General features: G+C 35.3%; 16 protein-coding genes and 1 long non-coding RNA gene across 42 annotated transcripts; 10 read left to right on the forward strand and 7 right to left on the reverse strand.

The window, feature by feature from the left end:
* The first annotated feature begins 9423 nt into the window (after nt 1-9423).
* On the forward strand, nt 9424-11081 carry LOC110825698 (chymopapain-like). The gene is made up of 4 exons (XM_022056181.2): nt 9424-9931; nt 10061-10293; nt 10466-10603; nt 10686-11081. The coding sequence occupies exons 1-4, from the start codon at nt 9463-9465 to the stop codon at nt 10929-10931; spliced, it is 1086 nt and encodes a 361-aa protein (XP_021911873.2). The 5' UTR covers nt 9424-9462; the 3' UTR covers nt 10932-11081.
* Nucleotides 11082-22555: 11474 nt separating this feature from the next.
* Nucleotides 22556-24222, forward strand: LOC110826048 (chymopapain-like). Its single transcript, XM_022056627.2, has 4 exons — nt 22556-23072; nt 23201-23433; nt 23607-23744; nt 23827-24222. Exons 1-4 carry the CDS (start codon nt 22604-22606, stop codon nt 24070-24072), a joined length of 1086 nt encoding a protein of 361 aa, XP_021912319.2. The 5' UTR covers nt 22556-22603; the 3' UTR covers nt 24073-24222.
* A 1556-nt stretch (nt 24223-25778) lies between these two features.
* Nucleotides 25779-28794, forward strand: LOC110826040 (Ribosomal protein L12/ ATP-dependent Clp protease adaptor protein ClpS family protein). Of its 5 annotated transcripts, none has more exons than XM_088210521.1 (3): nt 25780-25937; nt 26847-26917; nt 27861-28794. In XM_088210521.1, exon 3 carries the CDS (start codon nt 27947-27949, stop codon nt 28520-28522), a length of 576 nt encoding a protein of 191 aa, XP_088066647.1. In that variant the 5' UTR covers nt 25780-25937; nt 26847-26917; nt 27861-27946; the 3' UTR covers nt 28523-28794. The 5 variants fall into 5 exon arrangements, with proteins under 5 accessions (XP_088066645.1, XP_088066647.1, XP_088066648.1 ...); XM_088210522.1 differs by lacking the exon at nt 25780-25937 and adding an exon at nt 25961-26239; XM_088210519.1 differs by lacking the exon at nt 26847-26917 and having other exon boundaries at nt 25779-25937.
* An 826-nt stretch (nt 28795-29620) lies between these two features.
* Nucleotides 29621-35622, reverse strand: LOC110826041 (protein IQ-DOMAIN 2-like). Of its 4 annotated transcripts, XM_088210518.1 has the most exons (7): nt 35607-35622; nt 34728-35131; nt 34062-34164; nt 33590-33922; nt 31672-31881; nt 31115-31234; nt 29621-30659 (listed from the first exon to the last, which is right to left on the reverse strand). In XM_088210518.1, the coding sequence occupies exons 3-7, from the start codon at nt 34134-34136 to the stop codon at nt 29958-29960; spliced, it is 1440 nt and encodes a 479-aa protein (XP_088066644.1). In that variant the 5' UTR covers nt 34137-34164; nt 34728-35131; nt 35607-35622; the 3' UTR covers nt 29621-29957. The 4 variants fall into 4 exon arrangements, with proteins under 4 accessions (XP_088066644.1, XP_021912313.1, XP_021912312.1 ...); XM_022056621.2 differs by lacking the exon at nt 35607-35622 and having other exon boundaries at nt 31660-31881; nt 34062-34161; XM_022056620.2 differs by lacking the exon at nt 35607-35622 and having other exon boundaries at nt 31660-31881.
* Nucleotides 35623-36276: 654 nt separating this feature from the next.
* IRX9 (Nucleotide-diphospho-sugar transferases superfamily protein) lies at nt 36277-37908 on the reverse strand. The gene is made up of 3 exons (XM_022056624.2): nt 37104-37908; nt 36794-37016; nt 36277-36652 (listed from the first exon to the last, which is right to left on the reverse strand). The coding sequence occupies exons 1-3, from the start codon at nt 37775-37777 to the stop codon at nt 36542-36544; spliced, it is 1008 nt and encodes a 335-aa protein (XP_021912316.1). The 5' UTR covers nt 37778-37908; the 3' UTR covers nt 36277-36541.
* On the forward strand, nt 37040-41139 carry LOC110826044 (uncharacterized). Of its 2 annotated transcripts, XR_002541979.2 has the most exons (4): nt 37112-37219; nt 38277-38430; nt 38831-38878; nt 40797-41139. It is a non-coding gene; the product is annotated as an uncharacterized LOC110826044 (long non-coding RNA). The 2 variants fall into 2 exon arrangements; XR_015814521.1 differs by lacking the exons at nt 38831-38878; nt 40797-41139 and having other exon boundaries at nt 37040-37219; nt 38277-38609.
* A 71-nt stretch (nt 41140-41210) lies between these two features.
* On the reverse strand, nt 41211-44058 carry CUC3 (NAC (No Apical Meristem) domain transcriptional regulator superfamily protein). The gene is made up of 3 exons (XM_022056623.2): nt 43336-44058; nt 42295-42569; nt 41211-41966 (listed from the first exon to the last, which is right to left on the reverse strand). Exons 1-3 carry the CDS (start codon nt 43538-43540, stop codon nt 41364-41366), a joined length of 1083 nt encoding a protein of 360 aa, XP_021912315.1. The 5' UTR covers nt 43541-44058; the 3' UTR covers nt 41211-41363.
* Nucleotides 44059-45609: 1551 nt separating this feature from the next.
* On the forward strand, nt 45610-48944 carry LOC110826054 (HSP20-like chaperones superfamily protein). 6 transcript variants are annotated; one of them, XM_022056643.2, is made up of 5 exons: nt 45616-45758; nt 45904-46229; nt 46717-47593; nt 47696-47827; nt 48335-48944. In XM_022056643.2, exons 3-5 carry the CDS (start codon nt 46795-46797, stop codon nt 48565-48567), a joined length of 1164 nt encoding a protein of 387 aa, XP_021912335.2. In that variant the 5' UTR covers nt 45616-45758; nt 45904-46229; nt 46717-46794; the 3' UTR covers nt 48568-48944. The 6 variants fall into 6 exon arrangements, with proteins under 6 accessions (XP_021912331.2, XP_021912335.2, XP_021912332.2 ...); XM_022056640.2 differs by having other exon boundaries at nt 45904-46031; nt 46129-46229; nt 46717-47827; XM_022056637.2 differs by having other exon boundaries at nt 46717-47827.
* Nucleotides 48945-49354: 410 nt separating this feature from the next.
* On the forward strand, nt 49355-54443 carry LOC110826052 (HSP20-like chaperones superfamily protein). 5 transcript variants are annotated; one of them, XR_015814530.1, is made up of 5 exons: nt 49355-49642; nt 50114-50167; nt 52673-52888; nt 53437-54190; nt 54241-54443. XR_015814530.1 is itself a non-coding variant. In XM_022056633.2 (3 exons), exons 2-3 carry the CDS (start codon nt 52726-52728, stop codon nt 53700-53702), a joined length of 429 nt encoding a protein of 142 aa, XP_021912325.1. In that variant the 5' UTR covers nt 49355-49642; nt 52673-52725; the 3' UTR covers nt 53703-54443. The 5 variants fall into 5 exon arrangements, 1 of the variants encoding a protein (XP_021912325.1); XR_015814528.1 differs by lacking the exon at nt 50114-50167 and adding an exon at nt 51534-51785; XR_015814527.1 differs by lacking the exon at nt 50114-50167 and having other exon boundaries at nt 53437-53709; nt 53995-54190.
* Nucleotides 54444-54916: 473 nt separating this feature from the next.
* On the reverse strand, nt 54917-56459 carry LOC110826045 (cysteine protease XCP1-like). Its single transcript, XM_022056625.2, has 4 exons — nt 55909-56459; nt 55531-55766; nt 55320-55460; nt 54917-55243 (listed from the first exon to the last, which is right to left on the reverse strand). Exons 1-4 carry the CDS (start codon nt 56387-56389, stop codon nt 55028-55030), a joined length of 1074 nt encoding a protein of 357 aa, XP_021912317.1. The 5' UTR covers nt 56390-56459; the 3' UTR covers nt 54917-55027.
* A 6664-nt stretch (nt 56460-63123) lies between these two features.
* LOC110818214 (putative inorganic phosphate transporter 1-9) lies at nt 63124-65487 on the forward strand. Its single transcript, XM_022046995.2, has 2 exons — nt 63124-64048; nt 64414-65487. Exons 1-2 carry the CDS (start codon nt 63342-63344, stop codon nt 65231-65233), a joined length of 1527 nt encoding a protein of 508 aa, XP_021902687.2. The 5' UTR covers nt 63124-63341; the 3' UTR covers nt 65234-65487.
* A 1066-nt stretch (nt 65488-66553) lies between these two features.
* LOC110818252 (heavy metal-associated isoprenylated plant protein 28-like) lies at nt 66554-67504 on the forward strand. Its single transcript, XM_022047045.2, has 3 exons — nt 66554-66839; nt 66952-67024; nt 67127-67504. Exons 1-3 carry the CDS (start codon nt 66834-66836, stop codon nt 67321-67323), a joined length of 276 nt encoding a protein of 91 aa, XP_021902737.1. The 5' UTR covers nt 66554-66833; the 3' UTR covers nt 67324-67504.
* Nucleotides 67505-68048: 544 nt separating this feature from the next.
* On the forward strand, nt 68049-70808 carry LOC110818255 (NAD(P)-binding Rossmann-fold superfamily protein). The gene is made up of 5 exons (XM_022047049.2): nt 68049-68414; nt 68902-69244; nt 69492-69763; nt 69909-70105; nt 70186-70808. Exons 1-5 carry the CDS (start codon nt 68078-68080, stop codon nt 70618-70620), a joined length of 1584 nt encoding a protein of 527 aa, XP_021902741.2. The 5' UTR covers nt 68049-68077; the 3' UTR covers nt 70621-70808.
* Nucleotides 70809-71476: 668 nt separating this feature from the next.
* Nucleotides 71477-78342, reverse strand: LOC110818127 (AT hook motif DNA-binding family protein). Of its 2 annotated transcripts, none has more exons than XM_022046886.2 (6): nt 78184-78342; nt 76983-77536; nt 76156-76208; nt 74321-74452; nt 72942-73103; nt 71477-72101 (listed from the first exon to the last, which is right to left on the reverse strand). In XM_022046886.2, the coding sequence occupies exons 2-6, from the start codon at nt 77500-77502 to the stop codon at nt 71859-71861; spliced, it is 1110 nt and encodes a 369-aa protein (XP_021902578.2). In that variant the 5' UTR covers nt 77503-77536; nt 78184-78342; the 3' UTR covers nt 71477-71858. The 2 variants fall into 2 exon arrangements, with proteins under 2 accessions (XP_021902578.2, XP_021902580.2); XM_022046888.2 differs by lacking the exon at nt 78184-78342 and adding an exon at nt 77944-78085.
* A 509-nt stretch (nt 78343-78851) lies between these two features.
* On the forward strand, nt 78852-80958 carry LOC110818051 (Photosystem II reaction center PsbP family protein). 2 transcript variants are annotated; one of them, XM_088210532.1, is made up of 10 exons: nt 78852-78999; nt 79082-79160; nt 79226-79341; nt 79429-79494; nt 79780-79860; nt 79943-80025; nt 80114-80189; nt 80388-80506; nt 80596-80658; nt 80778-80958. In XM_088210532.1, the coding sequence occupies exons 1-10, from the start codon at nt 78930-78932 to the stop codon at nt 80802-80804; spliced, it is 780 nt and encodes a 259-aa protein (XP_088066658.1). In that variant the 5' UTR covers nt 78852-78929; the 3' UTR covers nt 80805-80958. The 2 variants fall into 2 exon arrangements, with proteins under 2 accessions (XP_088066658.1, XP_021902489.2); XM_022046797.2 differs by having other exon boundaries at nt 80614-80658.
* A 218-nt stretch (nt 80959-81176) lies between these two features.
* LOC110818050 (SWI/SNF complex subunit SWI3B) lies at nt 81177-95463 on the reverse strand. Of its 7 annotated transcripts, XM_088210531.1 has the most exons (10): nt 94364-95463; nt 93901-94045; nt 93453-93582; nt 92482-92521; nt 92133-92370; nt 91362-91423; nt 90741-90829; nt 87141-87248; nt 86953-87051; nt 85098-85582 (listed from the first exon to the last, which is right to left on the reverse strand). In XM_088210531.1, exons 1-6 carry the CDS (start codon nt 94592-94594, stop codon nt 91371-91373), a joined length of 837 nt encoding a protein of 278 aa, XP_088066657.1. In that variant the 5' UTR covers nt 94595-95463; the 3' UTR covers nt 85098-85582; nt 86953-87051; nt 87141-87248; nt 90741-90829; nt 91362-91370. The 7 variants fall into 7 exon arrangements, with proteins under 7 accessions (XP_088066651.1, XP_088066657.1, XP_088066656.1 ...); XM_088210530.1 differs by lacking the exon at nt 90741-90829; XM_088210528.1 differs by lacking the exons at nt 90741-90829; nt 91362-91423 and having other exon boundaries at nt 86953-87069; nt 94364-95455.
* A 1163-nt stretch (nt 95464-96626) lies between these two features.
* Nucleotides 96627-99976, reverse strand: LOC110818016 (cinnamoyl-CoA reductase 1-like). Its single transcript, XM_022046749.2, has 6 exons — nt 99643-99976; nt 98864-99033; nt 98150-98332; nt 97865-98027; nt 97078-97267; nt 96627-96978 (listed from the first exon to the last, which is right to left on the reverse strand). Exons 1-6 carry the CDS (start codon nt 99761-99763, stop codon nt 96843-96845), a joined length of 963 nt encoding a protein of 320 aa, XP_021902441.1. The 5' UTR covers nt 99764-99976; the 3' UTR covers nt 96627-96842.
* Between the last annotated feature and the right edge of the window lie 4999 nt (nt 99977-104975).

The following is a 104975-nucleotide window of genomic DNA, read 5'->3' on the forward strand; positions in this document are numbered from 1 at the left end:
TTTTGATTGATCGGTTGTCCCTATACCTCGTCCAGTAACGGATGCCAAATATACTACCGTCTTAATACCCCATTCGGTATGAGAGTAAATAAATAATTCTCAAACCCTTTCAGTATGAGACTTTCCAACCTCGTTCGACTAAGGTAATATCCACGACAGGGTTTGCCCTATGTATCGGGTTTGTAGACCCTTTCCCATGATACCTGGTAAGAGTTTTAGCATACATGTTCACACCATCCACCAAACACCAATCACACACAACCAACTAATTCCATATTTACAGAACAATAGAGCGACAGACAGTATAAATTTATAGATTAACAACTAAGGAGACATGATCAAATCATTTATTGTAAACCAACCAACATATAGGGATAAAACAGGCAAATAAACTAATAAACAAGAAAGCAATTAAAATCAATAAATTAAAGCACACAATGTACAGTAAGAAATTTAGGTAGTATATGTATAAATAGGCAACATAGATAAACTAGGACAATTATATACTAACGAGTTGTCGGCTCCACTGGTGATTTGTATTTAATTATTAAACTTTAATTAACCATAACAGGAGAAAAAGATGAGGAATTCTTATCCCAGGTCGATGTTTGAAACACCACCTTTTTCACTGCACTTCATTGCGGTTCTCAGGTTTCTTAGGTTTTTTCTGTGAAAATCAAAAACACGTGTCACGTATTCCAAAATACTCCAAAAAGGCTTTAAATATTTTGGTCGGTTTAGGATTCCAGCATTGCAGTGCCACCATGCTCTAGTGCTGGCTCTGCTGCCCACGGTAGTGTCTTCTCTCGGCCTAGCCATTTTTGGCAAGTTTCGACCAGTTTTGTATGAAAACCTGTAAAAAAAATGAGGTTAGGCAGCCTCTGTTGGTCAGAAGAAGGGGAACACTGAAACTCACCGATGGAGGAGTTTTTCAGTGCGGCGGCTCTGCCATTCCTCTATCGCGGTTGGGGATTTTCTTCGGTCGACCTGCACTAAAAATGTGTTAGGAATTCAATGGTCTCAAGATGGAAGGTAACGAAAAGCGGGATCAGCCTCACCGGAGCAGTTTTTGGGTGGCGGCTAGGCTGAGTTCTACTCTCAATTTGCGGCTTTTCTTTTTTCTTTTTAGCTCCGATATGGGTGTGGAGAGGCTTAAAATCAAATTCCAAAGTGAAAGGGGGAAAAAACCCAGCTCCTTGGTGTCGGCAGTTGCTCCGATGGAGCGATGATAGCGGTCAATTTTCATTCCGGTCACCCTTCTTCTTCTTTTCCGGTGGGCTCAGGTGCACTTAGGGTTAGGGTTTCGGGGATGTGATGCTTATAAACCTTCTCTACGTCGATCTGGACCGTCCGTGTAGGGACACGTGGCTCACTCTTCACCATTAGATCTTTCTTATTTAGAGAATTAATTTGGGTCGCATGATCGAATTAAATCTAGTCGTTCGATCGCGCCTGAAAAAGAAATAGATTTGGACCACCTGTGCGTTCGGGAGGAGATCTGAGCTATTGGATCCACTAAGACGTGGAATGCCCGCGTGGCTTCCCACGATGATGCGTGTCCACGTGTCTACCACGCGGTGTACGGGGACCGGCCGTGCTACTGACGTGGCAATCCACGTGGCCAAATTTTATTATTTTCACTTTTACCCCCATTTTTCAGATTTTTTTTTTCAAATAGATCCTCCCTTATTTCTACTTTGGTCCTAAATTTTGAAAATATTTTCAAACAAATTCAAAACACAACTTTCTTCAAAAATTCAGTTAAAAATTAAAACTAAATTTTTTTAATTTATATTATTATTATGATTTAATTATCCCAGACCTAAATTCCAAGCACAAGTGTTACATGGATTGCCGTTCTAATTTCTTATGATCGATAATTAGTGACATTTCCTTTTGTTTTAGTTTTGCAAAGCCGTTTTCATTACAAATGTACCTTTCGTGGTTCCATAAACTTTGTTATGATCTTTTTTCTTTTCTTTATGCGTATATTGTGACTTTTAGCTTCCTCGAGGCCCCATTCTTATTGATTGTAACTGGTATTGATTACATTCTATTTTGGCCATAAAGTATGTTTTCCTGTTCTTTTCCTTTTTTGTCTGGGTCTATTTTCAGTTTCCATATGATAGGACTTGATGTAGGAGATGAATATAAAACTTGTAGCCATCATATAATGGGTGCCTTATTCCTTTCCATCTTATGCTATTTAACTACTCCTTCCATACTATGCTATACTACTTAGTTTTTTTATTGTCTCTTGATTAGATTAATGCGTATTTGGGAGACGACTCTTTACTTTTGAGTCTGTTTTATGAATGCCTCATTTCACCTTTGCGACAGTTATAATGCTCTTGCACTTTTTATTTACAGAAAAAAAAAACTAAAATGCACTTTCTATGGAGCTCTAGCAACAACTATAGGAGGACCAGCTGTATGCACAAATCTTCAACACATACAATTTTACGAAATCAATATTGTCCGAGGGTAAACATTGAAAATTAAATGCCATCAAATTAATTAGCTCTCTTTTGTAAAATTATTTTAAAGGAATTTGCTAAATAAGATTAATCACCTCTATCATATGTGGGGTTGGCTAATTTCCATGCTAAGATACTTGATTAGATTTGAATGTAAGTACTTCTTTGCTATTTTTACTCTACTTGTGTGTTGTATATTTTGGGTTCTGTGTAATAATTACCTTTTTCTCTATTTATCTTCTATGTTGCAAAGAAAGCAACTTATATTAGCCTAATAACAATTACGATTTATGCACAAAAATGTATGGACATTGGTGTATATTTTCAAAATATTACATATTGAGATATTTTATCTAACCCTCTATCACCTTCGAGATACTAAAGATAACGTTGTAGAGTGAGTAGTGGTACAGAAAAAATTTGTGAAGTTATACTCTAAGATTAAGGTTACTATTTGGTACTTTTATTTAGTAATATAGGTAAGGAAATTTAGAGTATCGTATATATATTTATGTTTTACATGTAAGGGATGTAACGCTTGTGCGACTCTGTTATAATTAATAAAGTTAAGTTATTTTATTTAATTCGAATTTATATGATTTAAATAACTATATTCTGTTTATTATTCTATAAGACGAGATTTGGTCCGTGATTAAGTAAATACTTTTATCTCTAAAGCATTTTATTCTATACTTACCGTTTACAAGTTTTTTTTTTCCCAAAATCAACATATGAAGACAATTAATCAAATGACGTTTCAATTTTATGCATAGGATCAACAATCCTTCCTTTTTAACCTACTTATTGGGACCCTTGGGGGTCCATAGGAATATCCCTCTACTCGTGGACCTAATATCAAAAATGACAATTAACCTGACCGTTCCCATACGTCGTCCGGTAATGGGTGCCCAAAAATACTGCTTCGATACCCTATCTGGTATAAGGGTGAATCATATCTCCCAAAACCCTTCCGGTATGGGATTTCTCAGTCTCGTCCGACTTAAGAACTGTCCATGGTAGGGTTCTTTATGTACCAGGTCCGTCCACATTTTTCTAGGATGTCTAGTAAGCTTTCATTTATTTAGATTCTCGTCATCCAAATAACCAATAGCATACGAATGTCTATTTTCATTTTAACTGATCAATTTAAATGACATTTAAACAAGGGATATAATTTATCATAACCAATAATCGAGTAATTAGATAACCAAATAAACAATACATAAGGAACAAAATAAACCAGATAATCGAAAAGACCATCAAAACTATCAATTTAAATATGCACAATATAATAGTAAGTAATTTAGGCAGTACAGAAAAATAAGCAAGAAAAACAAGACAAAGGTAGGACAATTATACACTGACCAGTTATTGGCTTTACTGGTGACCTGGATTTAATTAATAAGGAATTTCTAATATTTACAAATATATCGTTATCATTTATTAAACTTTAATTAACCGAAACGGGAGAAAAATGTGAGGAATTCTTACTACAGCTCGTTGTTCGAAATACTACCTTTTTCACTGCACTTCCTATCTCAAGGTTTTTGAATTTTTTTTGCGAAAATCAAAACACGCATCACGTATTTCAAAATATCCCAAAAAGGTTAAAAATAAGGATTTTAAAATTTTTTGGCCCACGGTGGTGTCTCCTCTTGGCCTGGTTATTTTCGGTCAGTTTCGATCGATTTCGGCCAATTTTGTATGAAAACCTGCAAAAAATACAAGATTAGGCGGCCTCTGTTGGTTGAAAGAAGGGGAAAATTGAAACTCACCGGCGGAGCAGTTTTTCGATGCGACGACTCCGTTGTTCCTCTCTCGCGGCTGGGGATTTCCTTCAGTCGACATGCACCAAAAATGAGTTAGGAATTAAATGGTTGAAAGATTGAAAGGAATGGAAAGTGGGATCGGCCTCACCGGAGTAGTTTTTGGGTCGTGGCTGCAGCATCTCAGCCAAACTTTGCTCTCGATTTTCGGCTTCCCTTTTGGCTTTTTGGCTTCAATATGGGTGTGGAGAGACTTAAAATTAAATCCTAAAGCAAAAGAGGAAAAAAACTCACCTCCCCAATATCGGCGGCGGCTCTAGTGCGACGGTGACGGCGGTTGATTTTCCTTTCGGTCGCCCATCTTTTTCTTCTTCTCCAGTGGCCTCCGGTGCAGCTAGGGCTAGGGTTTCGAGGATGTGATGCTTATATTCCTTCTCTGCGTCGATCTGGACCGTCTGTGCAGGGACACATGGCTCACTCTCTGGCATTAGATCTCTCTTTTTTGGGAAATTAATCTGGACCGCACGATTAGATTATTTTATGTAATTGAGATATTTTATCTAACCCTCTATCACCTTCGAGATACTAAAGATAACGTTGTAGAGTGAGTGGTGATACAGAAAAAATTTGTGAAGTTATACTCTAAGATTAAGGTTACTATTTGGTACTTTTATTTAGTAATATAGGTAAGGAAATTTAGAGTATCGTATATATATTTATGTTTTACATGTAAGGGATGTAACACTTGTGCGACTCTGTTATAATTAATAAAGTTAAGTTATTTTATTTAATTCGAATTTATATGATTTAAATAACTATGTTCTGTTTATTATTCTATAAGACGAGATTTGGTCCGTGACAGTTTTTATGTTTTTTTTTTTAAATAATTTTATATGCAATATGATAGTTTATATACCAAATATCTATTTAAATTCTTAGAAGACAAATATAATTTATTTTTTTATTTGATTATAATAACGTATTAAATAATCTTAAATATCAAAATATACATATCTACTTAATATGATGATATATGCAGTTATCTATTTAAATCTTCTAAATATACGAGTAGAATTTAATTTGTAGTTGAGTACAAGTTAGGTATACAATAATGTTTAAATATATTACAATAGATGAATGTGTTAACATATATAATACTGATTTTTTTAAAAAATAGAGAAATAAATTTTAATTTTTAGTGTAGTACAAATTAATTATGTAGTAAATAACTTTTAAATATAAAAATACTGATAATATGGTAAAAGTATTTTATGAATATATTGTAGTGATTCTAATTGCTGAATTCACTGATAAATTGTCTACCTAACTTTATAAATAGTCAATCTACTATAAAAATTACATTGGAAAAAATATGATTGTCACTCCATTATTCTTTTTATAGTTTTCATTAATCTTTTTTGAATATTAAGTATCGAAATTTACTAAGATAAAAACACTTCTCACCACCTCATCTGCTGAGGTGTCCAACACTTCTAGAATTTTTATTTTTTTATTTTTTTGTCATTTAGGTTCTTTTTATTTATAAAATGTCCCTAAATTTAAATCTTTTCTTCATTCAAGTCCCTAAGACTCTAATTTATAATAATATTGTGTTTTAATTAATTACATAAATTTTAAACATGTTTATACACTCAATTCAATAATTAATTTCATTCACGGGGTTATAATTAGTGTAAAAATCTTCTATGAATACGACCTATATACTATAATTTTTATAATTGTTGATTCGTAGGTAAATCTTCTACCACACTTTATCACAAAGAAAAAATAGTCTGTCTACTTTGAAAATTACCCATGAAAAAATATGATTGCCCAATACGGTCACTCGATTATTTTTTGTGTTATAATTTTCATTAATCTTTTTCAAATACTAAGTGTTGAAATTCAGATAAAATAATAAAAATTTACTAGAATTTAATATCAACTATTTATTAATTAAAAATCTACTAAAATAAGAAAATTAAATTGAACGTTCTAATGAAAATGGAATTACCTAATTATCGACTAATTAGCTATGAAATGGCCCGGAACGTTAACGAAAATGAATTTATATCTTAAATATAGAAGCAAATAGTAAAATTAGGGTTTACATTCTTTACACAGTAAATTAGAATTCTCAATAGGTCTACATGAATGTCCCTTCTACATTTGTTTATGAAAAGACAAATGGTAATTAAAAATAAATAAATAGATATCCTAGGGGTTAACCTTCACTAAAAGTTAAAGGGAGTCCGGGAGGTGAACTATTCCCCACCCTCCTGCTGATTTGGATCTGGATCTTAGTCTTTTTTATATGAAATAGTTAATAAAAGAGTGAGCTACACTAGCCGAGTAAGAATATCATATTAATCACTGATACGGAAAACTGAATGTTGGTAAAAATCACAAAACAACTAATGGAGCCATTGATTAAGTAAATACTTTTATCTCTAAAGCATTTTATTCTATACTTACCGTTTACAAGTTTTTTTTTCCCAAAATCAACATATGAAGACAATTAACCAAATGACGTTTCAATTTTATGCATAGGATCAACAATCCTTCCTTTTTAACCTACTTATTGGGACCCTTGGGGGTCCATAGGAATATCTCTCTACTCGTGGACCTAATATCAAAAATGACAATTAACCTGACCGTTCCCATACGCCGTCCGGTAATGGGTGCCCAAAAATACTGTTTCGATACCCTATCTGGTATAAGGGTGAATCATATCTCCCAAAACCCTTCCGGTATGGGACTTCTCAGTCTCGTCTGACTTAAGAGGTATTTTGAATTGAAGGCCATTAAGAACTATTCCCAAGTGACTGGAACGGGCAGGATGGTCTGCTTGAGCTACTACCAGCGACCACCTTCTCCAACGAGCATGTAGGTGGTAAGTACAATCTTCTGTTCAAGAACTACTCTAAGAGTTATAAAGGTCTTCTCTATCTCAGCTAACCAATACTCCACATCTTCAAATGTGGATACCCTTGCAAAAGTAATTGGATCTAGTCTTTTATACATTTCAATATAGTCTAGGTCCATCATGAAGTGGAACTGGGTCCCGTGAAAGAGGGAATGGATTGTATTGGGGAGGGACCGAGTGGCCTTGTGGTGGTGTAATATGATACGGTGAAAGGACGAGATTGTATTGTGGTGATGCCGAATGATGCGATGGAGGCACCAGATTGTACTGTGGCGGTATCGGATGATACGGTGGAGGAGCAGGGTTATATCGGGGTGGCTCTAGATATTTCTGCTGCAAGGGTGGCTAAGACTGTGGCAGTGGGGGAGGGTCAGGCATCTCCCTCATTTCCTTCCGGGCCTGCTAGGCAGAGATGAGTCTCTCCAGCATCTCAAAGAGTCGATCAACATCCTCTCAAAACGAGCCATCCTGGGCTGCTCGGTTTAGTGGGATCTTCATTTCCTCATATCTTTGTACATTCACTTCACAAGGAATGGCTGAGCGATAGTTATATTTGGTGTTTTTAAGTCTTTGTGTAATAAATGATTTCGAGGAACGCGGCTCTGATACCAACTAAAATGGCCTGGAACCTTAAAAGAAGTGAATTTATATTTTGAAATGCGGAAGCAAATAATAAAGTTAGGGTTTACATTTCTTACACACTAAATTTTAATGCTCAATAGGGTTACAGAAATATCTTTTCTACATTTGTTCATGAAAAGACAAACGGTAATTAAAAATAAATAAATAAATATCATAGAAGTTAACATTCACTATCACTTGAAGGGAGTCTGGGAGGTGAACTACTCACAACATTTTTGCTGATCGAGATCTAAATCTTGATTTTTTTGATTTGAAATGATTAATAAAATGGTAAACTAAACTAACCCAGTAAGAATACCATACTAATCACTGATATAGAAAATTCAAAATTGGTAAAAATTACAAAACAACTAATGGAGCCCATGATTAAGTAAATACATTTATCTCTTAAGTATTTTTTTCATACTTACCGTTTACAGGTTTTTTTGTTTCTCAAAATCAATAGATGAAAATAATTAACCAAATGACAGTTCAATTTTATGCAGAGGATCAGCAATCCTTCATTTTTAACCTACTTACTGGGACCTCTGGAATCTATAGGGATATCTCTCTATTCGTGGACCCAGTATCAAAATTGACAGTTAATCCAGCCGTCCCATACCCCGTCCGGTACGAGAGTGAACCATATATTCCAAATCTCTTCTGGTATGAGACTTTTCAAGTTTGTCCGACTGAAAAACTGTCCACGTTAGAGTTCTCTATGTACTAGGCATGTCCACCCTTTCCCAAGATGCCCAGTAAATTTTTATTTATTTAGATTCTCGTCATCCAAAGACATAATTTAAATATTATCTCCTCGTATATTAAACTATAAAAATAAATTAATATGACAATATAGATAATAATTATCTTTTTGAATTTGTAGAGTATAAAAGTAGAATTTAATTTTTAGTTGTCTAAAAATCATACACTCTATATTTTTAACTTTAAGAATAATTTTGAGAATAGATATATATATATACATGAAAATTATTTATTTAAATTTGAAAATATATAACAGTTATCTGTTCAATTTTTTTCATTTAAAAATAGTTTATTTTATTGGTTGAGTACAAATAAGATTTTTGCCTTAAATAAATTATTAATTACATATTTTTCTAGAAACACATTATAATTCCCGCAGATATTTTATAAAAAAATTTGAGGAAAATATGGTAACGAAAAATAAATAGGATTCTTTTTTTTCCCCCCCAATATGTAATTAATTTGCTTTTAAATATATTGTAAGTAATGTTATTCATGAAATTAACTCAAATAAGGAAATAATTCATTTATTTGTTGGAATTATTCGATTATTATATATATTTAATTTTTTAATTGACTTGAAATACTGAATTGCACTAAAAAAAATTACTGAGATTAACGCTAAACTTATCCTATGAGTTAAGTTATTTAAAAATATCATCTACCTACTCAGATTAAAACCAATACATTACGACTGTATATTAGAAATCTTAAATTTACTGAGGTTAAAATGGTTTAATCTACAATCTTGCTAACCCTAAAATGATGGTGCAAGTAGAGTGAATGACAAAATCTTTTATTTAGAGAGAAAGAAACTTGATTGAAAAGACAAGCTAGTATACAAACCCATGCGATCCTCCCATTTCCCTTCATCCATTCCCACACTTGAGAGTTAGCTAGTGTAACAATGGCTACGATGAGTTCAATTTCAAAAATTATTTTCTTGGCAACATGTCTCATTATTCATATGAGTTTGTCTTCTGCTGATTTTTACACCGTGGGTTATTCTCAAGATGATTTGACGTCTATCGAAAGACTTATACAACTCTTTGACTCGTGGATGTTGAAACACAATAAGATTTACGAGAGTATTGATGAAAAAATATACAGATTTGAGATTTTTAGAGATAATCTCATGTATATTGATGAGACAAACAAAAAGAATAATAGCTATTGGCTTGGATTAAACGGCTTTGCTGATTTAAGCAATGATGAATTCAAGAAAAAGTACGTTGGCTCTGTTGCTGAAGATTTTACAGGATTAGAACACTTCGACAACGAAGACTTTACTTATAAACATGTTACGAATTATCCTCAGAGCATTGATTGGAGAGCGAAAGGAGCCGTGACTCCTGTAAAAAATCAGGGTTCTTGTGGTACGACATTATTATTTTAATGAAATATTCTCTACATATATTATTAATTAACATATTCTATATGTTTTTATTAATTAACCACCTTTTATTTGAATTCTTTTTTTTTTCTGATAAACTAAAATACTTCAGGTAGTTGTTGGGCATTTTCAACTATTGCAACCGTCGAGGGAATAAACAAGATTGTAACTGGGAATTTACTAGAATTATCAGAGCAAGAATTGGTAGATTGTGACAAAAATAGCCACGGGTGTAAAGGAGGTTACCAGACAACTTCACTTCAATATGTAGCTGACAATGGTGTTCACACGAGTAAAGTGTATCCGTATCAGGCGAAGCAATGCAAATGTCGAGCTGAAGACAAGGTATAACTACATATTATATATAAATATAAAAAAATATTAATATTAGAGACATATGCTGTTGATTAGATAAGTGAACAACTAAATGTTAGTACTTATAATTTTTTTCTTGATTTAGAATGTTATATACATGCAAAACTTGTTATGTTCATTCAATTGCCTTTGGTTTTTGCAGCCAGGTCCGAAGGTGAAAATTTCTGGGTATAAACGTGTGCCGTCAAATTGTGAAACATCTTTCTTAGGAGCACTCGCAAATCAACCTTTAAGCGTCCTTGTTGAAGCTGGAGGAAAACCATTCCAGTTGTATAAATCGGTAATTATTGATCATTTAATTAGAGAAAGTAAATAATTAAAGAGTAAATAGAGATTAATTAATTTGATTTTACGAGTGACAGGGAGTTTTTGACGGACCATGCGGAACCAAATTAGATCATGCAGTAACAGCCGTAGGATACGGGACAAGTGATGGAAAAAATTACATAATCATAAAGAATTCATGGGGCTCAAAATGGGGCGAAAAAGGATACATGAGACTGAAAAGACAATCTGGCAACTGTCAGGGAACTTGCGGAGTATATAAAAGTTCCTACTATCCTTTTAAAGGATTTGCTAAGGATCTTGGCTTTCATACATACATATAAAATAAATTATCTACATACTTTGCTTGAGTGTTTTTAATATAAATAAATGATAAGATTAATAATCCTATATATCAAAGTTTGTTATGAAAAACTTTTGTATGGCTCTGTAACATATATGCTTGGTTGAAATAAACAAAAAAGTTACATATATTTTATATCCTCATTTATGTATTTGTTTCATAATTTCCCAAAAACAACTTCTTATTTTTAATTCTACCAAAGTAACGTTAAATAGCCATGCTTCTGTATCTTCGTTTTCTGATCTTGTCGCTTCGTACTCAGGTGAAATAATTCTTTAATTTCTTCATTGAATTTTTACTTAAATTAATTAATCAGCTGATTTTTTAAACTGAAAATTAATAAAACATTACTATACGATTAATATAAATATGCAGTAAAAGAAAAAAATGTAGTTATATTGTCATACTGCTTGTGAACGGTATGGTATGTAATGGTTCCGAAAATTTAAAATGAAATATATATAAAAAATTTGAGTGCGGAAGTGAAATAAAAGGTTCTAATTAATATCTGTTACACAATAACTTAAATGTACTAACAATATCAAAGAATAAGTCATGTAAAGGAAATACTAGAAATGAAAGACTATAAAGAAAACTATAAGATATCTAGGCATCTACCCGCCGTCTTCTTGTGGAATGGGCTCGGGAACCAAGTCCTCATGATCTGAAATGATTAAGTAAGGAATGAGCTACACTAGACTAGTAAAGACGTCACACTATATCACTGTCACAGAAGTAAAGGTTGGTAAAAAATAAAAAATAACCAATGGAGCACAAATTTTAAACAAATTCATTTATTAATAATCAAACCATTTACCGTCCATTTACCTCAGTGAGATTTATAAAAAATGACCCATAGAAACAATAACATCATAGATATCATGAATTCATATATAATCTGTAACATAGCACATGTCATACTTTATATTTCAATCATCAAACAGCAATTGCCCTCTTTTATCAGCCTACTAGTATCCATGAGGATCCATAGGGGTCCTCGTTATACGTGAACCATTCACTTTAACAAACTTAATTTTAGGGCCGTCCCCATATCCCGTTCGGTATAGGCGCCAAAATAATAAACTTTAATACCCCGTCCGGTATGAGGGTGAAGCGAGCCGTCCCCATACCCTGTTCAGTATGCACACCAAAATATTCCAGAGCAGAGCATTGCGCGATGGAGGCCGTCTGTAACACCCAAGAATTCTTTATTATTATTATTATTATTTTATTTTAATTAATTCTATATAAATATAATTAAGTATTAATAGAATTTAATTTATTTTAATTTATTTCAATCTATTTTAATAGAAATAATAATAATAAAAAGGGGTAAAAATTATTTAGAGATTTAATTGAAAATAATTTTGGGAAAAATGGGTGAAAATTTGGGTTATGAGGGTATTTTTGAAAGAAAATTTGAAAACCGGATGTCAAAACATAATTTAGAAAACTTGCACCACCTCAGCTGCCCGGTCAGTAGCCCCGGCCAACCAGGACGCGCCGCGTGGCAGAGACACTGACGGGGGAGGCCACGCGGAAGGGAGCCACGTGGGCAATCCGCGTGCGCACGATCGAACAGCTGAGATCCGTTCCCGGGCGCACGGACAGCTCAGATCAAAAACGCGCACGGACGGCCGAGATTGCACGCACGTGGACGGCTCAGATTGAATCGCGCACGGACAGCTCAGATTGTATCGCGATGAACGGTCCTGATTCATTTTCTATTTAATCGTGATCGGACGGTCTAGATTGAATCGCGATGAACTGCTCAGATTAAAAGCGGATGGTTATAAATAATCTCATCTGCACCTAAATCCTAACCCTAGCCGCCGAGCCCCTCACTGGAGAAGACAGCCCAGCCGCCGGGGAGCCGACCGCCGCCACCCGCCGCCGCACCGGAGCAATTTTCGACCGCCAAACGAGGTAAAAATTCTCCCCTTGGCTATAAATTTGATTCTACACCCACCTATGGCCAAATCATAGCCAAAACACCGGCCAATTGTCCGAAAAATGCCGCTGAAGCCCAGCGGCGCCATTGCGGTTTGTCTGAGTTTTTACCTCCGATGAGGCCCTTCCCGATTCTCGTTCGATGTAATTTTTCCACCATTGTGATCATCGTTCCCTCCTCTACAGGTTGAATAAAGCAAAACACCCAACCACAACGTAAGTCAGATGAGCCGCCGCACCAGAGAGCCCCACCGCCGGTAAGTTTCGATTTTCTGTGTTTTTTCAACCCGCCGAGGGCCCTACGTGTGTTTTCTCGCAGGAACTGATGCAAGTTTGGCTGAATTCGACCGGAAACGGCCAAAAACAGCAAACTTGAGGCGGATCGCTGCCGCGGGCGGCGGCGCCGTTACCGGGGCACAACGGAGCCGTTACCGAGGCACAGCGGAGCCGCCGTGCCAGAATTCTAAAATTGGCCAAGTAGGCCTTGGGTCTGATTTTTGAGTTATTTGGGACATATGTAGGTACCGTAAGCGCATTTCAGTTCCCGAGAAAAAATTCAGGAAATCTAGGGACTGCCCGTAGGTGCAGTGAAAATCCAGTTTTCGACTTCGAATCAGGTAAGGATCTCTCACCCTATTTTCTTTCACGGTATTGAAGTCTAAATAAATGATAAAACTGTATTTTGTACAAATTGAGTAGATATGTATAATTAATTACGATTGCTAATGAAGCTCGAATCGAACATATTTCTCTGTCAGTTTCTGTTTAATTTATTTTATAGTTTAAATGCATTATAGTATCTGGTTTATTTATTCTATGGTTTTGAATGCATGAATCATTGTTTACTTCATTACTGCTTGATTTTAGGAATCTAAGATATGTTTGCTTTGCTGGATGCACGTTACTTGTGTATGTATTCATGTTTGAGTTGGTAATGGAGACTAAGGACAAATAAGAATGGGATGTGATTTGATAAATGGATAAGATGACAGCCTCACTAGATATCTTGGGAGATGGTGGACGGACCAGGTTCATAGGGAACCCTACCGTGAACGTTGTCTCATATTAGACGGGGTATGAAGACTTGGTTATTTGGTGCTCATACCGGACGCGGTATGGGGACGGTCAGCTTCACCCTCATACAGGACGGAGTAATGACGTTTTTTATTTTGGCGTCCATACCGGACGAGGTATGGGGACGGTCTGCTTCACCCTCATACTGGACAGGGTATTGAGGTTTATTATTTTGGCACCCATACCGGACGGGGTATTGGGATGACCCTGGAATTAAGTTTGTTAAAGGGAATGGTTCACGTGTAGCGGGGACCCCTATAGATCCCCATGAATAATTAGTAGGCTGATAAAAGAGGGCAATTGTTGTTTGATGATTTGAATATAAAAGTATGATATGTGCTATGTTACAGATTATATATGAATTCATGATATTTATAATATTATTGTTTCCATAGGAGTTTTTTATAAATTCCACTGCGGTAAGTGGACGGTAAATAGTTTGATTATTAATAAATGAATTTGTTTAAAATTTATGTTCCATTAGTTTTTTTTTTTATTTTCTACCAACCTTTACTTCTGTGACGATAGAGAGCAAGTGAGAGCAGCAGAGAAGAAAGAGAAAAGCTATTTTGGATTTCTTGTTTCTTTTTTTGCGGGGAGCGGTGACACTTGGGTTCATATAAATGCGCCACGTCAGCTGAGAATTTTGAATTTACTTTGAAACGTTTTCAACGGAAATTCAAATGTTTGTAATAGATTTCTATTACACTTAATCTCGTAACTATATTTTGTTTCTCACTTCTTTATGTGATTAGGTTGTCATCAAGAAAGATACAAAAGCATGTAATAGATTTCTATTTACAACTGACCCTATATAATCTGCATTAATATAAGCTTCTAAAAGTAATTTGTCATTTTTTTTTAACATGATTCCTTTTTCTACTAACCTTTTAAATATTGCAGTATTCTGTAGGTTGCTTGTACATGTACTTCTTTTGTATTGTACATGAATTGACTTACAACACTTAATGGTTAGATGATGTTTGGTCTTGTGTGGAATAGGTAGGTAGATCATCTTCCAACTAATATCTGATACATTTTCTTATTTACTAGAATATCTTCCTCAGTTATTCCTAGTTTGTAGTTAGGATCAATAGAAGTATTAGCTGGTTTGCATGTTAACCTGCTAGTGTCTTTTAGTAGTGTCTTATAATTTTCTTTATAGTCTTTCATTTCTAGTATTTCCTTTAGAGGACTTATTATTTGATATTGTTAGTACGTTTAAGTTATTGTGTAAGGGATATTAATCAGAATCTTTTATTTCACTTCCGCACTCATATTTTTTATATACATTTCCTTTTAAATTTTCGGTATCGTTACACCGTCTATTTCTGAGGAAACATGGTGATATTGAGGACATTTGGGTTTGGAAGGCCGTCTGTCTCTGAGCATTAAGCTTCGACAGATAACCCTAAGCTGAGGAGATAGAGAACTCTGAGTCGACAAGCAGAAAAGAGTCAGTCAGTGAACAGAATAAGGGATAGAAAGGTCTTTTATGCTACTAACAATCTTGCAGATTTGGACCCCTTTATTTGGGTAAGATTTCATGTAACCCCGACCTCAACCAAATATTGTTGAAAAATCTTTTTCTTTTTCTTTTTCTTTCTGCACCGAAGAAAGCATTAGGGTTACTAATTGTTAGTGATGCTTACTAGCTGTTAACGTGGAGTCTGACTAGGTTAGGATTCTTTGATTCCTTTAAAGAGGTTACAAGATTGTAAATGCATGCTTTCCAATGTAAGTTTTCTCATTTTGATTAAAGAGAAAACACCCCATTCTGGCCTTGTATTTACACAACAATATAATGACGCTTGGGTGGAGTTGAACCAGAATTTTGTCAATAGGTATTGTGTGATAGTTTTTCTTTGCGTTTGACATTTCCTATTAAGCATGAAGATGGTGAATTATAGCTAGAATTACAGTTTGGATTGTAAAGGCTCAAAACTTACTTGAAATGAAATATTGAATTAATAAAATAAAAGCAGAAGTAATTAAGAGTTTAAAGTTTACATTTTTTACATAGTAAATTTGATTGCCCAATTAGAATATAGAAATATCCTTTTTAGGAAATTAAAATAATAGAAAATAGATATGTAACTAAAATCTTATAGGGTCATCTTCTGCTGAGCAGCTCTGATGGAATGCGAGAGACAACTTTTAGTTGTTATCTTTATTGTTGTTCAAGATCTGGATATTAGTTTTCCTAATCTGAAATGATTAAATAAGGGGGATGAGTTACACTAACCCAGTAAAAATGTTAATACTTAACACCAACACAAAAAATCAAAGATCGATAAAAATCATAAAACAACTAATAGATTCATTTTCCTTTTTAAGTAAATTTATTTAATTAAAAAAATGTAAGTTTTCATACTCATCTTTTTAGTTCTCAAATTCGACTTGTGAAGATAATAATCAATTTAACAATTTATCATACATTCAAAGAAACAATAATCATCAACTTTACTTTTTTACTTACTTACTAGTACCTTTAGAGGTCCATAGAGGTTCCCCATACACGTAGACCCAATACCCAATTTTTTGATTAATAGGTCGTCCCTATACATCGTGCGGTATGAGGCTGAACAAATACTTCCCAACTCCTTTCAGTATGGGACTTCCCAGCCTCGTTCGACTAAGATAATGTCCACCGTAAGGTTTGCCAATGTATCAGGTCCGTACATTCTTTTCCATGATACCCGATAAGTCCTTTAGCATACGTGTTCATACCATCCACCAACCACCAATCATACACAATCAACCATTTCATATTTACAAAACAATAGAGCGACAGAAACTATAAATTAATAGCTTAACAATTAAGGGAGACATGATCAAGGCATTTATTGCAAATCAATCAACAGATAGAGACAAAATGGCCAGATAAACTAATAAACAAGAAAGCAATTAAAATTAATAAATTAAAGCACGCAATGTAATAGTAAGCAATTTAGGCAGTATAGGTATAAATAGGCAACACGGATAAGGTAGGACAATTATACACTGACCAGTTATTGGCTTTACTGGTGACCTGGATTTAATTAATAAGGAATTTCTAATATTTACAAATATATCGTTATCATTTATTAAACTTTAATTAACCGAAACGGGAGAAAAATGTGAGGAATTCTTACTACAGCTCGTTGTTCGAAATACTACCTTTTTCACTGCACTTCCTATCTCAAGGTTTTTGAATTTTTTTTGCGAAAATCAAAACACGCATCACGTATTTCAAAATATCCCAAAAAGGTTAAAAATAAGGATTTTAAAATTTTTTGGCCCACGGTGGTGTCTCCTCTTGGCCTGGTTATTTTCGGTCAGTTTCGATCGATTTCGGCCAATTTTGTATGAAAACCTGCAAAAAATACAAGATTAGGCGGCCTCTGTTGGTTGAAAGAAGGGGAAAATTGAAACTCACCGGCGGAGCAGTTTTTCGATGCGACGACTCCGTTGTTCCTCTCTCGCGGCTGGGGATTTCCTTCAGTCGACATGCACCAAAAATGAGTTAGGAATTAAATGGTTGAAAGATTGAAAGGAATGGAAAGTGGGATCGGCCTCACCGGAGTAGTTTTTGGGTCGTGGCTGCAGCATCTCAGCCAAACTTTGCTCTCGATTTTCGGCTTCCCTTTTGGCTTTTTGGCTTCAATATGGGTGTGGAGAGACTTAAAATTAAATCCTAAAGCAAAAGAGGAAAAAAACTCACCTCCCCAATATCGGCGGCGGCTCTAGTGCGACGGTGACGGCGGTTGATTTTCCTTTCGGTCGCCCATCTTTTTCTTCTTCTCCAGTGGCCTCCGGTGCAGCTAGGGCTAGGGTTTCGAGGATGTGATGCTTATATTCCTTCTCTGCGTCGATCTGGACCGTCTGTGCAGGGACACATGGCTCACTCTCTGGCATTAGATCTCTCTTTTTTGGGAAATTAATCTGGACCGCACGATTAGATTATTTTATGTAATTGAGATATTTTATCTAACCCTCTATCACCTTCGAGATACTAAAGATAACGTTGTAGAGTGAGTGGTGATACAGAAAAAATTTGTGAAGTTATACTCTAAGATTAAGGTTACTATTTGGTACTTTTATTTAGTAATATAGGTAAGGAAATTTAGAGTATCGTATATATATTTATGTTTTACATGTAAGGGATGTAACACTTGTGCGACTCTGTTATAATTAATAAAGTTAAGTTATTTTATTTAATTCGAATTTATATGATTTAAATAACTATGTTCTGTTTATTATTCTATAAGACGAGATTTGGTCCGTGACAGTTTTTATGTTTTTTTTTTTAAATAATTTTATATGCAATATGATAGTTTATATACCAAATATCTATTTAAATTCTTAGAAGACAAATATAATTTATTTTTTTATTTGATTATAATAACGTATTAAATAATCTTAAATATCAAAATATACATATCTACTTAATATGATGATATATGCAGTTATCTATTTAAATCTTCTAAATATACGAGTAGAATTTAATTTGTAGTTGAGTACAAGTTAGGTATACAATAATGTTTAAATATATTACAATAGATGAATGTGTTAACATATATAATACTGATTTTTTTAAAAAATAGAGAAATAAATTTTAATTTTTAGTGTAGTACAAATTAATTATGTAGTAAATAACTTTTAAATATAAAAATACTGATAATATGGTAAAAGTATTTTATGAATATATTGTAGTGATTCTAATTGCTGAATTCACTGATAAATTGTCTACCTAACTTTATAAATAGTCAATCTACTATAAAAATTACATTGGAAAAAATATGATTGTCACTCCATTATTCTTTTTATAGTTTTCATTAATCTTTTTTGAATATTAAGTATCGAAATTTACTAAGATAAAAACACTTCTCACCACCTCATCTGCTGAGGTGTCCAACACTTCTAGAATTTTTATTTTTTTATTTTTTTGTCATTTAGGTTCTTTTTATTTATAAAATGTCCCTAAATTTAAATCTTTTCTTCATTCAAGTCCCTAAGACTCTAATTTATAATAATATTGTGTTTTAATTAATTACATAAATTTTAAACATGTTTATACACTCAATTCAATAATTAATTTCATTCACGGGGTTATAATTAGTGTAAAAATCTTCTATGAATACGACCTATATACTATAATTTTTATAATTGTTGATTCGTAGGTAAATCTTCTACCACACTTTATCACAAAGAAAAAATAGTCTGTCTACTTTGAAAATTACCCATGAAAAAATATGATTGCCCAATACGGTCACTCGATTATTTTTTGTGTTATAATTTTCATTAATCTTTTTCAAATACTAAGTGTTGAAATTCAGATAAAATAATAAAAATTTACTAGAATTTAATATCAACTATTTATTAATTAAAAATCTACTAAAATAAGAAAATTAAATTGAACGTTCTAATGAAAATGGAATTACCTAATTATCGACTAATTAGCTATGAAATGGCCCGGAACGTTAACGAAAATGAATTTATATCTTAAATATAGAAGCAAATAGTAAAATTAGGGTTTACATTCTTTACACAGTAAATTAGAATTCTCAATAGGTCTACATGAATGTCCCTTCTACATTTGTTTATGAAAAGACAAATGGTAATTAAAAATAAATAAATAGATATCCTAGGGGTTAACCTTCACTAAAAGTTAAAGGGAGTCCGGGAGGTGAACTATTCCCCACCCTCCTGCTGATTTGGATCTGGATCTTAGTCTTTTTTATATGAAATAGTTAATAAAAGAGTGAGCTACACTAGCCGAGTAAGAATATCATATTAATCACTGATACGGAAAACTGAATGTTGGTAAAAATCACAAAACAACTAATGGAGCCATTGATTAAGTAAATACTTTTATCTCTAAAGCATTTTATTCTATACTTACCGTTTACAAGTTTTTTTTTCCCAAAATCAACATATGAAGACAATTAACCAAATGACGTTTCAATTTTATGCATAGGATCAACAATCCTTCCTTTTTAACCTACTTATTGGGACCCTTGGGGGTCCATAGGAATATCTCTCTACTCGTGGACCTAATATCAAAAATGACAATTAACCTGACCGTTCCCATACGCCGTCCGGTAATGGGTGCCCAAAAATACTGTTTCGATACCCTATCTGGTATAAGGGTGAATCATATCTCCCAAAATCCTTCCGGTATGGGACTTCTCAGTCTCGTCTGACTTAAGAGGTATTTTGAATTGAAGGCCATTAAGAACTATTCCCAAGTGACTGGAACGGGCAGGATGGTCTGCTTGAGCTACTACCAGCGACCACCTTCTCCAACGAGCATGTAGGTGGTAAGTACAATCTTCTGTTCAAGAACTACTCTAAGAGTTATAAAGGTCTTCTCTATCTCAGCTAACCAATACTCGACATCTTCAAATGTGGATACCCTTGCAAAAGTAATTGGATCTAGTCTTTTATACATTTCAATATAGTCTAGGTCCATCATGCAGTGGAACTGGGTCCCGTGAAAGAGGGAATGGATTGTATTGGGGAGGGACCGAGTGGCCTTGTGGTGGTGTAATATGATACGGTGAAAGGACGAGATTGTATTGTGGTGATGCCGAATGATGCGATGGAGGCACCAGATTGTACTGTGGCGGTATCAGATGATACGGTGGAGGAGCAGGGTTATATCGGGGTGGCTCTAGATATTTCTGCTGCAAGGGTGGCTAAGACTGTGGCAGTGGGGGAGGGTCAGGCATCTCCCTCATTTCCTTCCGGGCCTGCTAGGCAGAGATGAGTCTCTCCAGCATCTCAAAGAGTCGATCAACATCCTCTCAAAACGAGCCATCCCGGGCTGCTCGGTTTAGTGGGATCTTCATTTCCTCATATCTTTGTACATTCACTTCACAAGGAATGGCTGAGCGATAGTTATATTTGGTGTTTTTAAGTCTTTGTGTAATAAATGATTTCGAGGAACGCGGCTCTGATACCAACTAAAATGGCCTGGAACCTTAAAAGAAGTGAATTTATATTTTGAAATGCGGAAGCAAATAATAAAGTTAGGGTTTACATTTCTTACACACTAAATTTTAATGCTCAATAGGGTTACAGAAATATCTTTTCTACATTTGTTCATGAAAAGACAAACGGTAATTAAAAATAAATAAATAAATATCATAGAAGTTAACCTTCACTATCACTTGAAGGGAGTCTGGGAGGTGAACTACTCACAACATTTTTGCTGATCGAGATCTAAATCTTGATTTTTTTGATTTGAAATGATTAATAAAATGGTAAACTAAACTAACCCAGTAAGAATACCATACTAATCACTGATATAGAAAATTCAAAATTGGTAAAAATTACAAAACAACTAATGGAGCCCATGATTAAGTAAATACATTTATCTCTTAAGTATTTTTTTCATACTTACCGTTTACAGATTTTTTTGTTTCTCAAAATCAATAGATGAAAATAATTAACCAAATGACAGTTCAATTTTATGCAGAGGATCAACAATCCTTCATTTTTAACCTACTTACTGGGACCTCAGGAATCTATAGGGATATCTCTCTATTCGTGGACCCAGTATCAAAATTGACAGTTAATCCAGCCGTCCCATACCCCGTCCGGTACGAGAGTGAACCATATATTCCAAATCTCTTCTGGTATGAGACTTTTCAAGTTTGTCCGACTGAAAAACTGTCCACGTTAGAGTTCTCTATGTACTAGGCATGTCCACCCTTTCCCAAGATGCCCAGTAAATTTTTATTTATTTAGATTCTCGTCATCCAAAGACATAATTTAAATATTATCTCCTCGTATATTAAACTATAAAAATAAATTAATATGACAATATAGATAATAATTATCTTTTTGAATTTTTAGAGTATAAAAGTAGAATTTAATTTTTAGTTGACTAAAAATCATACACTCTATATTTTTAAATTTAAGAATAAGTTTGACAATAGATATATATATATACATGAAAATTATTATTTAAATTTTGAAAATATATAACAGTTATCTGTTCAATTTTTTTAATTTAAAAATAGTTTATTTTATTGGTTGACTACAAATAAGATTTTTGCCTTAAATAAATTATTAATTACATATTTTTCTAGAAACACATTATAATTCCTGCAGATATTTTATAAAAAAATTTGAGGAAAATATGGTAACGAAAAATAAATAGGATTCTTTTTTTTCCCCCCCAATATGTAATTAATTTGCTTTTAAATATATTGTAAGTAAGGTTATTCATGAAATTAACTCAAATAAGGAAATAATTCATTTATTTGTTGGAATTATTCGATTATTATATATATTTAATTTTTTAATTGACTTGAAATACTGAATTGCACTAAAAAAAATTACTGAGATTAACGCTAAACTTATCCTATGAGTTAAGTTATTTAAAAATATCATCTACCTACTCAGATTAAAACCAATACATTACGACTGTATATTAGAAATCCTAAATTCACTGAGGTTAAAATGGTTTAATCTACAATCTTGCTAACCCTAAAATGATGGTGCAAGTAGAGTGAATGACAAGATCTTTTATTTAGAGAGAAAGAAACTTGATTGAAAAGACAAGCTAGTATATAAACCCATGCGATCCTCCCATTTCCCTTCATCCATTCCCACTCTTGAGAGTTAGCTAGTGTTACAATGGCTACGATGAGTTCAATTTCAAAAATTATTTTCTTGGCAACATGTCTCATTATTCATATGGGTTTGTCTTCTGCTGATTTTTACACCGTGGGTTATTCTCAAGATGACTTGACGTCTATCGAAAGACTTATACAACTCTTTGACTCGTGGATGTTGAAACACAATAAGATTTACGAGAGTATTGATGAAAAAATATACAGATTTGAGATTTTTAGAGATAATCTCATGTATATTGATGAGACAAACAAAAAGAATAATAGCTATTGGCTTGGATTAAACGGCTTTGCTGATTTAAGCAATGATGAATTCAAGAAAAAGTACGTTGGCTTTGTTGCTGAAGATTTTACAGGATTAGAACACTTCGACAACGAAGACTTTACTTATAAACATGTTACGAATTATCCTCAGAGCATTGATTGGAGAGCGAAAGGAGCCGTGACTCCTGTAAAAAATCAGGGTGCTTGTGGTACGACATTATTATTTTAATGAAATATTCTCTACTTATATTATTAATTAACATATTCTATATGTTTTTATTAATTAACTACCTTTTATTTGAATTCTTTTTTTTTCTGATAAACTAAAATACTTCAGGTAGTTGTTGGGCATTTTCAACTATTGCAACTGTCGAGGGAATAAACAAGATTGTAACTGGGAATTTACTAGAATTATCAGAGCAAGAATTGGTAGATTGTGACAAACATAGCTACGGGTGTAAAGGAGGTTACCAGACAACTTCACTTCAATATGTAGCTAACAATGGTGTTCACACGAGTAAAGTGTATCCGTATCAGGCGAAGCAATACAAATGTCGAGCTACAGACAAGGTATAACTACATATTATATATAAATATAAAAAAAATATTAATATTAGAGACATATGCTGTTGATTAGATAAGTGAACAACTAAATGTTAGTACTTATAATTTTTTTCTTGATTTCGAATGTTATATACATGCAAAAATTGTTATGTTCATTCAATTGCCTTTGGTTTTTGCAGCCAGGTCCGAAGGTGAAAATTACTGGGTATAAACGTGTGCCGTCAAATTGTGAAACATCTTTCTTAGGAGCACTCGCAAATCAACCTTTAAGCGTCCTTGTTGAAGCTGGAGGAAAACCATTCCAGTTGTATAAATCGGTAATTATTGATCATTTAATTAGAGAAAGTAAATAATTAAAGAGTAAATAGAGATTAATTAATTTGATTTTACGAGTGACAGGGAGTTTTTGACGGACCATGCGGAACCAAATTAGATCATGCAGTAACAGCCGTAGGATACGGGACAAGTGATGGAAAAAATTACATAATCATAAAGAATTCATGGGGCCCAAATTGGGGCGAAAAAGGATACATGAGACTGAAAAGACAATCTGGCAACAGTCAAGGAACTTGCGGAGTATATAAAAGTTCCTACTATCCTTTTAAAGGATTTGCTAAGGATCTTGGCTTTCATACATACGTATAAAATAAATTATCTACATACTTTACTTGAGTGTTTTTAATATAAATAAATGATAGGATTAATAATCCTATATATCAAAGTTTGTTATGACAAACTTTTGTATGGCTCTGTAACATATATGCTTGGTTGAAATAAACAAAAAAGTTACTTATATTTTATATCCTCATTTATGTATTTGTTTCATAATTTCCCAAAAACAACTTCTTATTTTTAATTCTACCAAAGTAACGTTAAATAGCCATGCTTCTGTATCTTCGTTTTCTGATCTTGTCGCTTCGTACTCGGGTGAAATAATTCTTTAATTTCTTCATTGAATTTTTACTTAAATTAATTAATCAGCTGATTTTGTAAACTGAAAATTAATAAAACATTACTATACGATTAATATAAATATGCAGTAAAAGAAAAAATGTAGTTATATTGTCGTACTGCTTGTGAACGGTATGGTATGTAATGGTTCCGAAAATTTAAAATGAAATATATATAAAAAATTTGAGTGCAGAAGTAAAATAAAAGGTTCCGATTAATATCTGTTACACAATAACTTAAACGTACTAACAATATCAAAGAATAAGTCATGTAAAGGAAATACTAGAAATGAAAGACTATAAAGAAAACTATAATATATCTAGGCATCTACCCGCCGTCTTCTTGTGGAATGGGCTCGGGAACCAAGTCCTCATGATCTGAAATTATTAAGTAAGGAATGAGCTACACTAGACTAGTAAAGACGTCACACTATATCACTGTCACATAAGTAAAGGTTGGTAAAAAATCAAAAACAACCAATGAATCACAAAATTTACTTTACCTCTTAATTTTTGTCAATCAAAATAATAAAATTTTTTATTTTTAAATTATTATAATTATTTTAAATAGAAAAAGGTAACCGCCATAAAATATTATTCTTGTTTAAAAAATATAATAAATTTATAAAAAATTCCTCTAATTTGATCATTGATACCTCACAAATATATTAGAGATTAAGTATTAAATTTTATTAAATTAAATATTATAATTTAATCACTGTCAATTTATAATATACATGTAAAATAATAAATTTTATGTCTTCAGTAAAATGCGAATTTAATTATTAAATTACTGTATTGTTGATAATTAAAATACAAAAGTCTTTAGCATTTTATTTCTAAAAAACCTAATAAAATGAAAATACGAAAATTACAAAAGAAGGCAAGGAAAAAAATGAGAAATTTAGTGGTTCAGCGTGTTAATTTTACTTATGCTCTGTGTCTTCCCGCAAATCCGAGTAAAACATACCCTAATTTTTATATAAAAAACAATAATAGAATGATGAAGTTTAAAAAAAAAGATGGGAGTTTTTTTTTTTAAAAAAAAAAAAAAAGAAACACTAGAAAACCTAAACTTACTTTGCATCCCTCTGTTTCTGAAACTTTTATACACACAACATTTTAAAGCGATCGCAAGGTTGCGATAGGAGCTGGAGTTGTTCGATTGGTTCCAGAGCAGAGCATTGCACGATGGAGGCTGTCTGTAACACTTAAGAATTCTTTATTATTATTATTATTATTTTATTTTATATAAATATAATTAAATATTAATAGAATTTATTTTATTTTAATAGAAATAATAATAATAATTATTTAAAAATTTAATTAAAAATAATTTTAAAAAAAAATAGGTAAAATTTTAAATTATAAAAGTATTTTTAAAAAAAAAATTGAAAACCGAACGTCAAAAAACATAATTTAAAAAACTTGCACCCTAAGCTGAGGAGATAGAGAACTCTGAGTCGACAAGCAGAAGAGAGTCAGCCAGTGAACAGAATAAGGGATCGGAAGGTCTTTTATGCTACTCACAGTCTTGCAGATTGGGACCCCTTTATTTGGGTAAGATTTCATGTAACCCCGACCTCAACCCAATATTGTTGAAAAGCCTTTTTCTTTTTCTTTCTTCACCGAAGAAAGAACTAGGGTTACTAATTGTTAGTGATGCTTACTAGCTGTTAACGTGAAGTCTGGCTAGGTTAGGACTCTTTGATTTCTTTGAAGAGGTTACAAGATTGTAAATGCATGCTTTTCAATGTAAGTTTTGTCGTTTCGATTGAAGAGAAAACACCCCATTCTGGCCTTGTATTTACACAACAATATAATGACGCTTGGGTGGAGTTGAACCAGAATTTTGTCAATAGGTATTGTGTGATAGTTTTTCTTTGCGTTTGACATTTCCTATTAAGCATGATGATGGTGAATTATAGCTAGAATTACAGTTTGGATTGCCTTCCTAATTTCCTATTATGGATAATCAGTGACATTTCCTTTCGTTTTGGTTCTGCAGAGCCGTTTTCATTACAGATGTAACTTTCGTGGTTCCATAAACTTTGTTGTGATCTTTTTCTTTTCTTTCTGCATATATGGAGTGACTTTTAGGTTCCTCGAGGCCCCTTTCTTATTGATTGTAACTGGTATTGATTACGTTCTGTTTTGGCCAGAAAGTTTGCTTTCCTGTTCTTTTCCTTTCTTTTGTCTGGGTCTATTTTCAGTTTCCATATGATAGGACTTGATGTAGGAGATGAATAGAAAACCTGTAGCCATCATATAATGGGTGCCTTATTCCTTCCCGTCGTATGCTATTTAACTACTCCTTCCATCCTGTGCCATACAACTTAGTTTTTTTACTGTCTCTTGATTAGATCAGTGCATACTTGGGAGACGACTCTTTACTTTTGAGTCTGTTTTCTGAATGCCTGATTTCACCTTTGTGACAGTTATAATGCTCTTGCACTTTTTGTTTTATAGAAAAAGAAATACTAAAATGCACTTTCTATGGAGCTCTGGCAACGGCTACAGGAGGACTATCTTTACCAGCTGTATGCACAAATCTTCAACACATACAATTTTGTGAAATCAATTAAATTCCATCAGATTAGTTAGCTCTCTTTCGTAAAATTGTCTTTCTCAAACTATGTTCTCTTGCTATTAGGCGTGATTTTGTATATCTTAGGAGTTGTTTTCTTAATAAATTGTTTTAAAGTCTTTGCTAAATAAGATTAATCACCTCTATCATGTGTGGGGTTGGCTAATTTCCAATGCTAAGATTCATGATTTGAATGTAAGTACTTCTTTGCTATTTTTGCTGTAATTGGGTGCTGTATATTTTGGGTTCTGTGTAATTACCTTTTTCTCTGTCTATCTTCTATGTTGCAAAGAAAGCAACTTATGCTAGCCTAATAACAATTTCGAATTTATGCACAGAAATGTATGGACATTGGTGTATATTTTCTCTTACAGACAAGTCTTTAGTTCTTTAAAAATCTTATCCGTGTTTTTGAGAATTATTGTCTACTTTGTTGTTATTCTTTTCCTTTTGTAATTAAAAATTGGCCATGTTAAGCTTCAAGAATTTTTTATTTTTTTTAATAAATTTGAGTGGTTCACAAAAAGGAAAAAGAGAGGCTTCATGGTAGAACTCATGAAATTATATCCAAAGGAAGGATTTCCTTTAGCTAGTGATTTTGGCAATCAAGTTGTTGTATGGTTTGGGTAAAGGCAGTAGCTTTATGTTAGTTATCTCTGATTAAGGATGGAATATGGCATCATGGATGAAAAAAATGTAGTTTGCAAATAGCTAGCATGATTCTAGGTTTTCTTTTAGTGATCCTACACTGTCTGAATGTGTTATTTCAGATGTTTCAATCTTCTTGACTCATTATGGCACCCTAGATTTTGTTTGGGCCTATTTTTCTGCCTGAATGAATGGAGAGTAGAAGTTTTTTTCTGCACAGCTGATATCAAATTTTCTTTTCACTGCAGGTGCTAGTTGAATTTGCATAAGGATTAGTTGTTCGGTTACAAATCAAGGTTGTTCATGATTCATTGTTTTCTTTGATAAGGAAAACATGAAGCACATTGCATTTGTGAGATCTCTTCGTGCCTGTACTACCCTTTCTAGAATAAACGGACCTTTGCAAATTCGTTTATTTCAACATGATTTTGTTCCAAGAGATCCCAAAACCAAGCCTAAACGCTACAAGTATCCTCCATTTTATGATCCATATGGACCTAGACCTCCACCTGCTGATAAAATTGTTCAGCTGGCCGAGCGAATCATTGCTCTACCTCCAGAAGAACGAAGACAAATTGGTCCTTCTCTTCATGAGAGGTTAAGGCATCCAAAGTTGCAGCCAATTTCAACTGAAGGCATGGACATGGGTCCAAGTGGGGATCAAGGACCTTTAAAGGTTGAGGAGAAAAAAGAGAAAACCGCATTTGATGTAAAGCTGGAGAAGTATGATGCTGTTTCAAAGATCAAAGTAATTAAAGAAGTCAGGGCATTCACTAACTTGGGATTGAAGGAAGCTAAAGACTTGGTTGAGAAGGTCCCAGTTTTGCTCAAACAAGGGGTAACCAAAGAGGAAGCAAATGACATGATAGACAAGATAAAGGCTGCCGGAGGAGTTGCAATTATGGAATGAGAAGGCATTTATTCTTTGTTTCTTGATTAGCTGTTCATTGTGTGTTGGAATTTTGTTGCAGATGAGTATCTATTCAGACTGCTAGAAAATTTCAGTTTGTGAGGAAATATAAATGGTGTTAAAGTAAAGAACGCTGAAGCTGGCTTATCTACAGAGGGTAGAGGCAGGCCATGTTGGTTTATTAGACACTGTTTTATTCTTTGTTGACTGTGTGTACTGAACAGTATGGAAGGAAGGGTGTGGGGGCATAGCCTAAGCCTTTTTATTTTCAACTATCTCGTGTCTGTGCAGTGTTTCTTTCTTTGTGGTTGCTCTTGCTATCTCAAATAATTGGACATAAATGAATGGAGGTATATGATGCTTAATAGATGTAGTAGAAGAAGTTTGAAAGTTATTACATTTTTTGGTTGAATATAGTAAAATAGAATAAAGATTTTAAAAAAATACTGTTCATAAAATAAAGATTTTATTAATAACCTTAATTATTAGTAAATTTGCCATTATGTTGCATATAAGAAAAGATATTAAAGAAATTTGACACACAGAATGTTACTGAAGTCCTTTCAATGCTTTTCTTGAATAAATGGAGGCTTATAGTGCTTGGAGGTATAATAAGGGGTTCTTTCTCAAAGTTCCCCTCTCAGAAAACCTTTAGACGGGATTTCATAAGCGTCTAACCCCTATATTCTCCTCCTTGATACTAAAAGGAAAGCTTGAGTTACAAGAGCCCTAAAAAGAGCTCATGAAAACTTAAACTCTCACCTCACCTAGCTACCCTATTCTTTAATTGAACTGTTTGTAAAATTCCCAGCCTGCCGGAGTATGTAAATTATAAAAAGTACAAACTTTAAATTGAATGTATAATTTGATTATTAAATGAGAATAATATTCTTATATAGATCTCTATCTTCTTTACATTGATTCCAAGTTTTATTCATATAGTAAACTCACAATTTGAAACAAATGCAAATCCGCATAAACATCTATTTCAGCAATAGAAAACTATCTTGCTAAACTTAATAATACATAATTTAATGAACAAATCAAAACAAAAATCCGTCATTCATGACATTTCTAATAAAACACAAAAGAAACACCTCCAGAAAAGCGTTTTGATCACTTCAAATAAAATTTCAATTGAGGGGAGATATAAAGTATACCGAGTCTGGACATAATTTGCTTGGAAACAAATGATGAAAACGTTACATGAAAATTCATAAATAAATTAATAAGAAAGAATATGAAGCAACTCCTGTAGAACAAATAACAATATATCAACTTCAACCAGTTCTGCACCGTGAATAGAAAACTTTTCAACAATAGCGGTTTGGTACATCATTCATAAACCAAATGGTTGTATTCATCTTCTTTTTTCATCTTTGCTTTACAAACTGCACTTGCTTTCCTTCCACATTCCTTTTCTATGAAAATGAACTCAACTGCCACCTCCATTTGTCACGACTATTTCTGCATTTACTCTGCCTTCCACCTTCGGATGACCTGAATGCCGTCTTGGTCTGGCAGGAGAAGGTGGATAAGAAAGACGTTTCTTTGCAGACCCGACTGATCCTTTTTCTGGAGTTCCAATTTTATCTATTCCTAGTGGGGTTTGTAACTTGGTCTTCGCTCTAGCAGACTCAGTTGGCACCATGTAGCTTGGGACTGCTGGGGAGCTTACCAGGCTCTCATCATCTCGCACAGATGACCCTGCAATGCTGTGCCTCCGAAACCTGTCTGACTGGACACTTATCATGCTTTTAGAGTCATCATCTGGACCCAGACTCTCCCTTGGACTTGCTAGCTTTAACTTTCTGGTAACTGTGGAAGAACCCGGCTTGGAAGGAGTAGAAGGTGATTGAAGATTTGCCTTTGGGCTTGGCTTGTAACTGGCAGTTGGGGATTGTTTGTCAGAGTTCAATTGATGCCGAAGATAAGATTTGCTGATTTCTCCTCCAACGATGCTGCGATTGGTACTCTTCATGGATACTTGATCATTGTTGAGCTCTTTATCTATTGCGCTTCGAGTTTCCCAAGGCCTGGCTGCCATCCATCTTTCTAACCAGCTCCAACCCCAGCTGGGATTGGTAGGATCCATGAACATTGGGTTTACACATTTTGAGGAATTCTTCCAGGTTTTCTGCAGAATGATTTCATTCAAAGGATAGAATCAGAGCTTGCTTTTCGAACAACTTAAAACAGAACCCAAAATTCTTTCAGACTGCAAATGAAAACTGGTGGAACTTTCATTTGCTTCCTACCAGACTCTTTTGCTCCTTAAGAACAGATTAATTTTACCCCACTAAGCAGATACATTTGTCTGGCTCATAGTACATACTGATCAGAGATAGTTTGTTTTTTTATTTTCATTGTCTGCTGACAATTCCCTGATATTCAGTATCTATTCAATGATCAGAAAAAAACTATTCGAGAACCAGGAGGATAAAAAAATTCACCACTTCTTGAGACATGAAACAGCTCATCAAGCAAATTCCAAATCAATGAGACCATGTGCTAAGTTCAGGAGCCATATTTCTCTCCTTCAAGCGCACCATTTGTGCATTAAAGATAAATGAAATGCATGAAATAACTAACCTGATGAGAGAACGAGTAAGCCAGTGACCTTTCTCTTCTCATTGATGCTTCATGCTTGCTAAGTAGGTTTGCTTCAATTTGTTCCTTCGACTGCGTGCTGTCATCCCATTCCTCCCCAATCTGCTCAAGCATTTAAAATAATCTGGTCAACAGTGACGAAATAACTTAATAACCACTTTTTCCATTGAAGTGATGAGCCAAGTCATCCTCTAAATGACAATTAATAGCTTTAGTAGCAATCCAGATACAGTATTGAAACCAACTTCCCCATAAACCTATTTGATAGATCATTAAATGTTTCAGTCTCTGGACCTAAGTACTAGATATTACTTGCTTTATTTTGATATATAAAATGCATTTTCGAGGAATAGGGAACAACAACCCCAGCTCCCTCATAACTAGACTCACATGCAGCTTTATGTTTTCCATTATCAAAATATTGTGACCAGACAACTCCACAGCAGCAAATAAACAATGAAAAATATCCCAACTGAAAAGGTTAACTAAGGTAGATAAATCATAATGGAGGAATAAAAAAGAAAGACCCGGAGGTTCACAAGCTCTTTCGCATGTTTCTGTAGGAGTTGCCTCTGCAGAGCCTGATTCTCTTCTGACATCCTGATCCTCCTTGACTGAATCTGGGATTGCACCCGAGATAGAGTCTGCATGCATCTGAGGGTTGTTGCTGCTTGCCGTTTAACAACAGACCCTTCCATCAATGATTTAAGTCTGATCAGTCCTCTTAAAGCCCGCAGTGCTCTTTTTGCCTGAAAACAATAAATATGAAAAGTAAATTCAGTTAATGAATTACAATTTCAAAGCATGTGCGTAGAAGGAATTATTTTCCTTCTTGAAAGGAGGGCAAGAACTTAAACTGTGAAAAGACATTTAGATTGTCATCATAATAAATGCACACCAACCATGAAGCAATTAATTAAATGGGAATAGAGAATTTCCCAGAAGTCAAACAAACCAGAGGAAACTCAACCTCCATAAAGGAAAATGTTTTTTAAGGGAAAATGTCACATTGATCTGCCGATTAAATCTGTTTTCATACTAAGTGAAGAAGCATTATGTCCTAGAAAAGAGTAACTAAACTTTACATAAAGAATATTGATAGCTTCTTCAGCATTGTGCAGGTATCTTAAAAATTGAACGAGAGACAAGAAAAATACTGTACCAACATTTTATCTAAAGATCCAAACCTCCAAAGATCACAACATCTCTGGCCATCACCTTAGTGTGAATTATATTGTTTGACCTGCTTCAGATTTGCATCATTTCCAAGTACAGACATTTCTTTCTTTTCGAAGGAGTACAAGCACATTTTTGGAACTAGCAAATCAGCTATATGTTAGATGCTTAATTAACTGAATTTGCATCTCCTTCAACTCACACTTTTGTCTTGAAAAGCACGTCTTTAAAGTGCGTCAGTTTTGTCCTTTCTTCACAATAGGCTTAGATATTGTCTCTGTCTTAACATAGAAAACTGGTGGAAAGTTCAATATTCCCTCTAATTCATAAGTCAAGAAGCTGAAGTTTCTTTTAACAGAAACTAGATCTCTACGAAAGGAATTAATCAGAATAGGACGCTCAGGAAATATGGAACCTTAAAATATAATCTTATGAGCAGGGATCTGAATACTACTGAAAGTCAAGGCCACCTTTAACTTAGGCAATTAAGAACCTTTGCCAATCTATTAAACCATACTGGACCAATCTTCCACCATTGTATAGGAAAAGTAAAACCACTGCCTATTAACTGTGGGTAAACTTTTTGAGATGTAAGCCCTTTAACTCTGGGACTGCAGGTAGAGAGTGTTGACTTTTTAGAGAGAATATCATTTTACAAAAAACTCCACATAAGGGGGAGGATTTCACACAGAAGCCACCCCCTCAGGCGCTCCCCCACGCCCCCCGAAAAGTGATGATTAGTTCTATCCCAGACTTGATTTTCGAAATCTTCTTTTCTTTCTATAGAATATTTGGGGGGAGGGCGATGGTGAACTACAACCATATCTTCAGCGAAAGGCATGTTCTTTTTATCCAGCAGGGTGGGGGCAATCTTGCAATTTTAAGCTTTTTCTTGATGCATTTAATAAAATAAAATGCTAACTTTTTAGTTTTGAGTTATTCATGGTAGTAAGTTAGAGGTGGCTCCTTAGATGTAGATAAATAGCCAAACTATGTGAAGATTCTTTCTTCTCTCTTTTTCTTGCTTTTACTTTAAGCTTTGAGTATATATACTATAAAGTGAAGGGGCAGAACACAGAGGGGAAGCAACATCAATAAATGCTGCTTACGGACTATGCTTTCTTTATAAGGCAATTTGAAGAGTGGTTTTGGTTAGTGAGATTTAGCTGTCATAAAACTGATACCATTGATTAAATAGACTAGCCACTGAAATTGGGCATTCTATAAGGAAATGACAGCCAGTAAATTGAACAGCCTAGAAGCAAAATAAATAAATTATACCAAGTATCCTCGAAATGCCGTTTGAATTCTGATGGCTGCCACTTCCTTCTTTGTTTTTCCAACAAAATGAGGAGGTATTGTTGGAAGTACGGTACCTTGATCAACCTTCACAGCAGACTGGGAAGTAGCAGCAGCAGCAACCTTTGAAACAGCAGCAGTGGCAACCTCTGCAGAGTAAGCATATTTGCTTTCTCCATCATCCACCTCAACTAATCTCACATCTTCAGGTGGTGGGGATGGCGGCAGCGGCGGTGGAGGTCCCATGACAATATCTGGAGACACTGAATTGGAATTCGAATCTTCTTGCTGCCCAAACCATTTCTTCTTCAATTTCTGGAAGCACACAAAGTGAATTAATTAAAACCAAAATAGAATATTGGAATTCGATCTGATTATGTATTTTCCTCTGAGAGAATTGTAATTATGTAATTTTGCAACCAAAAGATAAAATAAAAATAGAAATTTCTAAAACCTCCTCTTCCTTCTTCTTGGACTCTGGGCGAAGAGCGTTTTTCACACTTGAAAACCATTTCCCTTTCCTACCCATCTCCTTATCGTTCCTTGTTTAGATCCTTCTGGAACCAAAGCAAACGATTACTCCAGAAATTTCTCTAGACTCAACAAATTAAATTTGATTTTGTCAATTATGCATTAATGTTTGCAAGCTTAGTGTAAGGCATCATTTGAATTTGTTCAATAAATAGAGAAATTATGGAAATAGTAAAGGAAATTTCTTCAAAGAAATGGTGATGACCTATATAGGTAAACACAAGCAAGAAACTTAATGAGCAATCTCAGTCCAAAATTCCGAAGGACTGAAGAATTTATGTCCATTTTATGCACAATTTTAACTAGACAGTATCTACTGTCGGCGGCTCCTTACAATCAAACGCCGAGAGAAGTTTGCTACATCTATGCTTTCCCCTAGATTTCTCATCCAACAAGAACAGATTAAACGAGCTAAATTTAACAAAAACTTATCCAACAAAATCGCAAGTCCGAAAAATAAGCACTATCAGCAGTAAAAGAGCAGTGAGATTTACTGAAAGAGAAAGGGATTGCGCAGAAGAGGCAAACAATTCTAGTAAATAGCCAATCGTCTAATTGAATTGAGGTCCAGAAGAAAAGGACAGCGTACCAGAAAGAGAGAAAGTAAAAGATAAGTGTCTGGAAGCTAAGTGGGAAGGGCAGATCTCAAGAGAGCTGCTTCTTTCACTTGAAAAGATCTTACATCTCCCTCATTTTCCTTCTTCTTCCTCTTCCTTGTATGTACAAGAGAAACAAAAAGATTACAGGTTGAAAAAGTTGCAAACTGTCTGTAAGTTGTGTTTTGTGAATATAAAGCAAGAGACGAAGAAGAAAGAAGAATTGGATCTGGGAGATTTTTTCAATTATGGAAGAATATGAGGAAGACACAGCTGGTGTCGATGCGCGTCCCCAATGTTTGGGTTGGTTAACTGGGCCCCATTGTCAATTAACATGCTGCCAATCACATCTCCATTTTTGCCAAGTAGCTGAGGAAGAGGAAGGTATCCAACGAATCTAATGAAATCAGAAACATGGGATTTATTCATTTTATAATAAATTGTGAAGTTGAAATTACATGAATTTTTTAAAAAAAAAAGGTACGACCAAATGCTTTCTGTTCTTATTATATTTAGCATATGAAGCGAGATGAGATTGTAAATTTCTTAATTAATGCTTGATTTTGATTGCAAAAATAAATATTTATTCCGGAACTAAAAGAATTTTTTTTTTTAATTTTTAAGTAATCTAATTACCGTATTTGCTTGTAATTTGATTAAAAATCATCCTATCTTATGTGGGTAGTAAGTAGTTCATTGATTTTTTGGCTTGTATGGGTTTCATGCTTGAATTAAACCTCCTTACTTGCCAATTTTATCTCAGAACAAGAAAGTAGAACACATGAAGGTCGCTAATTTCCTATTTGGATGACATTTGTGAAAACCTTTCATAAATCTCTTTTATTGTTTCATACTTCTCTTTTGAACCTTACTTGGCAAAAGTGGATAAGACTTCTTTGGACTCCATTGATGAAGCCGGTAGCGATACTCTCTTTCAATGAAGGGTGGCAGTGGCAGTGGCAGTGGATGAACCAGGAACGATGAACAATGTTTTGATTAATAATGATGGATTCTTTCAAACGTGCCTTTAGAACACAAATGGAAAAAGGAATAGTGAGTCTATAAGGACATTCATATGTATGACACGTGACTTTTACATAGATTTGAATTATATATTTCATCAATCAATCATGTAAGTTAATTATTAATTTAAATGGGTAATTTGAATATTTTGAAAAGTTCAGAATTAATTCAAATGAAAAAAAACAAAAGTAAAAATGTAATTTGAACACAATTTTTAAAAACTTGGACAATTTTAGCCATCTCAACCCCCAATTAGTAGCTCTCACGTCTCAGAATTTTCCAATGCACACATTATTATGTGTGTGTGTGTGTGTGTGTGTATTATTAGCGGCAAATCATGAATTGGACCCACTGTTTAATACCTGTGTTATAATTGAATTTGGGGGACGTTAGCTTGACATTTGGAGCGGTCTTATTATCAATTGATACGTTTGAAAGAAATAACTTTTGACATGTACCGATGAGTGATATGTATGTACTCAAACAATTTTAATCACTTATAAAATTTAGGAAGGTTGATTAGTAGAATAAATGAATTTTTATTTTTTTAAAAACTACATATAAAGTAAACACGCTTACAAATTTCTACGGGGACAAAAATTGAAAAAGAAACTTGACAGTTGCATTGTAAGTGTATATATATATATACATACAGGATCAGTTTTCTTCTTCACTCATCTTAAAAGTGTATCTTCTTCTTCTTGAGATGATATGCCGTCTTCTTGATTAATTTTCTCCATGCATAAAACACGAAAGCTGATATTAACTGATTGGAGGAGTTACATCAGGAAAACGGAAAATGCCAAAGCATGATCTTTGAACAGTCTGATGGTGGGATTCCTTTCAATTTTCCCTCATCTTCAACAATTATTTCTTTCACGTATTTGATTGAATTCTGTCAAACAAAAAAAAAATAATAATAATAATAGCCAAAATCCAGTAAATTTTAAATTTTTGTATTAATGATATATATATATATATATTTAATTCATAATTGAGTATATATCTTATTTTATAAGTATATATGTATGTATACCTGGTTGGTGCGTTGAGCAGATGAAGGTCGACCCCACCTCTCAGGGTCCCAAAGAATGGAGCTATTGAATGCAAAAGTCGAAATATGAATATTGTAATTATCTGGCCCAGTTTTATTATTCAAGTGCCATCCAATTACTTGTGAAGATTCACATACAGGCCCTTCAATTTTCACCTTCTGCTTCTTTGCTGATACTAATGCCATTGCCCATGTCCCAAATACCCTGCAAATTTACACATTGTTTTTTTTATTTAATTATTACATCCTACTGAAAATAAATAAATATCTAAAAAAATAATAATTTACATACTCAATATCTCGGAGGTGATGGAAGAAATGAAGATCGTACGTGTTGGATAGACTGGCAAAATGAACAATCCCACTCAACCTGTGGTGTTCAATGTGACTGAGAGCAAGGTTTCTGTGGTGAGTTAACTCAGTTTCTGGGTTACTAAAATTTTGTTTGCACACCAAATATCTATACATTATTCCTGTTTTGCTAACAATGTCCGACACTTGATTAGAATCTGATTGCCCTTCAACTATCATCCACAACAATGGCGGATCCACCAACCTCAAAGTATTACTTAACCTCCTCAAAAACACTCCTTCATAACCAGGACTGTTTTTGCTAATAATCGTAGTCACTATTATTATCAGCGCTCTAGGGCTCATCTCTTCTTCATCTCCTTTTTCCATTTTCGTTATTAACTTTGCACCATCTGCTTCTTTAGAAGTTGATGGAACTGGGACTGGGATTGGGACTGGCCGGGGCGATTGAGGTGTTGGTGAAATACTGGTATTGCTGGAGAGCTGATGAGCTTGCTGTGATGTGGGTGAAGGAGGATACTGTCTAAACAAAATTGGAGCTTTACTGGTTGGAGCAAAGCCTGTAAAGAATCCCATAACAAAGCATAAAGAGAAATGGAAGATAGCTTTCTTCCATAACAGAACTTTCTTCTTGGATCTATCGAATGATCCCATTGTCTGGAAATGAAGAAGGAAAGGGATTCAAGAGTATAATTACAGTATAATATATATATATATATAAAAGATGGGAATTTGAACAGAAGTGGCGAGAAATGTTATTTGGAGGGGAGGATGTCTTCAAGTGAAAGAAAATAGAATGAGTTTGGCACCAAATGGTTGTTGGGATGGAAACCCAGCAACTAAAAGTTGAAATTGACAATAACAAATATTCTTGTTTTTTTTTTATTTTTTTTTTTGCTTAGTTTGCAATGAAACAAATAAAAACCAAATAGTAATTATTTGACAAATATTTTGTTCTAATCTATGAATCCATATATATCATAGTGAATTTGAATTAATTATTAAAATGTACAAATTACATTCATTATCATGTAGCATGACATCAACTGAATTAAATTTAATTCTAAATATAAAATAATAGTGGCATGCAACATGTTTTTAGAATATATTAATGGACAACTTTCTCAAGGTCTAAAACATCTCTGTTTTGAAGCGCACTGACGGGGGGGACTGAAGTGACTTGGGGCTGGATGCCGAGTCAAACCAGAGCGCTGCCCCGATTTTCTGGCATTCCTTCCGACGGGAAGATAACCTCCGTTGCGCGTAAATCTGTACCTTGTTTTCCCTTTCAAAACTTCCGTGGTCGGGTGAGTATTGGTATGAAAATCCCCCTCTTTTTAATGCAATCTTCGAAAAGATTGTAGTGGTTTTGATTTTTTTACAATGGCGAACTTGTATGTGTTCGATTGTCAAGATTGAATGTTCGAAACAAGTTTTCTTCTTCTTTGACGTTTGTTGAATAAACCCCATCACGTGTTCGTCAAAAGTCTTGTGATATCACATTGGTCGACTTATGATTAAACTGAATGTCCTTGAATTTTTAGGGAATTTTGTCTTGATAATGAACGAAAATTAACTTTGTGATTAGGCTATTAACCCTGTGAATCATCACCCAATGTTTCCTTTAAATCCCTAACTGGAGTGGTTAAATCCTTGTATTTCTCTAACCTGAATTTTTTTGGATGCTATGACTGCACCTGATTGTAGAGCTGCATAAACGGTCGGATCTTCTTCCACACTTTGACCTGTCATCTGGTAAACACTAAGTTCTTTATGTGTAAATTTTGCTCTTAAAAGCATGAGAAAAGTGATACCTGATAACTCATGACGTTTTTATGGCTGAAATCACTTGTTCAGTTCTTCGTTCTTTTAGCTTCTGATGTATGGGTTTTTTATGTGTTTTATTAATGAACACCATTTGGGTGATAATAATAGATTGCATAGGGGTGTGACATTAACAGATTGCCCAGTTGTGAACTCAAGAAGCTCAGTGGTTAACTTGTGAATAAGTTTAGAAGATGTTCGATGATAGGTTTGGTGGTGCTTTGCTTATCTGTTCAATTAGGATTCTACTTAATTGAGTTTTACTTCTTGTGTACCAACTTGCCACTCTTTAGTTGAAACTTTTGGGTAATATACGAGTAGTTTACTGAGTCAAAGATCCTTATTGATATGCTGACTTTTCTATTTCTTTTCTCTTTGATATTTATTTTCTTATAAACGTTCTCGAGTTGTAAATGTAGGATGAGAGTCGATGAGGATTAAAAAATGCTAGGGAGAACAGGCATTGGGGATCATATATATTTTGTTCCTCTTCTCATTTGATTTTCCTGTTTTTAGTCTTGGCTTGCAGTACTCTGTTATTATTATCCCACTAAATTGGATATGTATCCATGCACATAGTTGCACTTAGGACATGAACAAATGCATAAGAAATAATTAATAGTCTGTATCACGTAGTATGTGTTTCACATCCTTCATGTCCTGTTTAGTCTTAACTAGTGTAGTTTTTGGTGTTTGATTCTACCCATGGATGGATTTGTGGAAATCCTTTTAAACCTTTAAATTTGAACCAAGTAAAATTATTTTCTGGATGCCCGGACTTTGCAATGTGACAGTCTTCATGTCAAATGTTCCTTAAAACTTGGATGTATGACTCGCAGGACTGATTAATGTATGAGTATGACTTGACCATGCTAATATGTTTTATCAATGCCAGATAATTGTCTAACCAAGGCCCCTCATCTGTGTTCATTTGACCTGCTTTTATTTGTAGTATGTATAACTGAATGGATAGCTTTGCAATTGAACTCTAAGTTGGGATCTTTTAAGTATGCTTAAACATATCCCTTGGACATAAGAGGAATAAATCATTTTCCACATCTGATGGAGTTCCTTTCTGGAGCTTAACAAGAAATCTTGGATTGCATTGCAGAAGCATGTCTGACTGAGTTCTGTGTATGCACTCAGCTGACAAGTTACTGAGTGTGCCCTTCACCAAACATGTATACATGCTATCTCTTATGCATCCGGCTTGTTTGTTTTTGACTTGGTTTCTTTAAAGCAAGCAACTTAATTCTATGCCAAATGCGGATCTGATTTTGAGTGGGCGACAATGTTAGGTTTTACATGACTTCTTTTGTTGGTAATGGGGTTAGAATAAAAATGGTAAAGAATGTTTCTGTTCGTATAGATAAGGATGGGAAATTTTGGAATTTGGGAGAAGATAACACACTTGTTGGGTGGGTAAATGCATGGAAAGTAGATTAGGAGGAAGTTACTAAGGAGCCCTGGCATCTCTTGGTCTGATTAGGCTATGAATCGTTTGGGACGTATTCTTTCTTCTTATGGATCAGGGCCGTCCAGTGTGGATGTATAAACAACTTGGGCCTTTTTGTGCTTTTAGTGTCTCTTAGCTAGCTGATCATGTTGATGGTCTTCTGCCTTTTTAAGTGTTTATGTAGGACAAAATTATTAGTCATAGCCAAAACATTTGGAAGACCAATATTGCTACAGAAGGAACAGTCTTTACCATTTGGTAAAGGAAATTTTGACAGGCTTTTGAATGGTTTTTAACTGTTCTTAAAAGTTGAATATATTGTAGCGAGTGTGATTTTTGATGTTATTATAACATTTTACTTTTTATGTAATAATATATTTGTAGTATCTCTAGATGTAGGACGAAGATGATGATGGTATACGAGCGTCTGCTGGCACTTGACAAAGAGCCTATACTGAGTAGCTAGCTGCTGCCCTTATACAAACCTACTCCTGTACGCTTGCATGCAGATCGGCCGGGGAGGAGGTGTCCCAATCCCATCGTCAATCATAAAAATTAATTAAGGTGACGTCAAAACCACCCTCTTTCCTATTCATCCCGTCACATCACTTCTCTCAAAACCCCAATTTAGCAGCCAAATATTTTCTACTCTCCCGAGTTTACATAAATATTTACTAATTAAAAATAGAAAAACGAACTTAATTTACTAGCTACTACTCCATTTATATAGAAAAACCTCCAACAAGTCATAAATAATAGAGGATACGTGCATGGATGGACATGTACAGCGACATTACATAACTCATATATAAAGATTCTATATATAATGATGGTGTACGGACAAAATGCCACACACATTACACATACACACACAACATACGTACATACATATATATATTTATATATATATAGAGGAATATAGTAGAAAATCCAATTATTAACATACGAAGAAGATGTTAGCTAGGGAATGGACGGCCAAGATTCGGCAGCAGGAGGGAGTGTGATGGGTTGGTCTAACATGAGGTGAAAATTAGCGAGCGTGTTGAAAGCAATTGAAGTGGACGTGTCATCGACAGCAGCGCCTTGTGGCCCCAACATACTGGAATCCATATCAGAAAACAAGGGGCTGCTGCTTATGTGATTAATCTTGTCCATCCAATTCATCTTAGCATCGACGGGTAATATTTGGAAATGGGAGAAGGTGGCCTCTGTCTTGCACTGTTTGGTAACAGTACTAGGGAGTTGTTGTTGTTGATGTGAGAGGAGAGACTTGAAGAGGATGGAGGAGTTGGTGTTATTAGTAGCAGCAGAGAGCTGGTTGATTAAGGCATTTGATTGGGAGAGAAGTGGGTTGATTAGGGTTTTCAAGTGGTGGTTGGTGACGAAAGGGTTTCCAGGACTGGTTTGATGAGTCTGAGACTCTAACAATGGTGTTTGGTTCTCCAGCAGTACTGGGGCCAAGGACGACCTCGAGGGAGATAAAACTGAAGCTGCTGCTGCTGCTGCTACACTATTTTTTTTCTCCCCCGTCTTGTGAAATATTCTGCAGATCACCCATTCCTCCTGCACTCCATTTCACGCATATATATATCGTCAAAACTTTAGTGGCTAGTATTCCAGTTAAGAAGAAGATCAGAGTCGTAAATGAAATCATGGTTGATCCTGTTAACTTGGGATTAATCATTAATGTTTAATTGTGATGAGAATAGAAATGAGAGAGGGAGGGTAAGGGGTTGTCATATCAACCCCATCACGTCAAAAACTATCCCCAAAGGTTAAAAATTAAATATTACGTGATAGAGAGTAAGTCAACCCGGAAAACGACAAATAAAAAGTAGGGATATAAAGAGGTTGGCAGGGCGAGCACGTGCGGAGGGGAAAGGGTTTTTACCTTGCACGTGTGGCGAAAAGAAAAGTCACCGTCGAGACGGTACTCGTGCATCACCCACTTGGTCTTCTCTCCGCGGGGAGCCCTACCCTTGTAGAAGACGAGGGTTTTCTTCATTCCCAGAAGAGCTCCGGTGGAGGCACTGTAAACCTCCCTGTCCTTGCCTGTGGCTTTCCAGTAGCCAGCCCCTGTTGCTCTGTTGGTTCTAAGCCCCGTTGGGTATTTCCTGTCCCTTAGGCTGAAGAAGTACCATTCCTTCTCTCCCATCTTTGCCACATCTGAAACAATATTCATCCACATTAATTAATTCATTTTTACATATATCCCCGTTTCATTCACACCTCACCCAACTCCCTTTCTCAACATTAATTACCAACCTACAACCCCTCTTGTATAAACATTGATTTTTCAACCACACAATATATAAATATGGAAACAGCTCTTGTGGGTTAATTTTTGCTGTACCACATAAATAGATTAATCATATATCCATATGTATACATGTATATACCTATTAAAACATGACTTGGTACTGTCACAACATGTATATACCTATTAAAAATCACAATCAACCTAGCTAATGCTAAAAGCGGATGAAACCAAGATGATTTAATCGACCAACTAGACTCCTCTATTGCACTGTATGGGTAGGTAGGGCTAATTCTGAAAATTATGATGAACTTGAAGCCTGAAGTCATGGTCTGCCAGTACTATTTCATCAACAATCTTAATACTGGAATTAGTTGAGCGAAATTTACTAACGAAGACAAAACGTATATCTATCACTACTGCCAGGATTTTTTTTTCTTTTTTCAGGAATTTCTTGGGGAATTGTAATAATTAGACCCACAATCGAGCAATATGTCTACTTGTTTGTGCTTTTAAGTTTTATGCTACTTAAATAGTCTGGTATATGATAATCATAGACAAAAGGAAAAAACCAACCATGTCAGAAAACTGAAATATATATGTATGTATTAGAAAAAAAATAAAAAAAATAAAAAGGAAGGAAGAGAGAGTTGTAAATATAGTTATAAAGCATACCTGGAAGCTCCCACGGTTCACATCTATTAAGATCAAGCTCAGCAATATGGAGACCGGAAAAAGTGGCATTAAGCACCTTAGAAGCCAAGTAAAAAGTAATAAGCTCTTCATCAGTGGGGTGAAACCTAAACCCAGGTGGTAGCCCTTGCTCATTCACTTCTTCCCCTACGCCAAGTTCCCTGAGAACATCTTCCACAGCCAACATGTCCGCTTAAGCACTTGCTCTTTGTTGCTAATTAAATTAAAGACGAACCAAAGGATGAATATACTATGTATATTTATATATATGTTGAGAGAGAGAGAGAGAGAGAGAGAGAGAGAGAGTAGAGAAGGGTTTGAAGCGCACTGAAAACGAAGGAAAAAAAAAGAAGAGAGAATCCGAAGAGGTTTGTAAATGCGAGTTGTGGAGAAGATGAAGCTATAGATAGATTTGGGAGGCCCTACAAAGCGCACCTGAAAAAAAAATATATAAAAGAAAAGCTTCCCAATCATGTAAAATAAAAAATTATTGGAAGTAGAGAGTTTACTTTTTCTGAAATACAAGAGATTTTAGAGAGAGAGAGAGAGAGAGAGAGAGAGAGGAAGGTGGGGGGAAATAAATGCGAATTAGTTTTTTTTTTTTTTTCTTGGTTAGATTATTTTTCTTCAGAGATTTATGCGTGCTCTTGTGAATATGTTTGAGAAATTTATGAAGCAGAGTCAGGTCCTCATCTCTAACACGAGAAAATAAAACCTCTACCTATCTCAACAGTGAGAGCGTTATTTATCACCAAATTCCTCTCTCTCTCTCTCTCTCTCTCTCTCTATATATATATATATATATATGTACACGAAATATAATGCATGTAGCAGAGTGTAGCAGTACTGTTTTTTTATTATAAAAAAAAAATTGTACAGCAAGATTGTCGTATCTCTTCAACCCAATGTTGTATTTTGATGCGGTGATCCTCATAATTTTATTTTCCTCTTTCGCAGAGCCAAACCTCGAAATTAGCTTTTTCAATAACTGCAATTTTCTTTTTTTCTTTTACAAAAAAAAAAAACATATAATAATCTTATTTCTTTATATTCAATCCTTCCCACCAAAAAGAAAATTCTTTAGATTCTGTTTTCTTCTTCTCTGGGGTTACAATAACCCGTTTTGAAGTCTATCACGCTGCCAGCCATTTCTTTTCAATAATATGCTTGCCTCCTAACCTCATCATATATAACTCAAACATATATATATATATATATATATAACCCTTCTTTCACACGTAATATGTTGCAGTAATAAAAACCCACGACTTCATAATTCCCGATTGCTTTAACTTCTGCATTTCTTACAAATAAACGATCGCATATTGACAACTTCTATGTTTGTACGTGTTATTTACTCAAAATGTACACAACTGAATTATTATACTTCATCACCTACATTAATTCCTTGGGCAGAATTTATGAATTTCATCACCTAATTAAATGAATTGGGTTGAGGTGAAGCAACGACATTCATAATGGGAAGACAGCAGTTAAAATGCCGGCGTTGCACGTGTATATGTATATACAAAATACATATATAGAGAGAGAGAGAGAGAGAGAGAGAGAGAGAGAAAAAAAGTGAAGTGAGGATTATATAATCGAAGGGTGGTTGTCCTAACTCGCAAAGCTGCTCTATATCCAGATGCAGACAGTAAAAGCGATCTTAGTAAGTCTACCAAGTAAAAGATAACAACACCCCCCAAGAATCTAATGCCATTCCCTTCTCAATCCTATACAAATAAATTTTACAGCTCACTCCCTCTTTATAGCTTTACGTAAGTCTACTTACAACTACCTCTGCTGTACCTATACATATTGTTTTATATAGCCACCTTCTAATTTCTCTTAATTAATCAATCCAAAAACTAATTAGTTTTAATCAAACTTAACCCTAAAATTTTAAATTGTTTTGGACTTTAATACATAATGCACTACAACTTGTTATTATACTAATATATATATATTTTTTTATTATACTAATATATTTACAACTAAATTCTATAAAAATTTTAAATTTACTTAATATGTAGATGGAATTTTTAAATGCATGACCTCAAATTTATTTAGAATTTTTTAAAATTTTATACAAAATTAAGTATGAATACGTTAAAATTATAAATTTCATTTATCTTAAACATGGGCTACCATTTTGCATCTAAAAGGGCCCAAACAAAAAGTGGGTCGGTGCTCTGGACATCGAACCGACCCGCGTCTCCTGGAGCTCCCCCTTCTCAAAGACTGCCACGGTTTTGTGTCCCCGTCTCTTTCATATGTTGACCTCTATAAAGGATTCTCAAGTTTTCCTTGAATGCAAATTAAAGTTATTTTGTTTCCTTTATTAAAAATCATCGAATGCCTAAGTATTTCGTCAGCGACAATCAATTTTTCCCATGAAAAATAAGGTAATTTTATGCCAAACCATTCACTTGTTCGCTAATTTGAGGTTTCCTTTGATTATTACTTACTTATTTTATCTTCATAGAAATGGGAATCATAGATCGAACTTGTATTACTTTTCTTTTTTCCTTGTCATTACATTTTTTACAGTTAACTGTTTGAACGAAAGAAAATCTGTAATTTCATGAAGCTGCAATTTTAGTTCTGAGTAGTGAGTTTATACTTCAACGAGGTTTCCAAACACTACTCGCGGCTGGTGATTTAGCCTCTGAGAGAATGTGAGCAAGGCAAAGCCACCCATGAAACCATTTTCCTCTATTTTGATGAATATGCAGATTTAACATTTTTATGTAGTATTGCAAATTGGGATTGTAGATATTGGATATAGACAGAGATGTAGCAGCTATTCAAGGGTCAAATTTTCTGGGTTTTAAATGGATTGCTTAAGTTGCTCGTTAGGGGGCAGTTCAATGTAGGTACGTAATGCAGGGTTTTTTCCAGAGTTGGTAAAGTTCAATTTTCTCGTGAAAGACTACCAATTCATGGAGTTCTATGTGGTGTTTAACTGTCTCATGAAAGAATCTAATGGAATTGATTTTTGAAAATAGTACAAATTTGTATTAGTTCTCTTAGAAAGCTGATTTTATTGTGTTTAGCACTGTATATGTGAGTGTGAAACTTAAAAAAGAAGTTTTTGGGGTAACACTGGAGGTAATGTCATGTTTATGTAAAATATAAAAGAATTGTATGCTTGTCATTGTCATTGTTTATTGGGATACTTTATTTACAAATCCACCTACTTTTATTCATGAGATAATTTTCCTGCTTAAGTCTGATTTCAATTCAACAAGGATAAAAGGCACTGGGAAAAATGCATGTGAAACAATAAATAATCATCAGACCAAGTAAGATAGAGCTGCATCATCTGTATTATTGCATCTTTAATTTCTATCTGCTATTCAGGTATGACTAGGGTCCACTTTGCTTATTTCACAAAATGTGAATGACATTAGAGTCTTGGAAGAAGCTACGTTGGGAAGCATGGATTTTCCATCTCGATGGAATAACAACAACAATCCTTCTAAGGGGTCTGAGGAGAAGCCATCATTCAATGATCAACATTTCTTGCTCAATTTTATTATGAGTACTTACTTTGGTCCTGATGTGTACTCCGATAATCCTAGGTGTTCAGCATCTCACAGGATAGCCAAAAGATTTCCGCCATATACTTCAAAGAATCTGGGCTCTTCATTTCTTAGCACTTCTCAGCTACAGAGCTTGTATTACTATGTCTTGAGGAATGCTAATTCTGGCCTTGTTTTGGAACCAAATATGTTGCATATGTATCTTAAGGGTAAGCTGCCTTTGCCAAGCTCAGCACTGTTAGAAGATTGTCGGCAGTTCCCAAGCTTTTTCCCTCTGAATATTCATGAACATAAAAGGTACTCAGCAAGGCACGAGATTGTGAAGGGCGTTGTTCTCATTGATAATCCTGTGACATCTTACATAAAAGAGGAGGACCTGAAAAGGTTCAGATGCTTATCTGGTAGGAATGATTTGAAGCTTGACAAAATCAAATCCCTATCTTACCAACCTGGACGCGAGGATGGAAAAGGTGAAGATGAGAATAATTGGGTGACAAGTCATGACGAGATTGCTGCCAGATGTGTTTCCTATGTAAATGGTAGTTTGTCAGCAAAGTTTACAGGAATATTTAAGATAGATACTGAAGGGACAGTTAATAGATGTGATCCCAATGGAAACAATGATTCATCTATGAAGTTTATGGAAACGTATAAGAGAAGGCGCTGCGATCCATTGTCAATGCCAGCATTTCCCTGTACTGCTTCTGCATCAAAACCTCAAAATGATATTTGCAAAACAGATGGACCTGCCATCTTTTCTCTTTTAGCTGTTTCACATATGCATGAATGTGTTTCAGATCCATCAATCATTTTTACTGGGACTGCAAGAGAAGGGATATCTGGACCACCTGTTGGCGTTCTGGATATAGGAATTAGCAAAGCTGCGTACTTCTTCCGAGTTGCATTGCCTGGAGTCAGGAAGAATTTCTGTATGTCTCTTTTTGTTCCAAGCTTTTGATTAATCTCTATTAGTTTCTGATATATGGTACAGATTGATAACTGATGCTACAACTGTGGTGGTTAATCTAAAGATTAAGTCACAACTAAATTGATGCTCCAAACTTTGGTACCTCTGCTTAGCCTTTGGAATTATAAATCCTTCAACTTTTCTACTATGTGGGAATTGCCTTTTTCTCTGCCCTATAACACAGTATCCATGGATCTTTTGGGTGATACAATTACCATTGAAACTGCCTAAGAACGACCACATGTTCGGGGTTACTTTTACTCAATTTTGAAACACTGTATTTTAGAATAGGTACCAAATAAATTGTTATAAATCCATTCTATATTGTGTCGTTGGTTTATGGGTCTGATGAACACAGTGAATTCCTGCACCGCCATGCATCTTCATTTACTGTTCAAGTCTTCATGATAAGCTGTCTCTGGTACTGGTTTCTTTGGTTCTAATTATATAACAATATCTGTTTCCATAGGTGAGTTCAGTTGCGAGATTGAACCCAATGGACGAGTTCTTCTTCAAGGATCAATAACTGGTGGAAAAACAGTGAAGAAGCGCTCCAGGACTTTTGAGATGAAGTTCCGGCAATTATGCCCACCTGGACCTTTCACACTTTGTTTTAATCTTCCGGGACCTGTTGATCCAAGGCTATTTTCACCAAACTTTAGATCTGATGGCATTTTTGAAGCAGTTATCATAAAGCTGTAATGTTAGGTCTCCAGATACACCAGTATTCACTCTCTTGACTGGGCTGAGTCCAGTTGTCGATGGTAATCTCATTTGGGTTATATGAAGGCTTGAATACACTTGTGTTTTTTCGAGGCTGCTGCCTTATTTACTTTGTTAATGTGATGTGGCCAAATGCCTGTATGAGAAAGTTGACGGTGGAGAACATACTGATCACACTTATATATCATCTTTGATGTTTATAAATAACAATCCTCATTACCCTTTTTTTTTTTTTTAATTTTCTAATTATTGTTATTAGAGATGTCAGTGACACCAGTCTGTATGTTTTTTGGACCCAGCCTGATGAAACTGGGAAAAAGACATTATTCTTTATAATATGAGTTTAAATTTATTTACATGTTTGGTAAATAATTATATATGTTGTAAGTTCTCGTATTTTAGAAGACTTATAAACTCTCTTTTGGTCATTTTAATTAAAATAATACTTTGAGTTATATCTTTATTAAGCATAAATAAATAAATGCAATTTATAAACCGTGTTATTTGAATATTTAAAAAACTTATTTTGAAAAATTACATTAGTTTATATGCTACCAAAATAAAATAAAATGGAAATAACAAAAATATTTAGTGATAATACTGTATTAACATACATCTACTCAGATGATTACATATCGCTACAGCATTTAATTTTATTTAAATAATTATACACTTACAAGTTTTTTTTTTAAAAAAAGTTATATGTATGAATGTTAGCTATTCAAAAATTATATATTTTGTAAGATCATAAACCATTAGGAAACTTGAAGGCCCCAAAAAAAAAAAAAAAAAAAAAAAAAAAAAAAAAAAAAGCGAAAAAGCCGCCAATGAAACTATGGGCGGCAGCGAGTCGCCCTCTTCGCCGATTCAAAAACCAGATTGCACAGAGAGTTGTCTACTGTTTTGTGTGGCGTCCGGTTATTGTGGATGAGCCAACTACCGCCATTACCAGCGTGACAATGTTAACCCCGCTGTAGAGAAGTGTCCGGAGAGTCGGAGACACAGACCTACCAACTACTCGGACGCCGTCGTTTTGCCCCCGGAAGGCTACTGGGTAATTCTATAAACCATTGATCTCTGCTTGTTAACGTGCTTTTCCGGTTCGCAGTTCCCTCGTTTTTGGTCTATTTGGTCTTTACTCATGGATTCTCCATACTTTGTAGAAATTAGGGTTTTGTTGTGGTTAATTCGTGTTATTTGCGATTCGCAGTATTAGAGAACTTATGGTTAATGCTGATGGTGCTTCTGTTAGTTTCCTTTTCGCTTTCTGTTCTTTACTTTTTCTAGCGTGGTTCGGTGATTTCGGTCTACTTAACCAGTTCTGCTTCGTTGTTTGATTACACAAAGAGGATGGGTCCTTTTTCCTTTTTTTTTTTAGTTCAACGTCGCTAGCTCTCTCTGGAGAATTGATACAGTTGGTTTGCTTCTTGTTTTCGCTATTAATGCTTAATAGTTCTCTTGTTTCCAACATTCTGAATGGACTTTCACCTCCATTGCGGAGTCTGAATAATTATTTATCTCACAGTGGATTGTGGCTCTCAATCTGTTTTTGCTGGAATTGATAGAACTTGGCTCGAAGGTAAACTTGTTTTTATAATATGAGAAGTGAGATTTCCTAGCTAATATACGATGTTTTGTGTCAGAAATGATCCTTCCTTACACAAGCTTGTGATAGGGGCTTGTCTGATGCATTGTTTGTTTAAATAATTAGGCATTGGATTTTTGTTCTAAGATGTTTCATACGATTGTCATCCTCTCTGACCCATCTTTCTGCTTTGGTGTTTTAGGAGAAAAGTACTGTTAAATGTGTCTTTTGGATATTGGCCAAAGAAATATGCCATCTGCCTTCCTTTTCCTGTCGAAGAAGGCGATTGTAAAACAAGTGAACCAAGCTTTATTTTCCCAACATACAGAGATGTACCTGTATAATAGTCTCTGAATAAATGGTGCTATGCTACAATTTATTGAACACTAAAAATGACTTTTTATTATTTCAAACTTATGGACATTTTATTTCATCTTTTGAAACATTAGTGTTCATTTTCAAGTACCAAATATGTCTATGTATACACATATACGAATATAGAGAATCAGAACTGGGAATGTTTTTGTGTGCCAAGTCAAGCACTACTTAGGTCAAACTGTCTGGAATTAGACTTGACTTTAGCTAAAAACATCGTCTGCTTTTTGAGGCTAGACGGCCTAGCCTTGATTGGAAGGCTCTAGTAACTTCAAATGGGTCTTTCTGTCTTTGCATTATTTTACTTTTGTTTCCTAATGTTATACCACATCTTCTATCTTCTTCAACAAACTCATCATGTAGTAAATCAACAAAATCCAAAGTTATGTCTCTTTTCCTTCAAATTTATCTACTATGGTCTCAGCGCGAATATGATCCCCACAAGATAAACGTAAAGCTTTAGATAGTACACGGAAGTGCATACCATGATTCTTCTATCTATCAATAACTGCATACATTGCACAGTGGATGTGAAGAAGTAGACCATTATCTTGCCAATAATGGGTCAAGCTTTTACTGTTCCTTTCCTCACGTGGATTTTGTCGCAGATAGGAAGTCATTCCATTGATGTGTTTCCGTTTTTGTGGCTTTCTTCCTCTCTCTGTTTTGTAATTGTTTTAATAAGTAGCAGTTTCTCACATTCTTGTTTGGAAGGTTATATAACACCTGTTTTTGGTAATAGATGCAAAGACACGTGCACTAACTTAATTGTACTGTTCAATTAATGGTCAGATTGTCACTTATCCTTTTCAAAAATTGGATTCACTTAGCATAGTTAATTTCTAGTGGAGAATCTGGAGACTAAGCTTAAATGAAAAGTGTGCAGTTAATGTGTACAGTTAAAGTTGATGGTTCAAGCTTTCACTAAGACCATGAGAGCAAGTTGATGTTACCAATAAAACTTAAGTGGAATCGGTGATTTCAGGTCTCCGGCTTATTAGGGTCATGGAAAATAAGGCGAAGGAAATAATGGGAAGATGGCAGAGCATGACAGGAGTATGTCTTATCTGGTCAGCAAGAACGAGTTCTTTTGTTTGTCTAGAAAATTGAATTAGATGCTGCAACTTTCTTGGTTTGTATCAACTGATAGCTTGGAAAGGCTCCAAGGGGATTGTCACTTGTACAATTTATTCATGAAGACACCATGGGCGTACCACATGTATATTTGCAGAAGCAGGTCTAAATTTTAGGTTTTGTTTATACTTTGGAAACGTAAAGTGACAAGTGTGGAAGATGAGTTTTGCCTTTGAAGTCCTAGCGCTAATGATTAGTTATCTGAATTTCCTTTCTTTATCCACTATCAATGAGGACTGCATCCTCCCTGCGTTTTTACAGTCCCTTTAGCCTTGTATTTAGAAGTATTGCATAGAATGTTGTAAGATTGTCCCAACATTTTATTGCTACTAGATTTTGTTTTCACTTAATAAGATGTTCCCCCTGTATATGTTCTCATGACAAAAATCCTTATGGAACTCAGTTCAGCAGCTGCTTGTTGCAAGTGAGTACATAACACTATTGTGGTGTTGGTTTACTTGAAGATATTGTGTGCTTAACTAGATACCTAGACATCCTATGAGTATTTTCTTTGTTTCTCTTTTTCTATATTTTCACTACATTTGATTGCTTTGTTAGTTGTTAGTTGCTAATGTCGCTGGAGATTAACTCTGTTTTAAATATTGAATATTGAGTATGCACTAGTGGGTCCTTCATGAAATCTCAATCATCAATGAAACTTTTGCAGGATAAATACTATTAGGTTAAATGGGACTACAGTGAGTACGAGTTATGACCTTTCTCTCAGTGTTTTACTTATACCAAATGTGGTGTGCTAGGTCCTTTGAGGACTTCTAGTATCAATACTTGTATTGTGTACTTCATCTTGAACACTTGAATGCTAGCAAAATTACACCCCATGCTAGATATTTCACTAATCTTTAAAGTTCTAGATAATTTAATAATGTCAGAATTCTAATACATGCATGTACCAGGAGTTGCAAATGAAGAATATTTTCTACATTAACCTATTTAAGCTTCATTGTGTACTTACTCATTGGAACCTAATAGGTGGATCTGGAGATATCGGACATTGGAAGGAGGCAAATTTAGATAGTGCCAAAATGCAAGGTTATGCTGATCATCCAAAACTAAAGCGATCAGTTTTTATCACTGGAACTGCTAAGGAATCTCGTGCTGGACCAGCTATTGGTCTGCTCGACATTGGTGTGAGTGACAGTGCTTACCTTTTTCGAGTTGTGTTGTCTGGCGTACGTAAGGATCAAAGTAAGGTTCCCATCTTCTGTTGTTTTTAAGCCATTGGTGCATGACAACTTTTCTGGCTGCAAACAATAGAAGTATTGATGAGAACAAATATTTGCAATCCAGAGCAACAGAATACTGTAGAAGAAACCTGAAAGTGAAATTGCTGGAGAAAATGAATTTAGAAAGATTTAGGCTTTGTTTGGAACAAGTTCAGACGCATATTTGCAAATTCACGCTCCACTCAACTACACGACGATGTATCCATTAGAAAAAAGATAAAAATTTGATCTCATATAGAATTTTACCTAGATTTGGAACAATATATTATAAGTTTCATCAAATATTTGATGTGCATTACTCTAATTTCGCATTAAATTTCGTATGAGATTTTTTCATCATTTAATAAACACTTTTATCGTCTTTATTTGAACTTGTGTGAACTTGCAAACGAATTTAACAAAGTTTATGAACTTATTCCAAGGATGGCCTTATTGTGGCATAAAATCCAATTCCTCATTACACCTATACAAAATGTATATAAGGTGCCTACACAATGCTTGTCCGTGCAGGTAATTTAAAATGTGAGATCCAGCGTGATGGGAGGGTAAAAGTGCAAGGAGTGGTAACAGATGGAGAAGTTGTTAGAGAGACATCAAATGTGTACCAAATGAATGTGCAGCAACTGTGCCGACCTGGACCATTCACCATTTCTTTCAATCTGCCTGGGCCAGTTGATCCCCGGCTGTTTGCTCCTAAGTTCCGGGCTGATGGAGTCCTGGAAGGGGTAGTAATGAAACACAAAAAACCAAGTGTGGCAGTGAATGGGCGGTGCTGAAATGCATGTAAGCTTGTAATTTATCTTGCCGCCTGCACAACCTTTCTGGCATGAACAATGATTACATGTGGTCTGTTCTGAAATAGCTTTTGTCTGGCATTGCCCAATGTGAATGTGGTTAGTCAATCTTGTAGTCTTGGTATGAATATGAGCTTTTAATATTGGCTGAGTCGAGAGTTTTTTACATCTCTTACTGTCCTGTTTTGGGTCATTATCGATAGAATCAATGGTGAAGTGGATGGTTTCTTGTCAATTGCATCATCTTCTTCATCAATCTCTCCTTATTTTGCAGCCCAACTGTTTATTTCTCCTCCCCCTCAACCCTTCCCACTTATTATGAAGATGGGATTTCTCGAAGTGGTCAAAATGTGGGGAGCATCGACCCCAAGGCAACTGGTTTTTCTTTTCCTTTTGTCCTCTTGCAGAATTGAAATTTGATATCGCACCCTTCCGATTGATTGCACACCCAAAAACAAGTATAGTGTTAGGTTGGTCATGATTCTAATAACGTATGTAAAATGGTTGTGTCTCTTATTAGAGTCAATATTGTATAGGCTTTTGACATTTTGCATATGGAATTTGCTTGAATGACATGTTGGGAGAAAAGTGGTTTGATGCTTCAGAGTTGGTAGATCTATATAATAGGAACGTTTAAAGTTTGTTTATATAATTTTTTTTGAACAAAGATACGAGAGAGAAAGTGTTGTAAACATATATTTTTATAGAATTTGCAATTCATTAGCTCTTGGAATCTACTTTTCTTCCTCAAATTTCATTCATTCTGTGTAGCTCTCACCACAAATTAAAGGTAGTGATAAGTTTTTTACATTTTAATTCGTATGAAGTTTGGTTACATGATATTATATTTTATATCATTTTTGTTAATTATAAAAATTATACTTATGTGTATAAAATTAAATATCTTATAATTAATCAATATTGGAATTGAGTTCATTAAAAGCTCAAACGGTAAATGCCATTTTAGTTTTAGATTTTATTATTTCAGCATCAATTTTTTTATTTTTATTTTGTTTTGTCGATTATGATATTCATCAGAAAGAAGAGAAAATAATAATAATAACACACAGCTTGTTATTTATATTAGCATGTGTTTGATTATTTCTATATCTGCATTTGTAAATCAGTCTTTTGCTTTACTTCTTGACAAAGCCAAAGTTTGGTAGATATAAATGCAAAGAGAGATGGTAGATGCGTTGCACATTAATTAATAATACGCTTTCTGAGGGGTAAAAAAGAAAGTTAAACTTATTCAATCAATGGACGGTAAAAAAAAAAAAAAAAGATTTACTTAATGGTAGTAAAACTCAGTTGTTTTTGGTAGGGAAAGAAACCATTTTATTGATTCCACAGACTCCCTCGGGCTTCCCAATGTTTCTTTTCATCCTTATGTATCCATTCTCTCCCCATTTTGGTCCCCATGAATTCTTCACTATTATGTAATCCACCCCTTTGCTTGTCCCGTATCCAACCGCCGTCACTCCGTGATCAAGATCACTTCCACACCGTCCATCAAAAACTCCCTATAAATTAAGTTTTAAGTTATTAGTTGCAGTGCAAATTAATACCAGTAATTGATTAATTAGTTTAATTAATTACCCCGCTGTAGAATTGGAAGTTCCTCCCCGAAGCTTCAATGGCCACGCTCACTGGCTGTTTTGCAAGTGCCTTCAACATAGCCTCTTCATTATTAGCCGGAACATCATGGTACCCACTAATGGTTACCACTTCCAATTCTTCCTGCAATATTTCCTTTTATTGGAATTTTATGAACATTCTAAAAAAATTTTATTACAAGTATTTAGTGTACCTTGTTTGTTTGGCAAATGCCTTCCTCCATGATGTATGGATAGTCATTTTCCTTGTGAATCCCCCCATTGGCAATGATATAAGAAAATGCATAATCCATTAGCCCTCCATGGCAGCCGTTGTTATATGTTGTATCACAGTCAATTAGTTCTTGCTCAGACAATGACGTTAAATTCCCAGTTACAATTTGGTGTATTCCCTCCACAGCTGCTACAGTAGAGAACGCCCAACAACTACCTGTATTAACACCGTTTAATCCATAATTAACCTTCAACTATTACTTAAAACATATAGCAATATATACTTGTATTGTAGAATAAGGGACAGGTACTACATATAATTCAATAAAAATTATTTTAAAAAATTAGAAGGTGATTACCGCATGAACCCTGGTTCTTAACAGGGGTGACAGCTCCTTTCTTTCTCCAGTCGACTGATTTGGGCAAATCTAAAACACCCTTATAAATGAATTCTTCATCACGAGACTCTTTTCTTGTAGAAACATCCGTCTTGAAGCCGAGATACCTGTCTTTGAACTCATCATGACTCAAATCTGCAAACTCATTTAATGCAAGCCAGTAGCTACTAATCTTCTTATTAGTCTCATCAATATGTTTCAGATTATCCTTAAAAATCTCAAATCTATGCAGCTTCTCCTCTATACTTTCATAAATCTTGCCGTGCTTTGATATCCATGACTCAAAGAGTTCGATGAGCCCATCCATAGAGGTTAAGTCATCTGGAGAGTAGCCTACGATTGAAAAATCATCAGCGAGACCCATATGAGCAAACAGAGATGTGGCTAATGCTGCCATGAATATTAACTTTGAAGCTGAGCCTGAGAAAAAAGCCATTGCCATTGGGGCGTTTTAGGTTTCAAGCGAAAATAGGTGATGAAGGAATGCTGGATGAAAGGAAATGGAAGGAGGGGGTGGTTTATATAGGTTATGTTTTTGTACTGAACATATATAATATATACATATATGTGTGTGTGTGTGTGGTTTGGGTTTCAGTCAACTTTTTCTTTGTTTTTTAGTTTCTGTTGCATACATGAGTTGCTTTCAAGTAAAGGTGTTGGATGATTTCTGAAAACTGTGTCTTTAAGGTTGGATTATTAGGTCATGCTTTAGATTTAAGCATGCGTGCATGATTCTGTCACAATATATTATTTATCTTTTCTTGTATAATTTTAATGTATTTTGTATTCAATATTTCATTAGGTTTTTACTGAATCTATAATTTTATACGTTATTTATTGACTAATATATATATATATATATATTTTTTTTATAGAATTTATAATTTTAATAAATTTTTGTAATCAAATCTACAATAATTTAGTCTCATATTTTATTTTATTTTAAGCAATTAAGCATTTAATGTCTAAAAGTGTATCTAATTAAATGTCATACAAGCACTTCAACAACTAGTACTAAAGGCACGTGGCAACAAATTTTTTATATTAGTATCTTAAAGAACCTATAAAGTTCAAGTAAGTGTCTATTTTGAAGAACTAATTTACAATTTTGTTCCTTTAATTAACTAAAAATATTTTATTTATAAACTTTTTATGTTTGTAATACAAAAATTTTATTTTATAGTTTTTTAGATGTTAAAATAATTTATATTTGTCATGTAATATTCAAATGTGTCAACATGGATATTATTTTGCCATGTACCATGTGACACAATTTTTTTTAACATAATTGTTGGCATGAATGTTTAATTGGTCTAATATAAATAGTGATTTAAATTGTAATCTTACTACTTGAAATTGACATGTTTGAATATATTTAAAATATAAATTTATTATTTTGTTAATGCAATATAAAAATAGTAGTGACTGCATTATAATGAGTAATTCAATAAATTTAAAATTTAATTTATTAATTTGTTGGAAATATTATGCTGATTAAGTTTATTTTTATTATAATCAATTATATATTATAATTTTAATGAAAAACAATATTCTATACGGACTAAATTTTATTAATTGAAATAATCATAATAATTTTAATAATCAATTTGATATTTTTTATTTTTTTTAAAAAAAAGAAAACTCTCTCTTGTAAAGAGTAAATAAGAAAAAATAAATAAATTAGTAACCACCCAGAACTTAAAAGGAAATAAAGTCATAAATTAAATGCGGAAACGAAACAATAGAGTTAAAATTTACATTCTTTACACAATAATTTAGAATGCCCAATAAAGTTATGAAAATGACCATTCTAAAATAACAAACAAAAGTAAAGAAATAAATAAAAGGTAATATGTTGCGCATTCTGGGATGAGCTTCACTATCTTTTAAAGGGAGTCTGGGTAGTGAACTATTCACAACCCTCTTGTTGATCGAGATCTAGGTCTTGGTTCTCTTGATCCAAAATAATTAATGAAATGATGGACTATACTAACCTAGTAAAAATATCACACTACTCACGAATACAGAAACTGAAGGTTGATAAAAATCATAAAAATAACCAATGGAGCTCTTGATTTAAGTAAATTCATTTATCATAAGGAAAAATCATTTATTACATATATTTACTGTTGCGATATTTCCAAAATCGACCTATAGAGATACAATGATTCAAATAATATTTTAATCTCATTTTCAAGTGAGCAATAGTAATAAATTTTCCTTTTTATTTGCCTATTAGTATCGTTGAATGCCCATAGAGATGTCTCACTACGCGTGAACTCATATCCAACATTGTTAATGAACCGCCCGTCTCCATACCCCGTCCGCTATGAGCGCCAAAAATATCATCCCTCAATACCTTATTTGGTATGAGAGTGAATCGAGCCGTCCTCATATCTCGTCCAGTACGAGCGTCAAAAATATCATTCATTGATACTCTGTCCAGTATGAGGATGAATCGGGTTGTCTCCATACCTTGTCCGGTATGAGTGCCAAAAATACCAATTCTCGATACCCCATTCGGTATGAGACAATGTTCACGGTAGGGTTCCCTATGTACCCGATCCGTTCATCATCTCTCAGGATATCCAGTGAGGTTACCATTCATTAATTCACAAGACCAATCAATTTTTCATTTTCATATTAATTACCAATTTTACAAATTAAACGTAAATCATGTAAGACAAGTAATATATATATTAAGAAAGCACAATTGAATCAATTAATCATTCCAGCATATCATCATGTATTTAAAGCTGTAAATTCAACAATCAGTTAAATAGAACAACAAATAAATGACTAACCAGTTTTCGGCTCCATTGATAACTTGTAATTTTTCTTAACATTTTTTAAATTATACAAAATATCACATTACCGATTATTAAGCTTCAATTCTATAACAGAGAATAAGGTGAGAGATTTTTACCCGAATCAGTATCTGAAACACCGAATTTCCTACTGCACTTACTAACGGTTCCCGAATTTTTTTTATTTTTCCTGCGGAAATTAAAACACACTTCACATACTTAAAAATACCCTAAAAAATCTAAAATTGGTGTTAAAAATATTTTTCGATCAATTTTAGAATTCTTGCACGACAGCAGGGTGGCGGTTGCCTCGGCCTTGCTATTTTCGGTCAGTTTTGGCCAATTTTGGCAGGTTTTATACTCATCAATGTGAGAAAATATGTTAATGTGTCTCGGTTGGCAAAAACAAAATCAAAAAATAAAAACTTACTAGCAACGAAAATTTCCAGTGCGGTGGCTCCACCGGCTCACCTTCGCGATTGAGCATTTTTTTCGATCAACCTATAAAAAAATAGAACGGTGAATACAATGATAGAAAATTGCACGAAACGAAAAACGAAAATGGGCTCATCGGAGGCAATTTTGGGTTTTGCCTGTGGCGGTGCCGTCGGGTTTTGCCCGCGAATTTTGCCTCATCCACGGTTCTTTTTGCTCTGATTTGGCCATGAGGGTACTCGAAATCAAATTTCGAGCGGATAAGAGAATTTTTACCTTTTTGGGTGGTCGAAAGTGGCTTTTCCATCACGACGAGCAGCGGTCGGCTCCCTTCTCTGGCGACTCGTTCTTCTTCTCTAGCGAGAGACTGGTGGCTAGGGTTTGGCTTCGGTGTTATGCGAGATATTTATACTTGTTTTGTTTAAATCTGGATCGTTCATCGCGTTTAATCTCGATCGTCCGATCACGTTTAAAGAGGAGATGAATCTGGAACGTTCATCGCGCTTAATTGCGACCGTCCGATTGCACCTGAGGTGTAACGGCCTCAGAAATTTAAATGAAATATATGTATTAAAAATCTCAAATGCGGAAGCGTAATAAAGATTTTGATTAACATCCCTTACACAATAACCAAAACGTACTCAAAACATGAAGGAACAAACTAATTAAAAGAGATACTCGAAATAAAAACTATAAATATAACTATGAAGTCTTTAGGTGTCCCCTTCGCTGTCTTCCTGCGGAACGGGCTCGGGAACAACGTCTTCCTGATCTGAAATGGTTAAATAAGGGATAAGCTATACCAGCCCAGTAAAGACATCATACTATCTCACCGCCACGGAAGTAAATGTGGGTAGAAAACAAAAATGACCAATAAAGCATAATTTATAACGAACTCGTTTATTAATATAAAAATATTTACTGTCCACTTACCTCGGTGAGATCCATGAAAACAACATATGAAAACAATAACCTTATAATATCATGAAATCATACACACTTTATAACATAACACATATCATATCTTTACATTTCAATCATCATAAAATATATTTCCTCTTTTACCAGCCTACTAGTATCCTTGGGGATCCATAGGGGGTCCCCGCTACACGTGAACCATTAACATTTACAACTTGATTCCAAGGCCGTCCCCATACCCCGTCCGGTATGGGCGCCAAAGCCATGAACCTCAATATCTCATCCGGTATGAAGGTGAAACGGGCCATCCCCATACCACGTCCGGTATGGGCGCCAAAACACATAAGGTCTCCATACCCGTCCGGTATGAGAGACCACGTTCCCGGTAGGGTTCCCTACGGACCCGGTCTGTCCACCATCTCCGAGGATATCTAGATAGGCTGTCCACATTTTCCACTTATCAATTCACATAACCTTTTTGTATTTTTCCTTAATCTCAATCATCCAATCATATACAACATGTAAACCAGTAATTGACACCAAATAAGACAATACAGTACCAGGTTTACCATAATACAAACCATAATAAAAGAAACCATAGTTCATGCGTACGAGACCATAACATAATTACATCAAACATCATGCTGCATTTAATATTAGAAATTAGACCAAACAATAACATACCAACACTGTATCAGACTCGGGCCCCATTAGCAACCTAAATCAATTATACATCTATAAAGTCACACAGTGCAGTTTAATTATTTATTTAGCTTTAATACCGTGATAGGAAATAGGGTGAGAGGTCCTTACTTGTTTCGGGGTTTGAATTCGACTCTACAGTACGCCTACAGGCTGTCCCTAATTTCTCTGAATTTTTTCCAGAAAAACTGAAACACACTACCGGTACCTGCACGTGTCCCAAAAAATTTCAAATCAGACCTAGGGCCCCTTTCGGCCAATATTGAAATTTCGGCACAGCAGCTCCGCCGTGCTCCGGCGACGGTGCCGCCGTCTGCGGTGGCGATCTACCTCGGGTTGGCCGTTTTTGGCCAAATTCAGCTAACTTGCATCGATCCCTGCGATAAAACAACCCTAGGACCCTCGGTGGGCCAAAAAATCACGAAAAACTGAAACTTACCGGTGGCGGTGCTCTCGGGTGCGGCAGCTCCTTCGGCGTGAGTCGCGTTTTGATTTTTGGCTCTGATCAACCTGTAGAGAAAAGAACGGTGATCACAGTGGTATAAAATTTGCATCAAACGGAGGCCGGGAAGGGTCTCATCGGAGGTAAAAAACAGAGGAGGGTCGCAGCGGCGGCGCTGGACTTCGGCTGAGTTTTTCGGCCGTTTGGCCAGTGGTTTGGCTCCGGTTTGGCCATAGGCGAACTCAGCATCGAAAAACGAGCGAGGAAGAGAAAATTTATCTCGATCGACGGTCGAAAACTTCCCCGGTGTGGTGGCGAGTGGCGGCGGCCGGCTCCTCCGACGTCTGGTTCTTCTTCTCCAGCGAAGCACTGGCGGCTAGGGTTTTGTGGTCAGGTGTAGGTGGGGTTATTTATACCCTTTGCCTTTTAATCTCAACTGTCCATCAAGATTAAATCTGGACCGTCCGATCGCGATTTAATTGGGATTAAATCTGGACATTCCATCGCGATGCAATCTGGGCCATCTGTGCCTGATTGAATCTGGGTCGTCCGTACGGGTGAATCTGGGTCGTCCGTTCGTACGTTTGATCTGAGTCGTCCGTGCACGCGGAAACGGATCTGGACCGTCCGATCGCATGCACGCGGATCTCCCACGTGGCTCGTCCCCTGGTCAGTGTTTCCTTGCCACACGGCATGTCCTGGTTGGTCAGGGCTGCTAACCGGGGTGCTGACGTGACACAACTTTTCTAAATTGCGTTTTGACCCCTTGTCTCCGATTTTCTTTTCAAAAACACCCTCATAATTCAAATTTTCACCCCTTTTTCCCAAAATCAATTTCAATTAAATCCAAATAATATTTTTACCTAATTTTATCATTATTATTATTTTTATTAAATTAAATTAAATAAAAATCTAAAAAAATTCAAATAAATAAAAATAAAAAAATAAGAAGATAAAATAAGAAAAAAAACACTTGGGTGTTACATGAGGAGAGAACGAATCCAGACCGTCCACGCTCGCCGGAACGCATTCGAACCGTCCGATCGCAGACACGCGGATTGCTAGCGTGGCCTCCCGCGTGACATCGAGTCAATGTGCCTTGTCACGCGGCGCGCTCTGATTCGTCGAGACTGCTGAGTGGGCAGTTCTACACAGTGCAATTTTTCTTAATTGCGTTTTGACATTCAGTTTCATATTTTTCTTTCAATAATATCATCCGAACCCAAATTTTCACCATTTTTTTAAAAAAATTATTTTCAATTTCATTCTCAACATATTTTTTTTCCTAATTTTACATTAAATAAAAATTTATTAATTTTAAAATTATATTTTTATATATTATTTAATTTTTTAAATTAATTTCCGGGCGGACCCAATTATTATAAATTTTTCAGAACATTCTGAAATTTGTATTATAAAGTTTAAGACTAAAGTTTAGTCACATATTCACCCGATCTGGTTTTTTTAAAGGACAAACTAAATTGAATGATAATTATGAGAAAGAGGCTGTTGTTTAAATGGTAGTGGAGCTTCGAATGAGATGGAGTTTCCATTGTAAAATAAGATTATATATGCAGCATATTAACATACCTTCGTATGTATGTGTGTATATATATATATATATATATATATGATAGACATATCCACTGCAGTTGAATGTTGCAAATTTCCTTCTTTGACATAATCAAACACCAGTTATCCTTTATTCTGCAAATTTTACAAGCATCGCATATATTCATGCCGGCGGAAACCATATCAAGCAGCTGGGCAAATTTAATACACAACACATTTGAAACAGACATATATGCATCAATGTATATTCCATACCAATTAATAAAAACTAAACTCTATTAAAAATTCCAGCTGATTCGCATATTCATGGAATCATTAACTCACCTAGTCAACCCTTCTTGTCTTCTTTAATCTCATCAACTTCATTACCAACGAAATTACCTGCTACCTCCTCCCCTCTAATTACCACCAACCAACACATTTATATACCGAGAAACATAGTAACAGACTCAAGTATTCATATAATTGTATCTCTAACAAGGTTGTGAATATCAAAGTATTGGGTTACTAATTGAGAAATGGCGCTGAAAGTGCTGTCGGCGCTGGACGCAGCCAGGACCCAATACTACCACTTCAAAGCCATCATCGTCGCCGGCATGGGCCTCTTCACTGACGCCTACGATCTCTTCTGCATCCCACCCATCATGCGAATCATCGGCCAAATCTACTACCAAACCCTCGTCGTTGACCAAAACGGCGTCGTCATCAAGAAGCAATACGACATTCCCCTCCATATCGTTTCTATCATTGTCGCCATAGCGCTTGTTGGCACTGTCATCGGTCAGCTCATCTTCGGCTCACTGGGTGATCGCAAGGGGAGGCGACACGTCTACGGTCTAGCACTGATGCTTATGGTGGTCAGCTCCTTCGGTTGCGGCTTCTCCATCTGCAGGACCAGAGACTGCGTGGTGGGCAGCCTCATCTTCTACAGGTTTCTCTTGGGCGTCGGTATCGGCGGCGACTACCCATTGTCCGCAACTATCATGTCGGAGTTTGCCAACAAGAGGACACGTGGCGCCTTCATCGCCGCGGTCTTCTCCATGCAGGGGCTTGGGATTTTGGCGAGCTCCGCTGTCACGATGGTGATCTGCAAGATATTCGAGGCGGCTTCAGGAGATGGGACGCCCGATGAGGCGGACGTGGCATGGAGGTTAATACTTATGCTAGGTGCAATTCCGGCTGCGTTGACGTATTATTGGCGAATGATGATGCCTGAAACTGCCAGGTAGGCGATTTGTAGTTTTGCAGGAGTAAGACTTTTGTTTTTGATAAAAGAAAAATGATACCCGAGTTTTAATTCCTGTTATTATTTTATTTAAGATGGTTTAATGGTTAATGCATATCAAACAAAACATTAAGAGACTGTAAATATAATTAAAAAATTCTGCATTATATGTCACATATAATTAAATATAACATATATCATCTTGATTATGATGACAAAAATATAACATATATCTATATGCCCCGTTAAAAAAATTCTAAAATTTTTAATTAAAAATATCAATTAATTTTACATTTATATAAGCGGATATATTCTTTGCGTTGCAAGAATTTTGGATTTAAAGGTGGTTTGTGGGTGTTGATCAGATTCACAGCTCTCGTGGAGCGTAACGTCGCCCAGGCAGCAAAGGACATGGAGAGAGTGTTAGAAGTTTCCATGAGTCAAATTGCAGAAGATTCACCAATCACGACACCAGAATCACTTTCTTATCCCCTCTTCTCCCCACAATTCTTCCGCCGACATGGCCGCGACCTCTTCTCTTGCGCCACCACCTGGTTTCTAGTCGACGTCGTTTTCTACAGCAGCAACCTCTTCCAATCACAAATTTACAACAGGTACGTACCAAATACCGACAACGATCCAACCGTCAGCGTCTTCAGCGAAGCTTTCGCTGTGGCTAGACTCCAGGCAATCGTGGCCGTCTGTTCGACAATTCCCGGCTATTGGGTGACCGTCTATTTCATCGATAAAATTGGAAGAGTTCGAATACAAATGATGGGATTCTTTTTCATGGCCATCGTTTACTTAGCTATCGGCATACCTTACAAGCACTGGGGAAGAGGCGTAGACGCTGGGTTTATGGTCCTCTATGGGCTGACTTTCTTCTTCGCAAATTTTGGACCTAATACGACGACGTTTATAGTTCCGGCAGAGCTATTCCCTGCGAGGTTTAGATCGACTTGTCATGGGATATCGGGTGCGATTGGGAAGGTGGGTGCGATTATCGGAGCTGTTGGATTTATACAGGCGGCGAAAGATACGGACAACGATGGATTCCCAGAAACTAGCAGCATGAGAGCTGCGTTGGTGAGCTTGGGGGCCGTATGCATTATTGGACTGGTGGTGACTTATATGTTTATGAGAGAGACAATGGGGAGATCACTGGAGGAGAACGAGAACGAATAAGAAAGAGATCAACTTATTTTTACACCATTTTTGTACAAATTTGCGAGATTTTTCTTTGTGTTTTTCTAGCTTGGGTAATACATAAACTATATTCACAGTGTGAGTTGAGTTATACCCAAGGAAAATTGGTTTTCTTCCTTCTTTCCATAGGTCAATTTTTACTTGTTCGAATTGGCAAGTTAAATGTACTAGTTCATTTTTCAGTAAGAACAAAACACTACTTAACTAATGAATACAAAAACATCTGCCTCATATGTCTACTCCCATCTAACTTCACACACAACTACATATTAGTGACTTGAATGCATAAATACCATTCCCAACTTATCATACTAACTATTCTTTTTCAAGACAGATACATGTTTAATCTTTTACTCCTTCAATAAATCTTACATCACCTACACTATTTCATCATGTTAATCTTCCACATCGAAGATAAGAAACTAAGAAACTAAATGTATTATTCTCCATCATACTAGTAAAAATAATGTATTGTGCTTTTCAGATTTTGTGAACTTTTTTCGTTTCATTACTGCTCGATTCGCACCACATATCATCATACTTAAACTCTCATGTTTGTTTTCTAATATTTTTAGTACTAAGCATGAGTTGATATTTTTAATCTGAATTGAACAAGAGCATATACAATGGAAATTTGAATTTTGTAAAATTTAGACAGAAGACTAAATGGATGGAATTTTTCAATGGGATGTAAACAGTGAAAACTCCTGTTCAGTACGTTAACATAAAGGAGGAGGAAGAGAATGCAATAAAAAGAATTCAAAGAAGAGAAGAAAAAAAAAAAAAAAAAAAAAGGAAAAAAGACAATGTGATTGTGGGGATTAAAGTCTCGAGTTTGCAGCAAGTCTGAAAATACGCGAGATTCAGATTCCAACGCAATTCTCTCAACATTCACGCTGATCCCAACCATCCTTGATTCTCATTTCATACTTGACTTGCTTTTCCAGTTTTCAAATTTATTACACAGCTTACTTAAATGTATATTTAGAGTTACACGAATACATTCACACAAGACCCGAGCTAGGTACTTAATTAATAAGACTTCACTCAAAAATACCAAACGTGCTACCTGGTTCATTCTGGTTTTTCTTTATACTCCCCTCTAACCCTTTTCCTTCACTGTAGATCCAGCCAGCAAAACCAAAAAGATTCATGTGGTAGTGATGTGGAATGGACGGCGGAGATCATCCCCTCCTTTCTCTATTTAGTTTACAGAAAAAAGAGACCCAACTACTCACCTGATTCATCTGGAGATGTTCCCACAAAAGCCAAGTTGGACCCGTCAAACCCAATCATTTCCTTGAAGCTTGAGCTACTACCTTTCTTGTTTCTTGGTTTTCATTCTCTTTCATTGCAAAAGGCAAACGACATCGGATTGATTGTTTATTTAATTTATTCCGTCTCTTTGCATGTTTCTCCTGCTATGTATATATATATATATACATATATGTATATGTAACACCTGACATTTCTTCCTCAACTAGATATAAAAAAATTATCAACATATATCTCTCGGTTCTAGTTTCTTCTGTTCCCATATTCCAGTCATCATCACGTCCATATAATTAATTACCTCTTCATGGAGGTAACCCATATATACATATATATATATATATTATCCTTTTCTCACATAACAGCAGTCCAGTTTTGTATATTTAAACTTTCGTTACTCATTGAAGTTTGTGGTTGATTTGCAGAGTGTTGAGTTGAAGGTGGAGATGGTTGGGATTCATGAGAAAAGACTCAGGAAATCTCTATCGAAGCTAAAAGGTACAGTACTCTTGTCTTTCAAATTTCTTTTTCTTTGGTGAGAAATTTACATGTATGTACATGTATAAGGTGGTAGGTAACATACTGAAATATGTACTGCAGGGATAGAGAAGGTAGAAGTAGATGCCAACAGTCAAAAGGTAGTGGTAACAGGGTACGCTCACCGCAATAAAATTCTAAAAGCCATAAGGAGAGGAGGGTTAAAAGCTGATTTCTGGTCTGCTCAAAATGAACTTCTCACTGCTTATGCAAGCGCCAGCTATGGAAGCTTAAGATTCAGCAACTTCAACTTTTTCTAACTCCTCACTTATTTTTTCTGTTTTTCCCCTTTTTTTTTTTTTTTATTTCTTTCAATTCTTTTCTTTCTTTTTACAAAAGAATGCAGTAGATCCAAGAACAAAAATGATGATATCAGGTAGCCACATAGAGTGAAATTACTGAAAGATTTGTTCAGTTTTTGCAGCTGAATTACTTCGCCTCTATTATCACTCAAGTTTTTTATTTTTATTTTTTATAACTGCAAACCTACAAGTTTAAACAAAGGTTTCCTTCCAAGAAAAAAAAAAAAAAAAAAAAAAAAAGAGAAGCAGAAATTCCAGTTGTTCCAGTCTGGAGTACTCACTTGGGAGACGACAAACTGAATAACAAAAAGTAGTGTTGACTGCATTTTCTCTAATTAACTTTGTTTTTTTTTTTTTAAAAAAAAAGGAAATTATTTAATAAAAATTATATATTTGATATATATATATATATTAATAAAATAATATGTTTGAACTCACTCATATTTATTTTAGCACGAGTCAGGAGTTTAAAACAAGAAAAAGAACTATTTGGAATTCAAATATTATTTTTATAAAAATATAATATCGGAAATTAAATAAATTAAGAGTTCTATAATTCGATATGAAACGTTATATTTATTTATAAAAATATTGAATTACGGTAAAATGTATACATCTTAAATGCCGAAAGAACATCACATTTGGCTTCGGCAAAAGAAAATATGACGTAATGAATTCTTCTTAAAAGAAAAGGGAAACAAATACGAACCACATGGTATCAAATCGACCCGATTTCGACCCGACTCTCACGGAGCCACCGCTGGGCTGTAGCGATCGCCATAACCGCTGCTTTTATTACTCTTCCTTGGAGCAAATAGAGAGCCCAAAAAAAATAATAAAAACAAACAAAACAAAGAAAATGCACTTGAGCGAAAACGAAGGATTTGAGGGTAAAACCTTTGTGGTGACCGGTGGCCTTGGTTTCGTCGGCTCCGCCCTCTGCTTCGAACTGGTCCATCGTGGTGCTCGACAGGTCCATTCCTTCGACTGCCGTGCAACGTCTCCTTGGTCCTACGATCTCATCACCCGCGGAGTCCACTGTATTCAAGGTTCCATTTCAATCTTTTGATTTTGACTTTTCACTTTCGGCTCAAGAATTTGATCCCTCAATCTTATCCATTTGTACTGCCATCCTCATTCCGATTTGACCGCATTCACTCCTTAAGATTTTAGTTTTTCTTTTTCCAAAAAATTACGAACATTTCATCAGTTCTATTTCTTTTCTGTTGCATGAAGGTGAAAAACAAGGATCTAGGATGGAAGAATTGCCAGTGTGATGTATAGATCATTTCCTTGAAAATGGACTATTATGTGGAAAATATGCTAATATCCGTACCAAGCTTTGTGTCTACTTGAATACTTCGCTGTCTACTCTTTAAATTTTTATATTCAATTTCTGTTGGGAATATGATCAGAGTGTTAAGATGAAGTCACAAGGCACTAGCAAGATGATTTTTGGTGAATAACTAAATTAGGTTCCAACTGGTTATCTGCTTTGGGTATTGATCTGACTAGTTGTTCGCGGTCTAACAACAGGGGATCTTGTGAGCCAAAAAGATGTTGAAAAAGCTTTGCGAGGTGCGGATTGCGTGTTTCATCTGGCTTCTTTTGGTATGTCAGGGAAAGAAATGCTCCAGTTTGGCCGTGTAGATGAGGTCAACATAACTGGAACCTGCCATGTGTTGGATGCTTGTCTGGAGTTTGGCATCCCAAGGCTTGTATATGTGAGCACATATAATGTTGTGTTTGGGGGAAAGGAGATTAAGAATGGCAATGAGGCTTTGTCTTATTTCCCAATCGATGACCATGTTGATCCATATGCTCGTAGTAAATCAATTGCTGAACAGTTGGTTCTCAAGACAAATGGGCGTCCCTTTAAGTAAGCAATTATTTGTTGCGAGAGTGCTCATGCCATGTTCATTTCCTTGTATAGTCATGTCATGTAATGGCAGGCTTCTGTTTTAAAACATCCGTTACTGGAGTTTGCAACTTCCCATTTTTTACAGCTCTGCGTGCACCCAACTCAAGAGTTCTGATTACTAATGTTAGCTAGTGATCGGGATGTCTGTCTATGATTTAGTTGGTGCCATTAAAACTCAGATGCATGTTACTTCTATGATTCACAGGAAGGATGATAGGAAGCATCTCTATACCTGTGCAATTCGCCCAGCTGCAATCTATGGACCAGGTGAAGAAAGACATCTTCCAAGAATAATATCTCTGGCAAAGTTAGGTTTGTTGCCTTTCAAGATTGGTGAAGCAACTGTTAAAACAGATTGGATTTATGTTGATAACCTTGTACTTGCACTCTTATTGGCAAGCGTGGGGCTCTTAGATGATATTCCTGGAAAAGAAAGGAAGCCAGTAGCTGCTGGTCAGCCATACTTTGTGTCTGATGGTAATCCTTCTAAACTTTTATTAATTTCCTTTCTCTAAATTGTGAACTACGAAATTTAAGAAATGCATTCAGGAACCATGCATGACTTAGTTTCTTGATGATTAAATTACTCCTCAAATTATTGAAGAAATAAAATTCTTAATAGGCCATCCAGTGAACAGCTTTGAATTTCTCAAACCTTTGCTCAGAAGTTTGGATTATGACTTGCCAAAGCCTTCCCTATCTGTACCTCAAGCTTTATTTCTGGGGAAAATTTTCTGGGCAGTCTATACGATAGTATATCCATGGCTAAATAGATGGTGGCTTCCGCAGCCACTTATCCTTCCTGCTGAAGTATACAAGGTTTGCATCTATAACATAGTATGGACAGATTATGTAAAAGTAGTGCATCATATTCGCTGAGGCATTTGTTTCGTTTACAGGTTGGGGTAACCCATTACTTCTCTTTCCTTAAAGCCAAGGAGGAGCTTGGTTATGTTCCAATGGTGACGCCAAGGGAGGGTATTGCTAAAACCATCTCGTACTGGCAGGAAAGAAAAAGGAAAAGCCTGGATGGACCTACTGTATATGCGTGGTTATTTGCTGTGATTGGAATGGTTTTACTATTTTTTGTTGCTTGCTTGCCAGACATAGGACCTGTGCCACATCTCAGAGCCTTCACTTTGTTCTTCTTCCGGTCAATGCTGGTAGCAAGAATAGTGTTGGCACTAGGTGTTGCATTACATATTGGTGAGGCAATTTATGCGTGGTACCTGGCAAAGAAGGTAGATCCTGCTAATGCAAAGGGATGGTTTTGGCAGACACTTGCTCTTGGGATATTTTCGTTGCGTCTTCTGTTAAAGAGAGCAAGAAATTAGATGTGCTACTCTTAATTTGTTGTTGTAATGCATGAAAGACGGTAAAACAGTAGCTTCTTAGATTCAAACAAGTTTGCTGAAAGTGTGATTTTAACACACACTCAACCTACATTTTCTTTTTTTTTTTGTGAAATATTTGTGTGGATTCACATATAAGAAATTATTAGAAAGGTCAAAGAATTGAGTTATTTGAAGGTATACGTGGAACTGAAATAAAAGTATTTCTAATTTTGAATGCGTTATTTTAGTTCCATATGGGGCTCACTTAGAATAGGTGAAACACTCAGTAAAATATATTTCAATTTAAATTAAATGTTTTTATTTTTTAATTGAGAAATAAAAAAATAAATTCATTGTAATTTAATTACATATCAAAATACAAAATCGAAGTAAATTTTATTTATTAAAAAACTAAAATCCAAAAAATAAAACAACCTTGAACCATTTCAGAATGCACACGTAATTGTTATAAGACTTTTTAAGAACTTTAAAAGACTGAAAAAATAAATAAATAATTTATTAAATTCCAATTTCACATAAAAGAAAAATCTTCGTCAATTCAGATAAGCGGGAATCATATGACCACTTCACTTGCAGGCCAAGATAGCACCGAAGATTAAAATATACCATTTAAGCCAATTGCTGGAGATACTCACACAACTTTAAAATGGAAAACTTTTACATGCATAATTTACTCATAATCCTTATCCCAAACAGTTTTGTCCGCTAATGAAAATTTTCTTTTCAACAATACCAAGTGGTCTATATGAAGAATCAAAAGAAATAATGCAGAAAAAACAGAGCTGAAGATCTGGGTTGGAAGATGTGGACCTGAACCTGATCTGAATCTGATCAATGGAGACAACTACAAATTCCGATCCATGAAATTAGCAACAACAACAACAACAAAGAACTACAGTATGCCGAGACATGTTAAAAACTAATCCAATCTCACTCTTTTTAACACCTAAAGAAACATACTATTTTCTCTATTCCCTAAACCAACACAGCCTCAGAGTTTTTGAGTATCACTAACCTACCCGGTGCTTCTCTGCCATTGACAAGGTCAAGCAAGAAAAGCATTCTCAAGTCTCTCATTCTACTCTTAAACGATTACAAGGGACATTTCAAATTACAAATGGGTCTCTTGAGGAGGCTATAGTGAATAGTAAGACAACAACAGAGCCCATGTTTTACTACACAAATTAGTGAAGCACTTACTTCGGTTATGACAGCTTTTACTTCCATGGCATGGTCACCATGCTTTGTGGGTTATTGTTATTGCAGGCTCCTGTACTCTGGTTAAGTGGGCTGCCAGCCCCACCTGACGATTCACAAAGGGTTCCTCGAGACGGTGGGCTGCTGGGGCCTGCTGGTCCACCAACTGGAACAAGCTTTGGTGGAGCAGATAGAGGATCCATCTGGTTTCCAGATTGCTTTAGGTCCTTGTTACCATCTGCAAGAAAACTGCCAACAACAACCTGAAGAGAATAGTATTCAATAATTAAGCATTACTTAGCAGAACCTTGAAGTTTACAAATCCATACAATCGGAACAAACGAATTTTATGTTAAACAAATATTTGTAAAAGTTTATTCGCAAATCTAAGTTTCTATTTTAATACTATGACAACCAAGAGCATTTTCTTTACAATTAATTCTATCTGGAATTGATCAGATATATCTTGGATTCCAGTTAACTCAAGAGTTAAAAGGGAAGACTTGAGAAAGCTTTCTTCTCTAGTTTTAGTTTCTCTGAATGAAGTTATCAATTGAATTTCTAAAGATATCTTAGTATTATGATTTAATTCAAACCTCAAAATTCATTTGCAAATTAATTTCTCATTCAATTTATATACAAGTCACAACCAAAATAAAATTCCATTTCTAAATTGTCTCAGAAAGCTTTGGACACTAAATAATTTTGAATGGGATCCATGACAAAAGGTCAAGTGATACCTCTCCACCTTCAGAAGTTGAAGGCTAGAAGTTCAACTCTTATCAAACAAAAAAATAATATATATATATTACGTTATACTAACAAAAAAATCCATGACAAAAAAATTCAAACAGACGTGCAAATTAAGCTTATAGAGTTAGTGCACATAAAATCATAACATTAAGTTGGGGCTGCAAAAGGGTAATATAGAAGTTTTGCTCCCACAAATACATGGTAAGCCATAGAACTCCTATTATCACAATTTCCTGACTCATTTAAGTCCTGAAAAACTTTTACTCCGCATTTTTCTTCCCATTAACTGTTTCAATCCATCATACAAGGTCAGCAAGATGAAAACTATATTGACATAAAAGATAATAAACCTGAACAGGGGATGCAGCTGTCAGAAGACCGGCCACACAACCACCTAAAACCCGGCCATCTGGACCAGATAGCATCACGCTTAACCCTCCAGTTCTGCTCCGCTGACCGCCATTTTCAGTTAGCAGAAATGAACCAGTAAGTGACAAAATCTCAAATCTTCCCTGAGATGAAAGAATCACAGGTAAAACTATTAGAGAATGTCAAGTATACATAAACAAAACAAAAGTATGGTTAATATGAGCCAATAGGTGACCATGGTAGATGTCTGAAATATAGGAAAAAAAATGCCTTACTACTTAAACAAAAAGCCAACAAAAGTTCAAAAGTATAGTGCTGAAGTTTGAATTAAAAAATGCAGTTCAGAAATAAAAAAGATATCACACTTTTACAGTTATTGTTGGTTAGAATCCATATTGGTAACTGCTATGTAATCTAATAATTATAGAAGTATCTACAAATCGAAGGACCCATGCAGTAAAAGAAGCCCGTTACTACAAGTCTGTTGGGGGCTAAGTTTTCACTCCCAATGTCAGCTCTTGAATTAGAATTGAAGCAGACAAGCACAGGAAGTCTGAAATTAACCATGTTTGGCACGAAGGGCATATAATGTGCCAAGTAGTACTATAAATTCATGAACTACAGAACTACTTTTTTATGTAATCCTTTGGGAATATAGGTAAAGTTTTATTCTACTTTGACTAAATTTAATAGCAAGTTTAGTGTGGTTTGTTTATACTTAAAAAATTTCAAGTTTGACGAACATTAAATATTAATCTAGTTTTTTCATAAGCTAGATATTGGCAGAATAAGTTCACTTTCACAGCCACTGGCTTTCAGCTTTCTTTTCTAGTATCTGTTTCTCAAGACACTTTTACCCAAAGATCTGCAGGGAGCTTCAACAAGACCATACCACATTGCTTAAATCTTGAAAATAGGCAGAATAGAAAAGACTCCATACATAGTCTCTTTACATTTCATAGTAACAAAAAAATGCTGTTGGATATACAATGTGGAGTTAATCCTACTTTTGCTATATACACCTATTTTGATGAAGCAACAACATTAGAATTTGGGGGTCACTACTTTCAAATTCATTGCTAATAAGATGAACTCATTTATCCAAAAAAAAAATGCCTCTTGAACCAGAATTTAATACAAAAAAATGGAGCAGAGGGTAAAAATAGCTCTATTTGTAGCCAAAGATTTTCAAAAAAGTCACCAATCAATAATAGTATCTTTACAACTTCACCAAGATACACTTAAAGCCAGAGTATCTAAAAATTCTTCTAAAGTTGACCCATAAACATGCCAAGATGCATCAATTATGATTTCAGCTCATATAGAAGAACATGCCAACAGAAAATTCTTTGTATCAAACCTCATAAGTTACAGTCCCACCAGATGTGGCTGGTTGGCGAAGAGTCACATTGGATATGGCTCCATTTGCAGTCAAGATGCAAACAGCCCTCGGTCCATGTTGTGAAAATGACATTACTTTGGATGACACATCCTGAAAGAGCGAGAACTAATGCAGCTTAACAAATGGACAATTTGCTGAATCTAACAAATTAGCTTGAAACCCAAATGGCATCACCCACTTGACTGTGACAAACTATAAGAATAATAGTCCAGATTCTGGATTAATTTTTTGCATTTGCCACATGCAATTATTTGAATTGACTACTAGAGGGTCAGTTCCTCAAAAAAGAATTGCCTATAGATATTCCTCTAAGAGCAATTTGATTTCTTTCACAGTAGTTTCTAGATGCTTAGATAATACAAATCAGAAGGAACTTGTATTCTGATAAAAATGACAAAATTTTGTTTCTGTGGCCTAGATTTATCACTTTCCATTTGATGTTTGGTTTGCCAATCTAACTTGTCCAATTGATATGTAATGATAATACAATTCATTGAGGACATGTTCTGCACCGAATATGTTTTCCAGGTCCAAACAGTAAATTAGGGGAAATGAGGAGTGCAGTTAAAAATTATTTTTACTAATTCCAGACAACTAGAAGATTCAGACAATGTTAGTGAACTACTACTATAGTATTAGTCATTTTTATGTTGTTAATCTCAATGGCTAAAAGCTCACAGCTAAGAATAAATCACCATACCTGCAAAATCTGTATGTAGTTCACAGTAACACTATTTTTTGATGAAACATTCTTTTATCCAGAAGATTGACTAGCCTGTTAGAGAAGCTCACTATAAAGGACATGAAATAAGTTTCTATAAAATATTATGAACTAAAAGGATATCAATTGGAAAGGATTAATATTTTAGGAACACTAGAGTTAACAGGCTTTCTTTAGTACGATATAAAGGATCATTAATAGTTAATTAATCATCTTAAAGCTTTCATTCACCATGAACCATTAATGGTTAGTCAATCATCTTAAAGCTTTCATTCACCATGAACCTTTGCAATCCTTTTTGTCACCAAACAGAGGGCTTCAGGCAACAAACTCACTCCCCTAACCCACCAAAAAAAAAAACAGCAGTCTTTATAGAACAGAACAGGATCACATATCCTACACATAATTACCCTCATGTCCTGAAATGTCTTCCACACCAGATTAATATATTTTTTCCTGAATATAATAAACTAAATTGAAGCTTATAACTAGTCAGTCTCAATTTACATAAAGAAGTAACGAGGATAGGCATATTTATTACGTAGGCTAATTTACGAATCAAGCTCACGTGAATATATAAACCCTCTTATAAAAGTACTTGTCACAGTCAAATTGGACAATAAGAAATAAATTGATAAAGCAAGTGTTTCTTCCTTTTTGCCAGCAGCTTTTGATCCATAAAAAGATGTGATCAATCAACTCAAATTTACCTAGGAATATCATCAGAACCGCATTTTACACAACATTTACAACTTAGAAATCAATTGTTCATTAAGAATAATTGCATAGTAATTGGACAAGGTTAAAAAAAAAAGTAGCTCTCCAGGATTCACCAGATGAAAATCAGGCATAAGTCAATAGCTACCATACTAATTAGGATAAAGAAAAACTGAAAGAAGCATCTCAATATACTTAACATCTAATGAGTAATTGAAATAGATGATATAAGATAAAATGTACTCAACAATTGCAACTAAAACATACACTTGAATCTCAAATCTAGAAAAGATATGTTTTTCTATCAAAGAGAAGAAAGTAAATATGAAATGATTGAAGGAAGAGAAACAGGAACCTCTCCAGCTTTTACGGTGATGACATGAGGTGTAAACGCAACCCCCGCTGGTCCTGCACCGAGGAACCTCCGTGAGAAAATATAGAATAGTAATGAACATGCGCTTTAGACAACATGACAAACCGGAGAAACATAAAATGTACAGATACTGTCTTTTTTCTGAAAGGAAAAAGAAAAGCTTGTTTCAGATGAATGCAACAATGTCTTTGCAGTAATTTGGATATGATGCAGCAAGAAAAAAGAAAGCAAATTTTTTTTTTTTTTGCAAACACTTTCAGATAGATCATATGCATTAGGTGAATGAAAGAAAATCAATAGAAGTCCAAAACATATGAATGAAAAAAAGAGCAGCGTGCACATGTTGCAGTGGAAATTCTGTAAGCCAAGGGAGGACAGAAATGTAATTTTGAATATAAGAATATGAGGTCAGCTCAAACGTATCCTAAGTTCCAGCACTACCATGTTCCCCTGATTTTCTAGCTTACCGAGTCATAAACACATATCATATTCCGTCTTTTATTAAATCAATAGCAAAAGCGACTAGTGAGTGACCACTACATTCCCTGACATAAAACCCTACAAAAGAACCACTAACCGCGAAAAATCTGAATGTGAAAAAGCTTCAGATAACCAAAGCACGAGGATAAAGTCAAAAGCAGACTCTTGTCATCGAGCAAAACATCTCAAAAACCTCATGCCCCCACGTGAGACACCGCTATAAAAATTAAAAACCAAATACTACCCACATCAAATAAAAACCAAGATAAACTGAGCGCAAAATATAATCCTCGTCTAGATAAAAAACGAATGAAAGAATAGCCAAGTACCCAAAGCTTCCAGCTGCTGCTTCTTTGTAGAACCAGGAGGCCTCCCTCTGGCTTTCTTCAAGGAAGTTGGAGAAACTGATGCTCCAGATGGAAGGGAAGCGGATGCAGTAAGAGGAGGAGATGAAAAGCCTCCAGCTCCAATAGACTGGGTTCCAGCGACGGACTGCTGTCCAGGCATCAAAGCCAACCCCATGGCGCCATCTGGACCATACTTTCTTGGCCTCCCTCTCTTCCTCTTCATTGGCTCGCTTCCCATGTTCATGTTAAGACCTGGAGTCATAGCATGTCCGCCGGTGGAACCACCCTCAACGACGCCAACGACACCGACAGGGGTAGCGCCGGTGGAATTTGGTTGGTAGGAAGGGGAAGTGGCGTTCATAGACTTGTAGACAGCAGTCCCATCAGAACTGAAGGCTAAACGCATATTTTGCATCACCGGCTGTGACGGTACAGGGCTCATTTGAAGACCCACGCCAAAGGGTTCTCTACTTGTCATCACTCCTGTCTCAGATCCTGCCATCTTCTGGTGTACTAAGATTCCATACAATTACAGTCTGTAAAAATAGAAAATTTTTGTAATTTCCTTTTTAGATCATGCGAGATCCTAATTTACAGAATTAATCTTAAAACTCTAAACTCTAAAGAAATTAAAAAAAAAATTACTGGTATTGACGGATAAAAATATTAATTGAAAAGGAAGCCACTTCACTGTCGCACAGTGACTTAGACCAGTGTGTGAAGAAGAAATAGAAGATAAAGTAGGGATATTTGGAGAAGATGTTCAATTTAGAGAAAAGACTTTCGGCTTGAATCAAAAAATTATTAAACCCTAATCCCAAAGAGCCAATATTTTCCCCCAAAATTTGGGGAAAAGCCAGATAGAATTTAAGTAACATGTAAAAATTTTTTTAAAAAAAAAAAAAAAAAAAAAGGAAGAAAAAGAAAAAGTTAATGAGAAAACCCTAATTGGTTGCATAATGCTCCGATAAAATTCGTCAAGAGAAGCTGTAGATATTCCCGAATTAGAGGAGAGAGATGCTTAAAGTTTATGAATTATGGCAAAAACACCAATTTTTGTAGATAGAACAGGATAAAAGAAAGTTTACAGAGAAAAATATAATTTGCGTAAATTTACAGTGGAGAGAAAAATATAAAAATACATCAAAAAAAGGAAAAAAAAATAAAGGAAAATAAAACTTACCAATAAATAGAGAAAAAAAAATGAGAGGCGAAGGAGAGAGCAGAGAAGAAATCAAGGGTTTGGAACTGGAAACGAAGGGAAGCTCTAAAACGCTTTTTTTTTTTATTTTTCATAAAAGAAAAAATTCAGAGAAATCTGAATATTTATTTAATTTTGAGGATTTATCTTTTTTCACGAGTTAAGGGCTTGGGCTTTATTATTATTATTATTATTATTAAAAAAAAAGCAGGTAAAAAGCAACGCAGGCCTAATTTGCTTTTGTACGAAAAAAGATATATTACTAATTTAATTGCATTAATAATATCCAACGCCTCCCGCAGTGTTAATCCTGTTGGAATTTTCTACTATACTTACCGTCTTATTTTTCAGAATTCAAATAATAATTCAATATTTTTAAATTAACTTTATTATTTAATTTCAAATTCTATTTTCATCCTTTTTAAAAAAAACAAAAAATAATTAATTAATTGTTCCAGAAACATAATTATATGACGGTTGAAAATTGAAAGAATATTTTGACTTTTATTAACTTCGTTTGATTTTTATTTTTATTTTTTTAGTTATGTTTTTATATATAAAAAAAATATATAATTTATATATTCAAATTAATATTATTATTAGATTTTTTTAATAAAAAAAAAAAAAAAGTATTATGTATTTACATTTTCAAAATTAGCTTCTTTATTATTCCAGACGTTGCAAGCCACAACAGCAACAGCCAGCAACGAGTAATATATCTCCAAGGCATGGCGTCTGTTTCCTCTCTGCATCCTCTCTATCGCCCCCTTGGCTATTGCTGCTCGGTCAAGAGCAAAGGTCCTTCATGCACCTTAACCCTCTCGCTCTCCCTGATTTTCACTCTCTCATATCGACCTCTCCTTTTTCCCCCTTGTGCCAGGACTCCATGTATGCAGAAAGCAACGCATTATTTTCTGCAACAACTCCCGCCAAGAATATCCATCTAATATCAATTCTAGGTTGGTAATTTCCCTGTTTCATGGAATTTTTTAATTTCGATTTTGATTTGGTTTTCGCAGTTCAGCTTTCAAATTCGACTAGAAGAAGATGCTGGGACTAGAAGAAGACAGATTATGTTGCAGATGGGTTTTGCGGCGATCTCATTCCCGGCTATTACTTCCGCTGCATTGGCGGAGAATGGTAATAAACGGGTGATTTTTCGGTGGATCGTATTTGTTGCTCTTGATTTTCAGTATTTGGGATAAATTCTGCTTTCTGTTATTTCAGATGTGCCGGCGGATTTCCGTGTATATACTGATGATGTGAACAAATTCAAGATATCAATTCCCCAAGGTGAATTCTTTTTTCTAATCCCCTTCCTAGACATGGCATGATGGAAATAGAACAAATTTCTGCTATGTTGGTTAAATGTAGTCTTTTTTTGTTCATAAAAAAAAAAAAAATGTCTTCATGTACTAATCCCTCCAAACGATGTGGGCAAGATTTGACAACAGTAAGATTTAACAAATTAGATGTAATAAGTTTCAGGCCTTCGAGAATATGGAGCTTTCATATGTTTTACAAAATTGAAGTAGGCGTAGAACAAAAGTAATTGCTAGTTGTTGAAGATTGATGCAGATTGGCAAGTTGGCACAGGAGAACCTAATGGATTCAAATCAATAATAGCTTTCTACCCAGAAGAAACATCGACTTCAAATGGTATTCATGGAGTTTTATGGTGGATCCATCTCTTCCGCTCACATTATTCACCAGTATTTCTTTCTTTCTTGAATAAATTCAGTGAGTGTCACAATCACGGGGCTTGGTCCGGATTTTACAAGGATGGAATCCTTTGGTAATGTGGAAGCTTTTGCGGAGACTCTGGTTTGTTTCTTGTCATCCAAACGTTCTTTTTGCTGCTTTGCGCAACTTATGGTATCCATCTACGAGCATAACAAACGCCATTCACTAGGTTAGTGGATTGGATAGAAGCTGGCAGAGGCCTCCAGGTGTTGCTGCAAAACTCATAGATTGTAAAGCTTCCAAAGGTATCAATCCTCGTGTCTGAAAACTCTATTCTCTTGTGTGAATGCAGTACATGTGCTTGTGTTGAAATTATGAAACTGGGACAGGATGAATTCTGTTTATAGTTAAATTTAATGAAGAAACGGATCAAAATTGTTTTTTTTTTTTTTCTTAAAATGGTGGAGAGAGAGAAAAATATGATGATGGATTTAATTGATCAGGATTCTACTACATCGAGTATACACTGCAAAATCCGGGGGAAAGCCAGAGACATTTGCTCTCAGCACTTGGAATGGCATCAAATGCTTGGTATAACAGACTGTACACGGTGACAGGACAGGTTCGGAATTGTTTCCCTTGGTCATAGTTCTGTTTTGCGCTTTCCTGTTCCATCTTGTTTTATGGAAGACTAGCCATAATCAAGCTTAGATCCCAACTTGTTTGCAGTTTGTGGAAGAAGAATCAGAGAAATACAGCTCCAAAATTGAGAAGGTAGACGTTATACTAAGATATTCTTAATTCATATAATTTTATAAGAATTAGGACACGTGGATCTTTGTTAATAACTCCAGTTCTCTTTACTCAGTTGTAACCCTTTGATGGTTTTGCAGGCTGTTGCATCCTTCCGATTTGTCTGAAGAAATAGTCATTGATGGTGTGGGAAAGATCTTCCACTTGCATTCAGGCGTTTCTTGTCTGTTGTTATTGTTTTACTTACGTTGTTTGCTCAATTACAAGGACATGTAAAGTCGGGTTTAAATTGAAGCTGAGCCATAATAACTTGTTAGCTTAGATTCATTTTAATAACTCTAAACTCAAAATGCTTAATTAAACTGGAAAAACATCAAACCATGAATTACCGAGACAAGCACTCTGGTAGTGCTGTTTCAGTAGATTTTTTTCTTTTTGTTCCTTGAAATTCACAGATAGTGTTTCAAACTTGGAAGTGGCATGATGGCTTTGGAAATCATATTGAAAGGAGGTTTTCCGGATCCCTTTACAGATAGATATATCATGGAATGACTAAAGTGAATGCACTAGAAAATAAACAATAAAGCATTTGATCGAATAAGGTAACAACAAAAAGCCAATTAAGTATTAAACATCTGTTTAACCTTCTCCCTCTACGCGTTGCCCTGGTTTTGGGCAGAACTTCTATTTAGTAGAACATTCAGCTGATCTACAAAAAGCATATTTTTAATTTGCTCCAGCTGTTGCCGCTCTTGCTCCATGTGTAAATCCAGTTCCTCGAACTGAACAATTTTATCACGGATCTCTTTAAGCTGTACAACATCTTACTTTTAGCAAATAATTTACTAGTTCCAAAAACAACAAATGAAATTACTCAAGCTTCCCGCACCTTAACTTCTGCAATCTCAGAAATTGCTCTTTCTATCTCCAGCTCTTCCTTATCAAGTGCTGAAACTGCATCTAAACTTGTTTTTTCCAACTCATTTTCTGTAGTGCCCCTGCCAGATGCAGCATCAGCTTCTGCATTAGAAAGAATGATTCTCCTGAGTTAGGCGGTCAATGAAGCAGAGCATTAAATTATCAATTCTATCAATATTTGAAACAATATTGCCGTTCTGTATTTCTGATTAGAGATCCAACATCACCTTTACCAGCACGGGAGTCCACCTCGGATAAAGCTGTCACAGATGCTCGAGCAGCAGATTTTGCAACATCTACACCGGCCAAGGCAGACAGAAAAGCTACCTGTTAAGGATTGCATGACTAGTTATGTACCCTCACTTTGCCACCATCAATTACTATAACCCCTCACTTTGCAACCATCAATTATTGAATACAAAATTTGTTACTAAACCCATACATCAGGTAAAATACAGAAAACCTTGAACTATGTCAATTCAGAAGCAACAAACTGATGACACCATCGTCACCAAACAGGACTCCAAGAATTTCCTCTCAACTCTGGGATTGCACCAGTTGCGACAAACACAGATTTGAAATAAAGGCGGAAAGAGAGGAAGCATGTACTTCTTTTTACTATGAAGAACGCAAGCTTACCTTTTTATATAGTAGACTAAGTAGAAATCCCAAAATCACAAGAATACCCCTCCAGGAAAAACAGCTTAAATCCAAAACATAATTGTAGCACACCTCTCCCTAGCCTAAAGTGTTGCTAACAATATAGTCTCTAAATTTAAGCCATAGATTCAACATAGCTGCATCACCCGGATCTATGTCACGTCCGAAGGAGGTATGCAAAGTTAAGAAGAGTCACTGTCGGGGGAGATCTGAGTGGCCTGGTGGCTAGAGATTCCCTTCCATGGTCTTGGTTTTAATCCCACTTAAGGGCCTACCCATTCTCAGATCTAAGTGCCTCATTTGCAAAAGCAAAAGAGATAAAGAAATACCCTTCAGAAATGAAGTAAAGGGGATGATTATGAACTCTCTATACTGTTGAAAGCAAATTAGCAAAGAACCTTTTTTTTGAAAAAAAATGGATAGCGAAGGACCATTAAATCATTAAAACACAGAAAAACTAAAACATTAAAATGCTTGGCTCACACAACAAAACACCAGTATGAACATTAGTAGATTTAGGTTCAGGATTCAATGCATTGCGCTTACATCTTAAATCACTAATGATAAAATTTGAACCCTGATATCATTTTTTGTCAGTTCAACTTCCTTTTTAAACATTAAATCACATCCATTCAAAATTGCGATAGGGCTCAATCCACACCTGAGTCATTATTGGGTTGCTTGCATCTGCAAGAGGCGTCAGACGCATTCTTTTGGTAGAGGGTGTTGTGCCAATACCTTCATATCCTGACTCAGTGTCAGCAGGATCTTTCATTTCGTTAAACCTATCATCAACCTCCCCAGAGTCTGCGCAACTGATAAATTCCTCCCCAAAAGGAAGTTTTATGAAATGAGTGATGCAATCCTTCTCACTTCTTCCACTTACATGCTGGGCAACCTTCCTCCAGTCATCACCATAGTGCATAATGGCTTCCAGGAGTTGTAGAGTTTCTTTGTCTGTCCAATCTGCCTTTGTCTGTTCACTGATCTCGACTCTCTTGAATTCTGAAGAATGAGGATGAACACCACGCCCATAGTTGCCCCGAACATAGCACCTTGCACAAAGAGTCAAGTCATACTGCACAAACAGAAATTGCAAAAATCATCATAGGAATTAGATTTTATCAATGCCTATTATATTGAGCACAAAATTTATGCATTTCCCTAAGGGAAAGTAGGATTTGGTGAAATGAAATAAGTTAACAGGATGGATCTCAACATGACAACATAGGACAACACAAGGTAGAGTTATGTGTTTGGTACATAGAATTGCCCATAAACAATGTTTTATGTTTCATAACAACTAAACAACATAAAACATCGCATTCAATAACTAACATGCCCCTTTATATTGTCTCGTATTTTAAACTTTATAAGTAAATAAAATAGTCTTACTTATTCCTCAGTTACGGCTCCTGAAGAAATGAACTTACATATACATGCGTAGATAGTCCTAATGCGTATTTACTCAGACATGATAAAAATGCAATATCAGATATCTGAATCTCTACAATTGGAACACATGATTACTCAGCCGCAGCATAGAGTATGCTTCTGAAATATAATAAGTAAATTAAAGAGGCCAACAAACAACAAACATGCAACGGGGAACATCTTAAAACGAAAAAAGAAAACTTACTAACGATTGATTTAAGGATTAAACTAAACAGGAAAAGGGAAAAGAGAGAGACCTTTTCGCAATAAAAGCAGGCAATGTTGCAAATAGACTTGCAACCACTGCAGATTCTCTTGGCAGTGTCTTTAATAATGGTGGGAGGAGACTGGAGGGAGGCGTCAGCAGGGGACTTGGCGTCCTTATCGTCCCACTTCAAGGGCTTGGTCAGAGCGGATGGGGAATAATTGATGAGGCCCCATGCCTCGAGGAAATCAAAGACCCTGCGGATGGAACCGACGTCGCCTACGAGGGTCCTCCTAACATCAGTAAAGGTGATCTTCCTTGGAGGATTATCTCTGAATTGCTTAACAATGGAGTTCCTGTAGTACATGTAAACTTTTGGGGTTTTCGAATGAGACCGAGATTCGAAGAACTCCGGCAGCAACCGGACCTCACATTCGTGTATGGTGTTCCACGAGAACCATCCTGACAAATTGCAAATTTACGCCATTTATGCTCATCTAACACGTTCCTGTTTCATTTTCTGTTGAGTTAAAAAAAAAAAACGAAAAGAAAGTGCAAACGTACTAGAGTAGCTGGGGACATGGACAGAGTCGGCTTCGGAGAAGGGCGGCGGAGGCGGAGGCAGAGACAGCGGGCGGGAAGCAGCAGGCGCAGAGGTGGCAGTTTCGGTTTTGATAGGGGTTGGTGACACTTGGGGGGATTTAGAGGGTGTGTCGGGAGGAATTCCAGGTCCGGCTGGTTCTTTCAACGACGATTTTGTGGCCATACTTCTTTCAAAATCGCCCCTTTGTGAGAATCAACTCGAGTGCTGAACCGACCCCATGGATTTTGAAGTTTGGAATTTACCCTTTCATCTTCTCAACGGGTCGGGTTACGAAGCCTTGGAAGAGATCCAAGTAGTGGTCTCAACTGTCAGCTCCAGAAATAAAGAAATTGCAAAATGGTTCCGCTGATGTAGTTCATATTAACATGGAAATTTTAAATGAGAAGCGAAAAAGTGTAGACTGTAGCATAATCATTTAGTAGTTATAATTTTAAAGCTCATCATCAACTACATAGAAAGCTTGTTCCTTTGTTTATGAACTTTTGAGATTCATTCTAACAAATTAGACGAAATATTTTATATTAATTCATGATTTAACTTTTTATGTATTCAAAAATAATATTTATTGACAATAAGTTTGGTTCCAACAATAAACCAATCTGGCATCCAAATCAATACTAGAGAATGTGAGAATATGACTACACACAAAATTTTGATTAAATTAAAACATGTGGGGAGCTTCCCCCATATTTTGAAGCGAAGCTCTCATAATCATCCAGAATGCAAGATTTTGACAGTCTGATTAAAACCTAGAAAGAAACTAATATGCACAAAAAGCTAGAATCATGTTTGAATACAATGCAGGAGACGGACACCACTGACACCAGAGACTTGACTATCTATACCCAAATGCCGGAACCAGCCCTACTAAAAAGAATCGTATGTTGATTCTACTGCGTACTTTTACACCATCTTATTTCTACATGGTTGCCAGAAACCCATTCCAGCATCCATCAATCCATTACTGCCACCTACTCAATCCGAGTGTGACAGTATACATGGCTTTAGATACACCGAGGTAAGGTAAAAGGAAGAGCACCCTCCGCGTCTTTCCATATCCCTTTCTCCACCATCTGGAGCGACTCAGACATCTGACTTCTCTGGTGAGCATGACTAAGTATAACCTGCACAACAAACAAGCTGCCTGCTAAACTTTTGATGCAAGAACACAAGAAATTAAAAAGTGTGATAAGTATATTAAGTAAAGCCACCAAGAGAGTGCCGCCCATTTATAACACACAAAAATTTATAAAGAATAACAACACAAATGAGGCAGCCAGAATTTCACATGAAAAAATTTATGGTGCTCACCTCCATTTTTCTTTATCCCAACTACAAACAACAAAACGTACATAAATTTCTTTGCAGTCAGCAACAAAGTGAATAAGATAGACATATGGAGACATGGGATATATAGCTGTAAATGGGGAAAAAATGGTAACAGGAAAATTAAGGCCAAGGCCACTAAGATGACCTCAATACCAAACATCACAATAAAATGGATAATGTTCTAGGATTTCCAACATCCTATAATTAAAACCGGAAAAATGAGTTCTTGATAAGAATCAAGTGACGGAGCAACACCCCACTGTCTCAGCCACTTAACACAGAACAAAAAGAAAGGGATTACTTACTAGATAAAGGTTCATGTATAATTAAGATCAGTGGCTTGGATCAGACCAAGGCCATCCTAACAAGTTAAACCCTTATCACATGGTAAAACAGCAGCCATTAAAAGTAGGAAAGATTTGAGAATAAGTCCACAACAAACAATCAAGAGTTTGTAAAATGTACCACATTTATCCCTAAAATCCTAGCAGGAGCATCACAGGTAAAAAGTAGAGAATAGAAAAACACCTAATTCATATCCCTAATTCATCTCTTCCCATATCTAGGGCTGTCACCAAGCTGAACTGTTAATGGACAGCTCCAACTCAAGTCAAATCTCTACTTGATTACAGGCTGGAGTTTCAAAACCAAACTCTGCGTGTAACCAAGCTCCTTCATATTATTGAGCCGAACAAATATTCAGCTCAAAAACTCGCAAAGACATTTGTTTATGGATTTAAAATATTATCATACCTATTATTTCAAAAAAAAAATACTATCATACCTAAAAAGTATATATGCTGCATTTATAATATGTTTACACATAGTATGATACAGTGCATAGATGAGATTGTATTTCAAAGAAAAGTTTAATGAGATTGTTTTTTATTTATCCCCAATCAGCCAGAATGAAACTCGGGCTATTTGGAGCTCAATATTTTTCCCAGCTTCATTTGCATCAAACCCAAACTTGATCATTTGCCTTCTAAATTGAGATCCAGGCTCCACCTAAAATAAGAACTAGAATGGAGCTTTTGTTGAGGTCAAGATTTAAACCAAAATTTTGAATCAACTCAGCTAATTTCCACCCATACCCGTAACATATAATTAGCAAATTAAACTTTAACAAATGCGAAAATGAGAACAATATAAATTCAATAAATACCTCTAGAATGCAAAATAAATAATTTGCAAGGCTAAATTGGAAGCCCGCCACTCATGTAGCAGTTCCACTGCTCTTAGTCCTGCTGCAATCTAAAGATACCTGCAGGTAAGCAACTTTCTACTATGTTATCAGAGTGGCTCCAAAATAATCGATAAACAAGCTTGATACCTTACAAAGTCAATAGTTACCTTGATCAATCTCTCACCCTGCTGTCTGATCAGAACCGCTACCTTGCATAAACTGAGAAGGAGCAGGAACTATAAACTGGGGTTGTGCTTGAACAGGCGTTGCTATACCTGACAAACAAATAAAGTTGGCCCATCACATGCTATATACTTCTCCATCAAGTCAAATATCACAAACCTTGATCAATTGTAGTATTAGACTAATGGAGTTGGATGTTAGTTTTAAAATAAAACACGGAGGAAAGGTTTATGATCTAAAAACAAGCAAGCCACCAGCACAAGGAATATTTTAAAAGAAAAAAAAATTCATAACATTTGAGCATGGAAGTACAATTTTTTCCTACTCCTGAGAAGGGATAGGGTGATACTATTCCTGGAATGCTACCTAGTTGAGAAGAGAATCTACGTTGCCCCCTTAACAAGTCAATTTAAAAGGCACAGATAATGGTGAAAGCAGAAGTAAAATCTCAATCACCATAATAAAAGAGAGATATAAAATCCATTTGACACTACCTATATTTAACAGGAAGCAGTATATTTTGTTTTTGGAGAATAAAAAGTATATTCAAAATATATACAAAAATATTTACATATCTATAAAAGCGTCGACCAAATCTCCAAGATCATCACCAGATATAGTGGTTGACCCCTTAACTTTTTAGAGCTTTTTTTAAAAAAATAAGTGGTTGACACCTTAAAAAAAACTTAACGCCTGAAACCAAGAATCTTTGAATCTACCAAAAGAATATTCTCGTTAAAAAAATATTTAATTAGGTTAAAGGGCATTAAGAAAAAATATACCACATGCAGTTAATGTAATTAATGGTTTATTTTCTTTTTTATTTTAGAAAACTTATATATATATAAAACTATAATATTTAATGAAGTGCACATTCAACTATTTTCACATGGTATCAAAGATCTATGTTAAGAACCTCTAAACTTTTTTACAAACTCTATATTGCCTTTATTACTGAAACAACAAAAACCCTAAAAATGAGACACCAGCCTACATAGTAGGCCACTTAGTCTAGCCACTGGCCGTCAGCAATCAAGCTAGCTTTCTTCGTCTGTAGCACCAGAAAAAATAGAGCCACAAGTCACAGCTCCTTCTCCTGCAAACAGCCAAGACCTCCTCTGCCATTAGCTGTGCAACCTGCATTTGCTAGTCAAAAACAACTGTCCGCAAAGCCTCCAACCAACCAAGCTGTGTGTTCCATATGCAATCGCGCAATCCAGCCTGCAACTGTTCCCTGCCATGTGTTTGCCTCCAGCCTGGTCCAAGTCAGACAGCCACCACTTCCCTAGCACTGACCACCACAAACCAGCTGTCTCCACCGCAAGCTGGACTTCATAGTCAGCCCTAGCAACCAAAACCTTATGGTGAGAAACAGTCAGAAGGAATCGCTCAGCTGTCAGCCACCAGAACCGCACGCCTGTACCTGCACAGTCCCTGTTCGGCTAGCCCTGCCACAGCCACATGCCCAGCCTCCTCAGCCACACACTGCCAATCGTGCGTAGACTGAGCCATGGCCGATCCTGCTGAGCACGTCTCTATCTTGATTATGTCCAAGTTCTACATCCTACTCAACCACTCCAAGCGGTAGTTCTGTCCAGGGCAAATTGTCGCATTATCTACTGACAACATCCTTCTCATGACCAAATTGTGCTATAACTCTCGAATTAAGTTAGATGTTACATCCCAAACTACAGGAACAAATTCCCACATGGGAAACTTTACCTGAAACAATAATAAATTTCAGCCAATCCAGACTGCTTATTGTTCTACCGAGAAGGACTATTTGAGTTGATGGCAATTAATTCAGATCACTCTCAAGGGAAAAAGAATGCTCAGCCACCTCTTAGGCACTGGACAAAAACTACGGTACGCTACCTTTGATGTGTGTATGAGGGAGACTTAATGATCACAGCATGGCTGTGGAACTCTACATCGCTAGAGAAGTGTGAGATACAATTAGGAAAACCTATTATAAAGTCAAAGATGCATCCCACATTTACGATTTGAATGCCAAGATGGTTTAGGAAATAAGAAAACATGTCAGTCACTAAATATTCTAACATGTTAAAAAGTTAGTAGTAGGCATTGGATCGGTACCGAAGTCTTACAATAGAATGCAGAAAGATGAAGATTAAGTCTATCAGTTTTGAACAGGATTCAATCAGGAGTTTGATTAAGAGTGAGTCCAAGTCTTAGACAAAGATGAAATGCCATCACTAAAAATGAGATAAATGCTATCGTATTAGCAAAAGAGAGCAGGAGAGGGATCATGTTAGAATCCTAGTCAATTGATAGTAGAATCCTAATCAATTGATAGTTCAACACTAATCTCCAATCCCCCCCAAGCCATGCCAATAGACAAAAAAAATTAAGCCAATCAGGAAATTCCGGGTCTAGCGCCGATAACAAGGATAATCTTTATGTATCTTTTGCAAAGAGCCAAGACACATCAAGATAAATACTGGAAACTCCCTGACAAACTCAATACCTCAAGCAATAGTTGAGGATTACAAGAACACTCCACAAAAATCCTGCAGACATGCCCATGTTACCCACCAGAAAGAGGAAGACAAAACTACTGATATCAATGAACTCAACACTGAGATAAAACAACTTGAAGAAATTAGAAGATCTTGAGAAACCCACTAGTAGGACACTCAGGTATGTTTTCTTTCTCACACGAATGAGTATTATATACTAATATTTGCATCAAGGAGGTGTCCGCCCATTTGTAAAAAAATTACAAAATAATCAAAAGTGTCAAGAAGATATGGATATTGAGTTCTTTACCCTATCATTCCTATCACATACTCAACCACCATCACAAGAGAACCCACAGAAACTACTGGAAGACCCACCCACTCAAGAAATTATACTTGACACCAAATTCACTCATTTGCATACAAGGAGGAAGAACTATGAGTTTTGAGTTGAAGCAGTCTGGGAATCCAAGAAAAATTCTAGACTAAGGTAAGCTCTGAAAACCTACAATATTCAATAATGATATACCCATTACAATTTGTAAAGAAACTAGGGCATGCATTAAATATCCCCTTTATTCTATCTCACAGTTTGTATCATTTAATAAATGTTCACATTCCCACAAAATTTTATTACAATTTTGAATATTGAGTCTCTCTAACACTATCTTTAAGACATTATCTTGTGAGAAATGGAAAAAGTAAAATTAATGTTAAAATGCCAGTATTAGATAAAAACCAAACATGAGAATCGACGGACTTACCCAAAGGGAAAAGACATATGGGTTGCAAGTAGATATTCACAATAAAATACAAGATAATAGAAAGAATATAAAGCAAAACCAATGGCAAAAATATATACCTAAACTTGTGAAATAGATTATCAAGAGATGCGTGATAACTAAGATGAACACGATGTGGATCTTGCTATCCTTAACTGCTCATTTTAATTGATAACTACAGCAATTTAATGTGAAGAATGCATTCCTACATGATGATATACAAGAAGAAATCTATACAGAAATTGCACCAGGATTTGATAGAGGGGCATAACCATATAAAGTTTGTAAATTGAAGAATGCAATCTATGTACTAAACAATCACCTGAGCACGGTTTGATAGATTAGCAAGGGTGATGACAGGCTTGGGATACAAGCAAGCTCAAGAGGACCACAATTTGTTTCTCAAGCATTCTGAGACAACGGAAGTTATTGATCTTTTAGCATATGCCGATGATATTATTGTAATGGGAGATGACGAAAAAAAAGGAGATATTGATACTCAAGCAATGCCTGACTAGAGAATTCGAAATCAATGAGTTAGGTAACTTAAAGTACTTTCTGGGAGTTAATATTGTCCGCTCAAGATCAGGGATATTCGTCTCCTGACAGAACTACATTCATGGCTTATCAAGAGATATGAGCAAACTAGCATGTAAGTCAACTAGTACTCCTACATTGCTTAGTTGGGAGACTAACAGAAAATGACACACCAATAGATAAGAAGATGTGTTAAAGATTAGTTTGGAGACTGATATACTTGTCACACACAAGATACGATATTGCTTATGCATTAAGTGTTTTAAATCAATTCATACACAATTCCAAATAAGCACATTTATAGGCAATCTACAGAGTAATGCATTATCTAAAAATGTCATCTAAAAAAGGAATTATGTCCACAAAGAATGACAAGTTACTCCTAAAATTCTATATGGATACATACTACACAGGGTCAATGGTGGACAGAAGATCGACCATTGATCATTGTATCTTCCTTGAGGCAACCTGGTTACATGAAGTAGTCAAAAACAAAATGCAATTGCAAAGATGAGTGTAAAATCAAAATTTCAAGTCATGACTCAAGGAATATGTGAATTACTATGCTAAAGAAAATTTAGAAGATCCGAAAATCAAGTGGAACAGCTCATGCGCCTATACTATGACAATAAATCAACCATAAGCATTGCCTATAACCTGGTATGACATGCAAAACCAAACATATTGAAGTTGACAAATATTTCACCAAAAAAAAGCTAGACAATGGCTTAATATGCCGACTAACTCAAAGCTTGCAGGTGTATTAACAAAAAAATGAGCAATCCAACATCCCGGATTATCATTAGCAAGTTGAGTATGGACAATCTCTATTCCCCAACTTGAAGGAGAGTGTTAAAGAGAGTATATAATTAGATGAAACGGCATTATGATAACATATATCAAATGTAATCAATGTAACTAATGATTTATTTCCTTTCTATTCTAAAAATTTGAATATATAAGACTTTAAAATAAAATACACGTTCAACCATTTTTCACAATTCTAAATTCTCAAATCTCTTCTATTCCTCTCCTTCCAAAATGGCGCAAAAGGTAGCCATAGAGTGTTATCACTCTGGATGCCTTTCCACACCCACAGTTCCTCTCTCACTGTGTCAACTATTTGACAAGAGGCAACTAGTTCATATTTATCATAGATAAGACCAGAAAGACATACCAGTCGGATATGTTGCTTGAATTGTAGGCACAGGAGAGGTTGTAATTCCACTAACGCTAGGTCCACCAAACTGCAAAATTTGATGACCGGGAACTGTATATCCATGAACTGTTGTGTACCCATGACCACCAGGAATAGTTTGACCCAATTGACCATAGGGATAAATAGTCGTATTAACTGTGCCGGGTAGTCCATACACCTGAAGGTATTGCTGTCCCATATAAGGGTTATACACACCCTACCACAGGTACCCAAACATAAAATCAGATAATCACCGGAAATGTAAAACAGTATTAATTGTCAGGGAAAGTAAAACTCCAAATGCCTCTGCCAATAGGAGTCTTTTTACCTGTGGATAGACATATTCAGGTCCATAGCCAGCTGCATACCTGTACAGGTTAAAAAGCCATTAAATATTTTGACCAGGATATGACCCAAACATCATGGTTTACTGTCAGATGATAGCTTCAGAGACAATATTCCATAGAGATAAAAATGCACGCGTATCACTTTGTTTTGGTAAAAGACCACCTAACAATAACGTGCTCCTATACTATCAATAAGACATCTCAAGCTAACAACCCAAACCATCAGGTTTGCTTTTCCTTTTTTTATCCTAATTTTGTCTTTTCCAAATATATCCATGACCTTGCCTGTTCAAAAAACATTGAGCCGGGGCACAAATCCTCTGCAACTACCATTTTTTGCATTCCTGCAATTACCAGTCACCATGTCACATCACTGTCCTTCAGACTGAAAGATTCCTGACTAGCATGGAAATAACAAATCCCTTGACCAACTAAAACTCCTAACCTAAGTGATATTCCATGTCTGATTTCTATATGAAAGACTTCTAAAGAAAAAAATGTAGGGTATCAAAAAGAGAGGAGAGAGAAAGTATATGCATAAGATACTTGCAATAGCTAATTGACGTACAGTATGGTTATGCACGTGTGAAGTAAATGCAGGGCATGACAGATTCATACCAACATAAAAATCCAAAGTTAAAATTCTTATCGGACAGAACTTTGGAAGATTCCATAATTGATACCAACTAGCATTGGGTCACGAGAAATGACAAAAGAATGAGTTGTCAAACATTTTAATTTTAGTAAGTAGCACAGAAGGCAAGAAACGAAGACTCAAAATTAATGTACAGAATCTATTGAAAAAAATTAGTTAGTCCCTTAAAAATCTGGAAACTTTTTCATCAATTAAAAAAGAAAAGATAAGGAATAAAACTTTCTTCAACTCACTAAGCCAGGCAAAATAAGCTGAGTCAGATCGCAGACTCAAAATACCAGTTTATTTGCAACTCACCCATAGGGAGGATACATCACTCCTTGGTGATAGCCGTATGAGAGAGGCTGCTGATAGCCAAAATTTCCAACATAAGCTCCACGGGGCGCCTGCACACTTCCAACATATGGGGAAGCTGGTCTAAGACGTCCTACAAGAAACAAAATAAATGAGCTGAGATATACTTGGGAAATAACCAATGAAATTTGTTAAAAAGGTCAAGAAAGAAAGGCAACGGAAACTCTGCAGGGTCATAGTTTAAAAAAGGAAATAAATCTCTACTGGGAAAAGAAAATGCTAAAATTAAATGCAAAAAGACATTGATGCTTATATGAATGCAAAAATGCCGTATAGAAAGTAGCCCAACTAATTAATTTAATAGGTTTTTTGAGAAAATAAAAAATTTTAGGTCGAGATGTCCCTGCAGGCACATATATATTGTGCAAATGAGTAGCACATTTAGACTAACCAGGCAAATTAGATATGATACCATAAGGTAGAGATGGCCGAGGTCGCCCAAGGGATGCCAAATTACAATTCGCACGCCTGCCATCAATAACCGGAGTTGGATCAGCGCAAGCTCTCTTTGCGGCCTCTGGTTCCCGGAAAGTCACCTACACCCTCCATATAAATACGAACAAAGATTAAGTCATACTCCAGTAATCAAAAGACACCTTTTTCATTCATAGAAACGTCTGATTGCAGACATTAATAATAGCAGACAACGGATACCATGGTTAGATTCACCAGTTTCCCACCATTGAGAATAAAACAAAAACAGAATTATTGTTATCCAATTCGTAAATGATTTGTTAATCCAAGCGAGTAGATGCTGTAGAATTTCAAGCTAGAATCAGGAGAACTTTGATAATTAACAATGTTTACAATGGATATCGTTATCGGCTAAATCAGCGAAATAAGAAAATACTCACAAAACCATAGCCTTTGGATCGGCCGGTATTCTTATCAGTGATAACGACGGCCTCAAGAATCTCACCGAATTGCTCGAAATAGCGACGCATGGTTTCGCTTTGAGTTTCCCAGGCAAGGCCCCCAACAAAGACTTTGGTGTATGTAGTGTCTCCAAAAGGGGAATTCAGGTATTGAAACCCAGAACTGGAACTTGATCCCGAGCTTGGACCCGGAATCGGCTGATACGCCATGAATGAGAAATTTCACAGAGAGAAATCGATTGAAAAATGTAGACGAGAAAAAGGGCAAGATGCTTAAGAAGAGAAACGATGGACTTGCAGAAGACGAATCCTAAGTTGTACTAAAAATCCACCCAATGCATGATTTCAACGACAAAACCCCAGAAAAACCCTAGATAAGGACGAGATATACCTAGAATCCATTGAATTGAAAGGGGATCAAAAAGGAACATGAAGGGTTACGCTATTTTTCACGGGAAAAGGAAAAGATCGGAAAGCCAAGGGAGGTGATGGAGCCAATAGGCCTTAAGAATCATAATAAAAAGAAAAAAAAGGCGAGTAGAGAAATTTCTTTTTTTAAAAAAAGGAGAGAGAGAGAGAGAGAGAGAGAGGGAGAGAGAGAGAGAGAGAGAGGGTGAGAAAAATAAAAACCCTAGAATTGAGGGGAGATGGGCCAAAGGTGGGTGAAGTTGGTGGTGGGATTCAATGGAACATAGAGAGCATGTAGTGGGCTTCGGCTTGTATTAGAAAAGGTGGCGACTGGTGAGGGAAATATATTGCGAAACCAAAAAGAAAGGAAAAAAAAAGACAAGAAGAATCTTTTTGAAGTGGATACTATTAACAGTAGTAAAACAAAGTATATACTGATTTAGTATAAATGAGTAGTAGTAGTGAAAAGGGGAAGCCAAAGGAGAGTTCGAGTCCAACTCCTCCTTCTTCGTATTTTCATATTTTGGTAAAAGAAGAAGAAGAAGAAGAAAAATGATTATTTACACGGGAAGAGCAGAGAAACAAGGAAAGAAGAGAAACGAAGAAGGAAAAGAGAGTTCTCAATGAAAGCGATATAGCTTAGGAAGGTTGCCATGCGGGTCCCTTCTCTCTCTCTCTCTCTCTGATGTATGTTAAGACGATTGCCTTTATCGACTACTGATGTCTAGAGGTAGATCATACAGACACTGAGTTGATATATATTTACAAACATCCATCAGTTAGAGTTATAGTATTTATTCTTATTTATGATCTATTTAAAAGTATATATTAAAATTTTAAATTCAGTCGGAGTTTCAGAAACATTTACAAGCTTGCCTCTCTGATAAAAGACAAATAATCCTTATAAATTACGTTACTAAAATTTTGTTTTTAGTGTGATAACCTCCACATAAATTGTGGATTAGAGTTTTCAAGTAATTTTGTTAATAGTATAAGAAGAAGTGAAAAAGAATATTACAGATAGGAGAAGAGAAGAGAGAGAAACGGATAAGAGTTGAGGAGGAAGGGGGACCCCATCCCAAATCAGATTGTTGCATTATTATTATTTTTTATTTTGATTAATGAGTATTTATTCTCTGTCGTCAACCCCATAGTAGCATACATGCAATCCCTAACATTTTATTATCTGTCTGTCTCTCTTAAACGTGGAAAATGTCAAATACATAGGTTCAATCTATTGGTGGCCACGTATGAGTTCAGTAGCAGAGGAGAATTGATTATTATTAAAAAATTAAGAATGATAAGCTTAATTTACCTAAATAATAATATAATTATAATTATGTTTCCATATTTTAAGCATAAGATTTAAACAAAAGAAAGATGGGCATGTTAGAATTGGTTGTAATTGTCTAATTGACTATGTACCAAAGAATTAAAAGAATCGCAGTTTACAGATAAGAAATTAAAAAAAATGTAGTGGCATAATGTTTTCAAGTAATTATCATTACATTATTTTTTTTTAAAACTTTCCATCCATCAACTCCTGCGAGATTTCCTCTTTCCGAATCGTATGCCACACCATCCCCTAACTTTTTTTATTTTATATAAATTATCAAGTTATTCACCATTTTTAATATTTTTTATTTATTTTATTATTATTATTATTTTTTTAGAAAAAAAAAAAAGATAATTCCATCAAAATATACTTTTTGTCATTTAATTTTCGTATACTGTATACCAAAACCAGAAATATTATTGAAGGGAAAGATGAATTGAAACCACTACCTAGTGCATTTCTAAACTGTAACAAGAAAGAAAATCTCAACAACAATCATTAAAAACTTACAAACTTTTAGCTTCTGTAACAACAAAAATCGGAGTAGCAGCTTTGGAGTACCCAAATAAAAAGCACTACTAACTAAAGTTTAAAACCTGTTTGGAAACAAGTCTACTGATAGTGTATTATCAACTATGCTGTTTGTAACCCATAAACTCCAAGGCCCGCCAAGGACCACAAGCTGATAACATAAAATTACCAACAATTTCTCTTCTAATCCAATATCCCACCATTTTGGTAGCTCTTGACGGAATCCACTAGAGTTTCCTCCAATTCCCGGTATTTCCAACCCAAATTCTGCAACTTCACTGAACTCAACAAACCTTCCTCCTCCGCCACCTCCGTGAAGCTGCAATTTATAACCAGTTGTATTGAAAGTTATAATTTTGATATGGAGTGAAAAAGAAGTCCATGGTTGCACAGATAATATGCAGCACAGGAGGCTTGCCTTTTAGGATACTTGTAGTGAGGAAATAAACTCTTCAGTTTATCAACCAGATCCCTCATTTTGATCGCATGTGCCGTGCATATGTATCTTCCTTCAGCCTCAGGCTTCTCGTATAACAAAAGCACTGCTTCTGCTACATCACGTGCATCCACAATTCTCAGGAGTCTGTTGTCCTTTGACTCGAACCCTTCTGTATACACCAATTGCAGAAAATTATTGTCAGAAATTCTAACCTAATAGGGATTCTTGGTCAGATGAAGAGCTCAACTAGAAGTTAGAAACAAAGACTTAATGGGAATTAGTGATATAAAAAAAAAAAAAAAAAAAAAAAAAAGCCAAGCTAGATTTATCATAAACTTTACTGATAAATTAGCAATTTTACATTTAAAGAAAAAACATGCAGTTACCCACCATGCATACAACTATTGTACTCATACTGGATAGCTAGTGGGCATCCATTCAGGAATTAGGATATCCAAAAGTATGATTTTAATCTTGTACATCACCAGAAAAGTTCAGCATCAACAAAAAATAGCAAGCTGATTTATGGGAATCTCAGACTGCAAGGCAAGATTTTCTTTGTTGCTAGCATCATTATCTCAGAATCTAATATCTACTTTCACATTCAAAACTTTTGACCTTAGCATTTATGTGATTCATCAAATACCATTATACAACAGTCAGAACTTCCACGCACATTTCCACCAGAAAGGAATGTAATGAATAAAGACAATTATATGCAGATGTCCAATAAAGACAACAGTAAAGATTTGAGAAGAGTAGACACCTCTCAAAAGCTTGATGAGAATCAAGCTACTGGCATTTACTGTGGGCTGCAGAAGTGGCCCCCAAATGATAGTAGGGCAAACTGTAACAACATCAAGCCCACTTCTCTTTGCAAACTCAAAAGCCTCCATTTCTGCTTCTGTTTTTGAAAGACAATACCAGTTCTGGTTCAAATACAGAATCAGACATTCAGTTGACAATTACATGAACCATTGCTCAGAACCAGAAAATAGTTTGCAACTAAAATAAGAAGATTAATGCACAATTGGCTTCTGTGAGAGTTCACCTTCGTTGTCCGGCAGTATTCCTTGTCAGACCAGCATGTTTCATCTTTCACTTTATCTTTTGGCCATCTAGGGTTCATGGAAACTGCGGCAACAGAGGACACAAAGACAACTCGTTTAACTTTTGCTTCCCTGCACACTTGAAGTACATTGAGTGTACCCTTTACAGCTGGTTCAAGCACTTCCTGCAAAGAAAACAGAAAGCTGGAGAATCCAAAATGAAGTGAAAATAATTTTGGGCTAAATCACAAACAAGAATAAGACCATAATGATTAGTTACTTCCAAACATGCTTTCAGTTTTTTGCCTTCTTTTATCTATTATATCAGTAATAATTCCCGCCAGAGGATGTAACTATACAGAAGTTACAGTTCCTGCTGCAAGAAACATATTAAATATATAATCCTAAGATGTATAGTGATTTCATCGTATTAGCATCAGCTCACGGGTTCATTAACTAACTTAATGTTCTCGTATTAAGATTGGACAATGCGGTGCGTTTTGGACCTTGCTTTCTTGTATATATAATAATACAGATTCATTTTGGTTGAGTCAAGAAATACAGAAACAACAATGCACAGTGTATATACTACAAGAGAGCAAGGTCCAAAATGCACCGTATTTGTCCAATCTTAACACAAGAACATTAAGTTAATAAATTAACAAGTTTAACTAACGCTAATACATCAAGCTAATCTGGCAATCAGGAATTCTTGCCTCAGGATTTGGAACAACAATAGACGGAACAGGAGAGGCAACATGGAAGACACCAGTGCATCCTGTGATGGCTGAATGAAGAGATTCGTAATTCAGCAAGTCTGCCTTGAAGAGTCTAAGATTTTCTGGTGCTTTCTCTAGATTCTTCAAATGGGCATATTTTGGATCACCTGCTCATCATTAAGGAATTCATAAAAACATAACTTCTATCACCAGTTTTCTAATATACCTAACATGTATACAAACATCCCAAATCTCAATTTTTTTAAAAAAAAGTGATTGTGCATGACATGATTAATTAGAAATTTAAAGAAAAACACTTGGGAAAACATGTTAGCACAACACCTAAATACAGCAGTCAAGAGCTGTCTATTCCACTTCCCCAAAAGAGAACATCTGCAGATCAATATATAATCACAATCTCCTTCACTTTTTGCTACCTTCACCATTTGGTTCACAGAATATATGTCGTGTCATTCAGAAAAATACGTGCTATAAGTTTTATCAATACACAGCCTCGGCATCATTAACACAATATAAGGTTTAAAGAATTTAAGCAAAGTCAGAGCCAAGGAACAATTTTAACAGTACAGAAACTGCAATTTATCAGACAACCTAAATTAATTGGGAAGCAGATTAAAAAGGGCGGATTGCACTAGCAAGAACAGTGAACAAAAGCACGCGAACATAAAATTGCAAGACAAGCGCACTGCAGCTTCAAATCGAAAGTATTACTAAGAAAAGGTAAACAAAGAGTGAAAAGCGGGTTAGTATTATACCGGGTTCTCTAACAGTGCCATGGACGATGAAGTCGTTAGAGAGAAGAAGCTTAACGACCCAAGCGGCGAGGAAGCCACCAGCACCCGTCACGCAGATTCGCCCCTTCTCCATCATCGCCATTTCTTTTTTGTCTGAAATGTTTCTCTGAATATAACTTGAAAATGAAACAAAAAAATAGCGGTGTTATGCTATAAATTTCTCTGGTCATTATCTTCTTTTCCTTTTCTGTATAATTTCCATTAGGTTCGTGATTATCGTATGGTTGTCTGTTTGCCAATAAGTACCCATGTGTGTGTGTGTGGGGGGTGTTTTGAGATTTTTCCAATTTGACACATTGAAGCCTGAGCATAGGTTCGGAATTGGGTCGGATGAGAACTAAAAATGAGAGGAATATAGATGGAAGACGAGACCATTTAACTTCTAGTTTGGTCCGGTTTGAACCAAAATTGAGTAATTTTTAAATAAAATTTAATTAAAAATTAATAAATGGAAAGAAAACTAATCTATCTTCTCTTCAAACTCCCTCCTTCCACAATATCCACCAAGACAAAACAAAATATATATATATATATATATATATATTTGTGCTAACAAATAAAAGACAAAAAGTGGATCTCAATTAGAATGCAATATTTGGCCATTACTTTTTGAGTATTTTCTTCTACAGGCTCATACTAGTTAAACTTTTTTACAACTTCTTTTACGTTTAAATCCTTTAAATATTTCACCTTTAGCAATGGGGGAGTAGAGGAGTTGAGGATGAGCAAATGAGGGACTAGTAAATGAATGAACAAGAGAGTAACGAAGCTTTGGCCTTTGGGTTTGATCTTTTATGTGGAGGACAAGGAAACTTTTTAGTGTTGAGCATGGGGAAGCTGCAACAGTCAGTGCGGAGCATGAAGGAAAAAGGTTTTAACATTAACATAGTTGATACACAGGGAGGTAGATAGAGAAAGAGTGACTTGTTTTTTTTTTTTTTTTATTGATTTTAAGTTTCTTTTTTATTTATTTATTTATTTTAGATATGTGTGTTTATGAATGTATTTATAAATATTTTTTTTTTATATTAATTGATTCAGATTGACCAAATTGGTTTTTCTAATTTACATTCTACTAAATTAATGACCTAATGGATTTTTTTAATTACTTGGTTGAATGTTTTTAAGTTTTAAAATATCTTAATGCTCAATTTTGATGATAAAAACTTTTGTAAAAATGGCTCTTCATAATTCTATAACGTGTAGGACTCTTAGTTACTGAAATTTTTTGTAACGGCCCCGGAAATAAAAATGAAATGTATGTGTTAAAAAGTTTTAAGTGCGGAAGCGAAATGAAAATTTTGATTAACATCCCTTACACAATAACCAAAAACGTATTCAACGTATAAAAGAATAAACTAACTAAGGTAAATACTAATGATGAATGCTATAAGTAAAACTATGAAATGGTTAAATAAACCAAATCCTCCTGATCTGAAATGGTTAAATAAGGAATGAGTTACACTAGCCCAATAAAGACATCACACTATCTCACTGTCACATAAGTAAAGGTTGGTAAAAAATAAAAACGACCAATGGAGCATAATTCATGATAAATTCATTTATCAATAAAAACCCTTTACTGTCCACTTACCTCAGTGAGATTCATGAAAACAACTTATAAGAAATAATAACATCATAAATATCATGAATTCATACATAATCTGTATCATAATACATATCATACTTTTGTATTTCAATAATCAGACAATAAATTTTCTCTTTTATCAGCCTACTAGTATCCATAGGGGGTCTCTGCTACACGTGAACCATTCACATTAATAACTTAATTTTAGGGCCGTCCCCATACTCTGTGCGCCAAAACCATAAACTTCAATACCTCGTCCGGTATGAAGGTGAAACGGGCCGTCCTCATACCCCGTCCAGTATGGGCGTCAAAACACATAAAGTCTCCATACCCCGTCCGATATGAGAGACCACGTTCCCGGTAGGGTTCCCTATGGACCTGGTCCGTCCACCATCTCCTAGGATATCTAGTTAGGCTGTCGATATTATCCATTTATCAATTCACATACCATTTTCTATTTTTCTTAGTCTCAACTATCCAATCAAACATAAACACGTAAACCAATAATTGATACCAAATAAGGCAACACAATATCGGGTTCACAATAATTCAAACCATAATAAATGAAACCGTGATTCATGCATACGAAACCATATAATAAACACATCAGGTACCATACTGCATTCAAAACTGTAAAATAAATCAAACAACACCTGATCAAAAAATACATCAGATTCGGGCTCCATTAGCAGTCTTAATTAATTATACATATCTATTAACTCATAAAATACTGTTTTAACATTTATTAAGCTTTAATGCCGTGATAGGAAATAAGGTAAGAGATCCTTACTTGTTTCGAAGTATGAAATCGGTTTTACACTGCACCTACAGACAGTCCCTAGATTCACTAAATTTTTCTTCGGGAACTGAAACACACTTCCGGTACCTACACGTGTCCCGAAAAAATTCAAAATCAGACCCAGGCCCTACTCGGCCAATTTCAGAATTCCAACACGGTGGCTCTGCCGTGCTTCAACGACGGCACCGCCGCCTGCGGTGGCAATTCGCCCTGGGTCGGCCGTTTTCGGCCGAATTCAGCCAAACTTGCATTGGTTCCTGTGATAAAACAACCCTAGGGCCCTCGATGTGCCAAAAAATACGAAAAACTGAGACTTACCGGCAGCGGAGCTCTCGGGTGCGGCGGCTTCTCCGGCACGAGTCGCAATTTGATGTTTTGCTCCGGTTAACCTGTAGAGAAAATGACGGTGATCACAGTGGTGTAAAAATTACATTGAATGGGAACCGGGAAGGGCCTCATCGGAGGTAAAAATTGAGGGAAGCCGCAGCGGCGCCGCTAGACTTCAGCGGTATTTTCCGGCCGATTGACCGGTGATTTTGCTCCGATTTGGTCATAGGCGGATTCAGCATCGAAAAACGAGCCAATGAGAGAAAATTTACCTCGTTTGGCGGTCAAAAAATTCCTCAGTGCAGCGGCGGGCGGCGGCGGCTGGTTCCTCCGGTGACTGGGTCTTCTTCTCCGGCGAGGGTATTGGCGGCTAGGGTTTGGGGTTGGGTGTGGGTGAAGTTATTTATAACATTCCCCTTTTAATCTCAGTCATCCATCACGATTTAATCTGAGTCATCTGATTGCGATTAAAATGGGAATAAATCTGGACCGTCCATCGCGATGCGATCTGGGTCGTCCGTGTGCGTGAGATCTGGGCCGTCCGCACGCGTGAGATCTATACCATTTGATCGCGTGCACGCGGATCGCCCACGTGGCTCCGTCCCGCGTGGCCTCCCTCGTAGCGTCCTTGCCACGCGGTGTGTCCTGATTGGCCAGGTCTGCTGACATTTTGACCCCCGATTTTCGATTGCCTTTTCAAAAACACCTCCAGAATCCAAATTTTCATCAATTTTTCTCAAAATTATTTTCAATTAAATCTAAAAAATAATTTTAACTATTTTTGTCATTATTATTATTTTTATTTCAATTAAATTAAATTAAATTAAATTAAATAAAATTACACCCTTATGAATAAATTATAAAATTTCAATAAAAATAATAAATAAGGGTTTGGGTGTTACATTTTTTGGATTTTTGGACACTTTAGAAACTGATTCCTTCATTGACTTAGTTAGCTTAGTTTTCCCTCTTAAAATCTTCAAAGTTTGTCGCAAGACTCTCATTTTCATATATTGATATGTTTACATAAACTTGGAAGTCCCTCTTAAATTTATTAGTCCATGCTCCATCCATAAAGCTTAAATGCTTGTTGAAGTTGGTTTATCGTAGGCTTATCTTCATATGGACTTTGTTTAATTTAAATTGGATTCTTTCTTCAACTTAAATAGACAAAGCTTCCCTCTTAAATTTATTAGTCCATGCTCCATCCATAAAGCTTAAATGCTTGTTGAAGTTGGTTCATCATAGGCTTATCTTCATATGGACTTTGTTTAATTTAAATTGGATTCTTTCTTCAACTTAAATAGACAAAGCTTCCCTCTTAAATTTATTAGTCCATGCTCCATCCATAAAGCTTAAATGCTTGTTGAAGTTGGTTCATCTTAGGCTTATCTTCATATGGACTTTGTTTAATTTAAATTGGATTCTTTCTTCAACTTAAATAAACAAAGCCATGAGTTTCATGCTTTATGGGGCATAAATTATGGCTTTTTGAGCTTATGGAGCCATGAGCTTCCATTTGCTCGAGGTTGTGAACTTCCATATAAGCTCCCATATCGCCATGAGCTCCCATGTGATCTTCTATGTGAGCTTGAGTTTCATCTTGATCATAGAATTTTATATAACTTAGTGTGTTTTGCCCCCTCAGCTCCTTTGCTTGCATCACATATGATAACACATCATATTCGAATAGTTTCTAAATCCTGAGTCTATATAACAATTCATCTTATTCATTTGATATCTAAACCAAAAGCCTAACTTTTTTCATCAATCTCATTTCTCTTTGTTCTAATTTAATCAAATCAACTCTTAGTTTGAATAGAAAACTAAATTGAAAACTTTTACCTTCATCATTTTTTTTTAAGGACAAGTGAATATAAAACTCTTTTTTTATAAACAACATTTACTTTTTTTTTATTTTTAAAATTTTTTAAATTCAACCGTCGTTTGAAACTGTAAAAACGAGTTGAAATTCATTTTACATGCTCTCAAGTTTTTGAGCTTCCATATATAAGTTAAATTTTTTAAAAGTGGTATACCTTTAATCTTTAACGGAACCATGTTTTTAAAAATATTTTATTTTATTTTTAAAAATATTTTAAAATATATATAAATAAAATATTGATTGATATAAAATATTAACGTGTAATATTTATAATGTTATAAAGATTTGAGATTTTATCATTAATACAAGTTTAGGGTCTCACAAAAATTAGAGTATTTAAGAAAAAAGTTGAGGTGTATAAAATTTTTTTTACCGATATATTAGTTGGTACAATCTTAAGAATCCACCAAAAAATACAAAATTTATTTGAGAAGAAATCATTGAACTTGTTCAATTTCTATTTACGTTTTAAATTCATTCTTCTCACTCATTAGTATCAAATATATATATATATATATTTATATACACATACGAAATTTTATATTAAACTATTAAAAAAATTAATTATGAATTTGAGTGAGATGATTTGTTATTTATTTAATAAAATTTATTAGGTATAGTTTTGATGAATGATTATAATTTACGAATCCTATAGCTTCAATCTCAAAAAAAAAAAAAAAAAAAAAAAAAGAAAA

The sequence above is a fragment of the Carica papaya genome, chromosome 1 (genome assembly GCF_054855325.1).
Source record: "Carica papaya isolate Zhongbai chromosome 1, ASM5485532v1, whole genome shotgun sequence".
Classification (NCBI taxonomy): Eukaryota; Viridiplantae; Streptophyta; class Magnoliopsida; order Brassicales; family Caricaceae; genus Carica; species Carica papaya.

What these genes read in the sequence shown, in the direction of transcription:
- LOC110818127 (XM_022046886.2), bottom strand. Translation starts at nt 77,502, where the DNA reads ATGGCAGGATCTGAGACAGGAGTGATGACAAGTAGAGAACCCTTTGGC. An exon ending in GCAGCAGCTGGAAGCTTTGG is followed by an intron (nt 76,209 to 76,982) that starts GTACTTGGCTAT and finishes TCCTCGGTGCAG; the next exon opens with GACCAGCGGGGGTTGCGTTT. An exon ending in CAGCTGCATCCCCTGTTCAG is followed by an intron (nt 72,102 to 72,941) that starts GTTTATTATCTT and finishes TATTCTCTTCAG; the next exon opens with GTTGTTGTTGGCAGTTTTCT.
- LOC110818252 (XM_022047045.2), top strand. An exon ending in ATCTCTATCGAAGCTAAAAG is followed by an intron (nt 67,025 to 67,126) that starts GTACAGTACTCT and finishes TATGTACTGCAG; the next exon opens with GGATAGAGAAGGTAGAAGTA.
- LOC110825698 (XM_022056181.2), top strand. Translation starts at nt 9,463, where the DNA reads ATGGCTACGATGAGTTCAATTTCAAAAATTATTTTCTTGGCAACATGT. An exon ending in AAAAAATCAGGGTTCTTGTG is followed by an intron (nt 9,932 to 10,060) that starts GTACGACATTAT and finishes AAAATACTTCAG; the next exon opens with GTAGTTGTTGGGCATTTTCA. An exon ending in AATGTCGAGCTGAAGACAAG is followed by an intron (nt 10,294 to 10,465) that starts GTATAACTACAT and finishes TGGTTTTTGCAG; the next exon opens with CCAGGTCCGAAGGTGAAAAT.
- LOC110826040 (XM_088210519.1), top strand. Translation starts at nt 27,947, where the DNA reads ATGAAGCACATTGCATTTGTGAGATCTCTTCGTGCCTGTACTACCCTT.
- IRX9 (XM_022056624.2), bottom strand. Translation starts at nt 37,777, where the DNA reads ATGGGATCATTCGATAGATCCAAGAAGAAAGTTCTGTTATGGAAGAAA. An exon ending in CATCACCTCCGAGATATTGA is followed by an intron (nt 37,017 to 37,103) that starts GTATGTAAATTA and finishes GTAAATTTGCAG; the next exon opens with GGTATTTGGGACATGGGCAA. An exon ending in CTGCTCAACGCACCAACCAG is followed by an intron (nt 36,653 to 36,793) that starts GTATACATACAT and finishes TTTGTTTGACAG; the next exon opens with AATTCAATCAAATACGTGAA.
- LOC110818214 (XM_022046995.2), top strand. Translation starts at nt 63,342, where the DNA reads ATGGCGCTGAAAGTGCTGTCGGCGCTGGACGCAGCCAGGACCCAATAC. An exon ending in ATGATGCCTGAAACTGCCAG is followed by an intron (nt 64,049 to 64,413) that starts GTAGGCGATTTG and finishes GGTGTTGATCAG; the next exon opens with ATTCACAGCTCTCGTGGAGC.
- LOC110826054 (XM_022056639.2), top strand. Translation starts at nt 46,795, where the DNA reads ATGGATTTTCCATCTCGATGGAATAACAACAACAATCCTTCTAAGGGG. An exon ending in TGGAGTCAGGAAGAATTTCT is followed by an intron (nt 47,828 to 48,334) that starts GTATGTCTCTTT and finishes CTGTTTCCATAG; the next exon opens with GTGAGTTCAGTTGCGAGATT.
- LOC110826041 (XM_022056621.2), bottom strand. Translation starts at nt 34,136, where the DNA reads ATGGGTAGGAAAGGGAAATGGTTTTCAAGTGTGAAAAACGCTCTTCGC. An exon ending in CCAAGAAGAAGGAAGAGGAG is followed by an intron (nt 33,923 to 34,061) that starts GTTTTAGAAATT and finishes GTGTGCTTCCAG; the next exon opens with AAATTGAAGAAGAAATGGTT. An exon ending in CTTACTCGTTCTCTCATCAG is followed by an intron (nt 30,660 to 31,114) that starts GTTAGTTATTTC and finishes ATCATTCTGCAG; the next exon opens with AAAACCTGGAAGAATTCCTC.
- LOC110818016 (XM_022046749.2), bottom strand. Translation starts at nt 99,763, where the DNA reads ATGGCGATGATGGAGAAGGGGCGAATCTGCGTGACGGGTGCTGGTGGC. An exon ending in TGGCACTGTTAGAGAACCCG is followed by an intron (nt 99,034 to 99,642) that starts GTATAATACTAA and finishes AATGATGAGCAG; the next exon opens with GTGATCCAAAATATGCCCAT. An exon ending in CACTACAAGTATCCTAAAAG is followed by an intron (nt 96,979 to 97,077) that starts GCAAGCCTCCTG and finishes TATAAATTGCAG; the next exon opens with CTTCACGGAGGTGGCGGAGG.
- LOC110818050 (XM_088210525.1), bottom strand. Translation starts at nt 84,620, where the DNA reads ATGGCCACAAAATCGTCGTTGAAAGAACCAGCCGGACCTGGAATTCCT. An exon ending in CCTGCTTTTATTGCGAAAAG is followed by an intron (nt 83,294 to 83,906) that starts GTCTCTCTCTTT and finishes CTGTTTGTGCAG; the next exon opens with TATGACTTGACTCTTTGTGC. An exon ending in GCAACCCAATAATGACTCAG is followed by an intron (nt 81,883 to 82,876) that starts GTGTGGATTGAG and finishes AATCCTTAACAG; the next exon opens with GTAGCTTTTCTGTCTGCCTT.
- LOC110818255 (XM_022047049.2), top strand. Translation starts at nt 68,078, where the DNA reads ATGGTATCAAATCGACCCGATTTCGACCCGACTCTCACGGAGCCACCG. An exon ending in ACAAATGGGCGTCCCTTTAA is followed by an intron (nt 69,245 to 69,491) that starts GTAAGCAATTAT and finishes TATGATTCACAG; the next exon opens with GAAGGATGATAGGAAGCATC. An exon ending in TTCCTGCTGAAGTATACAAG is followed by an intron (nt 70,106 to 70,185) that starts GTTTGCATCTAT and finishes TTTCGTTTACAG; the next exon opens with GTTGGGGTAACCCATTACTT.
- CUC3 (XM_022056623.2), bottom strand. Translation starts at nt 43,540, where the DNA reads ATGTTGGCTGTGGAAGATGTTCTCAGGGAACTTGGCGTAGGGGAAGAA. An exon ending in TGAACCGTGGGAGCTTCCAG is followed by an intron (nt 42,570 to 43,335) that starts GTATGCTTTATA and finishes ATATTGTTTCAG; the next exon opens with ATGTGGCAAAGATGGGAGAG. An exon ending in CTTTTCGCCACACGTGCAAG is followed by an intron (nt 41,967 to 42,294) that starts GTAAAAACCCTT and finishes AATGGAGTGCAG; the next exon opens with GAGGAATGGGTGATCTGCAG.
- LOC110826052 (XM_022056633.2), top strand. Translation starts at nt 52,726, where the DNA reads ATGCAAGGTTATGCTGATCATCCAAAACTAAAGCGATCAGTTTTTATC. An exon ending in TGGCGTACGTAAGGATCAAA is followed by an intron (nt 52,889 to 53,436) that starts GTAAGGTTCCCA and finishes TTGTCCGTGCAG; the next exon opens with GTAATTTAAAATGTGAGATC.
- LOC110826048 (XM_022056627.2), top strand. Translation starts at nt 22,604, where the DNA reads ATGGCTACGATGAGTTCAATTTCAAAAATTATTTTCTTGGCAACATGT. An exon ending in AAAAAATCAGGGTGCTTGTG is followed by an intron (nt 23,073 to 23,200) that starts GTACGACATTAT and finishes AAAATACTTCAG; the next exon opens with GTAGTTGTTGGGCATTTTCA. An exon ending in CATTCCAGTTGTATAAATCG is followed by an intron (nt 23,745 to 23,826) that starts GTAATTATTGAT and finishes TACGAGTGACAG; the next exon opens with GGAGTTTTTGACGGACCATG.
- LOC110818051 (XM_088210532.1), top strand. Translation starts at nt 78,930, where the DNA reads ATGGCGTCTGTTTCCTCTCTGCATCCTCTCTATCGCCCCCTTGGCTAT. An exon ending in CGCTGCATTGGCGGAGAATG is followed by an intron (nt 79,342 to 79,428) that starts GTAATAAACGGG and finishes CTGTTATTTCAG; the next exon opens with ATGTGCCGGCGGATTTCCGT. An exon ending in AAGCTTTTGCGGAGACTCTG is followed by an intron (nt 80,026 to 80,113) that starts GTTTGTTTCTTG and finishes GCCATTCACTAG; the next exon opens with GTTAGTGGATTGGATAGAAG.
- LOC110826045 (XM_022056625.2), bottom strand. Translation starts at nt 56,389, where the DNA reads ATGGCAATGGCTTTTTTCTCAGGCTCAGCTTCAAAGTTAATATTCATG. An exon ending in TAAGAACCAGGGTTCATGCG is followed by an intron (nt 55,767 to 55,908) that starts GTAATCACCTTC and finishes GTGTTAATACAG; the next exon opens with GTAGTTGTTGGGCGTTCTCT. An exon ending in GCATTTGCCAAACAAACAAG is followed by an intron (nt 55,461 to 55,530) that starts GTACACTAAATA and finishes GAAATATTGCAG; the next exon opens with GAAGAATTGGAAGTGGTAAC.